The sequence below is a fragment of the Netta rufina genome (genome assembly GCF_964035555.1).
Source record: "Netta rufina genome assembly, chromosome: 2".
Lineage (NCBI taxonomy): Eukaryota > Metazoa > Chordata > Aves > Anseriformes > Anatidae > Netta > Netta rufina.
In genome coordinates this window covers 152,269,016-152,413,194 of record NC_140124.1, presented here as the reverse complement: position 1 = coordinate 152,413,194, position 144,179 = coordinate 152,269,016, and the positions used below count along the sequence as shown (strand labels likewise).

The 144,179-nt window shown below is 37.1% G+C and overlaps 1 protein-coding gene across 3 annotated transcripts; it reads right to left on the bottom strand.

Annotated features, from left to right (window-relative positions):
* Positions 1 to 32,986: 32,986 nt before the first annotated feature.
* Positions 32,987 to 121,551, bottom strand: KHDRBS3 (KH RNA binding domain containing, signal transduction associated 3). 3 transcript variants are annotated; one of them, XM_084281585.1, is made up of 10 exons: positions 121,056 to 121,551; positions 95,213 to 95,331; positions 85,098 to 85,214; positions 81,583 to 81,729; positions 75,241 to 75,380; positions 64,991 to 65,101; positions 63,398 to 63,590; positions 51,655 to 51,737; positions 37,268 to 37,326; positions 32,987 to 33,604 (listed from the first exon to the last, which is right to left on the bottom strand). In XM_084281585.1, the coding sequence occupies exons 1-10, from the start codon at positions 121,141 to 121,143 to the stop codon at positions 33,513 to 33,515; spliced, it is 1,149 nt and encodes a 382-aa protein (XP_084137711.1). In that variant the 5' UTR covers positions 121,144 to 121,551; the 3' UTR covers positions 32,987 to 33,512. The 3 variants fall into 3 exon arrangements, with proteins under 3 accessions (XP_084137711.1, XP_084137712.1, XP_084137713.1); XM_084281586.1 differs by lacking the exon at positions 64,991 to 65,101 and having other exon boundaries at positions 32,990 to 33,604; XM_084281587.1 differs by lacking the exons at positions 32,987 to 33,604; positions 37,268 to 37,326; positions 51,655 to 51,737; positions 63,398 to 63,590; positions 64,991 to 65,101 and adding an exon at positions 71,076 to 72,165.
* Between the last annotated feature and the right edge of the window lie 22,628 nt (positions 121,552 to 144,179).

Here is a 144,179-nt window from a genome sequence, read left to right as displayed (position 1 = left end):
GAAATTGCAAAAAGAATTCTGTTTTGCAGGACCCTCTGTACTGCATCATGTTGAATGAATTTGAATGTTTCAATGTACAGAGCTGAGAAATTTTATTGTGACACTCTGTATGGATTGTGCTACTCTTTGCAGGTTATGTCACTTGAATCCACTATAATTATTTTGAAAAACATTTATTTTTCTTTACTTCCATATCAAACCAATTCTAATTTTATTTTTCTTGTTTCTTTTTCATGTTTTTCTTTTCTTTCTTTCTTTCTTTCTTTCTTTCTTTCTTTCTTTCTTTCTTTCTTTCTTTCTTTCTTTCTTTCTTTCTTTCTTTCTTTCTTTCTTTCTTTCTTTATTTCAAGGGTGTATATGGCCCTTTTTTAAAGAACCCATATCTTGTATTTTATACCATAACAACCTCATTGTGCAAGTACTATTATTACAACTATTTTCTACTGATAAAAGTACTAACATAGCAAACTTAACTACTTCATTAATTTTGTGAAAAGTCATCCTTTTCTAGAACTTTGACAGTTCCAGCTAATCCGTAAAGATAAAGAGGTAAATTTCACTGCCAATATTGCAGGCACCAAATAGCAAGTGATGTTTGTTCTGCAGTTAGCACATTTGTCACCAAGCATACAGATGGTGATGTGTGGGACAGGCAAAGTCTTGGTGCAGGTCTTTCTCTGACTAACCCTTTGGTCTACAGATTTTTAGAAAAAGGAAAAGGAAAAGGAAAAGGAAAAGAAGAAGAAGAAGAAGAAGAAGAAGAAGAAGAAGAAGAAGAAGAAGAAGAAGAAGAAGGAAAAAGAAAAAGAAAAAGAAAAAGAAAAAGAAAAAGAAAAAGAAAAAGAAAAAGAAAAAGAAAAAGAAAAAGAAAGAGAAAGAGAAAAAGAAAAAGAAAAAGAAAAAGAAAAAGAAAAAGAAAAAGAAAAAGAAAAAGAAAAAGAAAAAGAAAAAGAAAAGGAAAAAGAAAAAGAAAAAGAAAGAAAGAGAAAGAGAAAGAGAAAGAGAAAAAGAAAAAGAAAAAGAAAAAGAAAAAGAAAAAGAAAAAGAAAAAGAAAAAGAAAAAGAAAAAGAAAAAGAAAAATGGAAGAGGTCATTCTTGGACAGCTCAATACCTTTTTCATTTGTTTACAATTCTGGCATTACATATTTATTTCATTCCCTTATGTTTTTGACAATGTACAATCTCATTATGTGAAGCTCGCAGCATTTCACTTACCCCTAAGGGTACTTAAAAATAGCTGATTATTTTGTGTATCTTCTTGTACTTTCTATTAATGAATCTTTTTTGCCATTTTTAATTTTAAAAGTTTATAGTGCTAAATATTTCGGATTTTCTGGCACTCTCTTACTTCAAGCCTCTTGGACCTTCTGCAGAACCATCTCCTGCAGGAGCAAGGTGCAGCTTTCATGCCAGACTGCTTTAAAATTTCCCAGAGACAGCTATCCTTCTGCCTGTTTACCTTTCTGAAATAAGTGTAATTCCACCTTCATGGCATTGAAATGGATTAACAGAAGACTCCTAAGTCATTGTGTAACAGCATCACAGAATCATATACTGGCTTGAGTTAGAAGGGACTTTAAAGGTCATCTAATTCCAATTCCCTTACAAGGGCCCCATCCAACCTGGTCTTGAACACCTGCAGGGATGGGGCATCCACAAAAGGTTAACCTGTTCCAGTGTCTCACCACCCTCTGAGTGAAGAATTTCCTCCTAACATCTGATCTAAATCTCCGCTCTTTTACTTTAAAACCATTCTTTTTGTCCTATTATTATCTGCCCAAGCAAAAAGTCACTCTCCATCTTTTTTATAAGCCCGCCTTTAAGCATGGAAAGGCTGCAATGTGGTCTCCCCTGATCCATGTTTTTCCTCTTTTCTGGGGCTGAACATATCCTCAGCTCCTTCAGCCTTTCTTGCTCCAGCCCTCTGATCAACTTCATGGCCTTCCTCTCGACCTACTCTAACAGGTCCACGTCTTTCTTGTGCTGCAGGCCCCTGGACACAGCACTCCAAGATGGGCCTCACAAGGGCAGAGAAGAGGGAGACAATCACCTCCCTCCACCTGATGGCTACTTCTCTGTTGATGTAGCCCAGGACATAGTAGTCCTTCCGGGCTGCAAGTGCACACTGCTGGCTCATGTTGAGCTTTTGTACACCAGAACCCCCAAGTTCTTCTCTGCAGGGCTCTCAGTGAGTTCTTCTCCCAGTCTGTACTCATAACTGGGATTGCCCTGACCCAAGTGTGGTACTTTGCATTTGAACTTGTTGAACCTAATTCGGTTCATATGGGCCCACTTCTCCATCCTGTCCAGGTCCCTTTGAATGACATCTCTTCCTTCTTTGGTATCAACCTCACCACTCAGCTTGGTGTCATCTGTAAACTTGCTGCGGGTGCACTCAATCCCACTGTCTATGTCCTTGATAAAGACATAAAACAGCACCAGTCCCTGGACAGACCCCTGAGGGATAACACTCATCAGTGGACCCCATCTGGTGATAGAGCTGTGGATATCTCTCCATTAAGCTTGTGGTATGACCTGGAAGGATATTGCACATAAACAAGGGCTTCTCAGAAATTGCTTGTACAACCGTAGATGGAGGATCCATTCTCAGCTCTGTTCTGGACCATTTACATGCATAAGAAGAGTCAACCCTTTGCATTCTCCACCCACATATTAGCACACACTATCTTTCTCTTCAGTCAAAGCTTTATACCTGTGTTCAAGCCTGCCACAATCTAGAAAAGGAGCTAGATATACATTCTCATGAATATATATCTACAGTGACCACTTCCATCCTGTTACTTTTCCTATCTGCACTTGCAACACCCATTCAGTACTCCCTTCCTCAGCCTTCCCTACCAGTTATTTCCCAGCCATGCTCTCTGATAATGATGGCCAAGCAGGTATTTAGAGGGAAGTGAATGTGTTCTCACCCCTCAGCTCAGGTATATCTCTTTGAAAAAGCCACCAGGAGCACCTGCCTTGTTACATTTGCATTAGCTTCTGCACTATCTGTAGCATACATACCACATGCAATAAACTCTGGAGTAAGCTATTCCAGGCTCCTGGGCTGCTTGTCTGTCTGCATCTTTGCTAGCAGTAAGGTCACTCTTAAAAAATAAAGAAATAAAACTTCTTCTAAGTAGAAGGAAATGACCTTTATTTGTTGCATGTCTGAGTAGTAAACTGCATAAAAATAACATGAAGACTGTGACATGAGGTAACCAAAGATGGTAAATTTAGGCTGACATCGTGTCCTCAACTTGAACTGTTCAACAAGAAAGTATACAGTAAAAACAAAGATTTGGCCTTAACTCGGATTCTCTTGGGATTCTCATTCTGCTATGTGCTTGATGTATTTTCAGGTATTTCCAGAGCTGCCTGTTATATGAGACAGAATTACTGGGAAAGCAGGAATGCTGAAAGCCTCTCACTGGGGACCAGAGCCCCTTAATACTAGATGCTAAAAAGCTAAATCACAACAATGTAGTCCCTGTCCAGACATCTTGGAAGTTAGATGCCAGAAAGGCTGTGATAGATGAGCCATTCAAACAGGTGAGGGGTGGGAAAAGGAGAGCAGGCACTGGCTGAGTGGATCTGATATCAAAAAGAACAAAGGTTATGAATTCTGATTTGGAGGTATTTCCCGCATTTGGGGAAATCCCACATTATCTGGAAAGCATCTGCAAGCTTGACAAAGAGCAAGACAAGTAAGAAACAGGCATGTGGGGCTATCTTAGTCATCTGGAACAGACCTTTGGGTGACTCTGGGTTTGTGTAATCTATCCAGTTCTAAGTTAAGCATTCTGAAATTAAAACTATGCAACAAAACACCTTGAAATAGTGCAAACTTGTGCTAAATTAGACTGAGGACACTTGAGGAAAACCTCACACTCTGAGAAGTCAGACTGCTTTCCAACCACATAGGCAATGTAGGTGCTTTGGTGCATATTTGAAACCAAATTCTCCTAAATATTCCCAGATGTAAATATTCACTTAATTTGTCTTTATGTTTAATAGGTACAATAGTCTATGAAATGGAAGGGGAAGGGGAAGGAGAAGGGGAAGAGTGAGGCTAAATTATGATTTCTAAACGTGAGTTCATTAACATAAATTTAAGGAAGACAGAGGCACTGAACTGGGATCAATTGGATGCCACAGTTTTTATTTATACTCTATATGTAAATCGAGTCAAGACATGAATCAAAATATGTTAATGGCTACAGGGTCCTCCAGTTTATCTGGTGCTCCAATAAGGCTCAGGACCCTCCAGGAACAGTTTCCCTAACCCTAATGGTTGTAAACCTAACTGCTGTCATGTTGCTAGTTTCTGGATCATTTAGTTGCTTGAACTAATGTTCCTATATCTGGCTCCAGGAAACAAATGGAAGACTCATGGATGATTTCTCACGACGCAAATACAGTTTTAAACTGATCACCAGAAAACCAGTCGTTCATCATCTGTCATCTATCCCATCTACCCTGGTAGAAGGAGAAAGTGTAGAATTGCCCCAGGCAGGCTAAGGCAGCTACTATCCTGTCTCTGGGATGAACCAAGGCCCACATCTTCCAGAGTTTTAAATCTGCTCTTTAGTCAAGATTTACAATTCAAATGTTGCAAATGATAGAAGAATTAGGAACAGAAACTCAAGAGCTGAGTGCCAGGAGGTGGAATATGCACCAGGGATGGTCTTTCTCATCTGGCAGAAAATGGTACAGCAGAAAATGAAAGCTGAAAAAAGAAGCCAAATTTTAATGTGAGAGGTGGTGAAACATCAGCATATTTCACCAAGTGAAAATTTTCAAAGTAGGATTATTTTAAAGAAGTTATACAGTTATACTGTACATCTGAAGTTTTGCACCTCAAGGTACAAGATCATGAAAGTGGTTCTTTTTGACCTTGAAGTATAATAATAAATCATCAATCCCAGGTGAAAAATATGAATAAAGTTTGAAGCATTCTTCTAGTTGTCATTCTGCAGTACCTACTTTTCTCAGATATCATTTCTTCATTGTTATCATTATTAGCCCTTGGGAACCCTCACCACTGTGATAAATCGGTATCCTGTTATGCTACATACTGCACAGAAAGAGAATAAAAAGATGTCCTCTACCCCAAAATCGCTCACACTACAACTAAGACCAAACATCTGAGTAGAGGTGGGGAACACATGAAAACATAGGCAGAATTTCTGGCTGCACAACCTGGTTAAGCCCTATGCAGCTTTCATGGATCAAATTTAAGGGTATTTGGGTGAGTTAAGGTTACGTATCCATTTGTTATGGAAACACACGACAATAAGGGTGAGGGCAATGAGTAGAAGCTGGTATCATGGGTGGAGCAGAGACAAGATTTGATATTGTGATGCTGAATGAAAGAGGCTAGGTGGGTAGTTCATCTAATTTCAGTTAGCTCAATTAAAACAAATAAGTGGTTTCATTTGTTTCAATGTTTGTTTGTTTTTGTTGTAAAAGAAAAGGGAAATACTGAGGAAAAGTGCAAAAAGCTTGCTTGAGAGGGGTGATACGGTCAAAGTGGCAACCTGGGAGAGCAATCCTGACAGCAGAGACTTACACAGATACGAAGAAGACAAGCTCCTGTATGATGGGGTCACAGAGAAGTGATGAATCAGAACAAGAGCTGACCAAAACATGGGCAGAAAAGTAGGAATGGCTGTGAAAGCACTTTGCTTAGGAATGTCCATCAGAGAGCATAGGCAAGATGACAATATAAATTTGAAGATAGCTAAGGACCTGCAAGCACAGCAGAACAGTGGGGTTATCTGTAGCAAACCATTTCAGAAAGTGATTGTAGACAGTGCCTTTAACAGGATCAGGAAAGGGACACGGGGCAGACGTTGAACAGTCAGTTAGGTTTTTATCAGGTTTGTTTGCTTGGTATTTTTTTTTTTTCTTTGAAAATATGTGAGGTAAAGGAGCACATGAGTCAAGGGTGAAAAGCTTGAGAGATGGGAGAGTCAGTGAGGTAAGAAGAGAGTTAGTAGAAGGGAATTGGATGAGATTCTTCAGCCTCAGTAATTGGGGAAAAAATGGGAAAGATGAAGGGAGCAGGAGCTGCAAGAATGTACACATACTTAACCACTTGACAACTGCCCAGTCTCCAGCTATTGCTTTAGATAGGTGTAGAGCTCTAGCCAATGCTATCATGGATGTTGCATGTATGTGTGAGATACCAGAGGGCATCAAAACAAGCACTAGCTGTCTTTGTGAAGTCAACTCAACAGATCCTTTGATCCTTGGTCAGTTCAGCAATGCGCTATATCTCTCTGCCTTGACTTTGGTCTAGATTTGGTTGCCTACACAGAAGTACCTACTATGGCCTTATTCCCCAAGGTATCCTACCCGGCCTGTAGTGGCTAACTGAGGAGACCAATCTGCAGTAAGGCTTGAATCATCTCAGCCAGCCTCATTCATGTCAAGACAAGCCTAGTACATCTGAAAAGGCCTATGCATTTGAGATGTTAAGCAATGGAACAGAGTCCTTGTCTCCAGTGATGAGAATGAGAAATCTAGCACAACTATAAGTAAACACCCACATTTAAACTACTATATTTTGTCATTCTTTGTGAAACATGTAAAGGAAGGCCCAGAAAATTGTCCTCTTTAAGGAAAGGTGAACCCTGACCTCAGCTATAATTTAAGCATTGGAGTCTCTGCATGGGAAGGGATTGTAACAAATTTTCCACCCATAGAAATAGTGTTTAATGAGAACAATTATCTTGACATGAAACTCCACAGCAGTGGACACCCCACCATGCGTGTTTTGCTGCTCACATCAGTACTTAATAAAACAATAGAATCATATTACTTAAAATATCATTGGTGCCTTTTTTGATGTCTATTTGAATTCTTACTAAAGCAAAAAAGAGAGAAAACAGAAGGAAAAAAAAAAAAAACAAAACCCTGCAATCTATGTTTTTGATTGTAATTCTTATTGAGTAATGACTAGTGATTGTGAGTTGTTGTGAGTTTTTTTTATGCTTCACATAACTTAATTATGTGCTCTCTTCCTCTTCCTGCTGGCTGAGAAGCCAAACATCTCTAGTGAGAATACACAAAGCATCTCACAACTTCCTCCCAGCAAAAGTAAAAAAAAAAAAAAAAAAAAAAAAGCACAAAACAAACAAAAAAAAGTTTGTTTTTTTTTGGGGGGGGGTTGACTGAATTTCTTTCTGTTCTTATTTGAACCATGGCAGAAATTTTACTATACTAAGTAAATATCTTATTAAAGTCATTTTGTTAACTTTGTGCATTTTAACAATGATGTAACAACTACCACCAGCTTAAACTTTTATGTAAAAAGAAAAAAAAAGAAAAAAAGAAAAAAAAGCTTTAGATAAATTTCCTTTAGCAAACTAACAAATAAGGGCTTCATTTTTTTTTTTTTAATACTTTTATGTATTATTGCATTTTAACAAATAAGTTTTACCAGTAAATTTGCCATCCATTTAGGCCCAGATCCAATTTCAAGATAAGATGGGAAATACTATGCCGCTGTGTAAAAAGTATCAAAACTAAGCGGTAGTTCAGCATGACAAGACAACATATCACTGCCCAGCTGGGATGCCAAGAGGAAAATCAAAGCAAACACTGGTGTTTGTAGGTTTCTGCACAACATGACAAATGTATGTTGTGATCTCCAGAGAAAGGAAGATGAGCTCAGGAAGTGTGTAATGAATGGCACTCTGTCTTTGAGAGTCAGCAGCACCGGGAGCAACTGCAGTTCCAGTAAAGCTCTGCTTCCTTCCTACAATGCTTTTATATTGAGCTGTTGTTAATCATTACCAAGAACTCCTGTTCCTGTGTCTTCCATGGGAAAGACTAAATGCAGACCTACAGCATGTTCGTGGCTGATGGGGCCTTGGAGCCCCTTTCTGAGAGCCAGCAAGGAACAGTAGAGCTTGCAGGTGGGGATACATCTTTCCTCACCTGCTGAGGAGATGCTGCGTCTTCTGCACATCATGCTGATAAATGGTCCCCCATTTACAGTAGAAGGAGGCAAGAGACATTTGGCAGCTGGCTAGTCTCATCCTAAAATGACTCCTAAGGGAACTGCTGAGACTCTTGGGCACACCCGTGGGAGAAGGAAGAAGGAAAGGGATGTGTGGAGAAGACACGGGTAGGTACACAGATATGTGAGAGATATGAAAACCAAGAAGCAGCTCAGGAGAGAAGGACTGAATCAGTGCACAGCCCTGTAAAAAATGTCTCTTATTCATTCTGAGGAAAATTTATGTAGTGTTACTCAGATGATCGTGAAAAGGGAGGGGTACCTAAAGAGACCAGCACTGAGCCCAACCCTGTAAAGAGGCAGGGGAAGGGGGAAGTAGGTTGTACCAGCAGATAGCCCCATTCTGTGCAGTAGCAGGGCATTAGCTCCTGTGATTGAGTGGAGGCCTAAGCACAGATATAAATAAATAAATGAAAATCCTTTGTGCAAACACAAGAGTTTAGAGTGTTTAATTCCAGCCTGACTGTTACTTTCTTCTCTGCACAAGAGCTGTGCAGAGTGAGGACCGCTGTGAAATATAAAGAAGCATTGACTCTATTAGGTTTTAGCTATTCACCATATTAATCATAATCCAGCTCACCTTTCAAAAAGTAAATAACATCTTTAAGATTATCAGACTCAGTTTCAAGCAACATTTTTCTTATTAAACAAGCACACAGGACTGGGAAAAATCAATAGGAGACTTAGACTAGCCTCTGCATAGAGGGTGTTTGTTATCACTCGTAAGTCACTGTAAAAGATGACAAAGCTGCCACATCATGGAGAAAAGTAATTTTACAGGGCTCAGGTGGGTTCAAGTTTCTGTCTTCTCCACTCCTGTAATTCAGTGCATCGTGTGTCTCCACCAGCTAAATGAATCTGCGAGCCTGCCAGAGACAGATGGTCACCACAGTGACGGAGATCAGTGTGCTAATTTCCACTTTACAGTCCATGTTTCCTTCCGTTTTCTCTTTAGCAATAAAGAAAGGACTTCTAACTCTTTGTGAGCACTGCAAGTTGGTGTGCTCGAGCTGGTGTAACAGCCCACAGTTGCAGGTGGCTGGCTGACCACATCCATGTGAGGAAAGAAGCAGATTCTCATTTCAGCTGGTAGGAGGAGACTTGAGTGATCACCACATTCACCACCTGGTTGATACAGTCCACCTCCTTTGCTGTCCTGATCTCCTCAAATAACTGCAAATAGCAATGTAAATTCAGTGAAATTGATATTGTTGAGACTAAGGTTATCATGTACAAAAATGTTTTTGTCTCCAGATGGTCTGATTTTTCTCTGTAGTTTAAGCTTTATGAAGCTTTGAAAGTGTTTTGAAAGTGTTTTGAAAGCTCTATGAAGCTTTCAAAATTAATTACTTATGCTAAGGTTGGGGGGTGATTTTGAGGGAGTGTTTTTGGTGCTTTTCTTTATATGTTTATTAAAGGAGTTTTTTGTTTGTTTGTTTTTATCAAAAAGTAAGGTCATCTTGAATTTTCTTACTAGACCTAGAAGTTATTCAACTGCTTTGCAATAGGGCTTTAGAGCTTGCAGATGTAATGGGAAGACCAGCTGTTCGGAACAAGAAAAGATAAGTAGCCATTCTAGCAAACTGTTTGCAATGCAAAGGAAAGGTGATAAAAGAAACAACAGAAGCAGAGAAAGATTAAACCATTGGCCTATGGTTTTACAAACAACCTATCTGTGTCAAAGAAAATCCCTCAGTTTGCTTTCCATTTAGTAAACTGCTTGTAGTGGGAGTTACAGTGAAAACAAATATATATATGTTAGATGTTATGGACACTGAAAAAAATTTTGGAAGCATTAACGAGAAACTATGTGGGCTTGTAGTAATACCAGTTATGATACCAGTCTCAGACATACAAGAAAGCCAATGCTTTTCCTTCTCCCCTCTGGACTAAATGGACAGAATAAAACTCTGTTCTACTAGTGACTTTCAAACAGATGCCAAGCTTCACAGTTCATTTCTGTTACCTATATTAATGACCTATTATTTTTTGTGTTTGTCTTACTACCTGTGTTAATTCTGTCTTGAAATATAGCTACTAAAGCTCAATAGGGCCCCTAATATGCACATCTCTACATTAAAAGTAATGTCATGCACAGAACACAGCAAAGCTGACTTTACTTTATTAGCTATGTTCACTAGACAATTCCATAACCTTCACCTGTCCTCTGCATATATTTTGATAACTAGCATTGAGTGACTCTCTCTTAAAGTGAATACTGGAACCTTTATCATGAAATTAATCAATATTACTTGCTACCCTTGATATTACATTCCGAGGATACTTAATTGTACATCTCTGGAGCACAGGGGTATTTTAAAAACATGTCAATACTATTAGCTGGCTGAAATGAAAAAACAAAATTGTATTCAATTTTTAATGATATAAGAGTTGGTCCTCATTTGATGTAACAGAACTTCAGATCCACACATTCTATGAAAATTGAAATATTTTCAGAATCTTCCAAAATTTGAATTGAAATTATATGAATTATTGCAAATTTCCTGTCAGTGCACTAAAACAAGGATAGTGTGCAATCAGAATAAGATTATTTAAGGCAACTTCTGCATTCACTGCTATCTGTACAAAAGCATGGTTGATGCAGTACTATCTGCATACTCCCAGCAGGCTTTCACTATGAATAATAACTATCAAAGGGTGAATATGTAGTCACCTAGAAAAGCCATGTGGAACTGTAAACATGGGAAGACAACTGCCTCACTAGGTCTTCCAAGAGAAGGAAAGGTCTCTTCATGAAAACACCTGCCCTCTGACTAGACAGAAAATTCCACAGGATACAATCTACTTGAATACGCATAGAATCATACTAGATAGAGCCATATATGAGCACTTCACAGTAACATAATTTCTTTCTCTTTCTCCTCCACCCGTTTTTATTAAAGAAGAGAATGAGTCACCTCTTTGTAGTCCAGATTGAATTTGCCTACGATGTGCAGACACAGACAATGGGTACTCCTCTGAGATGTCATGATAACTTATTAAAAGTTGCCATGGAAGTTAGGCTAATCTAGTGACTCTAAGTCTTTGGTGGACCATCTCTTGGAACTCCACAGTGGGTGCAAAGATAGTGTCCAGTTCTGCAGTTTGATACTCAGCCATGGTAAGCAATAAATCCTCCCTTCCTTTCCCCTCTTCTGTTCTTTTATTCATCATAAATTTCTAATTGCTTCAAGAAGCCATTTCTCTAGGCATAGGAGCATCTTCACTACACAGCCCTGATTCATCTGTGAAATTTATATATACATGTATATATATATATACACACACACAAAATATATGCATATATTTGCATAACCAATACCTGGAAGGTAATATATATTTATGAACAGCACCGATCCACCAATTCAGGTGGCACAGAAATTTTTTGTTCCAGTGATTTTCATGCTATGTGTTATCTACGTTTAAAAAACACATGTAAGCTTCTTTAAGAACTAGCAGTAAACTAGCAGTAAACAGGATTCTTTCTGGTGAAAGAGGGAAAGGGAGACTTTGCTTTTGGGTTACAATATGGTTAGGCAGTTATGCTAGAAATGTATACATGCCTGGGATCATTCTTTGGCACACAGTGGCCTGTATTTGTACTATTAAACTCTCCTAGCCTGAAAAACAGGGTGGGTACATCCAAACTGCTAACTGGGAATGGTCCCCAGTCTGTGCTGATTCCCGAGCTGTGTCCAGGATGTGTCTGGGAGAATGCCAGCTGGCTGCAGCTGAAACTATAACAGGAACCATTTAACAGGACTGGCGATCAAGTTCCCATCCCTGGGAACATTCCCTGGCACCGTTCAATTAGCTAGGATAGATGTAGTCCAAAAGTCTAAACTAATTACCATGAAAAGAGACAGTAATTCAGTGATGGTGTTTCATTGCCATATGTTGGCATCTTTGTGATCTGGAGAGAAAATAAAACCATCCTAAGGAAAACTTCACTAAAGGAAAGCTCTGAAAGGCAATTGCAATAGGGAAACAATTTCAGGCATCACTTATGACACTGTCAGAGGCATGAAAATGAGCAAGGGAAGGAAAATGAGCCCATAAGAATAGGGTATGACAAAACTGTGCTACCCTTCCTTCCCTCCTTGCTATTTCAATAGAAAGGAAATACGTTAAAGAATGGAAAAAGAAAAACATTCAGTTACAAAGATGTGATGCTTCCTTTAATAACACTCTTTGAATGATGTATTGGATTTGATGGATTACTGGACTATAGAGTTAACCATATCCTATTCCATAGCGAGAGCTCAGATCAGCTTCCAGTTAAAGCAAATTTCAAGATCTGGTATCCTGAGACTGTGTCCAGGACACAGTTGTGAGGAATGTTTACAAGAAAAAAGAATGTTATTAAGAAATCTCACCAAGAAAGGCAAGTGCGCCACAGACATGCTTGGACCTTGTAAAAGCCAAACATTTTGAGTAAAATGGCAACTGTAAATAATAAATCCCACTTCAGGTTGAACTACTTCCTTTATACAGACACATAAATATAACCATATGTGTTTTAGAACCAATATCAACTAGTCCTATCCCCAGCCTGGATTTCCCAGATAAATAAAGTAATCTGTCTTTTTGTCACAATTATTTGGCATAGCACATGCACTGGAACATGGAAGGAGGAAGAAACTGTTCCATGACACTATTGACTATTGCTAGCCTAAGGCCATCAAATGACTGAATCATGAGAAACCACTGCATCAGCTAGGAGGTAAACAACTTGTGCAAAGGCCATTTCTTGCACCCATTATCAAGTACTAGATGTCCTTTGAAAACAGACTGAACTCCAAAGGTAGACCACAAATTCTTTCCATGTTTAAAGGAACAGCTTTTGGGATATGACATATGTCTGATCCTTCTCTTATTACATGGAAAATATTTATCTACTGACCTCCTCAAACATAGCTCAGCAGTGAAAAGAGGACTAGTTATAACCACTTTCTCACTGGATGGAAAATGTACATGTAGGACACGATGGACACAAAAGTAACTTGATTGCACCTCAACCAGTTCTCCTTTACCTGAACAAATAAAAAATGTGCTTAAAATGACTGCATCTCAGATGTGCCTCACTGCCCACTTGTATCTTGTTATAAGGAGAAGTTGTCAGAACATGATCTATGTACCCTGTTAGCTTTAACCAACTTCCATTCACTAAATTGTGGGAGATAGATAAAGGTCAATTGGTGGCTGAGAAAATTGAGTTTAATCACAAGCCACCTAAGTGAGGAAAGACATTACCATCTGGCATTATATAGTACATTAAACTGACTCTTCTCTGGCCTGTAAAGGTCATTATGCATTGTATGGCAAAGGCTGTACTGTGGGAATGCTAATTGATTTTTAATATTGGCTGCTGGTTTTCCTGTAGAGGGTGTCAAGTGCCTCTTGGGAGTACTTAGAGGGGTGCATTAGGAAGAATGCTGTCAGCAAGTCAAGGGAGGTGATCCTCCCCCTTGTGCTCAGCCCTGGTGAGACCACACATGGAGAGCTGTGTCCAGTTCTGGGCTCCCCAGTACAAGAGGGATGTAGAACTACTGGATTGAGTCCAGAGGAAGGTTACGAAGATGATTAGCGGACTGCAACATCTCTTTTATAAGGAAAGAATGAGAGAGCTGGTGTTGTTTAGTCTAGAGAAGAGAAGATTAAGAAGGGATTTTATCAATGTATACAAGTATCTTGTGGGAAGGTGTCAAGAGGATGGGGACAGACTCTTTTTAGTAGTGCCCAGTGACCTGATAAGAGGCAATGGGCACAAACTGAAACACAAACTATTTTTTTCTGGAGAAAGAGACCTCTGCCTAGATGGTAATACCTTCCCTTCTGTAAAGAAGCCAGTTGATAAACTCATTTAGCATTTACATACATATAACCTGCTTCTGATTGTCATCTTCAATGGCACAAAATGATTTGGGATCACACATGGTTACTGAATGCATGCAAAGCCAAAATCTTCCCATTGCCATTTAGTAACAGTCAGCTACATTTCAAGGAAATCCTGAAAGAAAAAGTACATGACCAGAAGAATGGGTTTGCCAGGGCTCTGGTATGGAAGACTGCCTGACTTATAAAGATGGACTGCAGTGACAGAAGAAATTCCTGGCATGGCATTGGCAAATTTCTGTGTTGGTAACGCCCTCAGCCCTAAAATGAATTCTGGAAGGCTAATCATCATCTCTATTAGATCATTAGCATGTAGGAATAGACAGTCTGTGAAAGAAGGACAGAAATTAATGAGGAAGGCATTTTTATCAAAACAAAAAACAACAACAGAACAACTTCTATATATCAGAAGTGTATATTTCTAGAAAGAAAGAAAAAAAAAAAAAAAAAAAAGAGAGAGAGAGAAAGAAAAAAAAAATGGTTCAGCTTTCAAACTAGGACTTCTTTAAATGACACTTCCAGTAGTTTAGACAACGTTACCATTTATGTTCAACTTGTCACAGCTTTGCACAAATGCTCAAATGAGGAAATGAAAAAGCACTACCAGAGCTTAAAATGAAGAGAGGAAAACAAAAGACAGCTTATTCCCAGTGCAATCCAAGCTCTTTTTTGTCAGATTTAAAGAATTTTATCCAATTTCCCCATTAATCAGACGATAAAGGGGACCCACATTCTGACATGAAGCATAAGATAATGTCAACATTATTTGCAAACTGCTACATTACAGTGACAGCCTAATGTTTATTACTGTCAAATTACTGTCATTTTAGTAAAAAGACCAAAAGAACTGGCTTTGCTAAGCACAGCTCTCAGTCCCACTAGAATAGTGAAGCTGCTCCCTCTTCCCCTGTGCTGTTCTCTGTGATGGAGCACGGTATATCCATTCCTATGTACAGACAGCTCTGTGAACATGCAAGCTAATGAACGATTCAGGGACTTTTAAATATCATGAAACCTTTTTATCTGAATCACCCTTTGTTTTTTGATATTTTTCTTGTCCCTTGAAATATTTGCATGTATTATCACTACAGTTTATTTTCCTATTAGCTATTCTCCCTGTAGCATTTTGGCTTGTTAGGGACAGACTCTGCTAGCCTTACACCATTAAACTTTTTTTTTTTTTCTTTTTTTTTTTTTTTCTGTGTCAGTTCTGGCACTTGTAGAATGGCATGCTATGCAATTTCAGAAAGTATATATCAGTGTACAACCTTCTAGATTTGCATCTACTACTCAAACAATGTCACATTCTCATCACCTGCAATTTTCTAGTACAAAATGAAAACACTTGGTAACAGATCTGGGCTAATTCATTCTGTAGACTTGCATGCAAACACCTTAACTTTTTTGACCTTGTTAAGGAGAGCACAGCAAAAGCTATAAGCTGGAGATGGTAAAATCCAACCTTGAAATCAGTGATGGTTTCCTAGAAGTAGTATTGCTAAGAGCTGATACAATGCCTACACAAGAAAAGGAAGGGCTTCTGTGGCCTTTTAAGAAAGGTTTGAGATCCCTCTATCCAGCTTTGAAAAGAATTATTAGATTTGTATTTTTTGTCAGAGAAAGGGCAGCTGAGTTTCCTCTGTTCAATGGCTATGGGTGCTGCTAGGAGGAATGGAATTTCTTGTGCTGCCTTCAATGTATTTATGACACACTAGTTTAGCTAATGGTTAGTTATTTCTTGCAGTTGAACTTTGCATGTCAGATTATCACCTACAGAGGTCAGAAGAATTTTTTTTTCTTTCAACTGTGTACTTAAAAAAAAAAAAGAAGAAGAAAAAAAAAGCATCAGAAGTACATCTTGTACTGTGCTCCACTGGTTTGTGTCCACAGAACCACTCTGCTTGGTGTAACCCTTGCCTTCAGTGTTTGCTTTTACAACTAATAATGAGCAAACTGCAATTAGCAGTAGTTCAAATGAGAGTTAGAATGATCAGTTAAAATTTTCAGAACAAAGAAAATAAACTCAGGACATGCCTCTCTACACATAGGTGAATACACTGTAAAAATACACATTAAGTGGCAAGCCCTGTAGACAGAGACTTTAATATGGCAGGTAGGAAGCAGAAAGCATGCAAGTGAGCTGAGGGTTAATAGCAATTTGCTTTGTCTGTCACTGGGAGATGTTAAGTATTCCTAGCTATAATACTATCACCCTCCAGTGTAGCTGAGTGTCCAAACCAGGCACCATCTATCTCATAGAATTTTAGTAGCTTATTACCAGGTGAAGCTCAAGTTTGTGGAATTAACCACTGCAAAACAGAAACAAAAGAAACCATTAGAAACCTTCACACAAGAAACTTATGCCTTCTTCCACAATGTTCAATTGCTTGTTCAATTCTGAATCAGAGGACCTAATATAAAATGTAATGACTTTTAACTGACCCATTTTAAATTTGTCTTTGTTTCATTTGCATTCATTATTTGTTGTCCACCATTTAGAGGGGTATTTCACCTTATCCAAGACAGTGATGACTATCCCTTGCCCTGTCTGTGAGACATAACCCTTCTCACATCAGGTATCTGTTCCACACTGTGGAGATGCTTCTGATCCCTGCTTGCAGCAGATCTCATACTAAATAAGTAAGGCTACCAAGATAAAGTGAGCTATGGAGATGACAGAGCAGGAGAGAGAATCTCATATGCACAGAGATTCTGTGTATAAAGAGCTCTTCTTAGATGAATTGCATATACATAGGGATTGTTTGCTTACTACCTAATTCTACCAAAACACTTAGGTCATACCTTCTTGTATAAACTGTGGAAGTCAGCTTAAAAATTACAGTAGGAATAAGCACAAACTCATACTAAATATAACTCATTACAAGAACAGGCAAAGGGAACACATCTGGTAAAATATTAAGGTGTTGTTTTTTTATCAATATCAAATACAAATGACCTCCAGAACACTGAAATTTAATTGCAAACATTCAATCTGATTAGTAAATCTAAAAAGTCTGCCTCTTCCAGAAAAGATCACTGCATTATTTTTTGGGGGTGTGAGGAGATGAAAAGAACTAGTCCTCTGGCAGGGACATAATAATTTAAGGCCATATCCGTACCAATATCTAAAACATGACTCCTAAATCTACAGATGTCTGAAAAAGATTTTAAAGTCAAATAAGGCAGAAGAGTAGGAGCTCTTTACTCCCAGGGAATTTCACATGCTTGAAGAACAGCAGTTGCTTTGTCTTCAGCTGAAATGCAGCTCTCTCTGGGGTAGAGAGAAGCAGCTGTGCAACACCACATAGAGATGCCACAGAGGAACTTGACAGGAAAGGAAAAATTGCATGTGAAAGTACAGCAGCATCAGGAAGCTTGGTAGAAAACTCTGCAGTCATTACCCATTCAGATTATTGGGACAGAGATGGGAATTAAACTTCCTGTACCACAGGGTCTTTAAATACCCCTGTGTGGCAAAGTTTGAAGTTTGATATCTTATTTAAAGGCTGCCCACCACCTATAGGGCCCTTTGCTCTGATAACTGCTGCTACTTATGCTGTACAGGTGTCATACATGCACATAGATTTTCACCGAGAAGCAACATTTGGTTATAGACTGATTTTGCTGGTGCCTATCAATTGAGTGCCTACAATGAGCTGTTTCCAAAAAGGTTAAAAAAAAAAAAAAAAAAAAAAAAAAAAAAAGCAGCAATCCAAATATGATTAAATATGATTCAAAAGCTGTACAACCCACTGAGTCAACAGGGACCTGAACTGAGATAATAAATACCTGACTCTGGATGGACATTAGAGAGCTTAGCAATATGGTTTACGTACTTCTCCAAGGGGGAAAGTACATGGTGAAAACTGAATGCAGTTACTGGAAATGTAAAAGACAAATAGCCCTGCCAGAGGCTTGGGAGATGATTGGTTTGCCCATAAAGGAATTTTGTTAAATCTGCTTAGATCATTAGTAAATGTAAAAAGCATCCAAAGAAGAATACCCAGGCAGTTCATCTGAGGTTCACAAATAATTGCTATCAACAGGAGGCAAGTGAGCTGTTATGACCTTCCATAGGTTTTGAGTCATCAGAGAGATGCTGATTTTGCACAGACACCCTCTGTATGATCTGCCTTGACAGTAAGAGTATACCAACCCCTCACTAAGTCAAGGATTTAGAACCAGGTAAGGAGATGCTTGTGAGTCCCACTGGAGATCTGGTCTATAGCAAGGCCAAATCCAGCACCTGCAAAAATAAGGGAGTCAGATTTGCTCCTCTTTTCTGGTGCATATGGAGTCAAGGCCTGGCATCCACACCAGCCATCTCTAGTCTTGCTTTGTAAGTAATACTTACATTACCTTAATCAGACATCAGTACATGAGATGGCAGCATGGACTGATCCAAACAAAACTCATCCAGAGGTCAATAGCTCATGTCATCCCCCGATACTACTGCAGCATAGTGTTGTACACTACCATAGTAGTACCATAATGGCACAGTACTGATCCCGGAGTACAGCATGCTGGTAAGTAAAGATGAACACACGATCAAAAGTAATTTCAGAGCAGTAGAGCAGAGGACTGAGAAATAATAGATGTCCCCTTAGGCAGGGCACTTGTAGGACCAACAGGTGATGTTTACACAGAAGGCCATGGGACACTGTTCATGGCTGTTCTGTTTCCATGTTGGAAACAGCCAGACTGTGTCTACTGTAGATTACAAAGTGATGAAAATGTAATTTTAACAGAAGATTGAGTCTACTGCAAATATGCTTAAGGTGATGGATTGTGTGTCCATGCCCAGGTCCTGGCAGGGATTGCCCCATGTCAGACCCAGACAGTTCCAGCCGGCTCCAACAGCCCTGTGCCAGGGCCCAGCTGAGGCCAGCACCAAACTGGTGGCACCTCGGGGAAAACAGATTTCTGAAAGGGCAGAGCGGGCACAGGCCAAGGAGGAGGCCCAGGGTGAGGGAGAAGCAGCAGAGGGCCCCAGCAGGAGGAGGGCAGGAGGGGCTCCAGGCCCACAGGCAGCAGGGATTCCCCGGCAGCCCTGCAGAGCCCCCACTGGAGCAGATCTCCACCCTGCAGCCCGGGGAGGGCCCACGCCGCAGCAGGGGGACATTTCCTGAGGGAGCTGCGGCCATGGGGAGCCCCCGCGGGAGCAGGGTGTTCCTGAAGAGCTGCAGCCCAGGGCAGGGCCCCTGCTGGGGCAGGGCCATGGGTGAGGAGGAATGGGAGGCAGAGAGGGGCTGGGGGGGCTGAGCACAGCCCCCATCCCATCCCATCCCATCCCATCCCATCCCATCCCATCCCATCCCATCCCATCCCATCCCATCCCATCCCATCCCCTGTGCTGCTGGGGGGGGCAGGGGGTGGGAGTGAAAAGGGGGTGTTGGGCCTGGGGAATCACAGAATCACAGAATTTCTAGGTTGGAAGAGACCTCACGATCATCGAGTCCAACCTCTGACCTAACGCTAGCAGTCCCCACTAAACCATATCCCTAAGCTCTACATCTAAACGTCCGAAGGGGCAGGAATGTGTTTTTAAATGTTTTTCTTTGTTCTTATTATGTGGATCTTTTTTTTAATTGCCAATAAATTAAATTAATTTTTCCCAAAGTTTTTCCACAAGCTTTTCCATCCCATTTTCTCCCTCTGTCCTATTGAGGAGAACAGCTGGGCATGAGTTTTGTTATTAGTGAAGGCTAACCCACTACATGGGACCAGGAAATCACCAATTCATTTGTCTATGGATACTCCGATAAATCCAGCTGGTAAGACCCTCAGAATTTGATTCATGCCTTTCAATGGGACAAATAAGAAAAAAAGTACCACATCTTGTTTCAAAAGTTACCGTGCTCAAGAGATCTTTTTTATGGAAAAATACAGCAGCCCTGATTTGCAAATAGGACTCTTGTGGCAAAATCCTGAACTCTGCTTCAAGACTGGAGACTTGTACTTTTGGGCAAGTAACTGTCTAAATCCAGGCTGTAAATCTTTTCAGATTTGCCCTGTCCTAATCAACCTATAACGCGTTATGGCCAGGTACTTAAAATTCTGTTCATTTGAAAGATACAGATGGATCATGATGCCTGTCCTAAAATATAGCTGAGGCTTTTTAAATTTTAAAGCCCATTACACAGGGCTAATAGGAACAATACATTCACAGATACATGAAATAAGGCAGTGTTGTGTTCTGCTCACTGGATATGAAATGCTGCAGGTGCTAGAAAGAAAGTAAATAATAAATTGCAGTTGGCTAGGTTTATATATATATATATATATATATATATATATATAATGTACTAAGAAACTCTTTGAAAAAATAAATGCTTGTGTATAATTGAGAATGTTGCCTGCTCTTGAGATGTATCTGTAGTAGAACAAAAGATCTGTAGGGATGATTAATAAGTAGCACTGTTTCTCAAGCACTAGCTGATTAACAGCATTCCCACTTACACAATACTCCACTTGAATTAGCAGAACAGGGTATCGTCAGTGAATGACACTAATGGGACTGGTGGTGGAGTAGCATAAGGAAGTCAACCCTTTCCTGCTAACATAATCTGATTATCAGGAACTTATTTATAATCAGCTCACTTACAGTCTGCATTTGCACAAGAGAGAAGACAGACGAGGGAGCACAGACTTCATGTTTAGTGTGTTTATTCATTATTAAATTAATTATATTATTAAACTAACAACTTCAATTATTTCAACAGCAGTCATACGGGTCAGTAAGGAGGTGTCAGCTAAGCTCAGGCAACCAAACTAGGCTTCTAGCATAGGAGGAGTTCTCCCATATTCCTTTTGCTAGCCAAATCATACCAGGCAGTCCTGTCTTTCCCTTTCTTCCACAGCTCCCTCTCACATCTGTCTATAGAGGTAACAAAACCAACCACAGTTCAAACTTGAGATCATATTATGTGGGTCCAAAACACCTGAAGCACATAAGCCTGGTTATAAAGTGGAGGGATTTACATTCCCTGACACTGTAAATACCTTTGAAAACCTCAGATTCTTATAGCATCCTTCAAGAATCAATCTGAACTGCACTAATCAAAGCTGTAATAATGGTCCCATGCCTGTTGGCTGAGGGAGAAGAAAAGATGTGACTGTTACAATGACTGGCCTGAGGAGAAAAAGTAACAAGAAGAAAGCATGTAGTATATTTTTAACCTTTTTACATATTTTTACAGAAATCAAAGGAAGAAGGACCTCTCTAGTTTTAGATTCCTCCCAACTACCTTGAGTTGGGTAGACCTTGAGTAATTGGTTAGTCTAGTGCAGTAGGTAATGAAGATTATAGGAATATCTGAGGGAAGATCCTGTCTCCCCTGCCCTCCTTTCTCCTTCTCCCTCCCCCCCCCCTTTTTTTTTTCCCCTTGCTATGTACAAAATTGAAAATATAAAGCAGAAAAGTTATTTTCTTGATGCCTGGAAAAAGGCAAACTACATGTCCGTCATGAAGAATGAGTATCTGGAGAGCTACAGGCTGTCTGGCCTGTAGTTCTTAGTCTCTGGGAAGGTTATGGAGTAAATCCATGCAGAAGTACATGTTCACAGAAGCATGCCAAGGACAAGAAGGTGACTGGGAAGAGTAGTGTGAATGTACCAAGGGCAAATCACACTTGACCAGACTGGTTGCCTTATGTGGTGAGATGGCTGGCATGGTAGTCTTGGGAAGTGCAGCCAATGTCATGCACTTTGAAAAGAGAGGTTGGATGGGACCTCTGGAAATCATCTTGCTCAGCCTCCCTGTTCAAGCAAAGTCACCTCAAGCAAGTTGAACAAGTTGTCTAGGACTATGTTAGTAGAGAGAACTACAGTTTGTGCAAACATTAGGGCATTCTGAGTCAGTATCATATTTTGTTGTTTCTACCTTATTTTTTTTCCCATTTTTCTCTTTTGGTCAAAATAATTTTCTCATCTTTTGAATGGCCTAGGAACACCAGACATATCCTGAGAAAAGAGTATACTTTAAATATATACATATATATTTGGAAAAAAAAGATTTTTAAATAAGTTTATTTTGAAATGAAGTAGTAACTGTTCCAAACTTCCAAACCATTTTTTTTTTTCTGATAAAAGTTGAGTTCTGAGGAATATCAAAATTCAATAAATTCAATAAAATGAAAAAGTCTTATTGGCATATACAGGATTAATCACTGAAAAATTGTGTTGATAGAAAATTTCAAGTTTGTTTTGGCTCCTCTTCTGTATAGTACAAAATGATCTACATGCATCACCTCTTTCTTAACACAACAGAATTTGAAAGTCTGCAAATTCCTCAGATGTTAAGAACCATGGAAGCATACAGTCTTAGATTTCCATTAGTGGAAGCGCTGCATGTTTTCTGCTTCCTAGTTAAAAGATTTCCTATACATATTCCAATGGAGAACTAATCTTATTTATACAGCTCTGGATATCTGGATAAGTACAATGAAGGTTTTTATTTTCTTTCTATGCAGCATCTAATAGTTATTACTGTGGGCTAGACACTAATATTTTAGGCACTAGGCTGAAAGAGGAAATATTTTACTTTCTTAGTGCTAAGTTTTATGCATAGAAATTCAACTACATTTTCTAGTCTCTAGACTTTAACCAATCCCATTTAAAACTTCCCTTTAAGCAGCAACTAATGTTTATACGCAACCATAAATTTCCTCTTGTATGAGTCAACTTGGCCGATATTCTAGCTAATCCTTAGATTTATGGTGCTCAGAGATGTAGTCATGTTTAACAGAAGGCTCTAGAAACAAACACTGGGTATTAAAATGTCCTGATAAATACATATGCCAAGAAGGCAATGTCACAGGAACATTCAGAGTGGAAACCATCAAAAGACAGCCCTTTTCTGCTTACAATAGGGAGAGCATAAACCTTGGATGGAAGGACAGAATAAAGGAAGGATGGGAGGCAACAACAGAGTTATATATACATCTCTCACATATTCCTACTTGGAAAAGACCCTTCTATACTGTGTACCAAACCACATCTTCCACCCACATTACTATGAGAGCTGTCTTTTGTGATTTTCTCCAAGTTTCTGTTTATTTCCAGACTGCATTGATTGCCATAGTTTTCAAGGTATCAACAAAGCTGGATTTGGAACAGAAATGTAAGTGGGAATCACCATGCTTCACTTCATACATCTAAAGTTTAAACATCCAAATGTGTTTAACCACCCACAAGAGCCAAGGGGAAAGAGACAGGTGCTTTCAGAGGATGAGACACCTGATCCCAATGTACTTCTGTCTCAAATAAGATGAGTTAACATTTCAAGTTGTTTCTCTTGGTTGACTATAAGGGGAGCCTGAGCAACCAGTCTAGTGTTTGTCATCTGAGTTTTAGATACATAAATCAGAACTGAAAACCTGCCCCATTTCTTTTCTTTAACAAACTTTACAGACTTTTGTTAAATTAATAACTACATGCTTTTTTCCCCTTTAATTTTAAAAAGCATAATTCATAGCGTATGATATTTCTAATTGTGTCTTGCATGAGGAACAGCAGATTTGTTGGTATGTTAATAACGGTAAATACTGGTTTACTGTGGCTTTTACTATTTGCAAAAGCAGTAAGAGACGTGGAAATATTATATTTTAAATGTATTGAAATAGAGAATTCATTTTTGTTAATAAAATGTATTTTTATCATTTCAAACCTCAGATTATTCCATCAGCTTGTAAATCAAAAAGAAAGGGAAAAAAAAATTTGTGAAGGTTTTAATTTTTATACCGTCATCACACATCCACAACTTAGTTCAGACACAGTTATTAGATCATTCAATCTAGGGTCCTATGTAGGAAAAAGCACAGAATCCTGTTCTCCTTTATGTAGTTTGCTGCTGTGGTTAATCACTCTCATTTGAGCCTAATTTCTCATTTAAAACTGCAGGGCTTACACCCAGCATTAGTTCTTACTTTTTTCACTACTAGATTAGAGTCATTTAGTACTTGTTATTCTATCCTTGTGCAAGCAATTATAAACCATAATCAAGCTTTTTAAGTCTTTCACATTAAGATATCTTCTATCCTTTGAATTATTCTTCTGAAGAGCACTTACCAAATACATTAAATTATGTACACATGCATATAAATATTATTCAGGAGTACACAAAGTGACCTTTCAAAGGGATACTGATTGTGGCATTTATAAAAATTATCTGCTTATACCTTTGAAGGCTACCACCAAAAAGTACTGAAGTTATTACTACTATGCGAGGGATTCCAATGCCAGACCAGCTAGGAAAAAAAATAGGGTAAGTTATCATACACCATACTTGGGCCTTACGTTTTACTCTTACAGGATATCCCCCTCTGACCTAGGACACACCAACTTCCACACATCAAATATGTCTAAATCAAGAGTGAACTCCAGGGAATCATTGTTGGAATACTGTGTGCCAAAAAAAAATACAGCATTTTAAAGATTAGCAACTATTGATTACATGGCTTCCCAAACTGGCTCAGAGAAGCTGTGCTCTACAACACGGGGGCTTTGTTCTTCCATTCCAGAGTTGGAAATACAAAATGGCTTTCAGTATTTAGATTGATTTTTTTAACAACCTATTTTTCCCCATCTAGAGTTTCCTGTTGTTTAATATACTATCAATTTCTACTTTCATTTCTTCAAATCTGTAATGATGTGGTGGTTTTACTCAGGTGGGCAGCTGAGCTCCACCACAACCGCTGGTGGAGTAACTCAAAGAGGAAGGGGGAGAAAATACAACACAGAGAACTCGAGGTTTGAGATAAGAAAGGTTTAATTAAAGGGAAAGGGAATGGGGAGGAAAAAACAGAGACAAAAGAAGCAATCAGTCCGCGCGGAAGCACAGAGAGAGAAAAAATTATTCTCTACTTCCCATCAGCAAGCGGCGTTCGGCCACGTCCTGGGAAGCAGGGCCTCAAACGCGTAGTGGTTGTTCAGGAGGAACAGCCCCCTCCCCCACGAGAGCCCCCCCCTTTTATTGCTGAGTGTGACATCAGGTGTTATGGAATATCCCTTTGGTTGGTTTAGGTCAGCTGCCCCGGCAATGTCCCCTCCCCATCACTTGCCCACCCCCAGCCTGCTGGCTCTTGGGGGCTTGGAAGGAGTCCTGATGCTGTGCCAGCACTACGCAGCAATAGACACAACACTGGAGTGATATCAGTGCTGTTCCAGCTACGAGTGCAGAGTACAGCACTGTGCGGGCTGCTGCAGGGAAAAGGTGACTCCAGCTCAGACAGACCCAACACAAATAAATATAATAAAAAAGTAAGTGCAACTCACAGTCGCCACCATAAAGCATATCAAGAAACTTCACCACAATTCCTTACACATTTATCCTACAACTCATTCAAGAGGACTAGAAGATAATCTCTGCTTTCTTAACTTCTACTGAAGCATATCAGTCTTAGAGAGTTTCTATTGCTAATAGAACAATAACATAGTCTGCAAGTGTATCAAGAAAAAAGTGTACTTTTCTTATTAATATGCTGTACATCTGAGAAAATAATCACTAGAATATTTTGAATGTCCAATGAAAGTTTCTGTTCAAAGAAACTGAGGTTACTTACTCTCACTTCTCACTCTCAAAGAAACTGAAGTTTCAAAACAAAAGTTTTTTTGAGTAAACAAAATGGAAACTATAAATTAAACAAAATAAGGTTAATTTTCACATTTGTTATTTCTGATCATGAAAGTCAGATGACTTCCAAAATGCATATAAGTGGTATTCAACATAGTTAATACTTGGTCCTCTCATTTGCTTTTGAGTCTGTGATCAACTGTCCTGAAGTTTTTAGGCCATCAACTGGCCTAATGAGTTTTTAGAACAGAAAATATTCATATTGCAATACGAACATTGCAAAATCGTCTAGTGGAAGCCCGAAGTCCGTGAATGTATGTTTAGCAGAGTAACTCTATAGCAGTCTGTTACTATCACAGGCAAGGTAATCCATATCTATGGAGTTATGAGCTGGCAGTTGCATTATCATGTGAACAAATTTCAAAACAAATGAATTTTCCTTCTTTTTAATACAATGATGACTTCCGTGGAGGTGAAGTCTGCATATTTTCTCTCACTAAGAAATAAACAGGAAACAGCATTAAAAAAAATAATTAAAAAAAAAGAAAATACCACCACCAAAGAAAGAAAAACAAAGCAAAACAGTGTCCCACCCCCCCCCCAAAAAAAAAAAAAAAAAAAAAAGACTTTATCAAATGGGAAAAAAAAAAGTCAGTATTCCATCTTTGTGAGATGCTTGCAGGGTCAGGATCTTTCACAAGCAGATCAACAGTATTAGCACAAGTTGCCACTTACTCTTTTGCCTCAGAAATCAATGAACTGCTGAGTTTGTAGGCTGCTGCCTGAGTCAGCATTTGGAGCAGTTCACTGGGTTTTGAACAGGAGGGAAAAATCATTCTAGGATCAGTAAAAACCCTTCCTTTTGACTCCACAGAAGGGCCATCATTTCACATTGGGTGCAATACTTCTCTCTTGATTTTAAATTTTAGTATAATATAAAGATAATACCATTTAAGCTATGTTACGCCAAATGATTCTATGCATAAAGAACTGTGGATAAGTGTTTAGTTTTGCAAAAGCAGAAAGTAAACTCTATGGACTGATTCACATTTGATTTCTCTCAGGGTGGTAAGAGTGAAACCTTGTTCAGTCAGGAATTCTAGCACAGCAGCTTTCTATCTTGAAATAGCATGAGCTATTTTGATTTGTGGATGTAAAGATTCCTGAGAAAATTTGTCCCATATCCTAATTAAATCTAAATTATTTTAATTTCATAAATCCCAAGTACATCTTTGACTGAAAGCTGGAAATTTCCGTTAAGCTTCTTCCCTAATTTGATATTTTTAGTAATGTCACCATTTCAGACTTAATACTTTCCAATAAGGAGGCTAAAAAAGAACTATGCAGCACAGCAGCTTTATTTCTGCCCTTGGCTAAAGTTTTTAAGCATTTTAAAAATCCAAGTTAGCAGAGATGTTCTCTCAGCTTGCAGTTGTAGAGAGAGCCTGCCTGAAAACAAGGGTCAATGCACTGCAAACACATTCCAGTATCTGAGAGTGCACAAACATTTATCATCTTAGCAATATGTGCTTTAACACTAACTACCTTCAATAATTTCCATTACCAAAGGGGTTTTTCTCCCCATTAAACAATTGCAGCTGTCTTGGAAAAAAAAATGCTGAGCTAGTGAAAATAATTCTCAGCCCCTTCAACCAATTAATCTTTTTCATAAACTTGAAGCCAAAGATACTCTGATTCTTGGTTGTGAATTTACTTGGCTGTGACAGCCCTGAGGTTGTTGGATATTGGCAACCTGGAAATTCTATCATTCAATGACAGATGCAATCCCCTTTATCTGCATATTATTTTTAGCTTTATAACTTTCTATTTTCATCTTTAAATTTTCCATTATTTTACCCAGAAAGATGAGAAGTTCCAACTTGAAAAGTATGCTCTGCAACATTCTTTAGAAAGACGGATGACCACAGTTCTAATTCACAGTCTTAAACTACTATTTCATAAACATTTGTACCTAAGTAATGGTGGGAGACCCCCACTTTTAGATGTCCAAGTACTCTATTGGAAAGACTGTGAAGCAGACTGAAGCTGAAGGCGCATGTCCTTGCTCCAAACCTTTAAAAAAGGTGATGGTATGAACGGTTATCATAGAACCCCAGGAAGGATGCAGCCTTCCCTTCCAACACACATACATGGTCTCTTGAAGTGAGTGACAAAAAATTTCCCCCTTTCAACAAGACCCAAGTTTCACTTAAAGGAGATCACAAGAAATACACAACCCCACTTACTAATAAAACCCAGCAGAAATGAAGCCCATTCAGAGTACAAACACAAGTTTTTAGTGAAATCAAGCGAACTATGTGCAAGACAAATAGGCAAATAGCCTGCAGTTGGTCCACTTTGGCTTGACTATCAGTTTCTATGTTAGTCTACTTAGCATTTAGGAAATATATCAACACTATTGGAAATTCTAGGTAGCTTTTACAGTGCCACATATTAAAATAAGTTATGCTAGCAAAACATTTCAATATCAACACTAGGAAGCTTTGTTGTTGACTCCAGAGTGAAAGCTCAATACCTTACTCATTATATAGTTCATAGCAGTCCTCAAATTAGATTGTGTTGGTAATCCCACTGTCCAGTCTAAATTGTAGTAAGTGAAATTGCATTCTGCTTATCTAAATTCCAGCCCTCCCTGCCCAGGATCTACAGACAATTTTTACACTTGGCTAGCATTTAAAATGTTAGGTGCTGTTCCACACCAGAGGTTCCTGCCTGTCAATATGAAGGGAATCCATTATTATATGTCTCTTGTGCTTACTCAAACATTTTTGGATTTTGTTCTTACTTATTAAATGTTATTTATTTACTACGTACTTATAGCTTGCTGTGGAAAACATTGCAGAAATGTAGTTGTAATACAGTGAGAGATGATGGCAGGGAAAATATTCTCAATTGTGAGAGAAACTGATAAAAGCACCTTAAATGTTCAAAGGTTAAAAGTAAATATTTTTTACACTATCATAGGGTGTTTTTTTGTTTGGTTGTTGTTGTGTTGTTTTGTTGTTTTTTTTTTTTTTTTTTTCAAGTTTATTAAACATGGTATGTTACTCATGATACTTGCATCAATGTAAAGTTTAATATGAAATCTTAATTTTTCCCATATTCCCATAAATTTCCAATCCATTCTTCAGTAGTCAGTATACAGTATTAGAAAACAATATATGCTGAAGAGGAGGCATTTGGTGTGAAGAAGCTATTAAGTGGTATTGCTTGTTTTCAAAATAAAAATAAATGTGGTAGGCCCAGACTGTTTTTCTGAGGATGAATGAGTTTCGGTAAATACAAAAAGAAAAATACATCTGATGAAAACGTAACCAAGGAATGAGACGCACACTCCACAAGAAATATTTAGGAAAAAAAAAAAAAAAAAAAAAAAACGAAAGAAATTAAATTATCAGAATTTTATTTGTTACAAATTATCACAGTCACAATTAATATAAATATAAAACAGAAAGCATTGAGGAAACATAGCTGTAAGATACAAGATTAATCAAGGTGTAAAAGCCTCATCCAATACTACTACTAGAAAACTGTGATTTTGTATCAGAGAAAACATTTCTATGCAAACACCAAGTGAAAGAGAATAAGCAGCATAATATAATTGACAGGAATTGAAACACCTTCATGTTATACAACAAGTTTCTGAAGGAAATGGAAGCTGGAATATAATTTCTACTCATGAGTCTTGTTTTAAGTAGACCTGTTTATGATTAGTTAAAATGAAAAGCTTCAGAATAAAACACCAATCTTCATTTTAATTTATCCATGATGTTCATATATCAGACAAGCTATTTTGAAAAGCATATTTAAACTCTAAGTCATGAGAATTCACACATGCTTATACTTGCTGTGTAAGGCTAAGAGAAGTCACTAAAGGAACATGAAGTTGCATTATTGCTTTGTAACAGGAACTTAAATTGAAATTCTTTATTGACCTTCAAATAAAACATTGTTTAGTCACTAAACAATTAATGGTTTATATATACAATTATTTTAAAAAGTATATAACATTATACACTTTAAGGCTTTAATACAAGAAATACAGAACAGGATTTTCATACTCCGAAGCCTGTCTCATTGTTGCCTAGGCACACGGACAAGTACAATGCTCTAAGCAGTCCGTAATTAACATGGCAGAAGTTCCTGAAAAAGAGAAAAACAGTATTTATTTGTACACATCCCAAGACTAGCTACTACTAGTTCTCTGGAGACTGTCAGATTACAAGCAGTTGAATCAGGCAATAATGTATAAAACAAACGTATGCAGATTTATGGAAACCATTGCAGAAACTGCTTTCATTGGAATTCAATGCAAGTGTGATAAAAGCTTCAATAAAGGTAAATTAATGATGTGATTATAATCATATTACTTGACCAGTAACACAGCAATTGACTAGTGTAAGAATACTATTCTTAGTAGAACGGATAAATGTTGCTAGATAAGTTTGTCACGATAAAAGGCTGCCTTCTCTCTTTCTCTCTCCCTCTCCCCTGGTGCTCTCTACCTTCCTCCTTCTCTGATTTAGGGACCTTTTTAGATTTATTTTTCCCTCAGTTCAAAACCCAACAAATTTAATTTCATAGATTACACCAAAGAAAGAAAAAACAAAAATGCAATAGCTGAACACAATGCTAGTGCATGTTATCTCAGAACTATCAAATTTTATACTGCAAATTTGTAGTTTCCATGAATATCTAGAATCAGCTGTTTTAAGTGATATAAACATTTATTTTCTTGGAAGAAATAAAATGTGAGCATTGAAAGAAGGAAGACTTACTGGATTTAAAATTCATACCACTATTATGTTCAGTACCTACGCAGACTTTTTTTCTGACATTTACCAAATATAGATCTGGCATCTCATTAAAAGAGCAAATAAACTAGGACTCAAATTATTAACTTTTCTGGCAAGGTGGGTCATAGCTACTCAGTAGGAACACTGTAAGGCCAGGGATTACTCTGTCTTCTGTCAGATGCAGATCTGGCACGCGCCCAAAGCCTACACTAGGATGGGTGTGCGCTTAGTCATGTGAGGATTTTTTTTTTAATTAAATCATGACCTGCAACATCCAGTCACATGAGAAACAATGGGAGTTGCAAACATCCTCTGCATGATTTGACAGGGACTTCTGATCCGCCCCCTCAAGAGAAATTGCACATATCTCTGCTGATCCATCCATCCTCCACATAGAAGGCACCAAGGAAAGATGGCATCAAAGCTATGAGTTAGATAAGCACTCCAAAAGGTTGAATTCACTTCTGATTCACTCACGCATCTACTAGCTATCCCTGCTACTAGATGTTTTAGTTTTATGCCAACCTGTTTCATTGTAGATGGCAAATATACAACTTAATATTTGCAGATGAAAACTTAATGATTTATGCAACTCATAATAAAAAGTGAGTTAGAAGTTGTCAATAGAAAGAAAGATTTAACCAGGGTCACTATGTATGTATATATGTATTTTAAAAAGATACATTTTCTTGGATTTGCTCTAGCAGTTCTAGCAGCTAGCCTTACTCTTGGTTATTTAATCTTTGCCCTTTGAGCCCCAGACGGCAGGAATCCTCTCTAAGCTCTCGTAACCTTTTTAAAAGTATTTTGCTGTAAACATTTACAGTAGTGTCAAAATTGTTCTAAAGCCATTTTGTATGTACAAAAAAATCCTTTGGCCTGTGACAGCAGACTCCTACATTTACTGTTCTGTAGGGAAGCAGTACAATGTATGCAATGTTTTGAAGTATAAAGATCTAAAGTCCACTACAGACTTTGAGATCATGAGGTTAGCAGGAAGAATTTCCATTCCAAGTACAAAAACAAATAACAAATCTGTACAAAGTACAGTGAAATTACTTCATAGAATTTTAAGATCATTTAGGCTGGAAAAGATCTCTAAGATCATTAAGTCCAACTGTTAACCTAGCACTGCCAAGTCCATCACTAAACTTTATGTACTGAATTCATCAGAAACAGTAAAGCTAGGTCTATAGTTAATGTTTCTCAATGGACTTGTCCTCCATTTGTGCCAAAATCAAATTTGCTTTTCATGCAGAAATGCTTGACTCAAAAAATCACTCTACAAAATGCTTTATTCAGCTTCGTAAAACCATTTCAGATCTGTTTTCAGACTAGATGAGAGTTTTAAGCTATTTGAACACTACGAGCATAAAAGTACATTCATTTTCTTTCACCTTCCTCTATGTGATGAAATAATTAATTGGCTGAAATGCTGTCAGAATTAGGTATACCTTTGATTTCCAGTCTCAGATACAGTTACACAATAAGCAAACAGCCAGAGGACAGTGTCTGCACACCAGCACAGTTTAATGTCCTGTTTAATGACAATTTAAAATTATGGCCTTTCCCAGAGGAACTGAAAATAGGCAGTGATTTTGATTGCGCTCTAGTTCAATGCCTGTAACCATTAAGTAATTAAAGCCTTGTGTATAAAAAATTAAGGACCTGATCAAAAGCTCCATTATTTATCTAATAATTTCACAGATGAGTAAAGATACCTACCAAAGCATCAGAAGATTAAGGTTTTTGTTCTCTTGGCTGTCCAAAGAGTTAGGTTTCCTGACAAGAGAAAACAAAATACTTTTACTAAATTTGAAAGACTTTCAAACAAAAACTAAAGAAAACAATGTAAATCAAACTATAATTAATAGAAACTTAATGATCAACAAAAAACTTTGGATAACATTTGTAATGTTTAAGTTACTAGAATTTATGGAAAAATAATATATTACAAACTATCGGTTATGAGGTTTTACAGTTGTTTAATAGGGAATAGTTTGTCCAAATTTAACTAGCTAAACTAAGGATTTTAGATTACTAACACAAATTAAACGTTTTAAAATGAGAATTTAGGTGTTCTTAAAGCCTTTCCTACATTCTGAAATGAAACTTTCTAAGTTGTAGTCTCCCTGTTTTTATTGGTTATACTACGATAAATTAGTGAGATTAAAATCTTATTTGATTTATTTACCTTTGCAAATGAAGACCGTTTTAAGGGTTACACATCCTCTGCCTCTGACGAAAGCGACCTCAATTAGTCAAGTCAGAAAGTCTTTAAAAGCTTTGTGTTTATTGCTTCCAGCACGGAGCGAGGTGGTCATTAACGTACCAAAATTCTCATAAAAATTCCAAAGTTGCACTAGTGAAAAAATGCTCAACAAGATGAAAACTAGTCACATCTTTTTCAGAAAATTCATTAGCTATTTTAAACCATTTTTTACAAAAATATTTTGATTTAATGTGGCACTCAAGCAGATCCATACCATTTGGATACTTTAAACAGCATTTATATCTACTGTGAGTATATAAACGTACATTTAGGTTTATACCATTTTTAAGAAATTGTGCAATGTTTAATATGAGCCTTTTATGCTGATCATTGTTAAACGGATTTCTCCCTGTTTACTACTATTTATGGAGTTTTATTATAAGATAAAGCATAAAATTAATCTCACACACACTGATTTTCTTTCAAAAGTTTATTTAGTATCAAGCAAGGGTAAAACTTTGCTTAACACTACAGAACATTTCAAGACTTGAGTTACAAAATACCACATTATTTGCATTTGTAATTTGCTTCCCTTTTTACGCATGTTTGCAAAGAGAAAAACTAGCAAATGGCTGAAAATAAAGACTAAAAACTAAACTGTTGAAAACCTTTAAAATAAAAGGTTACGCTTATGTTAAAAGAATGGACTAACATATTTAGTAAACCTAGTTTAACACTAGTTAATCAAAGGTTATTTTTTTGATCACCTATTTTTCAAATACAGTTTGGAAATAACAAATTCCTTGTTTTACATATCTTTCTGTCCAGGTTGTTCTTTCAACAAAATATTTTAAGTTCAGTCCATCCATTCAGATTTTTAAGCGCTTTGATTTAATAAAAAGGGATTGTTCATAGAAAAAATTACTTTGAACAGTATACAGGACTGGTGGAGATTGGATATTTCACAACATCAGACAGTACAATCAGTATCTCGCATATGGCTGGTCTCTGTAGACTCCTTTTGTCGTCCTTGCAGAAGGTGCCTTGTGTCTTGAGTTGGTCCATTCTTCTTGCCCTACAAGAAGGGAAAATAAAATATAGTTAGACCCCTTTCAATATTCTCAGATGCTGTGCTTTTTAAAAAATTATTATTATTTGTGATTTAAATGGCAACACTATTAACTCAAACCAAAGTGTCCAAACTGAAGTTTAACACTTGAACCACAAAATGAGGGAGCAACGCACCTACATGAGATACCCCATGATGCTCTTTCAGCCTGTAACACCATGGAGTGTGACAGATTTACAGGGACACTATTTAGGGCTCTGTCATTCAGCTGAGTCTACTTACTCAATATATATAGAAATGCCAGCTATACTAACAGACTAAGAAATAATTATGTTAGAATGAAATGAATGAAGCATCTGAGCTATAAATAAGCAACCCTCAGAAAGAAATTTCTTTGAATCAGCACCATTTTAGATTTAATTCAAATATGCAATCTAATAGTGAAAAGCCTCAAGTTTCACTACAAACACCTGTGGCTTCTAACAATATAAAGGCAATATTGATCTTCACTTAAATACACACTTTCTTTAACATGCAAGAAATTGGAAGGTAGATTATAAAAACATTAAAAAGTAGGGGACACTGCTTGTTTGAATTTTGAAAGTAAAAGAAGTTTGTGAAACAACATGTGCTATGTTTAATGCTTCGAAATCCTACTGTATTTTAATGGTAATAAATATAAATAAAAGGTAGCAACATATTGTCTGAATAAATGAGAATCAGACCTACTGTGCAGGGCATTCACAACGTGAGGGAAGATTCAGGACCAAATGCATAGTATAACTAAACAGGACTTAGGTGTGCTTTAATCATGTGAACACAAATAAGAGTACCATAGAAACCAAGAGGGTAAAAAAAATAAATCCCAAAAGCAACCTGAAAAGAGTGAATGTGCTTCTAAATCTGTTTTTGGAGAATTGCTCTGCCCTAAGCATGCAGGTGTACAAGTGAACACAATGCAATTCAGAAACAAATTGTGGAATCCAAATGAATAAATATGGTAATCTAAAATGGAGGCATCATTATTTACTGTTCTAGTCAACAGAAAAAAAGTATCGGAGTCAACAATCAAGCAACCCCCTGCATTTCTTTGAATGGTAAGGTAACCTCCTCAGATGGTAGACATCTGAAATTAGGTGGCAGGGATCCCATAAACTCATTGGTCTGGTTTCATTGTCTCTTCATAATAGTCTCATCCGAGATACTTTATTTAAATAAATAAATAAGAAATAAAAAAAAAAAAAGATGAGGGAAGCATAGATTACGTATCACACTGAGGTGGACAGAACAATTGCCTAGTAGGCAGGAGGCACAAGTTCAAATTTTGCTCTAAGGCTAGAAATAAACTTTATCTTAGGCATGTTCTCCAGCTATTTGGTAACATAATAACATAAATGAGAAGCAACGTCATGGGCTTCTTCATTACAATGAGAACAAGGTTCATATTAAGGAAGAGAACCCTATCCAGACAGTAAAGGCAGCTGGCTAAGGGACAAGAATTAAATAATATCCTAGCTTTAAAGTACCGCTGCAAATAATAGTTTAAATATAAAAATCAATCTTGGTTTAGTAGCAAGAACAGCTTGCTCCTTTTCAAGCACCTGGCTAAATTAGTAGGGTAAAACACACACCGAATCACAGAATTTCTAGGTTGGAAGAGACCTCAAGATCGAGTCCAACCTCTGACCTAACACTAACAGTACCCACTAAACCATATCCCTAAGCTCTACATCTAAACGTCTTTTAAAGACCTCCAGGGATGATGACTCCACCACTTCCCTAGGCAGCCTGTTCCAATGTCTAACAACCCTTTCGGTAAAGAAGTTCTTCCTAAGATCCAAACTAAAACTCCCCTGGTGCAACTTAAGCCCATTCCCCCTCGTCCTGTCACCACAGTTACTTTTCATCAGTTCTCCTTTTGGTGCCATTGGAGCCCAGAATTCTAAAAAATATTCTTCCTATATCCTCTGGACTTGACACCTGAGCTTCTCAGAGAACAAGAAATTCAGATTCTTGAAATTCAGATATGAACAATAAATTCAGATTCAGAGAACAAGAAATTCAGTTCCTGGGACACCGTTTCATCCTGGCCAGCATTAGGCAGCCATCTGCTCAGTGAGCTGTCTTATGAATTTTATTTTGAGGCAACTGATGTTCTTTGTGTAACGTAAGGATGATTATTAGTACTTGATTCCACATTTAAGGGTGTACTTGAGGGTGAGCTAGTTAAGAAAGTATGTAACTTGTAGTCACTAAGGCTTTATTGGCTCTAACCCCAAATCATACAAGGTATTTATAGTCTTCCTCTCAACATGAATAAATATATCACTTAATATTCTGAGTGGCAGTGCTTAGAAAACCAATTCTAAATGGGAAAAACAATAAATATTTTTTTCAGCCTTAAATACTGCAATCCGCATTTCCCCCCTCAGTCAACTCCATCTATATTGAGCAGTTTAGCACATTTTCCCCCTATCAATTTTGCATTCATGAAATACTCTTAGAAATATCATGCTTATATTGGCAAAGCATTTGTTTTAATACTGAAATAAACATTTCACTTATATATCTATCAAGACCAACTGAAAGTGCTGGGGGATAGAGGAATTTCAAATGACCTCTTCTTTTGATAAATTGACTTTTCCCTTAAGCAAAATGAACTCGTTTAAGCAGATGATATTGAGCAAACTTCTGTATTAGGTTCATTTATCAAGACAAACATCTTAGTTGAGATCATTTTTGTTTTCAGCAGGAAACACTTCAAAATGTAGTCCAAGAAATGTATCACGGAATATTTTCAGTTGAGTTCTGAAACCACTGTAACACCCGTTACCCAGAGTCACAACTCTCACACTATGTACTAGCAATCCTAAAATGTTTGATATTTGAGTGATCTAGATTTTATTTCTCTGATCTCTAGCCAAAGATTTAACATTGATCCCTTAAGCAAAGGTGCCTTTTAACATGCTTTATGCTTCTAATCCGTAACAGATTTCTTTAATTAAACCTGTCACTACTGTAATTCTAGCCCCCAAAAAAGCGTAATCTTTACCACTGGCATATGGTTTTGCTTCATTATGCATTGTTTTGTCTCTGTATGAGCAACCCACTGCCCTCGTGTCTATTAGCCACCTAAAGTACTTTTACAACCTTTACATAATGACTCCCTGCTTGATTTCACAAGACTGATGCATGATAAGAATACAAGAGGACCATACACAGCACTCTCAATTAGGCTCTGACTCATTACAGAAGTTCAGCATATTCCTGGCTGGTATCAAATTGCACACCAGTTATGCCACACTAGAAACATTTGCTTTCAGCAGCAAACAGCTTCTGAAGTAAGTCCAAACACACCAATTCTTTCCATAAATCTAATTGCATGTGACATGAAAGGAGTACTTGCAGCATGAATTAGATTTTTCTCTTTTAGCTTTTTATTTCTTTGGTTTTAGTTTTAGATGACTATGTTAGCTAACACACCACAGAAGCCTCCTACAGTATTTTTCTCAATAACCACATGTGGAGCTCTGTCACAGCGCAAGAATCCCTGAACAGCTGTTAACCACCACAGAACTGAAGTCTGCCTTAGGGAAATTATTCTTCTATGTTTATATTACTTTTTCAGAAGACTTTACTACTGTACTCATTCAGCTCAAAGCTACTCACCGTAAGAGTCGTATGTTTCTTCACTCAGTCCATGGCCATAGTCATAGTAATCTGCTCCACTGTATAGGAGGAGGGAAGCAGGAAGGGGAACAAGAAATAAAGAAGTTAAATTTTAAGAAGCAGTTTTTACAATTTCTATACATTCTACCTGTGAAGAGGAGAAAGCTTGAAGGATGTAGACATGTCCTAAGCTTAGGAAACTAAGCAACCATGTGACAATGACAGCTGAGGTCCTCTTTGTTCTTTAATGAGAAGGGAAAATAAGATGTATTTATATCCATTTAGGTTTATTTTTCATCTTTGAGACCCTGGTCCATAGCGGTAAATGCGGATGTGGGAATTTTGTATTTAAAATTATGCCAATAGGTTGGAAGCTTGAAGATCTTAAGACTGCCAATGAAAGAAGAATAGCTGGTGTATGTATGGAACCCAATTCCTTTGCCATCAGTGCCTACTACTGTCTAGTATTTTGCCTATGCATCTTTGAATTGACAGAGAGAAAACATAATAAAGGATAAACAAGAGTTAGATGCTTCCTATGTGTTTGTAAGGTCCAATGTCTTCAAAACAAGAAAGATACACACATATTCAAAGACTATTATTTTAACAAGTAGACAAGAAACGGCAATCGAAATTTCAAAGTTAAAAGCAGAAACCTGAAGTCATTAGTATTCAAAAATCTGTACGAATATTATAACCATGGACTAAAACAGTCTTCCATTTTGTAATGACATTTCTATTTCTATTAAGACCACTGAATGGAAATTGGAGGATTAGCCTTATTACACGCTCCTTTTCCATCATGTTTTCATATTTTATAGAAATGTAGCTATGTATAGTCTTTTACATAATTGATGGAACAGGCAATATGTAACAGAAGACCATTAGACATGTCCGCAGGATGTCAAAAGAAAGTCTGTTTTTCTCTCCTTTTCTTTCTAATGATAGACAGACCCAGGGCTGATGATAATTGGAAAATAAATACTCCACAAACTGATGCCATCAAATCTTTACTTGCTGAGTGAGAACAAAATCCTTGTAAAATATGATCACTAACAAGTAATTGCAAATATTGACAAAATGCTTCCAAAATTAGATTGATTGTTAACAAAATTAAAACCAGAGAGAAAAGGCAATTTATAGTCTTAATATGAACTAGCAGATAAAGCATTTATTTTACCACAAATAACACATAAGTAAAAATCACTTCTAAAATGAGCAAAATTGCAATATAGATTTTTTTTTTAACTAACAATTTTTAAGTTCCACAAAATAATCCATGCCAGACACCGTAAAGCCCTGATGTGTGCAAATACATATCCAAAAACTGTGGATGAGTATTTAATTGTTAAATAAAGCTTCCTCAACAAAAAGTTAATAGGAATGTACTATGAAAACCCCCCCAAAAAGTATGTGTGTCCAACATAAATGCTATCTGTGGTTTGCCAGCCCATGCAGCGCAGACCAGAATAACAAGGTCGAAGTTTGAAGCCTAAGAAATAACACAATTTTGCCCTGCAGCAGCCAGCGATAGAAGTCTTTATTCTGACAACCAACTTAAAATTGACATTCACTATCCTTCCACATGGTACATAATTATTTATTTTAAGACTGTCAAGTTTAGATGCCTATAGCAGCTGAGCCCTATCCCCGTATCTGTCAATCCTGTCGAAATGACTTTTGCAGGGTTTCATTTCACAGACCTAAATATATATTAAACAAAAAATGACTCATTTTACAGTATGCAAACTGCAAAATGAATAAACATTTGAAAGGAAAAATCTTTTACTTTCACTAAAATGATATTATGACTTATTTATATTAATGGACAGACCCTTCAAAATTAATAACCCGTGTAAAAAAGAGCCCAAATTGTAATGGGAAATAATGCTGCCCAGTGATATTCAATACCTTCTGTTTTGACTGCTTTCCTTAGTACTCTGTAACAACACTGACTCTCTCAATTCAACTGACACATGCAAAACTTCTAAGAAGGCAACCAAGAGACTATGACCCAAAGAAAAGGCTACAGACATGTATGCTTTAAGGAGTTCTGTGTTAAAGAAAAGAAACAAAAAGCATTAAAGAGATATGTTTCACCTGTTGTAGAGTCTTAATACGCTGTGGCATTCAGAGCCAAAGTTATCTTTGTATTACACAAAAGTACTAAAGTACTATACATGAAGTTGCAATTTAGAGAGTTCTATCATTTCAAGGCAATAATCTTCTCATAGGAAAACTTTTCAAAGGAATCTACAGTATAGAATCAAACTAGTTCCTAAAGTGTGAATTTAATGTCATTAACTGAGACAGTTGAGGACAATTATTTTGTGAGAATTTAAGTATTTATGTCAAATATAATTTATTTTTTTTCCCTTTGGACAGAAAGTATGATGTTAAGTCTCATTTTTGAAGTACACACACTTTAAAAATCTTTAGGCAATAGTAAAAACATTGTGTGACTTTTTTGTTTTAAAAGCATCCTTGATATTTGCAGTATTTTATGCAGGTTCTATGGCATCCTAGCAATTCTGATTGAAGACTGCTCATGTTTTATATTTCCTTTTAACTGATTTATTCTGCAAGGGAAACCCATTTTTTTCTATTCCTTTTCATCTCATGTACCTCCCTCTTTTCAGAACAAGGGAAAAAACACTACAGGATCCCTTCTCTTTTCACCTGGCAATACTAAACTGGGAGTCTGCTTTGAGTTATTACGTTTTCAGTTCTGAAATGTCCTCTTGAGGCCATTTTCTACAAATTTCCTTCTTGACTTTTTCCTTGTCCAAATGTCTGCAAGCAGTTTCTCCCTAGCAGATGTGGGCAGTGCCTGAAAATTCTGCAGCACCTTCTTTGTAAATGGGTAATTGCACATAGTCAGGTAAGCTTTTCAGGCATTTTCCTGATCTTGGAATAAACAGTACAAGTGCAATCAACACCGGTGTATCAGCTGTGAATCAGATCTCATGTACATATAGAGTCCATTTTTACATCTACTCATATTTAATTTTGTCTGTATTCCCATAACAGCACAATGTCTTTCAGCTTTGAGAGAAGTCAGAAAAAAAGATAGCACACAGCAATAAACTTAAGTATATTGCCTCAAAGTGGTGTGGGCTTGACATTAAACCTATGATGCTTAGAGAAACTGTAACGTGAGGTTTGAGTAGTTTATGTATGGCCATGAAGAAATGCCTGTTTTCTCTGTCCAAGAAGAAGGCAGAGATCTTGAGAATCTGCATGTTCAGATTCTAGCACTGCAACGCTGATGAAGTAAAGTCTTAGAGAAGTTGTTTTACTACGTAAAACAGAGCACTGAGAAGCTGCCTGCCATTTTTCTAGAACCACTATGCTGTGAGAAGTGTCTGCAATAATGAGCATTGTTATTTCTACACGTGAAGCAAAAGTGGTATGGTAACAAGTCTTATCACTAAGGGGAGAATAAATGGAGTAAGGGGAGTTCAGTGCAAAAGCCCAGACTTTAGCACTGGTTACTGGGTTTCTAAACACCAAGTAAAGTAGAACACTTTCCTCCTTTGCAGTGAGGAAACCAGCTTGTTTTGTTTTGTTTTGTTTTGGTTTTGGTTTTGGTTTCCCAACCAGTTCAGCCATCTGCAATGCTTGCTAGGGAAAAATGGCTAAAAAGGATTTTTTTTTCTGCTTTTTATTTTACAAATTGGTATAAGAATTAATTTGGGGACTGACAGAAAGCAGGGCAGTCTCAGAAAACTTCTGAACAGAGAAGACTTCCTTTTATTTTAATTGCAGCTTCACAAATGTCACCTCTGTCCTATAGAAATTACACATAAAAGCAGCGAAGTAGAAAGAACAAGTAAAGATCTTTCTAGCAAGATAACTTGTATGATAGACCCTGGCTGATATGATTGTATCTGAACAGAATTCTTCCACAAGGACAAGACTCTTTCTAGCCTTCCTATCAGATCTTCATGCTCAGCTGCTTCTGAGATCACAAACCATCTGTCAACAGTAAACAGGAAGAAGAGTGTCCCAAATGTTATTATCAAGACAATGATCACAGTAGTGAAGCTCCTCATCTCCACAATTGTCTTGAACATTGAGTTGAGTATCTGTTCTAATGCGTTTGTGGATCATTAACATAGAATCTGTAACCCAGCTTTCAGTAGCATAGCATGAAATTGGGACATCAGAAGGAAATTCATGTCTTTCCTTGCATCTTACAGATAGAAGATTTTTATTTACTGCTCAGTTCTGCCTCTTTTTGGCAGAAGTTTCTTTGGTACATACTCTTATCACTGCATCTCAGTTTATGTCTGTAATACAGAGATAATGATCGCAGATAGCAGCTGACACCTGTAAGTGAAAGCTTTATAAAATACAAGCAAATGATGCAATCATCCTTAAACTACATCCCATTTTAATCTCATAGTACAAATATCAAATCTTATTTCCTATAATCCTAAAAGATGACCAGAGAGCCCTCTCAAGGATTCCCTTAGCTATCTCTAGAAATTATTTTTTATGGTAAGAGTTGTAATAATTTTCACTTATGTTGAAGAATAGTGAAACGTCTTCAGAACCTTCTTCAAACCAGGCACTGAAGTATTTCTATGTATTTCTAACAGAACTCTAAGCACTCTAAGAACTAAGTTTTGCCATAAAGCTAAGCTTTACCATCTGAAATGTCCACTTACTGATGTCTGTGAACTCATTCAGCTTTTTCTCCCTCAACTCTACTCTCATCATGTCCCATCTCCCAAGATGGAAGTAGCAGAAGTGACCAAGGGGCACAAAGTAGTACTTCCTCTCAGGAACAGCAGCAGCAGGAACCTATAGCTTTATCTGGAAACTATCAGTAGACTACCATAATAATCATTCATCAGCATGGGAGTTGCTAAATAAAATGCCAACAGTTTGCCACACCAAACAAGTAAGCACTAATAGAGAGACTAAGAAGTTGAGCTGCCTCACACTGGCATTTTGGTTTGGTCTGTGAAATAGGACCAAACTCCTGGCATCACCCCATGACATTTGTCTGGCTCACAAAGCAGTCTGGGGACACATGTGAACGAGGCTGCTATCACAGGAAACCAAATTGAAAGTCTTGAATAATCCAGGTGTGTACCGGGAGTGTTCCAAAAGCTAAATGAGGACAGAGAAATGAAACATAACACTGAAGGATGTGTTTTCTTACCCTCACTTCCAGACAGAGACTACTCAGGATGATGGAAGCAGTGAGGATAACAAAGATCTGAATGGTGTCAGTCAGACTTTTTAGACTACCTACTGCAATCCCAGAAGCAGCTGTGGGAACTGTTCCATCTCTAATTCCTGGCTTTCCCTCTTGAATCCTGCACAAGATGCTGCTGGAGAGCTGAGATATGTGACTCCTTGTCACATACTGGAGTACAAGATAACATTGTCTATAATACATTATCATCCACAAAAACTGCACAGACGGTATGTCACCATTCTGTCATTAGAAATACTGCTCAGTAAGATATACATCACACCTTCTTGTCTTTCTAATTTATTGAAGGAACAGTACAACTTTCATCAGTTTCCCATAAATTTGATAGCCTTACTCATCAGCTGAAATTGAAGAGCATTTGAGAAAAGAATTATCATTACATCCCAGTTTTATGATTAGAATTCAAAATAATAAAAATGCCATCAAGTAATGTATTTGGTTAAAGGCAGACTACATTTAAGTGTTTTCAGGACTGCATAATCATAAGAATCTGACAGATCTTAAAAGCAATGCATTGCCATGTCTGAGATATTTCTGGTGCTTCCCTAGCACCCCTTACACCAGCAAGGTTCAAGTCATGTTTCCCGAAGTACAATAAGGCAGACCTTTTCCTCTTGTGTTAAAAACACAGTTCAATCTGTTTAACTGCTAGGACTTGCTTGCTGGTCTCCTGTGGACTCTATGACATGTATCAACATGCATGTTCCAACTGCATTGCATACTGCTCTCATCTGATGGGACTATATGACAATAAACTTTAAATTCTGATGGCTAATGAAATGAACATTTTATATTATGTGGCATCTGGTGCCAAAATTGTGCTTAAAAGTACAATTTCCAGCTCCCAGTTATTTCTTCTAAAACAAAAACTGGGAAGAGTAGGGGTGGGGGGAGAGAGGAAGAAAGTTGCAAGGTTTTACTGCAACCATCTCCTTTTTCTAAAATTTGCCCAATTAAAATAGACATTCCCTCACGAATTGAAAAAAAAAAAAAATTCTTTCATTGAAAGAAAAGAAAATACTCCAGCTTGCTCTCTAAAAAATAAAACTGCAATTTTCAGTAACTATTAGTAAGCACATATCATACATGGACTTTTAACCAGTAAAACAGCATCAAATTGTCATCTACAAACAACATCAACACAATAAAGTGTTCTGAACTGATGAAGTCCAGTTTCTTATGCCTCTGTCATCTGACTAATAGACACTGGCTTCCAAAACAGTGTGAGCTTCCAGCGAAGTTCCTTCTCCACCCCAGATGTGGGAAATAAATCCTCCCTATATATTTTTCACTGTCTACTGCAAGTGTGAATTTATGATGCAACCCTTTCTCTAGTTGTAGAAGGACTATGTTGTCTCTCTTCCTTCCCGTATTATCTTTTTTAGTGAAACTGGTAGAAAGTGAATTCCTATTTATGACATTTTAAAAGTTAATTCCAAGTGAGTAAGAATAAATTCCAAACTCTAGAAGCCTGATTATCCAGGTTTTTTTCTCCGAAGACCATACATCCAGAGTCATTGCTGCAGCATCTTGAGACCTAGCAATTGGATATTAATTTTTTCCTCTTACTGAACGTAACATCTTTGTAATCTTCATTATCCAAACTTAAACTACCTTCTTTTTGAAATCATACTGTAATCAAATTGAAGCCCTCACAATTAAAATATTTTTAATCTAATTCCAGAAGTAACCATTAATACCTACATTGTAGCCTTTTATATTCAAAAAATATTTATCATTAATAATTTTATCTTCCTATTAAGCATTTCTTCAAAGATCCTATTTATCCTATCTTTTTCTTACAGTTTCACCTGTATAGTCAACCAAGGAAACCTCCTAAGTCCTACTTAGGAGGATGAGTAGGATGACTCATCCTTTAGATGAGTCCTACTCATCCTCTTTAATTATACTGTGGAAATTCAATGACACTACTTTTAAATGCTGTATAGCCATCCAGGAAAAAACAAACTATTCATGTAAATTAAAAAAATTAATTTTGCTTTTAAAACAAATTCCTTTTTGTGTATTCTTCATACACTTAAAATTTTACACTACCTCTCTTTTTGTACTACTTTAACAGCTCTATGTAAGATTTTTCCAGCAGGTCTCTTAATCATGTATTATTAAATTCATTTGTAACAAGTTTTCAGAAACATTGAGGAATAGTTACAGTTAAAATAGAGTAGCAAAGCCATGAGGGAAACCAAAAATAGTTTTGGTATCTAAAGAATATTTTATTAAGTAGTATTACTAAAACTTGAAATTAATTTCTTAAATAGTGATATTTACTAATATCTACATGATGAGGACTCTGAAAAACTTTTCCAATTTTATGAGCACACCATGTGAAATACTTGTGTTACAATTTATTTTTCCTTTCCTTTTTTTTTTTCCAGTTATTTTCCATCACTACACTGAATTGGCTTAGTCATGTTCCCATTTACTGAGGTTTCAGAACACTGATTTCTGTAAACCTCCTTTTTTTTAAAGTTCAAACACATATGCTAGAATAAAAATTAAAAGTAACTGTGCTTTTGTGAGGCACTTCTCAATATTTTATCTTATCACATCTTCACAGATGACAAAAAAAGGAAATCAGCTATCTGAAGATTTACCTGAAGAACTGGATCTGACAAACTGCAGAAAATAATGTCTTCCAAAAATATGAGCATAAAAATTAAGCAGAAAACCATATAGCAGGGAATTTTAGTTAAAAGATACATTAGCTTGTTTATGCTAATGATTTTGAAGCTTTATTTGTACAGAATTACAACCTCCAATAAGCTCATATATACCTGGTCTTCATGTAACAATAAAATAATAGCAAAATAGTAGCCATTTTCCCCACACTGCTGTGGATTGATTTGATTTATAAGTCAGAGCATGAAACACTAGCAGCTAATAGCATTAAAATCCAGAGAATCACATCCTGAAAAGCTACAGTAACAGACACTGTTTTGCATATAATGCATATTTATACACCCTGGAAATGCATGATTGCTGACAAACTTAACAATGTAAATTTAAAACACTGAGCATCACAAACAAAATGTTAGCAATTAACTTTCAAATGCCAACAGCAACACTTCCGTAAGCTAGTTTCAAATCCATATACTCAGCTGTATGAAAATTCTCCTTTCATAAACAGAAACATTGTCATCTTCTGTGTGACTACTAAGCATGGTTTCAAAATATACCTGAAAATTTGAATTCCTAAGGGAAAATGAGAAGGACAACATCTCTGGGCCATGGTAACAACTACATCTACAGAATCAGTTTGTCAAAACTAAGGTGCTTCTGGAGTGGTATAAAATCAGGGATTTACATATTTGGAGAATTTTAGGACATCAATTTAGCTGTGTTGTTTAGGCATCAGTTGAGCAATGGCCATTGCTTGATTTTATTTATGTATTTATTTATTAAAAGGTAATATTTTTGATGTGATATCCAGTCACTTTTTTCTTAGTTAACTACCACAAGCTACTAACCACAAATCTACTCAAACGTTTCAAACTCCTGGGTCCTTGTGCGTAGTCTTCTGTAAAGAAATTGTCTTGAAACAGTCACTTGATGAACGGTGAAGAGTAAGGCTTCACTGCGTGGCATTCATAATGCTGGGTTTTTAACATGCTTGTCAATTACCACGTATGGTTATGTTTTCAAGGATTTAGATAAAAGATTTAAAGTTGCATAATGTACTTATCCTTCAACACATTAACGAATGAACAAAGTGAACTAGATGCATTGAATAAAAATAAGTGGACTATAAAGAATTTGTAAACTCCCTCCAAAAGTTCAGATTAGCTTGACAGGATGGCTCTGAGGCTTACAGGCAAATTGCAGTTATTTGAATGTACCACATTTTGGTGTGATTTGAAGTGGTAGCAATTATTGTTCAATATGCAAAGAAAGTGACTGAGAAACACTGTTTAAGTCAATAGCACAATGGTTGTTGCTGAGAGAAATGTGGAGGATTAAGAAGCAACTGTGAAAATCAGAAAACAGTGCAAGAAACAGTGAGGAAAAGCCAGCAATTATTTTAAGTGCTAATCTTTCCCCTTTTGTATCGGTGTTTAAGATTAAATTCTTCTGCAACTGAGTGAAGGCAAGATCATCCAGACTGAAGATCTAAAGCAATTTTAAAATCATAAATGTTATAAATTAAACACCAAATGACTACATTACTACATGAGTGACTTACTATTTTTGTCCCTAAACAGACACAGACGTATAGTTATACAAACTATTTATTTTATAGTAGAGACTGCTGATCTCCAGCGTAGATAAAAATAATGAAGCTAGTCAAAAGCAATTTTTTCCCCAGGAAAATAAATAAATAAATAAATCCAGTTTTAAATGCTACCAGAAAAGCATAAGAAGTTATTAGAAGCTTCTGAGTGGCACACACAGACAGATGGGGTTCTCTAGATTATTATTTTTTTTTTGTGCTACAGTAACAACGTTAGCCCTTCTCTCTTGATAGCAAACTTAAAAGCAAACAGTAAACCTTTAATGCTGTTGGAGAGGTAACAAACCCACCCCCCTTCTCCACAACCTTGTCACATAATCTGAATTTTAGTAACAAACCTCGTTCTCTGGCATGTTAACTCTCTGCAGCATCTGTCAATGCTATGAATGGTTGATCATAAGTACCTCTGTAGTCATCTCAATGCTATTAAGCAGATGGCAGTGCTAAATCCGAATGATGTAGTACATCTCCCTGGTGGACTTTGTTTCCATACACTACCATTATTCTACAATTCCTCAGTGATAAATCTTACGTATTCTAGAGAACATTAAACAGTGAACTGACAGCACCAATTGATTTATTAGCATCCGTTTCCCTTTGCCCTATTATTGTCTTCGCAAACATTTGTGCACATCATGTATGGAGCCACTAAGGGATGAAAACATGTTTGCTCAATTTGTAACATATTTCAGAGATTTAGAATTAATAGATTTTTTTTTTTCATATGGAAAAAATGTTTAAACTGATCTACCAATTAAAATTAAGACCCAATTAAATTCTGCTGTTTCCTCCACAATATTATTTTCTGAATTTTCATAGCAGTAACATTGGTCCATTAAAATAACCACTACTTGCTACAGTAAATCTAAGTCAAAGATTATGGTTCTAGACAGGTTTGGGAAGTCCTTTAAGGGTCAGCTGGGTCACGTAAGAAAGCATTCATGCAGGGATAAGGGGAGCTCCCAAATCTACGTGCATCTGACATATGTAAGTATCTGCACCAAGAATCACGTGGGGTATCACAGTGGTATCACACACTTGCAATTCACATTCTTCTGTAAGACCCCAAAAAGATTTTGGTGTACAACTGCAAATATTAAATTACTACACACGTATACAGGCCAGATTTCCTGAAGGAATTACTGACGGCATAACGTGAAGCCTGCCCTGCATGACCGAGTAACTAATTCTAGTCTTGCTGCTTTCCTTACCTCAGCATTACGTATCTCCCATAAATGATCATAGCTTCTGACAGCTTTCAGTACTCTATTAAGGTTAAAACTGTCCTGGCTGCTTGAAGTATTTGATTTTCAGAAGCTGAGAAATGTTTTGTTAAATTAATTTTAGATTATCCATATATATATATGTATGTATATATATATTTATGAAGATACTGAACAGCCTCATTTATTAACCCTACTAGCTTGTACTGGCATAAATTTCAAGGATTCTCTAAAAAAAAAAAAAAAAAAAAACACTAAGCATACAATTTAGTTGCATCTCTTCTAAAAATCTGTTAACCAACCAAACTCTGTGCAGCTCCGAGGGATATTTTTTAAGGGTTCTTTAACCATAAAACATAATTCTGATAAAAAAAAACATCCCCAAGCACTACAATCTGGGGCTTTGTTACATGAACAAACAGCAGTGGATAAGAAAATGTTTTAAATGAAAACGACTTCTATGGGATTACAGGGCATTAAGATGGATGACAACTTGGAAAGAACTCTGATGTTTCTCTCCCTATTAGTGCTGTGACAGGTTTTAAGTAAGGCTTCACATTGTGCGTGACTTTTATATCCCTTCTTGTACTTGACAATGTCAAATAAAATGCCATTGAAATTTAAGCACATACGATTTGGTAGAAGCAAGCAGGTTACAGTCAGGAAGAACTGTTTGCAAACGCATGCAAATTCTCAGCTACCTTAATGCACACAGAAATACACAATATGCTGTTCTTCATATCTGAACATAGCACGCCATCCTAGTCAATCTCAGATTTGGCCATTTCTGGAAAATACACTAAACATGTCATAACTAAAAACAGAATACAGAGTACAGGAGAGTACTGCTGTGCTGTACTGAACGATTGAATTTGGAGAACATACACATGTGCACACAGACATCTCAAAAACATGCTGCCATGCAAAAAAAAAAAAAAACAGAGAGGTATTTTAATTATATTGTAATTTTCCATCTTTAACAAAGGAAGCTGTGAAATATACGAGATCTTTAAAAACAAAAGGAATATTTCAACTGTCTCCAGCGTATCCCACAGGAAAATACACTTGTAAACATCAACCAGGTTTGAAGAGGTGCATAAACAGGATTCAAATGCTGAAAATCTACTGCAAACGGAACAAACTCATCTTTTCAGTCTATTAGCTATTTCTCAACTTTCTTCAGTAATACAGAATGTCTTTAATATCATAATCTTCTAGAGAAATTAGTATCAGAAGATATACTAAAAATACTATTACCCTTAAAAGATTATTTTCAACATTACAAATGAAAAGAAGAAATGTTGTTTATACACGCTTGTCACTAATGCATTTTAAACATATAAATGCCCTCTATACACAAGTTTTTTCTATCCATGCTTTATAATGAGGGTAAAATATCAAGAATGATATAAGGTTAAACTACGCAAATAATTCTATTTCCTGTAATTTCCTTCACAGAAAGAACATAGTAATACACCTAAATATGATAAGTATCTCTCAGTGGTTACAAAATGACATTTTGCAATATGGGCTACTATTTGATATTCAAATTAAAGCCAGGAATGCTGTTCTAGGTAGCTCAGATGGCTGTTTATAGTTATTACTTTTTGCCTGCCAATACAATCCTAAAATTATTTTTGCCAAGCCAGAAAACATGCCAGAGAATGAATATCCATACCCCATTTGAAATATACAAGCAAGTGAATCATTTCTTGTTTTGTTTTACGATGTATCACTTAATATGATTATGGTAAAAAATATGAATTATTATTCAAGAGATAATGCAATTGAAATCTACCCATATGTAATATTGTGAAACTACAGGCAAAAGACAAAGTAAAGCAAACAATTTGTGAATCATCTCCTTCCAGACCACGCTGAGTTCAACATTCATATTGTATGTATGAATATTATACATATTCTTATGTATAATCATTAGCTCTTTACACGAGCAAATATATTTCTTGGAAAACTTGCTTTTTGCTAATTTTAGTTCAAATGAAAAAACATTCTAGTGAAAGCCTGCTTAGCATGAAGAAGCAAATGCTAGTAATGTTTTCAGTTTGGGCTCAGTCAAATGACTTGGTAATGAAATCTGACTGTTTGTGTGCAATAAACACTGTTACCAACACTAGAAGCAGTAAAACAGAATAGAATTACCAACATAAAAGTTGAGGACTATTTTGGTAATTTTCTTTTTGGAAAAAAAAAAAAAAATCCATTACCAGCAGCTGGTCTCTAAATGCCTACAGAGCATCATATTTTGGAGGTCCTACGCTGCTGGTGTCATGCCTTTTTTTTCTTTTTTTAAACCAATTTTCAGTACCTTGCAAGACTTTATAGGAATCAAGTATCATATGTACAAAAGTATTATTTTCCTTGTGTTAGATCTCAATAATAATGACATTGGAACTTTCCACTATGCTTTTTCACATTGAGTTGTTGGGCACAGGAAAATATTCATTTATACAATTAAATTTATGCTGGATGTGTCAACACTATAGCTAAGCAGATGTCAAGTGCAAACAGCTTTGATCTCAACTTTGCTGTGAACAGTTTTGTAGTATTTCAGATACGGCTATGCTGTTCAAAGTAGTCTAAACATTCAGTGGAAGGTAAATGAATACTGCTCACAGTAACAGTGTCAACTAAATCTCTCCTTTCCTTCTGTCTTGTTGCCAGTGGGCATATTTTGAAGCCCTAAGCACCCCAAATAACCACAGCAATAACGTATAACTTGTATTTCCTAGCATTTTTTCAGCATTGTCTCAACCATTGTAAATTTATTGCCATATATTGTTTCAAGAAATTCTCAGTGAGATTAGGAAATCTACTACTAATCAAACTATCAGCATGGGTCTAAGCAAAGAGTAAGAAGAAATTCACTAAAAGGTGCACAAGAATTCCATTTCATTTTTCAAATGTGCCCACTAGAAGTATCCCAAAATGGGGATGATCAGCCAAATTACTAAAAAATGTGTCATATTTGTTACAACCTGATACAAGTAGTTTGTACATCACAGCTTGTATTGTTTTTTTCCAGCACTGGGAACTAGGACACAATAGTTTTCCTTGCAATTCATGGAACTATAAAATAGTTTCTTTAAGAAAGTGAAATTGTAAGTGAATAAATCAGAAGTGCTTAAAAATACTGTTGATTATGTAAAGGGAGGAAAGGGACACAAATTAACATGAGATTTAAATTGTTCATAAACACAATTCCACAGAAGCATATACTTTCATTTTTTGCTTGCCTATTTTTTTAACATAGCAACACCAAATAAATGTAAAATACTGCAGTATAATGAGGTTTGAAAAGTGAAAAAAAAAATCAGCTGTGTTTCAGCTGATTTACTACCTTTTGTAGAGTTCCCACACCTTATGTTTTGAACATCAATTCAAAATTAATATTCAATTTTCCTGAATTTCTTGAACAACCTAACACATTGATTTGTGATTTGGCGTCACGGAAATTCTTTGTCTCATATCACTGTTTCTTTTCAACCATTAAGTAACTTGACTTTTTTACTTCTGCGCTACTAGAGACAAAACACTAGTGGTTATTTCTAATAAGCCTTTTATAATATTTTTCCTGTCTAAAATGAGTCTGAGAACGTAATTAAGCAAAATTAACTTTCCAACTGTACAATAGTTCATCTGTAGTTACTGCAGATCTTGGACTTACCTCTGTGCTTGAGTACTATAGCTGTTGTCATAGGAATCATAGCTTTGCTCATCATAAGCAGTTCCATAACCATCATCATACTCCTGAAAGGATATAAAATATAGGTAATATTAACCCTGAGCATACTCTAGAAACAAAGTAGCAACTTAGTTCTAAATATGAAAGACAATACCGTCCAGAAATGGATATATGACATATATACACTCTGAAGTGGCAAAATCTTGATATTAAGAGACTAATTCCACACACATCTAAGATTGTATAATAAGTTTGGAAGTATCTTGAGCTACTGGCAGCAATGTGCTTCAAAACAGATATTTTAGTTAACATTACTGTCTTGTGCAGAGAAAACTACAAATACTTCATGTCTCCACATCTTTGAATTTGAGGTATGTCAGCTACTGACCTTCAGGAAAGTTCAGGGAAGCACTTCAGTTAGGAACCAAAACATCTAAATAAAAGATTGTGAACTGCTTCATGCTGCTGACTCTTAATTCTGGACACTAAATTCAGTATTCCTATGTAGACTACAGACAGGAAAGAAAAATTCCCTAGAGATAACACTAGTAAGAACCACCACTTTACCTTGAATGCTCTCTGTACACTCTTCACCCTGTAGGAGTTTAGTAACCATTGTTTAAGACACTAAATTAATGACTCCAGTAGTGTTTCTCTTGAAGTATTTAAGAATTTGGTTGAAGTATATACCACAATACTGCTCTTCCCAAAATAGTACGGCATTTAAATACTAATGTTATCAAACCGTGTTAGCTACAGCCACAAGCCATACGGAAGTTTAATATAAAAACAGGTGACAATGATGCTGTGCTTTCATAGAAACATGGAATGTAGAAATTCAAAGAACTGTCACTAATTTACTGTTGGATCAAACAATAAACTTAACTGAACTAAGCTGATGTTGAGTAAAAATGGCATCTCCTTTGTATTGATCCCTGACATGGGAGATTTAGGAAATCCTATGCAAATATCCCAAAGGCCTCAATGAATAATTAGAGTTATCTTCTCCAGTTTCACCAAATGAAAATAACTCTAATTAGAAGGCACTTTGAAAACATAAGGACCCAGAGAAACCAAAATCAGGCAATGTCACATAAATGTTTTTTTCTGAATAAGTGTGTATCAATACTGTGTATCAATATAAGAATAAAGTCTTATGAAAGAACAATCTCTCTCCTAGGAAAAGAACCCTTTTCAAGAAATTTTCAGTGAGGACTGATAATAATAAAAACTACTGCTTGTGTCAGTTAGGTGGGGCTTGTCCTACCCTAGTAGAAAACACCTTCAATAATTTGTATCTGATGGCTTGCTCAGAAGGAAAGCTTTCTACAGCAGAAATGCCAACGACATCCTCAAAACAAACAGGAAGCTGAGAGATTTTCTAATATTTTAATGTCATTTGAAATTGCTTATATGGAAAACCAAGCAAGCAGCCCACCAGGACTGTTCTGCCACTGCTAGCTCAGTGACTATGATTGCTTCCCAGCAATGATTACAGAAGGGTGTCCATGAATATTTGCAGGCACAAGGGAGTGACAGCCTATTCATAGGCCTGGAAAAGGGAACAAAGATTGTTCCAATTGCATGTCGCAAAGAGATGCATGGATAAACGGTACCACTCAAAAAAGGAAATTCATTGTTTGCTCTTTCAATAATTCATTGTCCTGAAACTAAAAGCTAAAATAGAGTCTTAGCATTTTCTTTGCCCATCTGATACAGATATGGATTTTCCTTGATGAGCCACACACTAAACCCACAAAACCATTCCCTCCTGGCAGTTATTATGAACAAGCACTTTATTACTTCTTGATGCAATGCACAGACATCTGTTAACAATACAGACATTGATCAGCAGCAGAAGCTGTCTGAGCCAATGTATTTGCTCTGTTCCAGAGCATTTACATGACATTTGGTCTCCTCTCATAGAATCTGCTAGCTGTGAACGAGCCATCCCTAGCTCCCCAATCTCCAGCGGTATATGCACATCAGTGACAACAAATCGAAGCAGAGGACTAAAATTAACCTTTTAACATTTTAGGAGAACTCTGGCCCTAAGGAATTCATGGAGAATTCTTAAGCAATCGGTCCTATTCTTCACATTATACCAACAACTTCAAAAAAGGAAAAGAAAAAAAAAAAAAGAGGAAAAAAAGAGGAAGGGGAAAAGAGACTAGCCTGAAGCTATGGTGTATCTATGACTTCTTGCAGACAAAAGAACAAAGTTAACTTGAAATAGGAAAAGCATTATCAGGCTAACAAAATGCCCAGCAGAATGAAAGTACTATTCTGTGAAGGCCAATGCTTTCTTTCAGTCTTGTGTGTATGTAGCTAGCTTTCTCTTCCAGAAAACTTCTGCTTGGAACTCACTATTGCTCACCATTGTGTGTGTTAATTTCTAAAGTAGAGAATTTATTAAATTTTGCATTATTATTTTGCTGAAGGTGACTCTAAGCTTTAAATGGAAAGATAACTGGTTTCCATTTTTCATATACAGTATGCCTGGCATTAAGCATTAAGATCAACCTGTGGTGTTGCAATTACCATAATCTGCTTAAATAGATCCATTCTTCCTTTTTATTGCTGTATTTACATTTATAAAATCACAGATATACATTAAAAACAAAATAAACTTCCTGTGCTACATGATACGAAAATAGACTATGTTTAAAGAGCTGTTTATGATGTCTTGTTAAGAGAGAAAAGATTCAAATTCCACATTTATTTATTGTGCACTACTCCCTTGAAACAGTAAGGAGGCAGGGGCAGACAAATTATGTTTCAGAGTTTTCCCTGAACTAGATCTGACATCGTATTTTCTGTCAGTCACTCTGCATTTGAAAACTTTTGCTTTTGGGAGGTTATTATTAAGGCTAGTCAAGGCAGAGTATTTTCAGTTTTTAATTAAAACCACACTATTTATTGTTTCTGAAACAGACCTCTTGTGGATTCAATAAATCACAGAATCATAGAATATCCTGAGTCAGAAGCAACCCACAAGGATCATCCAAGACCAACTTCTGGCTCCACACAGGACCACCCTAAATCAGACCACATGTCTGAGAGCATTGTACAAATCTTTCTTGAACTCCAGCTGGCAGGCTTGGTGCTGTGACCACTTTCCTGACAGAGTTTTATTTAACCTTCGTTAGTACCTATACGAAATGTTCTCAGCAATCTCACTATATGTTTCAGTACTATAACACATCATGCAAACCTAAATAAAAGCAATTTTTACATATATATAATGAAAAGGGAGAGAACTTTAGCATAGGATATCGGTGTATATATAAGTATGTCATACTCACTGGCAAACAGTGAATATGAGTGAAGCCATATTTCTTCTCCAAAAAACAAAAGCCCAACAAAATCGTGTTTTTAGCCCATGAATGGAAGCACTTTCTATCATTCACTATACTTCTCAGGACAACTTAGAAAACTAACTCTCATCAGAATTAGTCTGAAGAAAAGGCAGCAAATGTGCTGTACGGTTTATGATTGATTACAATACAAAAATGTAGAAAAAATACTGAGCTGAAAATGCTATAGTCATCTTAAAACTGCAGGTACTTTCCACAGGGCACTTGAAATACCAAGCAGGAAGACATCAAGAGGCAATGGCCTGACTTATGTTCTTTATGATCTTAAGATTTTTTTTTCCAAAGGAAACGAATGGCTAGAATTACAAGAGAGATCTTCTAAAAAAAAAAAAAAAAAGAAAGAAAAAAAAAAAAAGAAACTGTTCTGCAAAATCTCTAACCTTGTTAACAATTCCACTATTAAACCAGCATCACATTACGTTTCCTCTTCAAGAGGGCTTTTGCCTGCAGTTGTCTTAATGATAGCACCTGCGGTTGATGTAAATCCAAAGGGTGAAGAGCAGCGTTTGGTAGCTGGAATTGTTTGGTGCAAAGTGCAGACATTTTTCATGGACAGAACAAAAGGCAATACATAAATATGCATCCTCCAAGTATATTAAACAGTAAGTTACAATCACAGGTCAAATGATGATAAAACCAATGAAAGCAATCTTTGCCAAAACCTCTGCAGTGCCTGACATACTCTAAATCAAGCTAAATCTTGCTCATCTGTATTTCTTTCTAATGATTAAGTACTTTGAACATACCCTTGTTCATGGGGAATAGGAAATGGTGGCTTTAAATTATAATCTGCTGGCAGTGACAGTGACAGACTAGTGTTTGGCCCCCCTTTAGGTGAAATTAACAATGTTTCAAAGAGAACAAGACAGAGAAGCAGGAAAAAGAGGGGGTAAAAAGTTCATTTTAGCAAAAAGGCCATTTGCAGTGCTGGAAAAAAAATCATCAAATCAATAAGAAATGGTGCAACTATTGCATTTTCCCAGCTCTGCCCCACTACGGAAATACATCCAAGGGAAAAAAAAAATAATTAAGGCTGTTATCACTATAACTAAAAGGTTGTTGTTTCTTTTCCTCATCATTCTCTGAAATTAATACTTAAACCAGTACTTCATCACCAAATACTGGTGGAACTTTGTCTTTTCTGATAAAAACGATCACGCTCAAAAAAATACAGTGCTCAGAAATTAACTTGAAGGAGAAAGCACAAGAGAAAACATCAGCATAGGGCAGTAAAGAATTTTTTCAGCAAATTAGAATTGTAAAAGGAAGGAACAGACATTTTGTTGTGTGAAAATAACATCTCCCCATCACTTAAACAACAGGGAATATGGGGCAATCAAAACAAATATGGGCAGCTACTTCCATCTTAAGTCTGAATGCTAACATTAAGGACATTTGCAGCAAACATGTACAGACTGTAAGCTCTTAGTTTGTACATTTTCATCTGTTTTCATCTAGAAGGAGACCAGAGCATATTCAACCAGAACAAATAAGGTACAAATAAGGTATTTCTGAAATGGGAGAGATGTACCAGTGGATTATGTTTTGTGCACTTAAAAAACAAAACAAAACAAAAAAGTTGCTAATGAATATAGGCAGCAGCATTTAAACCAAGTGACTATCAACGTGACTATCATGCCAAAACAGTTCTCTTTTCCTGTATACAGTGGCAAGGGCCAGAGTAAGAATCCTGAGGAGAACTAAGGCCTATGCAATAACATCAAGTCACAACATGGCCCCAGTTCCAATTAGCTGCTTGAACTCTGAAATAATTCAAGAAATATTTTATATACACAATACAGGTTATGTTGCAACCTCAAGATAAGCAGGCATGAAAACTTTTCAGCTTTTCCTCCAAAAAAAATTCTACTGTTTCCACAGCTAAAATGTCTGATTGAAAGATTTTCCACTGTTTCTTCAGCACATCTTGAAAATCCCAAAAGCAAAGGTAAACATAAAAGAGAATGAAACAATGAATTGAGGGTCTTAATACCTTTAAAACTCTTTTAAATTTTTCTTTTCACATTTCTTTTTTTTCTTGACCTATTTAGCATGAAACAGAACATTGCAATTTAAAAAAAAAAAAAAAAAAAAGACAATGTTCTGATGCTTTGAACTTCCTTTCTAAAAGCCTTACCAGAATTTACACTGACTTTAAGCACTTTTGTAAAACAAAAACTCAGTGAACGCGTTGCTTTAAAAAAAAAGTGTAAACCACAACATTATCCACAGAAGGGAACAGAGACAGAAAGGACAAAAAGATCATTTATGTAGTTCCTAGAGAATGAAGCTTCTTCAAACCCTTTTCCAGGAATCAGACAAAGCTTCACACTCAAAATAACTACAGAAACAAGAATATTTGAAATTAATTTGAATAAAGCTATTGCAAGTTTTTAGGAAAGTATCAGTATTCAGAATATCACGGTAAATTTAAACATGGTGCAACTATTGCAAAGTGAGATTAAGATTATACTGGAAATCAACGAAGGTAGGATTTAAACTCTTTTCCAAGTCTTACGTCCTCTGGACTAACCCTTATTTTGCCTAATATTTTGCTCCCCATTCCAGGAGACATTCACCTTGTAAATAAAGAACTTGTATTTTTCATATGGTATACAAAGATTTTGTTCCTTTTTTTTTCCCCTACAGATCTTTCCTTTTCAACCAGGAACAGTAAGTGAGCAAATGAATGTTAATGAGAAGAAGCAATCTAGTTTACAAACAGTTTACCTTGCAAAATCAACATGAACACTGCTCCAAGAAATTGCTCCCACAGTATATTTTTTGTAAGCCTTACTCTGTTTTTCAAAATCTTCTAAACTAAATATGATCTCATATGACCCAGTAGGGACTGAGGCCAACTCAGTTAACGAGATGAGTGGTAACACTGACGGTATGAAAAATACACTGATTGTGGCATCAATCCTGTCAGTGTTCAAGATGCATTTAGACAACGCACTTAGATTTAACTCTCAGATTAGATTTTAACTCTCAGATTGGCCTGTGTGAAGCCAGGAGATGGACTTGATGATCCTCCTAGATCCTTTCCTACTCAGGATGTTCTATGGCTCTACATTTGTGGTAAACAGTTCTTTAGGAATTGAAGTATTTTCCCCTCCACTCAGAGTCCATAGTCCTAAATGCATCTATTGCATTTGGTATTTTCCTCACACAAAGGAAATGGACTTTGTATTACAACCAATACTCAGCATCTGCAGAATTAAAACTGAATGTTCAACATCAAGCCTGGGAGAATTTGAATGAACTTTCTAAGAGGATGTGCTAAACAATAGGCTGTAGGTTACTCAGTTGAATGTGCTTTCACCTGTAAAAAGTAAGACTTTGCATTCATTCCTTCATTAATTGATTCATGCACATTTTATATTAATCACCAGATTGTGAAATGAAGTCTAGACTTCATCCAGACACATACTACTTGTCAACAAACCAACCTCACCCCTTCTTTCCCTTTAAGCTTCGCACAACATTCTAAGAATTTCTTCCAAAACGGAAAGGATGGAAACCACAGCTCCTGACCCTGAGAATGCCAGGACAGCCATCAGCCCGGTGGTTAGCACATGCTCTCCAGAGAGAACTGAAGGAATGTGAATACCTGTAACAAGAGTCTAAACCAAGGGCCTTCCAATACTGGAGAGATTCCAAGCATGACATACAACATCCTATCTGATTATTTTTTGGGTAGGATATTGTTATCCAGCATGTTACAATGATGTCTTTGAATGTTCCCCATTTCTCACATGGAATAGAATGAGCATAGTCTCATACCACTGTAGCAAGTATATCTTATAGTATATGTAGTGTAAGTATAGTCTTGTAGAATAGACTTAGTAGGAGAATTACAATCTTAAATCTGAATTAAGTCTGAAAACATTGCTTTGTCTACCAGTAAAAACATGGTATCTCTGTAAATATCCACAAATGTATGCTTCAGGAACTATAAACTTAAAAACTTAATCTCTAAGCTTTAGGATCTTACAGAATGAAATGATAACTAAGCACAGATTTTAACGTTTAGATCTTGAAGTTTGTTATCAGTATCTGTTATATTCCAACTGCTTTGTTCATCCTTTGAAGAAGCCTGTATCTTCAAATTAAAAAATATTGACATGTAATTTTAAATTGTTCATAATGTTCTTTCTCAAGTTACAATTTACCTAACATTAGGAAGGCTCCCTATGTCTCTTACTGTTTGACGTTCCATCATAATTCAATTTTCTATTACAGAAAGCAATCTCATTGAAGCACTCTAATTGAAACACTGCTAGACATTATGTACGTGGTCACTGCTTTAGGTAACCCTTGTCTGGACACAAGAAAACAACAATAAACATCCAGAAACAGAACTAAAGATCCACTTCACACTCACACACACTAGGAGGAACATTTAGAACTGATTGCTTTCTGAAGTACTGCTGAAGCAAATCTTGACCATAACTTGCTCAATCGCAGTTATTTTTCAGTTCCACACTGCCACAAGAATTCATTTTACTTTAAACAATCTACATTAAAAGCCCAGTCCTTAATGCCTAACATTTGATTATCAACTCAGATAAATCTCCCATTTCATTTAAAACATATAAGCAGTCAAAATAGGACTCGGCATGGCATCATAACAAATATGTTCCCACAGAGTACAGAATTAAAATATTTAGAGAATTTTTGAAAAACACTTCTGTGAAACAAGAGCAGGAGTGAATAAAAATCTAATCTTAAAAGGCTTCAGCCCCATTGCTGTATTACTGATTTGGAAAAAAGCCCCAAAGGTTTAAAGCTGGTAGAGACAAGAAGAAGAAGCAAAAAGCATAAACTGTTACTAGACAGTAATTGAGATTGAACAGTTATGTTCTAACCTCTGTTTACCTGAATATTGATTAAGGAGTCAACACTAAAAAAAGAAGTAGTGAATTGCTAACATACTGTTACGTATTTCTTGCTTATTGAAAATTATGGAAACGATTAAAATCTCCAGGTAGTAGTTAAATACAATTTCTGTTCCTTATCTTAATGGAATAAATTGTCAGTTTAAAAACACATTAAAAATATTTTGACTTTTATCTATTGCACATGTTTGGTTCAGTAAATACAGAAACAGTCTCATAATTAAGAGAACAGTGTCCCTGAGACTATCTGCAAGTGCTTCAATAAATCTATCAACTTGTATGTTTTCCCTTATCCAGGTATTATAAAAATAATCCTGGCCATGCTTCCATCTCATACTAGGCTTTTTCCTGACCCAAGCAGTTGAAGATGCAAAAATGGGAGGCGTATTAGCCGTTGGAACAAGTTTATTACACCAGAGCAGTGAGGTTAGAAAAGTGATTATAAAGCTGTCTGGCTGATGATGCTGGGATTTTTCCTACAGTCCAAGCTGATGCTACAGCTATAAAAAAAAAAAAAAAAAAAAACTTAACAGGAAACAATAAGGAACTGTGGTTTAGTAGCTTCAAAATCTTTATCATGGTACTAGCAATAATGTAAAGTCCAGAGAAATGGGTTGTGGGACTCAATGAGATGTGTAAGTGAGACATGCAAAAGTGGAGTGGGAAAACTAGCCATACTCAACTGGAAAAATGTGCAGGCACTGCTCCTAGTCCAGTACGTTGTGTGACTTCAGCAGGAAAGGCCACATCAAGCATCCAGAGTCAGCATTACAGACATTTAAGAGGGCTGATTGATGGATGGATACAGTCTACCTCTGTGTAGACCCTTCTGTAACAGTTACGTTCTGGACAACTTCCTTATGGGCTCCAAACATGGGACAGAAATGATCACCTATTTCTGTTGATCACTGAGTCCTTGTTAAAATGCATCTACATCCAAATAAATTATTTTTTGCTTCTGGCACTATTTTCCCAGTGTAAGACTCTTTCTTCAGAATTAACCCTTCTGTTTTTTCAGACTACTATCTTCCATTTTGGTGTTTTTTAAAGTAACATCTTAAAAAAGGGGGGGGGGGGGGGGGGGGATGGGTGAGGGGAGCATGTTAGGCAGTAGGCAGAACTGAGTAAATTACTCTTAGATGTTAAAGATTCATTGGTCTGACAGATGTTCAGGGCTACAGAAAGAGGTTGCCAAAGGGAGTGACTGAAAGCGGAAGCTGTTTATGTGAGTTAATAATGGCCTCATTTTCTGTCACATCATGTACATAACAGTATGTCAGAGGAAAAGGGCAAGATTTTATGTATGCAAGTACTGCATCATCTTAGATTACGGAATTACAGAAGCAAGCGGTCGAAGGCTTACATCCAGAATACAGTTTGCTTCTTTCTAAACTTGTATATTTGCACACTATTTTAACAAGCACAAAGTAGAGGCTTGCAAGCCTATATGAACGAAAACCATCATGGACCCTCACAGACATTCCAGTGTTCAATGGAAAAGTTTCAAATGCTGCTCTGTAACTTCTCCAGATATCCTGGTCTCTGTAGCTCAGAAACTATATGCCACAGATGCTGCTTAAAATAACATGTTACGATACCTCCAGTATGAGTGATGTTGTCACTCTGTCGACAATTCAGCAAATTGTGACACTTTACCATCCTTGGATATTGAGTTTGCAAAACAGCACTTGATACTTAGACATAGGCAACCAGCAATTAGTAAGCAAGGACAGAAATGTTACTAATGACTCTCACCATGTAACCTAAACCAATAAAATACACAGTTTGGGCACTTAGATTGTATGCTACAATTGGGCAGGTGGAAACAGTATCAAGCTTTAACACCTAACATATAATACCCTAATGGTTCATGTCCTAGAAAGAGTCTTCTAACAAAGCTCACAAAGACACAAAATATGGTAATTTTAAAATGGACCGGTTTGCACAGTTTCGTCTTTTCAATTGCAGCGTAACATATTTATCCTGATTCAGATATCTTGTTTGGAAAATAAGTGATCCAGTTGTAGAGAATATTCATTTTAGCAGTTTTATAGCGTAGCACTGTTTTTCATTATAGTGGGTGTTTTCTAATCATTCTCTCAGGACAGAAGCCTACATCGGGATACAGATTCAAGATGCTATTGGTTACATCCATACCATACACTTTTTTGTATATATGCTACAAATAGGTATTTATAAGTATGAAATTACTCAGGTTTACTTTCTACCACATCACTATCCATTCTACTGCCTATGCTGTGGAAAAAGACTGGATTGATTTGAAAGAACTACCAGGGTTGATTGCTTTGAAAGCATTATGAAATAACCACCTACTTGCCCAGCTTGAACAGTCAAGCCAGGTATAGCCAAGGGGCATTTAAACATGCTGTTCAAATATGAATTCTCATAATGTTAAGAAACTACATTGGATTGTCCTTTATTGTTCAGGTATGTACAAAAATGTTCATGCTAATGACATTTAACTTGTATCTCCATAAAGCAATGTTACGTAGAACTTTAGGTTTCTGATCAAATGGACAACGGTTAAGATTTGATTTGGAGCTTTTGTGGGGGGAAAATGTGGTAAGATGGGAGGGAGAAGATAGATAGAAGAAAGGTTTTGACATAAAAGAAGACTTCTGAATAGGAAAAACTTTTTCTGGAACTCATGAGCTCCTCTTTTGCTAGTCTGAATAAAAAAATACATAGTTTGGACAACAGATCTGGCTCTAAAAAGGACAAACAAAGCTTTAAGATATACAAAAACATCAAAAGCTTTATCCTTGAAAACATTTTCTGTAAGACAATCCATTTTTATGACTATAGTTTTGATTTCATAAGCTTCTTTATTCTTCTGCTTCATAAGTTCAGAATATATTAAATTCATACAATTCATACAATTCATAACCATCTGTAATTTTCAGTCAGACAAAATATTTTGATATGTTTAATTTTTATTGCAGTGAACTCAAGACAAAAATGTAAGGCTTATTGAGATGCACTGTGCAATTGTTAAAAATTTTTTGATCAATTCTGAAGCTTTCATAAAAGTATTTTAATTGTCTAATCATTGAACTGCAGTATGACTATAAATATGGCTCTAGGCTAAAGAGTAGAACATTATTCTCAGTTCAGAATTAAAGGTCTACTGACAGTGAGATTTTTCAGATTTTTAAAGCAGAAACCTAATGTGGTTAAGAGCTACATAAATATTTTGCCAAATGCACTGCAAATGTCTTTATGATAGCACATACAACCTGAAGTGATACGAAACAGTTCAAGTCTAAGAAAGTAATGAGATTAGCACGTTCTCCATAAATTCTCAGAGCAAGACTTAATTAGGTACTAATTAAAGAAATTCTGCTGAGTTCTAAAGTGATAGTTAGGCTCATCCCTCCAAAAATCAATACGCTTCATGTCAACAGCTCTGAAAACAGCTCAACTTACATATTCACCATAAGTTTCCTGTGCTGGAGGTGGTGGAAGGGGCCGGTAGCCTGCAGGTGGAGGTACTCCTCTTGCTCTGGGTGCTAGAAGTCCACGGCTACGACTGACTGGTCCTCTACTGGGAGGCACTCCTCTGGGCGCTGGTGCACCTCTTGGTACTCCTGCTGGTGGCGGAGGCACTCCTCCACGACCCCTGTGAATACATGGATCACTTATCATTAAATAACAACCCCCTGGTATCCCTTTCAACAGCTCCATCCCTCACATATGACAGTTTTGCTCTGCTACAGCCAGACAAAAACCCTACGAAAGAGCAATTTTAGTTTGGCATTTTTCTTTGTGTTTGAATCCAATTATACACATTAAGCCATAAATACTGAAAGATAAAAATGAGACGTATGATTCACTGATGAACTTCTTACTAGCTTCAGCCATTCTTTTTTGCTGGTCATATACACATAGACACCCAAATCAATTTGCTGGAATCAATCATCTTCACTACAATTTATTTATAGTATGTGAAATCACAATCATAGAATATCATGTTAATTTGAACCTGTCAGGACACATAATACTCAAATCCTGCACAGAGGAATCAGCTGCAACTCCCTTCTGATCCTGAGCAAGCTCCTAAATGCAATCCAAAGATCATGTTGCACGTAAGAGATTGAACAGATCAGAATAAATAATTTTTTTTTTTCTTTTTCCTAAAGAAGAGGTTTCCAGCTGTTGCAGGAAACATTCAAACACGTAATAAATGTGCAGGGTGATTAATTGGACGTAACCTCATGTTCTATATGTACTTAAAGACATGAAATAGCAGTATATACATAGGTGTTTTTAAAATTCTAAAAGAATAATAAAGGTTAATCTGTAACACATTAATTTGAACACTTAATATATGGATGTAAAGATCTGAAACCTAAACAAGGACAGTTTTCAGAAATATTTGATCCATTTACAGGTAGAGTTCCCTCCTGCCTCCCTATAGTAAAGGGAGAGACCTACAGGCATAACTTGTGTGAAGCTTACATCAATTATCCACTTTTAAACAGGATGTCTAAAATATTGCTAATAGACATCTCCTTTTTAAAGGAGTCCATTTTCCCCCACTGACTATAACTGAGTTTAAATGACTGCTCTGTAGGCATACAGACTTGCTTTGAGGAAGTCATACCATTAGTCTAATGTAGCAGTTAATAGAAGAAAATGAACAAGCACAAATTCTTCACAACCTTTTCTACATATCAAGCCGTTACCTAAATAATTTCCGAAGTAGTAGCTGAGTAAAAATATTCTGTCCTGATTTCAGTAGAAATTTCCAACTCAACCAATAGTACAGAATAAGACCCAAATCTCTTGATATCTCGTATTTCAACTGTCATATATTTTTATTAACTTATCAGAAAAAAATATAATAAATTTAGCAGAGATTATTAGTATCTGAAAAAGTGCACCAGCAATGAAACAATGCAGAAATGTAAACACTGGCTACAATCAGTATCTAATTGCTTCTAATTACTGATCAAAACACAGTCACAAAGTATTTTAAACAAGCCTAGAGAGTAAGTGATTTAAAACTGTGCTTATTACTTGGTTTTGGCTAATCTGTAGAATGCCTCCTCAGGACAGGGTACCAGCTGCTTATTTGACTTCATTGTAGTGGGGGCAGGGGTGAGCAGAGATGTTCCCAGACACAGCCTGCTGAAGTAATATAAAGAAATAGCAAATGTGACACTTTCCAAGTGAAGCCAAAGAAAGGGAAATGAGCCTATTGGCATAGACAATAGTCAATACCAAGTTAAAAAAAAAAAAAAAATCAGTAAAAAGACTCAAGAATCACAAGCCGTAATTTTCTCCATGGCATCCTTTAGCTAGGGTACAAATGAAAGCAGCAGGAAATTGGACATGCTGAAAAACATGGAAAAACGTTTGAGGGAGGAAAACCGTTTTCTGAGCCAGCATAGGTTTACTCTTGAAGAGGTATTATAACATCAGATACACAGGATGAAAACGTTTTTTCTGCATTTCAAAAAAGTTAATAGGATTGGTGCGGTGACGGTTGGAAACCATGCTTCTGCTGTCTTAGGAGACCATTTATATACGTTTTTCTTCAGGAGTTCTTAAAGGAAGCATGAACAACCTGAGAAGCCTAGTACTGTGTTACACCACTCGTATGATTACTGCACCACGCTGCAGGAGACTACAGAATGGTGCAGAGACAAGAAAGACAAAAACAGGAGAGTTCAGTTAACACCATGCAGATGGAGTCAATGTCATATCACGGTGTGATAGTAAGATATAATTTTTAGAAACTAAAGAAGGTATCAAGGAACTAATGCTTGGCTGGCAGAAGCAACAAACAGAAACTGACTCATAGTATTGAGAACCACTTGAATGGGAACCTTTGCGTACCTTCACAAAAAAACAACACAGTTCTGGTATTGCATAATGTGGAAAATTAATTAATTTGAAAAATTAATTTACATTAGAATATAAATTATGTTTTAAAAGATTCATTTAAGAGTAAAATGTGTATATACAGTATGGGAAGACATTCAAGAACATCCCAAGGGAAGTCACACCAAATACACGACTGTCAAAAAAAAAAAAAATCAAGATAAATTTGAGAAGGCAAAAGGAGCTCAGTAAAACTAGGACAGCAGGGCAGGAGGTATTTAATCACGTATAACTTAAAAAGCTGAACCCATCTTTGAACTTGAGGGACAAACACAAATAAAATAAGTTTGAAATGCTCACAAAAGCAGGTCAGATAATTTAAGGCATTTGTAAAAAGCCTAAAACAGCTAGAAATCTTTCAAACACCCTGAAATCAGAAAGGTTGCCTAGAGTCTGAAGGCCAAAACAACAGTAAATAATGCTAAGGTATATATGTGTATATATGTGTATATATATATATATATATATATTTTTTTTTTGCTATACAATCAAAAAGGATTGGACAAGGTTCTCATGCTACAACCTTTTTTTATTGGGAATGCATGGGATGGTGTGGCCAGCTGACTTAGAAACAAGTTACAGAACAAAAAGAACAAGTAAAAGTAATTGTACTATCTCTTTATAAAATGTAATATGAATTCAGATGCCTAGCTCTTTAATCTGGAGCTGAATGCCAAACTGAATGTCAAGGAAAGGAAAGGAAAATATCAAACAAAATTCAAAGCAGAAAATTGGAGGAGGGTGCAGGTAGGAGAGTGTGTGTGTATTCTAACATTAGACAAAGTAATAGGTTCTGAGCTATTTCTACGCACAGAACATTCATAATTAAGATTGGTCCAGTATTCAGGACAAAAAAAAATAGAAAATATAAAAAGAGAATAAATAGAGCTGTAATACTACTATGTATATTTATGATTCTGTTTTCTCATTTTTAAAGGGCATAAAAACTGGAAGAACATCAGAAACTATGATAACCAGCAGTATAGAACAACCTTTATATAAGAAACAATTAAGTAGATTAAGGCACTTCAGGCTACAAAGGAAAACTGAGGACAACATACTTTGATAAAATATAACAAAAACATCAATGCAGTGGAAAAGATATAAAAGGAATTATTCACCTGTCATTCCCTATGTAAGAAACAGGGCATATCAAGTAGGAGAAATGGAATATTAAACCAGATTGCCTTAAGGTCTCAGCCACTATGACTGATCCTACAAAATGTTATCAGAGAACCGTGGATTTTGGAAGGTACCCTCCTGGAGGTCATCTTGCCCAGTCCCCCTCCTCAAGGAGGAGCCACCTGAGATAGAGTCAGCTGCATAGGACCACGTCCAGACAGCTTTTAAGGATCTCCAAGAAGGGAGACCTCACGATCTCATTAGCATTAGGGACCTTAGCCTTTTTTTTTGTGTGTGTGTGTGTCACTCTGTTCCATTTGGCAGCGGGGCCACATTTTCCTTAGTCTTCCTTTTAGTACTTAAGTATTCACAGAAGCCCTTCTTATTGACTTTGACATCTCTCAACAATGTGATGACTCCTGTAAGTCATCTCAAACTTACAGCTATGCAGCAGACATCTGTTATGGGCAAAACAGATGGCCCAATGGCTGGTTATTCCCAATACATCCTTTTAAAGATGCCCATCTTTCATCTATGCTTTAGTTAATCCTACCACACTTGAATTCTGATTCATTTTGCCTATTTTTTTTTCCAAAACACCTATTTTAATTCATGTATTTCTCTAGTTTTGTGTTTTTAAGTAAAAGCTACACTCACACATACTTAAATGTAACCCACTGTACTTCCATTTCTAAGTTTATTTTATGTGCTAATTATCCTTCTTCTTCCATTTATACCCTAGACGTTTATTGGTGTGCAAATACACATAACATATTAGAAAGCACTCCCACTGGACAACTAATGACTTTTCAGCTAGATTTCCTAAAGAGCTTTTCCATGTATTCCATGCTGTGTCTGCCATTTCTGATCCAAACACATTTTTCTTTTTTGATCTCATGCTTCTTTTTTTATATATATGATTTTCCTGCTCTTTTTCTCCACTAATCAACAACTGAGGGACACCAGTCATCTGCTTTGCAGTTTCCGCAGAAACTGCATAGATATCCTTTTCTCTACCCTTTTTAAACAACAACCATCTCACTTATAAATCCAAAAACCTACCTGCATCTGGTAAAATTTAAATTCACCCTTTTACAGGTATTTCATCCAAACCAAAACAGCTTTGTTCTATCAATTTCAGAGAGACATTTTACCATAAAATCAAATTCGTAATGGCTTCTAGTTTGCCCAAATCTTTTCCACTACTTTCACGATTGAGGACATCATTCTGTACACCAAATTTCAGCTGTCATCACCAAATATCCTTGTCTTTGCACATTGCCTACAGGCTGTATTTTTTTCTTTATGAACAACACTTAAAATATAGCCTTTTTTTTTTTTTTTTTTTTTTAATTACGTAAAACTATTTGTCATGAAGATTTTAGGTGACATCAACATTTCAAGAAAATGAAAATCCTTCAAAAATCAGATATTCTTTCATATTAATTGAAAGTTTGGATAAGTAGATTTTGAAACTTTCTGAAACATCAGCAATTAGGTACCAAATTCCTATTTAAATTATAATTATAGCACGGTTATTCAAATTGCTATTAAACAGTCTTGACCCACAACTTTAGTTAATATATATAATCCATGGTTTCATTACAAACAGCAAAATTAATGAAAATAAGTTTTCCTTTTGAGAAAGAAAAATATTGTATTAATATTCATTCAGAATGCTTCTGAATCTAAATTTAATCAACACATTTTGTTGCCTTTTAGCCTTCTCCTTAATCCTTCCACCATTTCTTTGTTATAGAAGAAAATATCTTTGTTTCCCTTCTAAAGGATACAGAGCGTTATCTCCAAACCTTGAAAGATGTACTTTAACAAAACTCATTTTGTCAGCCTGTGATGTCAGCTTTGACTACCTGCTCATTGAATTTTGAAATACAAGTGTCTTTTGCCCTTCTGTTTTCCCTCCTCTGTAGCATATTGTCTCATACCCATTCAGAACTCTTCTGAATGTCTTCTTTGCCCCAATGCCCATATGAACAGCTTTTACAATACTGAGATTGCCAGTAATATCCAGACTAACAGTGTACACAAATGGACACTTAACTCTCCATGTCTTCAAACTTTTTGTATACTTTGACAGTGTATGAACTTTGAAACAGGGTTAATGTGTCTTATTTTCAGGACACCTGAAATAAAATGGTCATTGTCTATGATCTCTCAGATTTATAATACTACAAATACGCCAAGTACTTAAGCACTATGGGAGACAAATGTGTTTGTCGTATTTTCAGGACACCTGAAATAAAATGTTTGTTGTCTGTGATTCCTCAGATTTATGATACTGCAAAAACAAGTACTACAGGAGACAAAAAATGCTTGCCTTTTGCTACATTTATGAGAAAAACTCTACCCTTGAATCTTATCTTAGTATGCTAACTGTGAGTTTCTCTGATGATGAAAATTCAACTCTTTAAGTACCTATTAAGTATATTTTCTACTAAACAATCTGTAATAGTTAAAAAGTACTTAAACACATATCAAAAACCTAGATTGCAGCCAGGTGCTATGATCGTGACCTCTAGACATATTTTAAAGAAAAATCCAATGGTCTAGGTACTTGAGACCACTGGGACTTATTTTATTATCAGTTCAGTTTTGATTTTCCAGAATGCATTTATCTGGCAGTGGTGAATTCAGTGAAGGAAATTCAACCTGACCATTTAATTGGGCAAAGTGAATCCAGATGCTAAATTAAGAATTACTTTTACTCCTGGAGGTTAGTAATTAACTTATACACTCTGCAGTGGAAAAAAAGTTTTTCAGTCTTGTTCCCTGGGACAAGACCAAATAAAGCAAAATGTCGAAGCTTTTTTTTTTTTTTTTTTACACACTAATCTGTGTCAGAATAGCACACGAAAATAATTTAAGTTAAATCATATCACAACACCCCTTGAAAATTGTATCATGTAAACTATTTTGTTGGAAGCTGAACCTTCCTCCCATACCACTGTTTTATTATATACGCTTGCAATTTAGTATGAGAAAAAAATTACAAATCAAATGTGAAGCTATTTCTATAAAGCAGTGTTCTCAATCTGCTGTCATAAATAAATTGAAGAAGGAAAAAAACGGGTCTTTCACAAAAAACTTTACTGTGCTACAGTGTCATAGAACAGTAATTACGTAAGATCACTATACACAAACCCTGAAGTGCACCTTACTGGAGACAGTTAAAATATTAAGTAAGCATTGAATTTTGTACTTTATTAATTTCTTGATTTTTGACTTGGCACATGGGTGCATTTGGTTTACGTGGCAAGTTTTTCTTTAGGGGGGAGGGGGCTGCAGGAGTGGCTTCTGTGGCAGATCTCCACACTGCAGCCCATGGAGGAGCCCTCCGTGGAGCAGGTGGATGTGGCCTGGAGGAGGATTATTTTCTTTACCACTTCCTTTAAGAAGGAGCAAGAGAAGTGTGGTGGAGTTCAGCTGCCCTCGCTGTGAAGCCACCACTAAGAAAACAGGGAAAAACACTAACAGAAAACCAGTACCATTCAAAAACAGGTTATATTATTTATTAGGCTTGGAGAAGCAAACATTTAGAAGTAACTGACAGGTACTATTATGATCCTTGATTGCCAATGAAGTAGTATTTTACTATCTCATACAACTTAAATACACCCACAGAGAACTACTTAAACAGTTATTCCTCTTAGGTCTTTATTAACAATAATTATCATTGCTACTTTATAGTAGCCCTATGCAATTTCTATGATTTATTCACAACAAAGTTACTGCCTTTGACCCTAGCAGACCTACCTTCTCTCCACTTTCTCTGGGTAATAGCTCTGACATCTTATCACTTACCACTATTTCTTCTCTCTAGTATTATATACTGATTGTTATTCAAGTGTGTTACTTCAAGTTTCTTCTTTCACAGGATGAATTCATGAGTTAGTAAAAAGTATTCTGATTATGCAATCACAGGCACTCTACAGCTTTCCTTTATTTTTTTTTATGTTTTACTGAACACAAATTAAATTAGAATCCACTGTATGAAGATCTTTTTTCAATGTCACTCCTCAAGGAGAGGAAGTAAATGTAAGAATGATTTAATATAAAAACACTTGGGAAATTTAGGACCAGTTCCAAAAAACACTTTAATACTTGGAATTCTTTAATTTTAACATTCATAATCCCATACATGTGCAGTACTTTCAGCTGTTCAGTAAACTAACAAATTTTAACAGATGTTGAGATGTTTTCCTTCTTTAAGCATAGTCAACATTGCTCAAACAGTAGATATTTTTGCTTAGTTTTACAGTAGACATCTATTATTTTAAGCTGTGAGTACCAAACTACTGAACACTTCAATATCCAGGTGTTCCAGGTGTCCATCACAGAGCTACGCTTCCCACCTTTTAATCACTGTATCATTTAACTGCTTGAGAGGAAGGCAGGCTTTGCATGGTGATCAGGATAGACTGGATCAACAGGCAGACCAACTCTACAGCATTCAGCAAGGTTAAATCCTGGGACCTACACTTGAGTCGTAACTACTCCAGGCAGCAGTATAGGCTTGTGGAAGAGTGGCTGGAAAGCTGCCCAGCAGAAAAGGACCTGAGGGTGCTGGCCATCGTGAGCTATGCAGTGCACCCAGGTAGCCAAGAATGCTTAAGGCACCCTGGCCTGCATCAGAATTAACATGGCCAGCAGCACTAGGGCAGGGATTATCCCCCTTGTATGCAGCACTGCATCCTCAAACACTGTGTTCAGCTTTGGGTCCCTCACCCAAAAAGATGAGTTGTCTGAGCACGCACAGAGAAGAGCCATGAAGCTCTTAAAGCTCATTAAAGAGACAAGAAAACGATACTTGTGAGGAATGGCTGAGGGAATTAGGGTTTAGTATGGAGTTGAGGAGGCTGAGGGTAGAGCTCTTTACAGCTACCTGACAGGAGGCTGCAGCAAAGACTGTGTCAATCTCTTCTCAGGTGACAAGCATTAGAATGCAAAGAAACTGTCTCAAATCATGCCAGGATAGGTTTAGATTGAACATGAAGAACTTCTTCACTGATGGGGTGGTCAAGCATTGGGACAGGCTGCCCTGGGAAGTAGTGGGGTCCCCAGCCCTGGAGGTATTTAAGAGATGGGGATGTGGCACTGAGGGATGCAATTTAATGATGGACTTGACAGGACAGGTTGATGGTTGGACTTGATGATCTTGAAGGTCTCTTTTTTTTAAAAAAAAAAAAAAAAGTGTGAATCACTGCTGAAGCAAACACTCCCACATAAATTTTATTTCATATTCTTGTGTCAAGTAGTAATACATACATTCAAGTTTCAGAGGGTGGTGTTTTTTTTTTGATAAATAGGGGATTTATTAAAAGATAAAATAAATAGAATACACTGAATATACGTGGCTTTATCAACCTTTATAGATGTTTTTGGAGAACATTATATATGTGCTTCCAAAATTAAACTATTCTTCAAAAAACAGCTTATTGTAGACAGTATATAAGGAATGACTTAAATTTAATGAAGTGACCAACAAAGGACAATTGAATTTGTGAACACATTACAGCAGTGATCCACATCACCTTGTATTACTTTTAATATAGACAGCAAATTCTAGCCTACAACTTCTGCAATAGCTTTATTTGTCCCTAGATGGAATGACAGGATCCTAACCCTGTATACATAGAAAAATTAATCAAAAGTAAATAGAACAAAATAAAGAACATGCAAACACATTCAGGAATACAGATATGTAGCTATTTCTTTTACCGGTCAGGTCAATTCCTGTATGTCGGCTTTATGAGAAATTCTTTTCAATTGATAAACCTGAGGGAAGATCTGTCCTGTTTTGTCAGAGAAGGCAAGTAATACTTAATAAAAAGTTGATGTTCAGCATAATCCCCACAGAAAATGGCAGAAATGTTGTGATAGTATCTGAAGGTCATAATGTCTAGCAGTATTAGGAGGGAGGAAAAAAAATATAAAAGGAGTCAGTAGTAGATGGAAAGAAGCAAGTCTAAGCCCAAGTTCCGTGATCTCCCCTTACCTACCCAGAATAGTATTTGGCTGTAGAGTCATTAAAAAAAGTTACGGCAAAGAAGCCTGGAGCAATCCAGAAACACTGGAATAAAAATTATGCTGTCAAACCAAAACCACTAGGAGTTTACTTACTGTATACAGGAATACCTGTGTACAAGCTAGCATTTTGCATGAAAGCATGACAGATGTATTAAGTGAAATTTTTGTATGCGACTGAACATATATATAGTCATCTTAAAAGAAGGCACTTGTTAAGATGCATTATCTCCAGTTTCAAGATGTTTGATAAGGAGTAAGAAAAGGCATAAATTAGTATTTAAGAGAAACTGTTCAGGAATAACTTAATATAGAAAGGCTTGTGAACTCTAACACTTATCACATCCTCATTGGGATATGTCAAGTATCAAAGATCAAAGGCTGATACCTTAAAAATATTCTGCAGATTACAAACAGATTAAATCTTGTAGACTTAATTTTTCCAGTCTTCTCAGACTTTTGACTACTTTGAAGATACTCAAGTACTATTTCTTAATATGAAAGCTTTGCTTCAGTCTCTCCTACAGGTTTCAAGGATGCTTGTTATCCAACTTGTCTCATCATAAAACAAAGCCTTCCTCTAATGAAAATATTACTCACTGAAGTCACAGTCTGTGCTAAAAAGAATCAGAGCATTAGAACTGAGTTTGAGATCTCATCCCAACAGCTGTAGCCTCTCAGTAGCAACGACATTTTAAATCTCACTAAAGGAATCTTTTATGTTACAGTAGAACCTCAATTTCTGAGGGGAAAAAAAGACAAATTTAAAGAGAAGCTTTAAAGTAAGGACATAACCAACAGCCTTACAGTTTTCTTTAGAAAACAGAGGGACAAAAGCAATTTTTAGCCGTCATCTCCAAGTCAAATGCTAACATTTAAATTTACCCTGAAGGCTCTTCAAGAATATGCTAGTGTAATGAACTACAAATGACTTGGCTGAATAACAGCCTGCATGTCTTACATGCATGTTTGAAAACTTAATCTGAAATCTAGAGGATAGAAGCATGAGTGTGAGAATTTTAATACTCTGAAAAAGTTAAGAACACATGTACTACATAATTAATAGTGGAAATTACGTATGAGGAACTTTAGTGATAGATAAGGATGCAAGATCAGAGTAAACAACCATCTTATGTATCACAAAAATACTAGCTTAAGGACACATTAGAAACAAAAACATGAAACAAAACTGCAAGTGTCTGTACCAAGCCCTGACAGCATCTGTAGGAGACCTGTTACAGGTATCTATGGAAAAATTGAAAACAAGATATTTAACTGAAGTCTAACATGCTTAATCTGAGCTAAAACACTTCAAAACATTTTGAAGTTTTAAAAGCTGAAATGTTAGTTTCAAGCTTGCATTAATAAAGAAACATAGCTACAGCTGAAGGAGAACAGTTTACCAGAGAAAACTGTTACACTTAGCTGCTGCAGTCACAATCTTTCTGTACTGTAACAAACTGTTATGCACTTTATTTAGTTTTGTTTTCACACTTCAGCACTCAAAGGAGTTGAAGCTGTCATCTCAGTACTTCAATGAAGATAGGGGATGCTAGAGTAAAGAGATCTCCTGTGTCAAGAAAAATAAGGCAAAAGAAGCAGTAAACTTGTCTATTCCTGAATCAAACAAAATCCACTTTTTAAATGAAAAATGTTCCACTGAGATAAGCTGAAATCGTAAGTCTACCTCTAAAACACTTCTACATTTCTATAACACAACCCTGAAAGCCCACTATAACAGTAAAAAATGGAATGTTTATGTTATTATGTATTATTGCATCATATATTATTCTAGAGAAATCACTATGAAATTCCTAAGTAAAAGCAAGACACTTTTTTAGCAGTTTTGCAAAAGCTGTCAACTCCACAGGGTCAAGATGTAGCCTCTACACGTACCTAAAGAGCAGGTGAAAGTTAGCAGTCATGTAAGTGCTCATAGTAAGCCTAAACATCTTTTATGATGCATAGTGTTTCTTAAACCCTACCTGCCAAGTTCCATAAGACAGATCTCAGTTCACTGTTAATTCTTACTTCAGTCCAAACTGATTAGACTGGCTTTGAAGAATCAAGATAATTTCCCTTTGTTCTTATTTTGGGATCTTTATTTCACATTTCTTACTACTGTACTTTGAGGTTTTTATTATTGTTAGTGTTTGAAAGAATAAGCTTAGAATATACATACTCAAACAAGAACCCACTGCAGTTGAGATATTTACCTGGACAAAGCAGGAACCGGTACTCCTCTTGCACGAATAGATGGTTTTCCACGAACTACTGGAACTTCTGCGTTTTCTGAACCACCATTCAAATATGTCAATTCTTGAAGCTGTGCCTGTCTGATTTCATCATTGTAGTCCTATAACAGAGGGGGGGGGGGAAACAGAGGTAGAGAAAACAAATTGTTCAACCACTATACAAAGTTAGAATCAGCAAATGCCACTCCTATAAAGGCTTCCTCCTAGTCAAACATCCCATTAAACAGAAGAAAGTTACAGGCATATTATTCAGTCAAAATTTTCTAAAAGAATTCTATGTATTTATTGCAATTTTTGCTCAGATCATGTTTTTCTTTTCTACTGATTACCTCCAGATACCTTTACCAGTTAAAACGATGAAGTTAAGATGCTGTAAAGTAATAAGAAGAAATCAAGGTCCATATTCTGAGCTGAGATCTAGCCTATAGTTGTTTCAGATGGCTAGCTCATTAAAAGCAGGAAAAATCTACAGCCTTGCATTTTAAAGTAGTAGAATGTACTGTTGAGAGCAGCCCTCATGAACAAGGAATAAATTATACACCTACACTTAAATTCAGGAGTTGAACAAATTTCATGTTTATTTTCTCACTACAAATGTGCACTCATCTCAAAAAAAAGAGTTCCAAAATCTTCAGTTCTACAGTATGCAAGAGTGAGCAAGCTGAAGACATGATTTGTTTCTTACTTCATACAAACCTTTCCCCAAGGTCTACAGAAAAGAAAGTTGAAGTAATTTACATGGTATTAATAAGGTACTTCTCAAATACACATGAGTCTTTCCAGGGTACCTTGAGCCATCCTCCATGGCATATCACAGGAATAAAATAAGTACCATAATGAACTCTTTAGAGCATATTTTGCTGTCACTTCTCCCCCACACTTAAAATGAGCCGAAAAATGAACCTGTCAAACAGGCAGGGTGAATCAAGAATGCTTTATTCAGCATCTATACACACACACTAAGTACCAAAATACTGATAGGTCCTCTAATAAGAATGAATAAGCCAATGCTTCTGATAAAAAACACTCATCTTCTGCAAGCCCACCCATTTCAAAGAATTTTAAGTACTACCTACTTTACAATTCTTTTATGAAACAACAGATCTTTTATCAGAAATCTGATTACATTTATGCACTATGAAGGTACCAAAAAAACATGAGACAGTCTTGCATCAGACAACTCATTCCAAAACATTGCATTGGAAGATTGGAACATTAATACTTCTATGAATTCAAGGATCAATTATCCTTGAAACATTGCTTCCCCTAGACTTCCACAAATACTACAGTATTCTTTTAGATGTCATTTTTTTCCCCTTTATGACATTTATGAAGATACCTACTACATTAAAATGTGGCACTATACTCAAATATTTTGCCATTTTTCAAGGCCCTGAAACTCACAACTGCCCCTTTATGATCATTTTCTATTTAACATCTGCAACCAAGTGGCAAAGAAGAGGAAGAAAAAGCCTAGAAGATTGAATCAACTGTGCTGTTCTAAACTGCGTATCTGAAGATTTTTGAAAAGCAGATTCCATTATAAAATAGAGTTGGATCCAGCACAGTTTCACCACCACAAGGAGTAGACTAGAAAGAGGCAATAAACAATATTCTGATCAACTACTGAACAGAAATGCTTTACTTTTGTACTTTGTTTTTTGGACGAGATCTGGCAATAAATTTTAAAAAGTCTATGAAAAATACAGAGTAAAGAATTTTGATCTTGAACTAAAATGTTACTGAACTGTTAAAATTACACCACAAACACAATATTCAGCGAACAAAGTTCTGACATAGCATACTTCAAAGATGACCTTCATAACATCTCCACAAGACATACTCCTCAGAATAAGACTCCTAGAAAAATACCTTTCACCATTATTTGATATCAATTTATTTTCTTAAAGATATGTATAGTGGCAACCTAAGCCTGTTGGGTCCTTTTCCTTCCTGCAGCATAATACTAGATGTACCAGCAGCATTAGTTACAGACAAGGACTCCATCATGTAAAGGCACAGATCAGAAGAGAGGGTCCTTATCACAAAGGCCAGAAGCAGCAGGAGGATACAGATTGATGGGCCTGTACAAGGAAATAACAATACAAGTAGCCATGATAAGCAACAGTATTAATCCATTAGACTAAAATGGATTCTTTAATTAAAGCTAACAGATGGTCAATTTATGAATACCCTGCTGGAAAACATTGCACTTCCAAGTTGTGGAGACAATCATCCCTTTTCTACACTTGGACACGGAAACCCCTCAGACTGCACTCCTCCCCTTTAGAGTTTAGGCAGAGGCAATGGTCAAATGCATTTCAGTCAAATGCTGCTGGTGAACTTGAAACAAGCAAAGGTTCTCTCATTTTACAGACATTATCCATCTCGTCTTTCTTGACAACATTCTCTGAACATGGAGTATGTCTCCAGGTGCAGGACTTGGCACTTTGTTAAACTCCATGAGATTCTTGACTGCCCACCTCTCGAGCATGTCCAAGTCCCTCTGGATGGCAGCAGAGCCCTCTGGTGAATCGGTCACTACTCCCACTGCACACAGGATTGGGTGATGGAAGGCAGCAGGGCAAGGCTGAGGGGAAAGTATCTAGCTTTTTGTCCATCTGACAGAATGAATTCTGGGATGGATTAATGCCAAGCACAACATCCACCAATCTAGCAGTCAGTGTCTTGCCAGAATAAACAGACTACCTAATCTAAAGGAGAATATAACAAGCCAGGTAAGAATCAAGGCAACTTGATAAGCACAGCCAAAAAAAAAAAAAAAAATGTATCAGAAGCTTTTATGTCTTGCTTTCAAGTTATACACTGCTGCAGCTGCTGACCTTCAAGTAAGGGTGAGTAAGGGTGTTTGTTTGTGGATCCTGAAAGATTAGAGAAGCCTGTAGCATTTTTGCTTTACTCAGCTACAAGGATATTTTGTATTTTGCACTCTAGCATCAAATGCTATTGTATATTCAGCCTGGTTTGGGAACCGAAAAACTTCCACAATGTTCATGAGTCAGGATCAACACCTAGTGTTAGAAGGCATAGTTAGCTTGTACTGTAAAAAACACAAATTAAGGTCAGGTACTGAGAGCAGGACTTCTTGCTTCAAAGAAAACTGTTTGCTAAGAAAGCCACAGCAGATCTTCCAGGAAATAAAATCAAATTGCATTGGCTGCACTTAACCCAATATTATTTCTAGAGGATACAAAGCCAGTCCTTATTGCTTCATGGAGTTACTGCCGCAAGGAAGGGGCAGAAAAGATTACAGCACTTAGAACCATTGTGATAAGATTACATTTGAAAAGCCAAAGGGAAATTAAGACAGTGTTGACTTGATCTCATATTTCAGGAGAGATTATGCAGTTCAGCTCAGTACAATAAAGGCAGCAATCAAAAGAGTAGGAAAAGTGTCTAACCAATAAATGGAATTGCTCATTATCAGACTAATTCTGCTGGCTTAATAGCAGTACAGTAATAACTAGATTTTGATAAGCATATTTATTACAACATTAAGTGAACTAAGCTCAATGAAGAAATAAGATCATGTGGACACCAGACATACATCCTGATTTTCAGTGAAAATGCATTTGTCAAATTGTGTGCATTTTTATCTAAAAACAGATGTTTGCTCACTAGAGTAGACAATACAACTCCCTTATCTCATACTGAAAATATATTTAAGGCTTCACACAATCATGAATCATGTAAATACAGTAACCAACATGACAGTCCAGCATTCCTACAAGTTCTGCTGGGTGTCCCTACATAATCAGTTCAGACGTCTGAACAGTGGTATGTTGATTTACCTCTCATATACATCAAAAAAGTTATTTTTAACTTGTTCACAATTTTATGATGTAATGCTTGATTTACCATTAAAAGATAAATCACATTCACAGAATGGTTGAGATTCGAAGGGAACTCTGGAGGTCACCTGGTCCAACTCCCCGGCTCAAGCATGGACACCTACAGCTGGTTGTCCAAGACAGTGTGCAGATGGCTTTTGACTATCTCCAAGACAGACTCTACAACCTCTGGGCAACTTATTTCAGTGCTCCATCACACATACAGTAAATAAGTTCTTCCTGATGTTCAGACAGATCCTCATGTGCTCCAGTTTGTGCCCATTGACTCTTTTTCTGAACATTGAGCACCACTGAAAAGAGCCTGGCTCTGTTCTCTTTGTACCTTCCCTCCAGGTATATATGGACATTGATAAGATTCCCCCAATCTTCTTCTGCTTCTGGAAACTCAGTACATTCCTTTGGACTTGAACTGCCTTAAAACACACAGATTTTATACTATATTTTGCATCAGGATATAGTCCTGAATAAAACTCCTGATTATCACTGCTTGCCATGCGTTAGTTCATGTTATAAAACATCCAGCATTTCATCTAGCTGGAGTCTGGAAATTTTATACAGAAGGGCACTGTGAGAAACAGCATCAAAACCTTTATTGAAATATAAAATGATCACATCATCTGGTTTCCCTCATCCAACCTGGTTAATCTTGCCATAAAAAGAAATTCCCTTCATGAACATGTTGGCTGTGACCAGTGTCCTCATTGTCTTTCAGTTGTTTCTCAGTAACTCCCACAATCTTCTCCATAATTTTACCAGGCACTGAGACAAGGCTGACAGACTAGTAGTTAGCAAGGTATTCTTTCTTGCCCTTCTTGAAAATGTGGCCAACATTTACCCACTTCCAGTTGACTAGGAACTCTCCCAGTTTGTAGAATCATAAAGGTTGGAAAAGACCTCCAAGATTATCTGGTCCAACCATGACCCTGCTACTAGTGTCACACACTAAATGTCCCTAAGAACCTAAAAACCACATCCAACCTTTTCTTTAACAGCCCCAGGGACAGTGACTCCACCACCTCCCTGGGCTACCTGTTCCAATGCCCAACCACTCTGAAATGTCTCATTCCAACCTAAACCTCCCCTGGCACACACAACTTGAGGCCCTTCCATCTAGTCCCATCACTAGGTATCTGTGAGAAGAGGCTAACCCCCAGCTCCCCACAGCTTTCTTTTGCTGTAGAGAGCAGTAAAGTCTCCCCTGAGCCTCTTCTCCAGACTAAACAGCCTCAGTTCCCTCAGCCACTCTTAAGCTCTGTATTCCCAAGAATGTTGAAAAATTTAGAGAGGTCTTATGACATCAGCCAGCTCTTTGAGTACACCGGGATGAATTGGGCTCCACAAACTTACATGCATCCAACAGATCCCACACAATTTCAGAGTTGGCTGGGTGTTTGTTCCTCCAACTCAGGGCACGTTTTTGTAAGAAACCAGTTTTCATTCAGGAAGAATCAAGTGAGAACAAACAGCCAAGGAGCACACAGTCAACCTGAGTCACTTGGGGACTTCCAGTTTCATGGATCTAGACTAGTGCAATATAAAACTCCCAAAATATATATACACGCTAGTGTTGTCAGGTCATCAGCACCAACTGCTTCACCCTGGAATAGAAATTGCAGCTGTACTCCTAAAAAGCTGTAGCAGCCATACAGCTGATACACACACCAACTGGTTCTTACACCTATACCAACTTACTCAACATCTGTGCTACTGTCACTCAGAGGTATACACCTTAGCAAAGTTCCCTTACTGAAGTTTCCCACATTTCCAGATCTGATACTAATCAAGAACACTACTTGTATAACATTATCAGCACCTTATAAAAAGAAACCAAAAATCATTATACCTTGAGCATGTTTTGCTTTCTGCATTTGCTCATTTAATAACCAATACAACATTCACCGTGGAACTAATACAGTTAGGACCTCTGCACACAGTTAACACTACCTCAAGTGCCCAAGCTTTGTTTTGTAAAGACTTCCATATTAACACATTTTTATAATTTGAGCTTAAATATTTTGTACATGACCAGTTAACAAGAATAACATAGCTCTTATGATCATGACATGAGACTTCATCCAGACAGTTACGCATTCATATAGTAGCTGCATTATCAGAAGGAAAGGACTTATACACACCGCTCTTTTGAAGGTTTTTCAAGATAAAGCAAATGAAGCAAGATGTCCTGACCAATATCATACAGTAAGTTGATTTTAGAGACTAAAGAACAGTCTGGAGAAAACAGTTCTAACTCCAGTGACCTTTCTATTTAAAAATATCACAGTATACATGAATTAAAAATGATTTTTCTTGCAAGTATCAAAATATTAGGATAAGGACTTTAATGAACAATAAGATCAAACACGATGAATTAATTGTTCTGCAAAACTGCTACTTGGATCAAAGTCTAATAAAGGAACAAAAAAATACTAACAGGGATGAGAAACTTCTTGATTTCTTCCAATGCATGTCCCATTCTGGCATACGCTTCTGCTGGTGGAGCAAAAACTTCAATTAAAACATGCAGGTCATCATTTAGGTGGAAGTATTTTGCCTCTCCACTTTTTCTCAATTCTTCCTCCTGGGAGAATAGAAAATAGTTGGAGTTCTATTATGTTTAAAATGAGAAGGTAGGAAAACAAGTGTTAAAATTCCTTTGGAGACATTTGCATTTACTGTTTGCTCATGTTTAGATGTCAACTAAAAATACAAAATTATATTTTCCTGACATGTTTCAAACAATAACATCTGCTAAAATATCAGAATATTATCAGTTTACTTAACACCGTGCCTAGTAATACACAGAATAGGCTTCAGCACTTTCTATCCACATACAGGAATGGCAATACAAGGGAGAAAAACTTTTCCCCCCATGTTCAACAGTTTCACACAGAAGAGATTACAGAGAAACAAATAACATGAACTTTAAAGTTTATTAAAAGGTCTTTAGAAACAGGTTTGTTCCAATATTCCATAAGAGCAAGTTTTTTTCACCAGTATTTCCATCTTTGTTTCACAGCAATCCTCAAATATTTTTCATTTTCTCACTGAGATAGTGATGGGTGCATTCCAAGAGAATAAACAAGAAGCTTTGCCAACAAGTTGAAGGAGGTGATTCTCCCCTCCTCTTTACTCCACTCCCATGAGACACCACCTGGAGTACTTTATCCAGCTCTGGGACCCCCACCATATGACAGACATGGACTTGTTACAGCAGGTCCAGGAGGGCCATAAAGATTATCAGAGGGCTGGAACACCTCTCCTATGAAGACAGGAGACAGTTGGGGTTGTTCAGCCTAGAGAAGAAAATGTTTTGGCAAGTACTCATTGCAGCCTTTCAGTACATAAAGATTGAGACACCTGGGCCTAAATAGGGCCCTGATTAGGGCCTCAATTGATAGGACAATGAGTGATATTCTAAACTACAACAGAGTTATGTTGTCTATTATGTGCCTATTCTCAAGTTAGAATAGACACAAGAAAGAAATATTTCACTCAAAGTGGTGAGGCACTGACACAGGTTGCCCAGAGAAGCTGTGGATGCTCCATCCCTGGAGGTGCTCAAGGCCAAGCTGGATGGGGCTTTGGGCAACCTGGTCTGGTGGGGTGTCCCTGCCTATTGCAGGGATACCCTGCTTCTAGCCCAAACCATCTTCTCTAGACCACTGCTTTGAACATTACTGTATTTGAGCATAGCAATGACGAAATTGCAAATGCTTGGTTTGGCACCTGGATTACTAAACAGAAAAAGCAGTATAGTCTGTTTACCTACTGTTCTCCTATAGGAGAAAATAGTTTCTCTCCATATTCAAGATCGAAGTATTATATCAAACAGGGCAAGTGTGATGGACTTCAATTTGGTATTTGACAAATAATGAAGTTTCAACTAGATTTTCTAAGGAATGCATAAAGTAGTCACATCTGAGAACTTGCCAGCCTTTCTGACCAGTAACTTGACACCAAATAATACACTGAAGAGAAGCCCAGAATTGAAGACTGCTATTCCTTCTTATACAAAGAGAACTATATAGTTAATATTCTCTCATTTGCTTGTTCTTTGGACAAGTTATAATATAGCAGTTCCAAAGTACTAACCCAGAACGTATTAAGATCAAGGCAAACAAAATTAAATCATCTGTTAGCAAAAGATGGTTGAAACAATTAGCACAGATAATCCAAGCAAAGCTAGAAAAAAAAATGTCTTAAGGTTTCTTTTCTATTAAGTTCTACATATGGAGTCTCCAGCTGGCTGAGCAGTGCCTCCAAAGAACTAGAGACAGATGCAACCTGTTTTAGGTTATTAGCAACAGGATACCTTTATGGCACCAGTACCTTCTACATATTCCACAGGTTTGAGTACTGGAAGTAGTAACTGGTAGTAATTAATGGTCTGATTTAGTTCTGAACGATGCTTTCATGCTTTATAAGAACTACCCCAAATAAACAATCTGTTCTACCTATATTATTCTAGAATGTCTACATCCCTTATCCTTTGTAAAAGCCCTATCAGACCTACAATTGTATCAACCTTACTCAAATATTAATTGCATTAAAATTATCTGCGAACAGCTCTCCAACCTGTAACAAAATTTACTAGCCACTTCATTTAAAAAATTTTAGTTCAGCACATTTGGCTAGCATCTCAACTAGGAAAAAGTCAAATAAAGATATGAACAATTACTTCATTACCAAAAAGAAACATGAAAAGTTCAAATGATTCAAATAGAAACCTTTAAGACTCCTCCAGGCTTGTGGATTTGAAGTTAGGATATGAACTTTTCAACTTAAGCTTTTGCTTTTAATATGAAGAAAACCTTTCTACTGCAGAGCTATTAGAAAAACTCAGGGGGTGGAGGGCTTTCTATTCCATGACACGCATTTTGATATAAAAGCATGTATGGTAACAGAATAATGTCAGTTCAACACATTCCACAAAAACTGAAAAGTTCACCATATGTCATTTAAAGTAGTATTTGGAGCCTTTATTTGTAAAGATGTTTTAGTAGGAATTTTAAGTACACTTTTCTTTATTCTCTAGTCAAACTAGCATATTGTCTTCAAGTTACTAGCAACATAGGTTTTTTTTTCACTACTAATGTGCTCTAAAATTACTTGCATTTTCTATACTGTAGATTAAAACATAACAGCTCCCATTCCAAATAAACCCTTTTTCATATTTTCAAGCCTTTACTATACGATAATAAATTTTTATAAGTTTATTTTTTATAATTGTATTAAATAAAAGCTATTAAGGTTTTCAAGAAGGAATTAAGATTAGTTCTTAATTTAGTTGCACAGAAAAATCGAGTCTTTTATGGACTCTAATCAAATTCAACAAATACTCTATAAATCACATAACATTTACTTTGCTTATGGAGAGATGTACTAAAAATTATGTCAATTTAAGGAAATTCATTCCAATGAAAACCACAACTGGCCATTTGCTTAAGCCACATAAATCATCCTCAGTCAGGGTTGATTTTTTTCACTTGTAATTAATCTCCTTTCATCAGCTGTTTTCTTCTTTGTCTATAAAACTAAATGTTATTAAATGTCAAGTTTAAATGTTACAAGCTATTTTCTGTGAAAATCTTTGACTATCTGTAAATCACTTCCTTTCAGAGGTGAAAGCACTTGGGCATTATTCATTATAAGTAGCATAGGACTGATCTAGTGACAGGCCACTGATAATGCCACAGTTGCTTCCCAAGGGACTCTAGTTTGGGGACCAAGAGTACACCTTACGGTAGCCTCAGAATACTGGCCATGAGAATAGACTCCTCACAGAAAACAGACTCCAACTGAATCTAATGAGTACAAGCATAACCTATGTTTATTTGCTCTCAGACTTTTTCTTTTGTTCTTGGAGAAGTAAACACTCTAACATTTGGAAAAAGTTTAAAGATTCAGGAATTTTAATCACTTTCCAGTAACATATTCAGGTCTTACCTTTGTTTTGTCTCTCATAGAACCTTTTCCCAAAATAGACATTTTTGTCAGTGTTTCTTCCTGCAAGCGCTTTAGAGAATTGCCACGTGGACCCAAAAGCTTTCCCACAAAGTTGAACTGTAAGAAAACAGACATTAAACCCATTGGATTTCTAAGCACAGAAACAAGCAAAATGGAGTACACTTGGATAAGGTTCTTTTTTGTTTTAGGTGCAACTATTAAATTATGACAGTCAAATACAAATGTGTTGGACAAGTTAATAGCAAGTTAGTGACTCTACCAGATGCCAACAGAAACCTAGAAATATCTGAACTCAAAGAACTTTGAAACGGCATAAAAAAGTGTCACATTCAATGCTGAACAGATGTGCTCAGTCAAACTGTGATTCAGTTTTTCAACAGTTGTTATCAGGTACATAACCATAAAAACAAAACTGGCAGCTATTTCTCACAGATGCAGTAGCAACCAACCACAGCTTTGAAGACAAAAAAAAAATCTGAATTGCCTTATGTTGCCATTAAGATTTATGAAGTAATACAGCAACCCATACAATATACCCTACACTAAAATACAGAAACAGGGAATTAAAACCAGAAAATGTAAACATATAAATCTTTTCCCAAACCAAAATTAACATTCTTAAGACCTTCTCAATTGCTTTTCAACCCCTATTATCACTGAAGTTTACCAAAACCATCTGGGGTTCATAACCACAGCGTTACTGTTAAGGTAACTAGGGAGAAAAAAGTGGTGTGCAACAAAAATACAGGAAGAAAATTACTTGAGGAAAGTCTAAACACATCCATTTATGGAAGACATTAAAATTCAGGCCACCACAAATACATGATGCTCCTTCAGCCAAGAAGGTGCTCCATAGGGGAAATAAGCTAAAGAACATAACTACAAAACCCTACCCGAGACAGGGAAAATAACAAAAGTAATGTTCCTGTTGTCATTTAAAGACAAAATTGAGCTCAAAGGAGCGCACGGGCAAGAAATCTCCACAAAGCATTTTCCCAGTCACATACTGGGAGAAGAGCTGTGTGAATTCAATAGTCCAATTTTGTATATCATTGTACTACCTTTTGGAAGGTATACAAAATTTGAAGGATAATTAGAAAAAACATCAAGATTCATTTGAAGTATACAGGCTTCTATTTAAGTTTGGGGGGGGAATCAAAAAGCACCAATAAATATAAGCCACATATTGAAATTTGTATGGAATGTTATCACTTTTTAAAAGTAATAATTGATTCAATTCAGAATAATAAGTTTATGAAATAAAATACTATTCAGGTGTACTTACTATCACCAATAAGACTTCGTAAAACCAAGATATTCAAACTGTTGTAATCTAAAGTGACCCACTCATCGTGAAAAGAACAGTTTTAGCAATCGGTAAATTGCTAAAATGGCTACGGAGAAAATACATTTAAACTATTTGTTTTTCTGGTTTCATTTATGCAACAGTTGACTCTTCCTCTAGTACTACATCATTAGAGGGCCACAATGAGCTCATTTGATCTCCTTATCCCCCTAGATGAATTTGATAACACTTGACAATGGGGAAGTAGAAGCTCTGACAAACTCCTTTGTTGCTACAATGGAAGTGCTGATGGAAAAAAAAAAGCCCAGCTGTGGTCCTCCTGCAATGAAGAAAGTCTACAGCTCCAGTTAACCCACTTCAATTTGAGACAAAAGAAACTCAAGCATTAAAAAAAGCTTATTAAAAATGAAAACGTAATTCTCCTCCCCTTTAGAACCTGTGAGCTTGATTCCTGAGTTAGAAACAGGATACAGTTGAATGAATGGCCATGGATGACTAGTCCACACCAGCTATTTTATTTAAGGCCTTTCATTAACTAGTATTTCCTGAAGCTGTCAGTTCAAATTTCAATAAATCCTCAGGTGATACCTTTAACTCCATTTTATTAGACATGTTACATTGCTTTTGTCCTTACAGGTCTTAACATGCTATCAAAGAAAAAGTGTTAGAAATTGGTTGCCCAAAATGGGGGAAATTTCCATTGCTGACGGTATTCAGGACTCAGGTGTCACCTAATTTACAGTCAGGAGGTCATCAGAAGGTTGTACTACACGTTTTCCAGAGGTCCTCTACTACAGACCTACACCTTCACGATTACAAAGGTGTTCCTGCAATGAAAGCATTTAAACTAGTTGAAATAATCTGTAACAAATACTGAACTTCCGAAAGTGAATATAAGACCTTGTCAATAACCTCTATAAAGGATCATTGCTTATGAATAGGGACTATGGCTAAACTTAAATGGAAACCTTCATGTAATGGAATACTGTCAGCTTTTTACTATTTCAGGTTACTTATGTTTTCTGAATTAACAAGGCTATTTTAATGCAAACAAGTACTATATTCATTTCTAAATGAGGTTTTCCATTTAGAGTAGAGCATGCTAAAATTATTTCTCAATGTTCAATACCTGCAGTCTGATATAGACTTAAACTTATTTTAGTAAGTTCAGTTTTTTTGAGTGAAATTCCACGTGAATATTTATCACAATCTAGCAGTAGGCAAGCATGTATTTTAACTACATAGTGTATAAGGCTGAACATCACATCACTGAAACAAACTACTTGACCATTAAAAAATAAAAAAATGCAACTTAGATGGAAGAGCACACTTGCAACAACAAAAATGGGTTCTATTTTTGCATGTAATTTTCAGAAAAAGCAACCAGCTGGCTTCGGAGCTCAGAGAAGAGTTGTGATCCAAAGCAGATTTGTTTACTCAGCTGTTTAAAACCAAATAGTTTTATTCTGTTTAAAACCAAGTACTGTGTAAATATATCTAAAGCTTGACCCACAAAACTAATACCAAATGTTTTTGCATTTTTTTCTACAAATACAAGAAAACATCTAGTGCTGATGCTAGATATGGTAGCTATTCAAGTAGCTGCACAGTTGACATGTTCTAGACAACACATTTAATGAACATGAAAATGTATTATCTATATCCTGAGATCCACTGAACTATTCTTTCCTGTGCACCCATGCTACAAATATTAGATTTGACAACTCTGAAGCATGAGAAATCTGCACTGCAAGTCTGAAATTTTGCTGATTTGAAGGTACAGTACATCTAGATACAGCTTAAAATGAGGATTGTGACCAGAGGTTACTAGAAATGGCTTACTACATACTTCTAAAGACTTTGTTCACATGTAAGAAAGTTAGAAATCGACTGATATTTCAGATTCTGTAAAACCCATTTGATATTGAATGAAGCTTTTCAGTAGAGAAAATTTACTTTGAACGAATACTGGATGTTGTTTGAACTACTGGCTTATCTCCCTTTTATATTAAATGTGAAACATCTGATCAGCAAAAGCTTAGTTTTAAATATTTCACCAAGATATAGAAACAAATCAAAAAGAATCAGTAAATTGCTTTCACTATTTATACAGGGTATTATCTCAAGTAGTCAAGAAGTAAGAGTCAAACCTAAATCAAACCCCACGCAGACAAGTTTTCATTACAAAGTTAATAAATCCAGCCTAGCTGCTGGTGAACCAGAAGCAAGTACATCTGGCAGATCTAAATTCTTGTAGAAGTTAGCTCATGTACAAGTTTCATGGCTGCTTCCCATGCTTCACATTCCTAAAGTTTATTTGCCCTTCTGAACCTAGAAAAAAAAACAAGTACAGGTCCAGTATTGAACTCAAGATTATAAACTCTGAATTAGGCACTGAATAGTAACAAAAGGGTATTGGTGCAGGTCTGGGCAAGTCAGATTGGATCAGTCACTTATCAGCTCTAGCTCAAAATCAGACATGCCAGGCTCCTCTCTTTACTTGCTCCCCTGTACAGCATGATCATATCTGAATTGCACTCAAATAGCCCAAATTGTACTCAAGTCCACTAGCTTCAGCTTGATGCTGTATTAAAGCAGTCACACTGCTTTCCAGCCCAGGCCAGTCTGGAAGCTATTACCTGCAAATAATTCTCTTCAGCTACCTGAACTAGGAACAAGTGCCAGGTATGAGTGATATTCTGTAGCATTAAAACAAGGGCTGTCTATACATTAAAACAGCTTGCAATATCCTAGATAAGAATCAAGATCTTATTATGGATATATTATATACATAAAATTGAAGATGAACATCATCATGAAGTTGTTTTGGGACTGCTCTCAAGGCTGTGCCAGATATGGTACCTACAGAAACAAGATTATAGCAAAAGAATTAAACTATTTTTAGTAAAAATGTTATCAAGATACAGAGTAACAGACTTGGAAGGGATTGGAAAAAACACTAGAAATTGTTACTTCAGCTACTGTTTAAGCCAAAGGTATTCATAAATCCTCGTTTTAATAAAGCATTTTTGCAGATATAGTACAACAGAGATTATGGACATTACTGCTTAACACCCATTTCCTTCAGAATCCTCACATCAAAATATGCCTTTAACAGTTATCTAGAGATTTATTTCCTTACCAAAGCACTGCTTAAATCTATTTCCTGAAAACAGTTCTGGAAAAAACACTGCTACAAAGGAATTATACAAATGAGACATCCTTTTTGTGAGCATTTAATCTACTGTATAAATTTCAGCAAAAAAAGAATTAATGCCAATGCTACATCATGTTTAAATGTATATATTACAGGAGGAAGGATATAATAAAAAGTAATCCTTGTTTATCCCCACCAAGACAAGTCTACTGAGAACGGTTCATCCAGCTTAAAATACTTAGTGAAAATACAAATGCTTGACCAAATGCTGTGCTGTAAAGCTCTAGCCAGCCTATGTCAAAGCTGTAGAAAGCTTTCTTAATATATTAGTTTTCTGCAACGGTTCCTCTGTGATAGATTTACTAGAAAAAAATAAAAATATTTAAATTAACATTCAGGGCACTTGCCCTTAGAATGACCTGAAACTGGGAAAACTTCAAAAACTTTTCTTACTCACTTCAAGAGAATAAGGTTCCTATAGGAATGGAACTATTTCATGCATTTACACCAGCACAGAGTGCTGTCTCCTTCGCACAGCTCTCAGAACAGTAATAGGCTTCTAAACACCTATTTGACATTAAACTTGGTCAATTACTATAAAGTTATTCAAAAATTCTCTGGTATTAAACCTAACACTTGTTCCTTCATATCACTTGTGATTATATACTCATGTCATTTCTCATTCCTACTGTAGGAAATCCTTAGAACCCAGCTGTTGTGAAAGTTTGTTTTTAAAATATTAATTACATGACTAGTTAATCTTTCCATGACTATGTAAAACTGCAAATATTTTAAAATGACATTTGCATGTGTAATGTATGTATTTTAACTTTAAATGTTGAGCTAAGGGATTAATGCACACCTGCACATTAATTTTGAGAATATGTATTTAGAGTATCACTTCAGTGAAACAGTATGGACCACTTCTTACTAATTCTGACATCTGCTCAATACTTAATTATAGCTTTGTAAGCAATTTTTAGAATAGTAGCCTATGAAATGGAAGAAATTCTCCATCTTGATCAATCTCATTGAAAACCATCTTTCCACTTATCCTTGGAAGCTATTTCACCAAATTCTGAACACTTCAGTTCACTAAACTGCCAAAACAAAATCAGATTTGAGAAAAACTGCTTCAGTGAATATTCATCAAGCTTGTGGGAGGAAAGATAGCACTTGCCTCATATGTACGTATGTAAGCTATGAAACACCTTTCAACTCTTGGCATTTCATAGCAGTATTAGGATAGATTTAGAGTCCCTTCACTCTCAAACAGCCACATCATGACCTTCTATTGCCAGCCCACTTTAGTCCTACCTTAAAGTCTGTGCAAGTTTAAAGATGGATTTTTCAAGCATGAAATGCAACAGAAGTACAGGTTTAAGGATTACATTTTCACACTTGACCTGGAGTCAAAGATATTCATCTGATCAAATAGTAAGGTATATTAAGTCACCCTGAACTCCAATGCCTAACCTGACAAGATCTCACTCCACCAACTCCAAGTTAAACATCCAGCATCCATGTGGAAATCCTACAAAAAGGTAAAAACCTGGAAATGAGTCCTACCTGAGGAAGTTGTTCCTTTTCCAATTAGAGGAAAAGTTAGGATTGTATGCAACCTAATCCTTGCTTGTAATCCTAGTCCAGTTAGAACAGGACTGCAGACCGCATTATCAAAACATTCAAGCCTCAACTAAATGCTTCAGATTAGTTTCTTATCTTAGCAATTCAATAGCTAGACCAACCTGAACAACTCCTGACATGATTGCATACAATCAGATTTTGAAAATACTTGACTGGACCTGCAACCGACAAGGAGTTTCCACAAGGCTTTGTCTCACCAAGTAACACTATCATTAAAACATACTTGTCCTGTTTTTCAGCATGTACAGGAGTTCAAATGAAGATCATTTGAATGCACAACCAACTGGAGCTGAAACTGAACCTAGGACTATTTTGCTTTATGAAATAGTTTGTTATCTTCTCTCACATTCTATTAAACAAAAAAAAAATCTTAGGCCAACTACCGGTAGCATGAACATTAAAGCTAACTTCTATCATGACTGAGCAAGACAAAGTCATGGCTAAATAATACACGCATAGTACCATAGAAAGCAACCAAGAGCTGTCAGGTAGAAGGCAAATTTAACATCCCCAGGAATGAACACTCAACTGTTGGAGCAATAAGCAGAAGACCAGGAGCAGGGAGATTTTTTTTTTTTTTTTAAGGGAAAGCAATAACATCCAGACAGAAAAAGAGATGACTTCTGAACCTGAGGTCCAGATTCTTTTCAAAGATACAAACCAGCTGCTCCAAACTTTAGTTGAATAACCTTCTACTGCAGTTAACCTGTCACCATGCAGGTATGTCAGAGGTAGAGGTTCAGTATGCACAGGACCCAGCCTTGATCCTGCAAGAATGCATCTAAGAGGGCAGGGAATACAAGCAGGCATTGCTGTGACAGCTTTGTCAGATCAGAGCTAGAACTGACTTATTTTGGGGTTTGTATGATTTATTCAAGGAGTCAGAGGTGGAGAGGTCTTAAAGAGGGAAAGCACAGTGAAATACTTAAAGCAAATTCAGGTAACCCTGTGCAATGTTTCGTAAGGTATCTGAAGAGTGAAAAGTATGCTGGTGGGCTGCTTTGGTTCAGGGACCTCATTTACAACCAAAACTAATAATTGATACTTCATTGATCCCAATTATATCCTACAAAGCATCATGACTTGCCAGAGAACCACTGGCAAACATTAACAGAATAGCTTCTGCTATCAAAATCGCTTCCATTTGTAGCTTCATTTTTAGATATTTCACCTTAAGGATTTGAGAACTTTAATAACCTGCTTTTCTGATCCCATTTAAGCTGAAAAACCCGCATCATTTACTTGGGGAGACAGTGCTCTATTTGCAAAGCTGAAGAAAGCCTCACTTTTGTCACTTTCTGGATACTTACATTTTCCAAATTCAACCCAAACTGGCACCCCAGTGCTTAATGGATTTATCAATTATTGTAGTAACTTTGTCAGCTCTAAACACCAGATTCTCTGTTCACTAACACTGAAAAGGCTACACCTGAAAGACTGAACGAATCCTTGTCTGGGAACTTGTATGGTAACTGCCAACTTTAGTGATGACTGCTAACATAGAGAAAGAAAGGAAAAATTGCTAGGAGAATGGCTCCAAATTCAATATTCACATGCAGAAGAGCTTTTTACACAGCTGTCATCCATATTTAAGTCTTACATTCCAGGCTTCTGAAGCATTTATCACTAACACAGATCAGCAGAAAGGAGAAAATTACTCACAAGTGAGAATCAACTTTTAACCATTTTTGTGAGGAGCTATCAACTTTGCATCTTCTTCAAATGACATTTGCATGAGTTCTAACAACTCTTGCAGGAAAAATGATCCAGCAAACAACATATGCACAGGAAAGCATGACCCAGAGGCATAAACCTTTTATGTGAAGCATCATTTCAGGTTTTTATATAAGCACCCCATAATGTCTTCTTAAATTCTGCAGAATCTGAATATTATAAATACAGCTCACCAAGGTGACTGGAATAATTTCATATGTACCCTGACAGACTTGATAAAACATTCCTCACTTGCGCCCTTCTCTGAACATATGAACAGAACTAGAATTAGTATCTAGAGCAAACATTAGGATGCAAGACTGCTACCCTGTGTATAGGCATCCAAATCTTGTCACTTGCTGCAGGCTACAGTACACCAAGATAAGGCTCTCAGTTTGCCAAGTTGAAGCTACATCACCTTGTACAAAACATTTAAACTTCTTAGAGCTCCAAAATAAAACAAGCCTGGTTCTAGTAAACAGGACAACACTTAACTGCAGCAACTGCTTGTTGTTTGGGTCCCCTCCAGAGAAGTTCAAGAGGGCCTGTCACAATTTTGAACTGATGCTCACCTCCTAAACTACTCCTATCCAGTGAGAAATCCCAATGCCTTTTGACTATGTTTGGTCTGTGATGAGTAAGCTTGACAAAAATATCATATAATAAAATGGAAAATTTTGAGAGAAAATGAATGCCTCCATACCAATTAGGAAATAAAAGTATTCTTAAACCAGAAAATACTTAGTTTTATTCCCTCCGGTAGAAGAGATTTGTGTGAGCGGAGATACCAGTGTTCTTCTTTCTGTGGAAAAATTACTAGTGGAGACAGGAACTCACATAGGAAGTCTGTTCTGCACAGTAGTTGTACTCTGCCACCTAGATCCTGGTCTTCTAAACAAGGACATACAGGATTACAAAGCTCTGTGTTCAGACATAAATTAAGGTTTCTTTCTATAGCACATACGGGGCTTAATTCCATCTCAGACAGCCAAAGAATGTCCACAGAACACAACTACTAAACACATAGCAAAGCATCCCTCCCTTTCAAAAGTCAGCATTGGCTTTCCCACTAGCTATGCTAAACAACAATTTTAATGTTTAGATCTTTAAAGAAAGTTGACACTGAAGAAACCAAATCTTCCAAAAGATACTTTCTCCTTTTAATAACCACCTTGCTTTTTCTCCCTTCAAGCTCATCTGTCCACATATCTCAGCATTTGAAAACATCTCAATAGTTGAAGAAAAATATCCTGATTAGAAGGACTGTCCACATAAGCTTCCCCTATTTGTTACCTCCTCTTCTTTACAAGGACTGTACATGGTGTTTATAGATAAGTTTTCCCAGTCATTAAATAAAGATGACTTCTAAGGCAGAATTCCAAATAGGTACCCACATACAAAGGGTATGCAAGCACACAAGTTCATTGAAGCAGTATTTCATGAAACTTTGAACAGCAGTAAAAAAATCTCTGCAAGTTACCCAGAACAGAAAAACACTAGTAGTGCAAATAAAGCTATTTAGAAAAAAGTCCTCCAAGTGAAATGGAAGAAGGATTGAAGACATTCCTTTCCTCATGAGTAAAAACAAAGGCAGTCTGGACATTTCCAATACGAAAAGGAGAGCTATTTAAAACAGGTGATAAACACGAACATCCTGATGATTTTGCACAACATTAGCCTTAAAATTTGTAAAGAAATACAAAACAATGAGCTTCCACAGCCTCTTGTACACTGAATACACACTTCCATGAAGCGATATTTTAAACCAGGATAACATCTGACCATAAAGAAACATTAAGAATTCATGGTGGTTAAATTTATTAATGGAATAGTCCCTGCTTCCCCTAGAACCCATTGTATAATTCAGCACCGTGGGTATACCTAGTTCAAGACTAACACTAGCTGAAAGTAAGGTATTTACACAAAGAATTCTTCTAATAGTGGATTTTAAGCTTCACTTTTGCATACAGTAAGTACATTTCACAGGCTGATGTCAGCATCAGTTTAAATATAATTCCTTCAAGCATTTTCAGAGCAGTAGGATCCTCTTTGGTCTTTGGAACTGAAAACACGTGTTTACAACCTACTATTTTCTGTAAGACTAGCAACACTTTTCTGCTCATTTATTCCAAGAAACTTTCCTACCTTACAACTTCCATAGACCACAGAACAGCACTGGTACAGACTGTTTTAAGTGGAACAGTCACTATCTTAAGATATTAGTGGAATACCTTTTATAAACACTTAAAAAGGTATGAAAACTGAACTTACCTTAGGGAATTGTTTTACTGGAATCAAAACTTTTTGTCCCAGCTTCATATTTTTATTGATGACTACGTCAATATATTTTTCTTCTTCCTTTCCTTCCCCTTTCTGGAATTTTTCAATTTCTGTTAAAGGAAAAATGTCTGTTATTTTCTCAGCTTAATATTAAAAGCTGAAAACTGAGAATCTTTAAAGTCTATATAAATTATAAATAGTAACTTTAAAAATAATACCTTATAGTATAATATTAGTGACATAATACATAATTAATACACATTACACAGGTGAATGGAGCAAACCATGTTTTTCTTTTACAGTGTTTAATATTTATGTTCATATCAGCACTTTCAATTAGCATTGCAAGTGTTTTAAATGAACTTTTAACTTAATATTCAGAATATGCTTATGTATTAAAATGGATCTTAAAATGGATCAAGCAAGACACTTTCAGTCCTTTCAAGTTCAAAAACTTACAGCATAGTTTAGTACTTGACTATTTTCTCCCATATAAAATATATAGAACTTTCTATAAGCTGTAAAGCACACAGTTGTATGATGGTCGTCTACTGCATACTAAGTGTCAATTCAAGCTTTTGAAATCTTAGCAATGCAATTAAAGCACCTTGGTAAAACACTAATCTCAGATTTCTAGGTATGAGCCAAGATGACAGGAATACGTTTCAGAAGGAATGCGACGAAAAGGAACTCAGGATGCATGATCATGCTCGTTCTAAAGATACTTCACATATACAAAGGATTGATTCTTGATTCTAGTTCCTGCCAATATTGACTCTCCATTGTGCTAATTAAAAATTGATCATTTCATTTCACAGGTGGTAGAATAAAAGGGGCATACAAATACTAAAGAAGTGTTGCTTGAGGTCTTTACTAGATTGGAGTCCAGCTTGTCAGAGGTTCAAATCTGTTAAACACAGGGCATAGAAAAACCCAATGTCAGAAGTACTATGGAAGTTCTTCTATGGGCATTTAGCATTTGTCCTCCACAGCCATCTTCAACTATACCTTTAAACTCTTAGCAAAAGTAAGCAACCTTGTATTCTACTTCAGTACAATTTAGTGGTATTTATCACAAGCTTGGAGTTTATTTTTATTCTTTATTGCATATGAGCCTGTAACAGAAGTCTGGATTGGAAAAGACCTGCAAGATCATCAAGTCCAAGCATCAACCTGACCTGTAAAGTAACAGCACCAATTTTCCTTAGTGCCATGTCCACACATCTCTTAAATGCTTCCAAGGATGGGGTCTCCGCTACTTCCCCAAGCAGCCCATTCTAATACTTAACCACCTTCTCCACAAATAAATTCCTCCTCATGTCCAACCTAAACCTACCTTGACACAACTTGAGACCATTTCTTTGCATCCTATCACTTGCCACCTAAGATACCAACACCCTCCCTCATTACAACCTCCTTCCAGGTACTTGTAGGATGTGATAATGTCTCCCCTCAGCCTTTTCTCCAGGCTAATTCACCCCAGTTTTCTCAGTTGCACCTCACAGGTCTTTTCTCATTTCTTCACTAGCTCTTCTGTGCACTCAGACTAAGTTGAAGACTTCTGAAAGAACAGTCCTCCCCAGTTATGATTTTAAATCTTCTTGGCAAGTCCCTAGAAAAACTTAATCATATGCATTCTAGCAGCATAAACATTCTGGAGGATCCATATTCTGTAAAGCAGCCTTTCTTTAAAGTTACCTTTATGTTGTAGCGCACACAAAAGAAAAACCTCCAAATCGCTCAGTCCACAGCCCCACAGAGTGACAACAGCTGAGGAATGTATGAATGATTTTAACAGCTGAATCCCAGGAACAACCGAATTACTATGGTTTTTGTAGGTGTCACTTTATGAACTGGAGAATTATGAGCAATTAGATTGATGTAAAGTTACATTAACTTCATCTGAAAATGGATTTTAAGACTAAAACTTTATAAGGTATGATATTCCCACTCACAGAAAGCAGGTGACATGTTAAATCCAAATTTCTGAACTGCAAATGTAGACCTGGAGTGTAATATCAAATTAATACAAGTAAGCTACTTCTAATACCCTCTGCTTCCTGATATAACAAGGGCAATGACAAAGGTCTCATATTTCCTGGGAGACAAGATTGGATACGCAAAACAAAAAAATTGACATTGATTTTTAATAGTGTACAAGCTGCAGCACTAAATATAAATATTCAAAGCTCAAAACTACGCAGTCAAGTGTAAGAGGTTCTTTAGTATATTTTGGTATAAAATGTCGCTAAATGTTGCAATTGTAATAAAAATAGAACTACTCCTATGGATGAAGCGATGTAATTACAGCAAAGTTTAAGATCAGGACTAGAAGTTCTTCAGAAAAGCAGAACATAGTTTGACTCCAATCAAGATCCCAATTACTACAGCACAGTGTATTGATTTAGTTTTGAAACATACCAGTGCAGAGGAGAGTCCCAATAACCAGACTGACACAAGATCTGTTCTGTTGTGCCATACACTGTTGTACACAACAGTATATACACACTGCAACCCTACCCTGCCCACTTGAAAGCTTATTTTCACAGAGTTACAATTTCTAACATCTGTAAATGCCAAGTGAGAATTGTCAATTTATGAGTGAACCCTGGTTCAGGGACTTTCATGCAAAATGTTAAAAAGCATTACACAACTGAATGAGCTTTGTTTCAGGAACATCCAGCTCTTAGACTTGCCAAGGTTAAACTAGAGAGTTAAGAGTAGGGTCCTAACAACGTCTCATGAACATTCCTCAAGTTGCACCGCTGGATAATTACTTCAATACACTGTACTTGCATTTCCTAAATTTTAGCTTACATAATCATTTGATTCTGGTACTTGAAGGTTTTGTTGATGGCAACCTCAATATTATATTCACTTAATTCTGTCATATTTTGATTTACTTAATACAAAAATTTAAAAGGTCATGGAAAGTCTTGCTTGTTTCAGTGGTGACTTAACTTGAAGCAGCCAAGTCAAATTTTGAAAGAAATCCTTTCATTAGTCTGAAGATCCATCTACATACCTCAGATAGCTGTATACTTTAACCATTTTAAGAACCATTTATTTACATGAACTCCCACTGTTTAAAGCTTCTATTTGATTGAAAAAGCTACCAAGACTCATGAGACTACCAATCAACTGCTAGCAAACTAGAGAACAATTTTCCCCGAATTTGTTTCAAATCCAAATGACTTTCCTTCTGAGCAGCCATAGCTATGAGCACTGGCATAAAACTACAAAATAAGAATTTTCTATTATTCCTATGTTTATCAAACCAACTTAAGACTTCATGCACATTCGCTGAAATACTGACAAAAGTTATCTTGTGACCAAAAATCAGATTTTTTCCTCTTCATTTCATTGCACTCAAACCTAAAATGAATATGAAATATTAAGCATTAGAATTAAGCATAGATATCAAATGAGCTGTACAAATATGATTCTATCGTTCACATCCAGTTTTAGATAATTAGGGAAAATTCTCAGATCACATAAGAAATCCAATCAGATTTTCAAGGTCAGACAAAGATTTGCTTTTTCCTAATCCTTAGATCACATTCTCTACTGCTTAGCTATATGAAGCAACAACATCTCCTAGATCACAAATAGTAAATGTACATGTGATTAAAGCTTCCCTTAATGCTAGAGATTAAAATCCCATGTTCTCAGACCAAGGATGCAGCTAATGCAATAGTCCAGGAATTTAGCTGGATGAAGAAATAACTGCAGGGATTTTTCTCCTTTACATTTAAGCATAGCAGAGAGATTTAAGCAATGATTACTCCCCAGTTAATTCACCAAACAATATTGCTAGATGTATCAGATAATGACGAAGTAGAATTGTTTCATGTTAATCTCAAGGTAGAATTAATCTTCCTACAGGAGAACTACAAGCCAGGATTCCAGGTCACTCTGCTAAACCAATGCAAGTACCTGCGCTTAATGCAGAATGAAGTGCTCTCTGTACTTGTCTGGTGTAAATCAATTTGTAAATCAATGCAAGATCAAATGCCAGAGTAAACAAATGTTTATTGCATTTATCCTTAATACGATGTTTACTAAACAAGATCAACAGAAATGAGAACAAGCTAAGTTTGTCTGGAAATCCTTAAGAAAATGTACTTTTTTTTTCCCCTCAGATTGAGAGGTCTTAGAGGCACTAAGCCTGCATCAAAAGCAGCATGGCCAGCAGGGCAAGGGAAGGAATTGTCCCCCTCTACTCTGCTCTTGTGAGACCCCATCTGGAGCCCTGCATTCAGCCCTGGGGCCCCCAGAACATGGAAGTATTAGAGCAAGTCCAGAGAAGGACCATGAGGATGCTCAGAGGGCTGGAGCAGCTCTCTTTTGAAGATGGGCTGAGGGAGTTGGGGTTGTTCAGCCTGGAGAAGAGAATGCTCTGGGGAGACCTGACAGCAGCCTTCCATTACCTAAAGGGGGCTACGAAAGAGCTGTGGAGGGACCATTTGTCAGGAGGGTGTAGTGATAGGACAAGGACTAATTGTCTTTAACTAAAAGAGTGGAAATTTAGTGTTAAGAGGAAATTTTTCACACAGGGTGCTGAGGTGCTGGTACAGGCTGCCCAGAGAAGCTGTGGATGCCCCATCCCTGAAGGTGTTTAAGGCCAGGCTGGGTGGAGCTTTGGGCAACCTGGGCTGGTGGGAGGTTGTACTTGCCCATTGCAGAGGAGGAGTTAGACAGCCTTTAAAGTTGCACTTCAACCCAAAACACTATGATGAATTTAAGTGATTTCATACTGATTTTCTATTTCAGATGGAAGAGTAAATAAATAACTCAAGGCTGAACTAGGACATCAAAACAATCATAACTTCATAAAACATATGGTGTTGACAGAACTACAACAGTTTCACTGGAAATAATTTTCATATTCATTTTCAAAATGCAAATATTTTAAGAATAATATTACAAATGTTCCTAAATAAAGGGCAATGGTATAATATACTGAAGCTGTTTTGGAAGTTACTAGCAGTACAACAGCAGCAATATATTTTGCTTTATTATTTTGATGGAGCTGCTAATCCTGGAAACCATTGTCAGGCACATGAAAGGCATGAAAATCATCAGTAGTCAGCATATATTCACCAAAGGGAATCCATAAGAGCCTCGTAACTGCTGGTGTATGGACTGTACAGGGAAAAAAGGGGTGCATTGAGAACTGACTGAATGGCCAGGACCTTTTGGCACAAAGTCTAGTTGGAAGCCAGTAATGTTCAGCATACCTCAGGAGTCATTACTGGACACAGGTTTGTTAAACCTAGAAACAGAATGCTTTGCATTAGAAGGGAGTGTCAGATCTAGTTTAGTGATTGGTCTGGATGATAGGGCAGAGCACACCCTTAAGTTTGCTGATGACAAAACTGGGAGGAGCACCTGATACACCACAGGGTCATGCAGCTTCCAGAGTGATCTTGGAAGGCTGGAGAAATGCGCTGATGGGAACCTTGTGAAATTCAATCATGAGAACTGCAAAGTCCAGCACGTAGGGACAGAGCGGTCCAGGTATCAGTACATGCTGGTGACTACCCATCCGGAAAGCAGCTCTGCAGAAAAGGACATGGGAGTCCCAGTCCAAGCTGAACATGAGCCAGGAGTGTGTCCTTGCTGCTAAGGAGGACAACGATACCCTGGGCTGCATTAGACAAATTATTGCCAGGAGCTTGAAGGAGGTACTGGGAAAGTACCATTAGATACTTCTTGAAAGAAATCTCTGCTACTGGCCAGATGAACTGATGGTATGGACATTTGGTATGCTCTCACATTAAGAGAACAGTAAAACTAATGGTACTACAAAAACACTTTTGCATACTAGATTGTGGTTTTATGATTTTATTTTTTTAATCCCCTTTAAGGAATACACCCAAGCCTTAAGAAAAGGCTAGCTTCCAAAGCAAAAAGGTAGATTCTAAGTCAGATTTAGAAAAATTTCAGAACAGTTTTTCTTTGAAGAACAAGGACAATATCTGTTCAGTTTCAAGCTTTCTACAATTATTCCAGTACAGAGCATCAGTAACCACTTCTGAACAGTCTTTGGGATTAAAGGACTACATTTATACCATATGTAACAACATTCCATACTGTTTTTCTTATTTGTAAGATTTCCAGCAACAAAATCCACACTTGTGTCTCAGGAGATTCACATTTGAAGCTCACCAATTCTGAAAATGCTGGCAGTTAAAACTCCTGCACTAAAATGAAGCCATAGGAAGTCTGTAAAGCCAGGTGTTGATTTAATGCTCACAAGCCTTACCATGACTTATTCTGCTAAGTCCACAGTGCAGTATGGCAGGACAACAAAACCAACAATAGTTATAATTGTTTGAGGGCTTAATCTCATTGACACTGTAAAAGGATCTTGACCATGCTTCAGATTATACACCTTTTATGCTAGACAGATAAAGTAAATAAAATACTTTTTAAAAAAATAAAACACTTAATAAGCAACAATCAAGAGTTTCCTGATGTAAATAAATGCTTGGACAGATCTTTCCCACCCACACTTTTACCAAAGCAAATACTGTCTCATTTTCATGAGAAATGCAAATTAGAGAAGTAGAGTAATCAAAACTACCCTCAGAGACTTAAAAATAATGAACAAGTATTTGTGGTATGGTTATATCTAGATCTAACCTGAATAGTTATAAAAGACTTGAATGAAAAATTGAATGAAACTTCTGGTGTTTAATGCAGCTGCTCTACTACTGTACCCACACACATTCTTCTGCATTCATTTCAGAGAATTCCACCTAGTTTCCTCAGACATCTCAATACTTCAAAAACAAAAGGCATTTTTAAATACAAGTTTACCCACAACAGTATGTTCTAATTTGGAATTGATATAAAAACAAATAGTTAGCATGAACTATGTGTAAAAAATTTTAACAAATGCACATTACAACAGTTGAATTCAGAATAACTGTCTTTTATATGCCACTGCCTTTGCAGAAGCAAAGGACAACAAATCTGATTTGAATTTACAATAAAATGAGTGGTTCATGCTAGAATGTCTGCAATATTCAACATACTCAAATTATGAATATCCACATTGAAGGACTTAAACCAATTTTGATATAAATTGCATTTACAGGCATCATAAATTCAGTTTTACAGTCGGAGTACTGCTGTCTGCACTGATCTGAAAATACTTTTCAGTCACCAATATGACAAATATTTTGAATAGGCCTTTTTCTTTAAGCAATTCAAAACTAATTGAACACCTTTACATCAGAAATGCCTACACTAGATTCTGTTAAGACTGATTAATACTAGCAATAGTTGAAAATACTAATGTAGGAACTGTCATAAGAGAAGTAACATCTAAGATATTAACAGATGTTCATTCAGCCTCTCAGGAAAAAAAGATGTAAACATAAGCTTCAGCCCTATATTTCCATCCTACTTCACTGAAAATTACTATTTATCTCATTGTGAATAGAGCCTTGGAACGCATGTGTATAATGAAGTGCTAAAAGTTCCCATATGATTTACCCACTGTTGACAATTTTCTTTCAGGAACGCTTGTCAATCGTACATTGCAAGTTCAGTAATCCATTAGCTACAAAAACATCAGCTCATTTGTTCCATGATTTCATAAGAAATTACAAAAGTAGCTTGAATATACATGTGGGTTAAACAATACTTTGTACCCCCCACACACATTTCAAACTGGGATGCTGTACCCTACCAGGACAAAACCAATTACTCCTATGTTCCTTCCTGCTTCAAAAATGCCTAACTTTGCTTTCTAAATAATGGCAACACTGGTATTTGTTCTGTTTAGAGCAGGGGATTTGACTTTGAGGTTTTGTCAGGTATTCTGTGATCCTGTCCTCTAAGTGGATCACTAAATAGAAGGTGTCTGAGAAGTGACCCTTGCTGTCTTATATTCATCTACTACATCCAGTAAATACATTTTTTGTTGTTGTTGTTTTTCATGTAACAGCACAGGTAGCCCACAAATAACTCCTAACAAAAGACAGAGCTCTGGAAGCCTTCTGAACTAGAGTACACTAAGAATAAAATATATGCAATAATATCAAGTGATGTTTAGGTTTAGAAGACTTCTTCATCAACCTAGTATAGTTCCCTCCAAAGGCAGCACAGGCAAACAATTATTTGCAGTAGATATAAAGCTATAACAAGTGCAGATTTCAAATGAAAATCTGTAATTTTATTTTGTAGGGGGTATCAAGCAAACAGGTCGCATAAGGCATAGAACACAAACAAAATTGGATTAATATTCTATATTGAGTCCTTACAAAAAGGTGTTCCAATTCTCCCATTTACATGTGTAAGGGTTACCCGATCATATTCATGCAAGATTTAACTTGTCATCTTGGTGAGTCATCAAGAGCCTACATCTTTTCTTCCTCACTTTGTACATAAAACCTTAATTGAATACGCTTTTTTCCACTGATTCCTTCAGCACCATTCACAAGAAAAGAAAGTATAATTTGGGTCTCACTTGAGAAGTGGATACAACCCGCAGTTCTTAATATGCATGCATCACACTTCAAAAATATTGGCAAGTCAAAACAGTTACTATCTAGCCATAGCATATCCAGTTAATGAAGCCTAAAGCAGAGAGACAAGCACTAGCAGGTCTCATATTTAAAGTTGGAGAGGACTAACAAAGACCACTACAGTCTGCTGACAGATTCATACAAACCACATTTAACACTGGAAAAATACCTACACTACCAAAGCATACATCTTAGTAGGCTATCCTCTACCCCTATGTTTTGTGTAATTGACAATTATTCAAATGTACAAATTAACATAGCATTAAGCAAGATTTATGCAGTCATCAACAAGACAAAGTAACATTATCTTCCCCTACTTTAAGTCATTTTCAGCAATTTTAGAGCTTCGCCAGCACCCTCCATCCCAACTGACAGAAGGCTATGTGAAGGCTATGAAACTTCACACTGGTAATATTTAATTCAGTAATATAAAGGTATCTTATTGATACTTGGTATTTAAAAAAACATTAGTTCTAATGAATTCCAGTCCATTCTATACCCCCCTCCAAAATTTATTTCCTATGGAATTCTCTGGCACATGGAAAAGGTTGAGGAACTCAACATTTTTACTTCACTCTTTACCAGCATGTGCTGTAGCCACACCACCCACTTCACAGAACACAAAGGTAAGGCCTGGCAGAATGATGAAGCACTCATTGTGGAAGATCTGGTTTGAGACCAACCAAGGAGCCTGAATATACACAAGTACGTACAACCCAATGAGATACATCCAAGGGTCTTGAAGGAACTTGCAGATGAAGTCACTCATATCTATCATATTTGAGAAGCTGTGGCAGAGGCTTGATGTCCAGGTGGAGATCAGTGAGCAGTGGTGCCCCTCACGTGTCTATACCAGGATTATTTTTTAGTATCTTTGAAGGAACATGGACAGCAGGATTGAGTACACCCTAAGCACATTTCCTGATGACACCAAGTTGTGTGGTGCAGTTGACACACTGGAGTGAAGGGATGCCATCCAGAGGGATCTGGACAAGCATGAGAGGTTGGCCTATGTGATCTTCATGAGGTTTGAGGCCAAATGCAGGGTCCTTGCACTTGGCAACACCAAACATCAGTACAGACTGTGCAAGGAGGGGGGTTGAGAGTAGTTCTGCAGCAAAGGACTTGGAGGGTGTTAGTGGATGAAAAATTGGACGTGAGGCAACAGCATATGCCTGCAGCCCAGAAAACCAAACATATCAAACATATCATAATAAACCGGGCTGCATCAGAAGTGTAGTTATGAAGTCAAGGTATGTGTTTGTCCTTCTGCTCTGCTGTTGTGAGACCCCATCTGCATTCAGTTCTAGGGCCTCCAGCACAGGAAGGACATGGAACTATCAGAGCAAAGTCAAAGAGGGCTACAAGGGTAAGAGGGCTCAAGCACCTCTTGTACAAGGACAGAGAGTTGGGGTTGTTCAGCCTGGAGAAAAGGATCCAGCAAGACCTTACAGCAGTCTTCCAGTAGTTAAAGGGCACCTACAGGAAAGCTGGAAAAGGACTTGCCAGGACAAGGCATAATAGCTTTAAACTGAAAGAGGGTATAGAGTAAAACTTAGGGATAAATTCTTTAGTGAGTGAGGTGGTTAGTTTAGTGAGTTTAGGTGGTGAGGCACTAGAACAAGTTGCTAGAGAGATTATGGATGACCTGTCCCTGGTCTAGTGGAAGATATAAAGATGTAGTTCCAACCTCCTTGCTATGGACAGGGATAAGACCCTTCCAACCTGAACCATTCTATAATTCTATGGTACTATAGCCCAGAAAGCCATATTTGATACCTAAAAGTACACTGGAAGCTCATACTACAGTTGATTATATATATTCAAATAGTCTAGACAGATTCAGACAAACCCAGTGCCCATCAGTCTATAGCCCCATCATTACACTACTTTGCATGGTTGAAAGTATATGCCCAAGTCACCCATCTCCTCCAAACATTTTCCAGAAGAACGTTTTCTAAACTAAACAACTTTTAAAAAACTGTATTGGGATTATGTGGCAAGGTTTTTGTAGCAGGGGGCTGCAGGGGTGGTCTCTATGAGAAGAGCCCAGCAACTGCCCCATGTTTGACTAGGGCCAGTTTCAGACAGCTCCAAAGGGACCTGCTGCTGGCCAGAGTTGAACCAGTAAGTGATGTTATTTGTGCCTCTGTGAGAGCAGATTTAAGGAGAAAAAAAACTGCTGTGCAACAGCAGCAGGGAAGAGTGAGAAAAATGAGACAGAACCATCCCTGCAACCCCCAAGGTGAGTGCAGCAGGGGGGCAGGAGGTGCTCCAGGCACGCAGCAGCAGTCCCCCTGCAGGCCATGGGTCCCACGTGGAGCAGATCTCCACATTGCAGCCCAATTACATATTGTAATTGGTTAGTGATCTGTCCTCATTTCAAACCAGGCGCTTTTCTTCATCTTATTTTGTCCTCTTGTTGTGTTGAGAGGAGTGAGCACTGCGGTAGAGCTTAGTGAGCCAGTGTGAAATCACAAAAGCTTGCCATTGTTCATGCTTCAAAGTATTAGGGAGCAGAACAGATGAAGCTGTCACAAGCACATGTAATGCATTTAAGTTCTTCCACTGAATTCAGCAAAATCAGTTGTAGTGGACATTTGAGTGTTTGGACTTCAGAAAACTCATGCTTGTTAGATTCAACATAATCAGTACCAGCAAGCATAATCTGTACCTTACTAGTACTATTGAACCCAATGATACCTGCAGACATGCCTTAAAACCTGCCTTCAACAGCTGCCTTTTCACCACCTTCGCGTAAACCATTCCAATACTCATTTATCTTCATGTTGAAGCATATTAAGGCTTATTCTTGTTGAGACTGCACTCTTGTTCAAAGCTATATGAACATTCCTCCTCTTCAAGTCGCTCTTCAGTTTCAGAAGGCATAGTAAATAAGGTTAATAAAATCGAGTGAGAACTACCACATCACTGAGGTCAAAGGAAAATACCTACATTCTGTGATATTACACTGCTCAAATAGACTATGGAAGTGAATGCTACCACTTCAGTACCTATAAGGTGTTCAAAAAGTCTTATGCTGGTGTAATCTTTATGTATATCTGTTGAGTCAACCTACTGTTCAAAGGAGTAGTTCAGTTGTAACATATGAGGATCTAGTCCAACTGCCTGATGACATCAAGGTTAGCCAGAAGTTACAACATTAAGTGCATTATCCAAACACCTCTTGAGCACTGACAAGCATGGGGTATTAACCACCTCACTAGGAAGCCCAGCCCAGCATTTAACTACCCTCATGATAAAGTTAAACAAGTCCTAGAGCATTTATGTATTCTGGTCTACATACATAAGAAAACAAGCATTCAGAGGCTAACTTCTACATGCAGAAGGCAACTAATTCTAGTATACCATTCTGATTAACTTAATCACCTCTACTCCTTAAAAGGCCATTGCTACTATTGTCAGAAGACAAAATAAGCAAAACTTTTATTTTATTATTTATTATTTCTTACTGACATTTGCTGCCGTAAAGCCAAGTTACCTTTATTTTTTTTTTTCCATCTTTGCCTGGAAGGCACAGATTACAGTATGAATACTTGAAGAAACATGCTTGGCAGTTACAACATACAAAGGTAGTTTATATATCTGCTACCCAAAGGAAAAGGACTTAAAATTCAAGAAGTGTTAAGTTGTATCAGCTTGAACATAAATTCAACGTTGAAAAAACTGCTTGTTAGTTTTTAACTTGGATGCTAAGAAGGGGAATCATTAAGATCCCTTCCACATACTTAACATCAGGCATTCCCAAACATTTGTGTATGAAGAAACGTATTAGAGAAGCAGATCACTACCACAGTCAATTGTTCCAAATATTTTTTGAGAATAACAATGAGTTGAGCCACTTCATGAAGTTCTTGACAAAGATATAGGATTCCTCTACAACCATAGCAAACCTGAAAGTTCAGCTTATGGACTCACTTCAGCTGCAGTTCTCACAAGGGAGGGCACCAACATCTGTTCATTAGTTTCCCAGCAAAAAAAGCAAGATACAAGCCTGTGAAAAGTCTATTCCCTGTAGGAGCACCTGCTTATCTATGCTATGCCTCCACTAAAGAAAGTGATCTTTTTTTATGGCATCTATCCAAGTTTAAGAAAATAAAACTAGTACTTCTAGCATTCCCCTAGCAGAGTATTTATAATTTTCAAGACTTAAGACTGAAAGAGTACAACACAATGTTTTATACCTGTATAAGTATCTGAAGTAGCTACCAATTTCTGCCAGTAAGCTTTAACTAAAGTAAATTGAAAGATTTTGTAAACAAAGTTTTAAAACACTTTTAGTAGCATTTATGGTATAGCTGTATTTGCTCTATGTATTTTTATCTAAAGTAAGTGTCTTCATGTTTTGAAGTAAATCTAAGCAGTTCTCTATAAAACAAATTATAGGAAAAGCCATTTCAGGTTAGTAAGTTTGCTTATTAGCAGAAGTTACTTTAGAAATCTGAGGTCTGATTTCTCCCCAATATGCAGTCATGTGACAGCTGCAAGAAGCAAAGTATATGCATGGAGTTCTGTCCAAGTACTAAGCAGTTAAGGTATTAAATCCAGCAGTCTTTATTTTAAAGCAATTTAAAACCAAGCACTTATACAGAAGTAGAAAGTCTGATGCGCCTCAGTTTACCACTTTCAGAAAACACATTATCTTGCACAGTCATGTGATCAATTTCAGGAATTATATCATTTGGGTTTCAATCCAGCTAAATGCAAAACCTTGTTTTCCTCACCACTACAACTTTTTCCCTGGTAATGACTCATGTTTTTTTCCTTTATGTTAGTAATTCTCACATGTGATGTACAACACAGGTGACAGTTTAGTGGAACAATTCACAACCAGCGAAGTATATCCACACTGACGGTGAGAGAGATCAAAGCTAAACCGATTACACTGGTTTGAGATATCTAGTGAGTAATGCTGGGAAAATGCAGAAGCTTCAACTGACCAGATGCCTGCCCTGCCTTCATAAACCCATATAGTCAAGTTCCTGGTCCATTTCTTCCTGCCAACATTATGAAAAGCACCAACACCAAGAACCTGAGGCATCATTACTCTTGGTTCAGTGTCATTTAAGATGTTTCCAAATGGGAAGTTTGGTGCTTCTATTTCTAAAAACATAGAATCAAAGTATTATCTAGATGTGAGAGTGGAAAAAGGGCCTGCATTTGAAAAGTGTAGCTGCCCAAGAAATGCAGGGTCTGGGAAGCCAGAGGATGAATGGTAGCTGAAAGGAAGCAGTAAACACTCAATATGGCAGATTGTTGTATCATGCATGGGAAGCAAAACATTCAGAAAATGTTTGAGAACAAAAGAGCAAAACAATCACACTTCATTCTACAAATGCATTCATGAAGAATGGTTCTTGTAGGTATGTATTGATATACAAATTAATGTTTCACATCACTTCCGTATCTTGATTCATTGAGCAAGCGCAAAGATAACTCATTTAGTTAAAAACAGTAACTAAAAACATACTATTTAATGTAAACCCAAGAAATAAAAGTGCTTAAGTGAACTGAACAGGATCTGACTGTCCATTAATACTAAAACTGGAAAGAACATTTAACCAGGGAAAAGTTTAACTTCTCATCATGCCATCAGCAGAAATAGCCATAAACATTTCTAAATCCCCAACTGGGGGTATAAAGACCTAACGGTCAGTGTTTCGGAGCAAGAAAATATCAGAGACATTACGCAATCTCTACAGTACATGAACAAAACTCCATTCTCAGGGCTGCTCTTTTGATAGCATTCACTTCTGAAGCAATACACATTATTTAATAGGTTATTATTCCAATTTACTACAGCTCTCAAAAATATGAACACTAAATTATCTGAAAGAGCTGAGATAGGAAAAGCATTTTTATTTTCCATTAAATTCATATAGCTTCCATTTTACCCCTTGCATAATAACCATCTATTGGCAGTACCTCTTGACAGGAAGCAAGGGATTAACTATGTAGCTGGCCAGAAGCATCCATTCTCTTTAATCTATTTTTCTGAAGGGGCCATCTGCTCTTATTTCTTCATTTCATGCCCTAGCTTGAAATCACATTCACTATTCCGTTAGTATTTCAATTAGTTGCACGCAAGTTTCTCCCATGTCAGGATGGCTGTCATGAGGATGAAATGCTGTAAGGTGAGAGGGGAAAAGGGTTATTACCAACAGCTGATTGACTAATTTATACAGCTCAAATAGCTAATTAGTCATCAATAAAATGAAGGGAAAATAACCCTTTCTCTAGCATTTGTTTTATTACAACACAGCTTGACATCCATTACTGACAAGTTATCTACAGCCATGTTTTCAAGTGCCAAACCTGAATGGAAGAGGGACTAGGTTTGTTCTCCTCTCAGCTATTCTCCTTCAGGTGACTATACAGAAGCTTCAAATCTTTGATAACAGCACCAAAAATTTCCAAATGAGGAGCCCAAAGTGCCTCACACAAATGCTGACAAGCCTTATCTACATGATTAGCACCATTTGCAAGGACTTATGAATAATAAATGCTACTTCTGAAAAATTTACTCACCGCAAACTACAAGTTTGAGCTACAGCCAGATATCACTAATACAATAATATCTAATTAAGCAAGGGATTCTGGAAGTACTGTACAGATTGAAGCAAAGTTCTATTTCCCACTGCATCCAAGCAGGAAAGGCAACTGTCCAACTCCAACTTTTCCATTAATTTAACCAGTACATAAACCAGCTCAGATACTGGGCGGGTTCTGTCTTAGCATAGAGAGCAGCTAACTTCTCAGCATCTTCATGCAAGCCAGTATAACAGGGAGCCTTCTAGCCTACGCAAACAGCCACTGAAAAACTCTGGCCATTGCCTTGAACACATAGACAAAAGGAATCAATGCCTTGAGGAGCTACTAGCTACTTAAAGACAGAAAATAGATTACATTAACAATGTTGAGCTTACCCATTGAAGAAATTTACTTGAGATCACATTGTATCTTTTTCCTTCTATCTGAAGCATTAATTTCAAAGTGATAATTTGTCTAGAGTTCTTCACAGAGCTGACCTCAACCATCTCTTTGCCACTTATGTGATAATGAAATACATATCAGCATTTTTAATTAACCTTGTATTAATCTATGTGAGCTATTACTTAGTGTTCCAAACAAGGCCTATTATTTCAGGAGGTGCATAAATTTCTTAAGTGCATCTATGAATAAGTGACTTATGAATATGATAGTTGCCCTGCGCTCTCCATTTAATCAGTGATAATTGCTATATTCTAAGAGCTTACAGTTTAAAGGCTTAGTGAAGTGTTACTTTTAAAACTCAACTTAACACTTACCAAACCATCCTGGGTCTCACTAGTTAAGGAATGCATCAGGAGAACAGTACAGGCCAAATCTATTTGTTTCCATCTACATCTTAATTGCATTTGGAAACCCTGAGCCCAAAGGCAGCTCTACCACAATTACAGCACACACAAGCCTAAGCTTGTGATTAAGCAACAAGCAGTAAAAAGGAAAACCTCTGGGATGGCAAAACAGTCAGATGCAAATACTGTTTTCAAACAGGTCAGTTACCAGTTAAAGCCTTTAAGCCTTCAACTTCTCATATTCACATATTAAGACTGAAGCTTAGAGAATCATTTAATATTACTCACATTTTACAGTATATCATTTTCAGCAGGAGGGACCTGCATTTCAAGAAGCAGACAATGCTTGGCTACAAAGTCCCTATGCCTAATGAACACTGAATACATACAGCAGCCAGGTACAGCTCCCACAGAAGCAGCTACCAGCTTTCTTTAAAAGGGAGCAACATCATTTCCCAACAGTTCTGTTTCAACACAGCAGCAGATGCTCGTTAGGCTGAATGCCGGCTCCCCCTGCTGACACATTGTCAGTATGAGAGCTACAGCACTGCTGTCATGCTGAAGATACAGGCTGTATTTCAGAAAAATGTCTGAAAAGCCCTTCAGAAAAACCTACAAGTAAAAACCACATGATGACTCTAGTACTTAGTGACCTACCACTATCACAGCAGTGTTTGACAGAAGGATAGTATCCAGAAGTTGTCTTAATTTCAAAAATCACTAAGATCCTCTGTAGGAATCTGACAAAATCCCATTGTGGGACACTTCTGCTCATTCTGCTCTAATTAATACTTCATAATTACCTGATATCCAAATTCACAAGAAAATAAGGCTGAAAGAAGTCTCAGAAATACATCCCTTCCCTCAAGTATTTTAGTATACTCTTGTCATTGCTGAAGCTTGCTTCATATGACCTTAACAGGTACCTGTGAGAACTTAAAGAACAGATACAGTAAGCTTTAACACTGTTAAACCCTGTTACACGCTTTTATACAGTTGGCCAGAAAAAAAATCGTATTCCTCCAGACCATGAATGCATTGTGTAATAAAAAGGGCAAGTGTATATAGTAAGTGAAAAGAATCTTTAAGAACAATTTGTTAGACCAGATAAATTGGGTCACACTAGTCCTTTTTAGTCTTCAGGACCACATTTCACCCCACAGTCTTTGTCCAGACTATTATTAGAATAGCTCTAGGAAGTTTAACTAGAGCCAGAAACATCACCACAACCTAGTTACTATGGATCTTCAAACTGGAAGTGATGCAAGTTCTCTTCCAAACAACCAGGATCTAAGCAAGAAGGTCAAATGATTCATAAACTGTTTTGTTTTAGGAAACCCCGACACCTACCACAAAAGTTTTGGGGAACCCCTGTAAGGCACAGGAAAAGTCAGCTGTGATGTGCCCTTCTCCACAGAAATCAGATGTTGCTCCTAAAACCAAAGCAGGCTGGAAGCAGTCAGGTAATTAGTACAGTGAAAAGCACTCTGGGCTTCAGAACTTTTGTAACTATGCAAATATGGTAAGACATTTGCTCAAACCATTTGAAGGCAGTTCTAGGAGGGAAAAGTGTTTTGGGCCAAATTTGGTTGTGTGGGCTATACTTAAGCACAGCAAAAAAATATGAAAGAACTAAACAGACATTATGATGAACCTCAGTTTTTCACTGCTGCAAAATTGAAATATATCACTTAAGTTTGTAGAAGGGTGAAAGATAAAAGGGCAACTTTTCACACCAATTTACTCCAAGCTGTATCATTCAGGTCTGCACATAGGAGGGTACATCATTGCTTTTCTTTCTTCTGCTAAGAAATAAAAATCATAGATCCTCAGTACCTGACAGTTGAGGAGCTCAGAGAATGGAAACTGAGCTGCTGACCAGAGATCATTGCTTTACTGCACACTCTGGCTGGCCACCTCCTAGGGGGATACAGATCAAAAGGAACCAGTAAGGAAAAGTTTTGTCCATTATCAGTTAACACAAGAATATACTGTAAAGGAAGAATTCCTGTGTTAAGAGCAGTTCTTTGGTATCTGTACATTTCAGAAGCACCACTACTACCCCCCCCAAAAAGCAGAAAATACAGCTGAAGAAATCTAAAAACTTCCTGCTTTCAAAAGAACTTTCCTTCAGGAATACTGTTACTGCGCCTGGATGATCAGAGACAGTTGAGACTACAAATGCATTTACTTTCCGAGCATCCAATGAATGCAGCAGGATCTTCAGTGTCAGAGCAACAGCAGCAATTTTCACTAAATTCTGTTTTATCCATGAAAAGGCACCTTCCCTTACTGGTTATTCCTATTGTACACTCCAAGTGGATTAATAAAGTTGAAGGAAAATAGTAAATCCTCAAAGGATTTGCAACTTCAGATTTTTCATTGTCACTATATTACACTAAGATCAGCACAGCCAAACTTCTAAAGGGGAAATTGTTAAGTGCAAGAGCAATAGTTTTACTGAAATTATTCCTGATTTAGGTTTCCAAATATTTTGTCAAGGAATCCTTCCTGAAAACCTACAAAAGAACACCTAGATAGGCCAAAAATTAAAGATTACCAACTACAAGCATTGAACTGACGTTTGTTTGCTGCTGCCTTGCAACTTCGTTTCTGCTGAGCTGCTAGCTGAAGCCAAGTCTGATAAATACATCAAATAAGAAATGGAAGGCAGCCAGCAAAACAGCAACTGGAAATGGAGAATAGGAAGGACAGAAATTTAACTTTTCAGTTTCCTATGAATCTTACCGTGACAATAAGGTAAAACAATTAAAAGACAACACATGCCATAAGAACAGTAAAAAATAAATATGAGAAAGATGAGTTCTAGCAAAGGAATGTTTTAAAATAGGCAAGGAGAACAAAACAGGCACTGCTCAACTGCTGAGACAGCTCAGCTTAAGGCACAGAAGTCAGAATTTAGTTTGGACAAGACCCATAAGATCATCGAGCCCAGCCATCCACTAACTGCCAAGTCCACTACTAAACTATGTCCCTAAGCACAAGATCTACACATTCCTTAAATACTTCTAGGGATGGCAACCACTAGACTATGCAGTATGTTCCAGCATCTAACCACCCCTTCTGGAAAGAAATTCTCCTTGATACCCAATCTAAACCTCTGCTGGCACAACCACTTCCTCAGCTTCAAGTATTTTCCTTCCAACCTCTAGTTGTTACTCTTCAGCTTCATCTTTGTCATAAATATCTAGCCTACCACTATGATGCATAGGATAAGATTGTTAGAGAGTGATAAAGGAGGGCTACAAGGTTGAAGGGTCTGGAGGGTAAGTCATATGAGAAGTGGTTGAGGTCCCTTGGTTTGTCCAACCCAGGCTGAGGGGAGGCCTCATGGCGGCCTGCAGCTCCCTCATGAGGGGAGTGGAGGGGCAAGCACTGAGCTCTGCTCTCTGGGGATACTGACAGGACCTGACGGAACAGCACACACCTCACTTTGAATCAAATATGTCAAGAGAAAAGTCTTGCATTTCCTATACTTGATTTAACAGCTAATCATCCAAAGTTTTAGTACTGTGCTTTACTTTCCACTTGCACTCTTTGCTACATATTGCACAGTAACTTCAAAGGACCTCTTAAGAACTTTTATTTACCTCTGTGGAGGTAGTTATGCACTCAAGCCACAGGTTAATGATCACTTTCACAAATGAATCAGGCTAACAAGCAGCCTACAGACCTTTTATCAAGCTTACGAAGCATTTTGCAGAGCTTTCCATGATATTCTTGAAGATAAAGATGTTCAGAATTCTGTACCTAGAATGTCATAAGACCGACATTTTAGTCCATATGACCTTAGTTACAGGGCCATATGGATTTTCTACCTAGTGATGCACTTGGAGACTTTCCTTCTTACTTTTCAGGTCCCTATCTCTGCAGATCATAGGATTATCTAGGTTTGAAAAGATCTTCATGATCATCAAGTCCACCCATAAACCTGACCCGCCAAGTCCCATCATTAAATCACATCCTTTAGTGCCACATCAGCATCTCTTGTTTTCTAGTCTCTTCACCAGCTTCATTTCTATTCTCTGCACATGCCCAAACAACTCAGGATGCTGTAGGCCTTCTTGGCCACCTGGGCACACTGCTGGCTCATGTTCAGCCAGCTGTCTGTTGGCCAGCACCCCTAGGTCATTTTCTGCTGGGCAGCTTTCCAGCCACTCTTCCCCAAGCCTATGCCGGTCAAGCAGATCAACAGCCCCTACTTTATCAAGATATGCCACTTACCCAGTGTACTTGTCCTTTATCATTCTCTATCACTATTAATAACAAACATTAAGCCTGCAAGACTCCTGTAGAGCTCAGATAACAGTCAATTTACCAGAAACTATTAGTTATGTCAGGTACCAGTTAACCCATTTAAACATGCTTTTTACTGGAACTGCTTAATATTAATTAAAAAGGCATGCAGTACCACATCAAACCCTTTACAGAGGCTGCTCAACTCTGAACCCCAATAACCAACTCTTAAATCAAAGCACTACCTTATTTCTCAATTACACTTCAAGTTCAAGTCAGATGGAGGTAATTCAGGAGGCAGAGACATCACATGCATAAATTCTAAGGGCACACAAGTAGAGTCAAGCAAGCCATGGGCCAGAGGAGAAGCCATTCAGTGCTGTGACTTTGCAATTTCGCCAGTAAATAAGTGTTCAGAAGGTTAGAGTTTTAATTTGCATGGCTGGTGTCGAAAAGGATTGAAAGTGACAAACCATGTCAGCTTAAATTTGAAACCTTTAAATTTGATCTCTCTCATTGACTGCCAAAGTAAGTGTGCAAGTGAATTAGAAGTCAGCTTTGGGCTCAGTGTGATCATCGGTGAGCAGCTGCAGGCTAGAGTCATGCTTCAGAGCAGATGAGCCCAGGGTGAAGTATGCATGATTATCTTAAGCTGCATTTTGCAGCTTCCCTGTTAACATGACTTGAATGCCTGATAAACCATTTCTCCAGACTTTTAAGAGACTAAGAATCTAATTGTTCACAAGCTCTATGACTTACTTTCCCCGTGCCATTTCACTAGAGTAAAGCAGTGAGGCAGCTACAAGTGTCAGCTTATGAGGTGTTACAGAGCATAGAATATATGGCCTGACCAAGACATGAGGGACAACCACCCCAATGATTGCTTCAAATTCTTTTTTCAAGCTATATTAACAAAACAACCTAGGTCAGCCCTGTCTGGTTTTACTGGGCTGCCATCAAGCTACATCCATTCATATTACTGTCACAAATTTCTCAGTGCATTATGCCTGCAAAATAACAGTAGTCTATGAAAGCTTGCAGGGTTTTGAAGTCTGATTACGAGAAGATAACAGCAGTTTTTGCTTTCTAGTTAACCTCCAGGAATGACAACTTAAAGGGACTTTGAAGAAATCTTTCAGTCTGAAGGGTGTATTACAGAATTAACTCTTAAAGCTACTTGAAACATTTAAAATCCCTCCAGCTTTTCATTTGCTTTACAAAATGCTTACAACCTTCAAAAAGCATTTTGCCAGCCTCCAAGAGCAGGACACCTCAAATGAGTTATTTCTTCGCTCATGTGTGAGAACGCAGTGAGAAGTGAATGCAAATGTGAGGTTGTACAGCAGTAGTGGATGTGTAACTCCATGAGGGACTGGGAACTGGAGGCACCATGCATGTCTGTCCCACCCCACATTTGCCCTTAAAGCAAGAAGATTATTCACTAACAGAGTTATATCACAAGCTATGTATGTTATTTCAATACATGCAATCAAATACACCTTTTAGATTTGTGAAAATTAGAATTCTATTTATGAAAACTTAAAGAAAATCCTTAGTAAGCACCTGGCAACCTTCATATCCCTAAAGGGATTGATTCAAAGTTAATATCTATGGAACCTTTATTACATCCTTACTTTATTTTTACAATGCTATCTTGTCTGCTTAAAAAATCAGGTTTCTATTTTCCACAATGGAACAATACTTTTTACAGTCCTTCCTTGACATTTAAGGAGGTACTGTTTTTAGGAGATGTTTGTTTACCAAACTCCTACTTTTGAAGTTTTGAGCACAAATTCCAGCAAACCTGTACTAATCAGAACTGGTCACATGGCTCAGCAAAGGGACCCAACATCATACAGCTAGCACATACAGCCATCTACTGATCAGAGGGCTTGTTATTCCTCTATGTCTTGTTCTTGAGGAGAGTTTAAGGGTAGCCTTGGTGACTGAAGCACTACCTTCAGTCTCAAAATAACCAAAATGAGATCAGAAGAATTATACGAGGCCAGTCTATATAGAAGTAAAACCCATCTTTCAGGTTATATACTGGGACTCTACCTCCTAATGTAGAAATTTCAGCTGCCCTAACCTTAGAGTTTCTTTCACCTACACATTTACCATCATACAAAGCAAGTGCCAGACATCAGCTCTCATGTCTTCCATCACAAAACATGCCTGGTATTGACATGTTTTCACAGTGAACTTCTATCATACGATCTCACATCCTTTACTCAACATTCACAAAATACTTGTCAATACCACGCACAGGTCTGAAAGAGAATGATGACAATAAAGTAACTCTTCTTACCAATCTTTCTGCATTTTATATCATCACTTGTGAACTAAGTTATTACAATCTATATTACACTTGAGCACTTACCAACATTCACATGCAATCCAAAATGTCAATAGCTATCAAAAACATTGAAAAGCTGCTCAGTGCCTCGCAGTGATAAAGAGTTGGTTTGATCTCAGAAGTATCACTTCTACATACAGAAAATTTTTATGTAAAGCAGAGTACCTGACAGTTATGAATTGGAAAAATACACATTACTATATTTTTGCTAATTCAGAGAACTTTATCCTTGTCAAGATTCTGCATCTACAGAACCTTTAAGACAGTAACTGGACATAACATTCCAGCACTCACTGCCTGGTAACAGCTGCAGATTAATCCTATTAGCATGGACATCTTATTGCATATTATTGCACATGCAGAAGAAGTCTGCTTCTGACCTGTAACATGCTTAATCATGTACAGATAAAAATAAGTCCTTTTTAAAGGGACTTACTGTTCAAGTATACAAGTAAACCTCATTTGAAGCAGGAAAGGATACAGTCTAGTCTCCTTCATAAGATTACTACTGCTCTGAAATTTAAACATTAAATATGTCATTGATTCTTTAAAACAATTTCAGCAATGGACTGCATCCCAAAAAGGCAAGTCTCCAAATGCTTGAACAGTTTTGAGCAAGAAAAATCAGTACTATACCAGGGCAATGAAGGATACTTATCTTTGATTTTAAAGCTTTGAAGATGCTGAAAGGTCTTATTAGGGAAAGGAAACAGTTACCTCAATTCCCGAAGAGATTAATAATACTGTCCATAAAGAATACTCTTGCAGCATCCTAGTCATCTCATCATTGCTCTTTTTCAGATGACTACCTTGAAACTAGAAAGCATGTCAAGCTCTATTTTTCCTGTATCATTTACAATTATGCAATTTGTATGTATCCAAATTATAATTTGTAATTATAAGTATAATATGCAAATGTGTCCACTTGTGCAAAAGCTATAATTAACAAATTTTTGGAAGTCTATACACAGGACCACTTCTCCCTAGAAGCCAAATTCCAACATGGGTAGAGTAGAAATTTTAGTGATGTTGCTCTTTTGTCTAAGAGCACATACTTCAGCTGCTTCAGCACCTCAGAAGGATTTGCTGGCTCAACCACACAATTCGTACAAATCAATCCAACGTTTCTCCAGAAAGTTGGCTTACCTACAGTATTTCAGTTAAAGTAAATGCAGGTAGTAAACAATGGTATTAAGACATCAGAAACACCATTACATAATTAAGCCAGTTATTTTAAGCACTTAAAGCCTTTGGTAAGATCTCCTACAACTAGGAGAAAGCACTGAAGCATGCTTCACTCTAAGCTGAAGAGCTACACAAGCTAGGTTTTAGAAAATAGACAAACCATTTCATTTGCCTTATTAAACTGTCATAGAACTCACTGAACCTGACATACAAAATGCAAACTAAAATTACATATACTTTCCTACTAATTGCATTAATTTACCTGCAAATAACAATTGAGACGAATGAACCAGACACTGATAAAGTTTTGTGAAGACAATGGGGGCTGTAAAGCATCTTCTTATTCATGCATCTCCTACTTCTATTACACAGACAATTTACCTTTGATTCTTTGACTGTACATCTGCCTAGGAGGATTTCATAGAAGTTACAGAAATCTTAAACTACAACTGTTTGATACTGTCCTGTTTAATAATTTTACTTGACAGGCAAAATGCTTCCAGTTTAAGACAATACTGTCTTAACTAAGCAAAAAAAATAAAGACTAGAATAGAGGTTGGATCGATGTCATCTAAATTTTTTCCAGGGAACACCAATTTTTGGTACTGGAAGTATGCATGCAGATACCAGATATTAAACAAAAAGCAAGCGGAGTTCCTGCCCTTTGATTTAATTTCAGTGGGAATTGCAAAAGCTCAGTGTCCCACAGAGTCATGACTCTAGTAATAGTTGTAGAATCATATACTTCCATTATATACTTCCATAAACACTGTTTGAAATAATATACATACTTCTGTAACTTCTTAGTAATTACGATTTACAATCTGTACATGTTAAAAAATCCACTATTACTAACTGAAAGTAACTTCACTAATTTGCAGCCTTAAATTCTTAGCCATCAAGCTTAGCACTTATAGCAAACAAACATCTGTTTGTTAATCCAGTCCCCTTTCTCCCACTATCAGTGGCACATTTCCAAATTCAGAATCAGGAAAAACATGCAAAATACCAACAGCCCAAGGGCACACAGCTACAAATCACATGGCATATGCATTCCACAGCTGAAACTGACAGCTACCTGTAACTCCAGAGTATTTCACACAACAGTTGATCCCCCATCAGATTTAGAGATTGGCATTTGCAGTCCATTACACATCAAAAAGTATGTCAATGCATTAAAAGCAGCATTGATTGAGACTTGTTCCTGTGATGTGAAGTACTGGAGTACAGCTCTGCAATCACTTCAGTTGAAGCAAAAATCATTTGATTTTGCTTAGGTTATATGCTGATCTAACATAACATATTTCACTTGACCATCCCAAGCACTCTTAAGTGTCTATCTACAGAGCTGCACTTGAAAGTCACCTGCTAATTACCCATTTCCAAATTTACATGAGGCATTAGAGTGTAAGTCACATGGGACTTTACTGAAACAAAGAACCAGCACTTTACAGCTTATGTGACATGCCAGATGCAGAGGACACAAAATCACATCTGATTATCTGGAGCTACATGACCAAAAACGCATTTTGTTTGATTATCTGGAGGTATATAATTGAAAAAGAGAATGTTTTCAAAAAATCAATGAAATAACTGAAGTATTAAGGTACAGCCAATACTTAGAGCCATAAGCTCATGGGCAAAGATATAGATTATAGTGTCCTTTTGAAAAAGGATCACGCATCTATGAACTGTAAACTATTCATTATGCAGAAACACCCCAGGCAAGATAAACTAGGAAAGCATTTGGGGCATTTAACAGGGAAGCCAACTTCTAACACAAGCAGAAGCTCCTAAACCCCAAAGCCGTCCTATGCAACTCGGCTTGGGATAAATCAACCAGTGACCGTCTCTGGTGGCCTGAAATCTATCTCTGGAGGAAAGCTGAGATTTGGGGATATCGGTGCCGGATTTACAGCCGCTCAGGGAGACGGAGCGGGTCCGGCCGAGCACCCCCATCTTTGGGGGATCACCACCGTGACCCCCCAGCCCCACAGACCCCAAGGAGGGCTGAAAGGGGGGGGTCCCCAAACCCCCCCTCGGGAGCTGGCAGCGAGGGAGGCGACACGGATAAGTGGGGAACCCCGGCGGAAAGTTCGAGCAGCGCGGCAGGGGCCGCCCCCCCCGCCGCCCCTCACCTTGGTTGACCAGGCGCAGGGCGTGGGTGAAGGACGGGTCCAGGGAGTCCTTCTCGGCCATCAGCTCGGGCAGGTACTTCTCGTCCATGCCGGAGGCACGGGGAGCCGGAGCCCCAGCGGGGAAGGAGGAGGAAGAAGAGGAGGAGGCGGCGGTGCGGGGCTGCGTCCCGGGCGGCGGTAAATCCTCGGAGGCAGCGCTTCCCAACCCCGGCCGCCTCCCGCCAGGGGCTGCGGGGACGCATCCAGAGGGCAGCGCCGCGAGCCCCCGGCCGAGAGCGGGGAGGGAAGGGGCGCCGAGCCCCCCTCCCCCGGTCCTGCTCCGGGCACGGACAAATCCCTTTAATGGAGACGCACTGCTAGGGCTGGGGGGGAGGAAGCAGTTCAAAGCGCGCTGGCCCCCAAGGAGAAAAATCGGGGGGAATTAATTAATTTAAAATAAAAAAATAATAATAACGGAGGCTGCTGGCGCAGCGTCCAGACCCACACCTGCCGCCGCGCTGCGCCGACTGAGCGGGCGAGCCCCGCCGCGCCAGGTTTAAATACCCCCGCCGAGGCCACGCCCCTTTATCCACGCCCATAATCCGTTAAGCCACGCCCCCTCGTGGACCGTTGCTCCGCCCCCGCTCCTCCCAACGGGCGGTACCGGTTCCGCCCCCTCGTGTTCCGCCCCGCCTATGGGGGCGCCGGTTGCTATTGGCTGGCTTGGGCTGTCAGTTAGGGGGGCGTCGCGGCTAAGGATTGGTGGCTGCGCGTCCGAGAGCCCCGCCCCTTCTGGTCTGTCCCGCCCCTCCGTGCTGCGGGGGTTGGGCTGGGGCGGGGCGGGCGGGGTGGGGTCTCTGAGGGGAGGTGGGGGCTGTGAAGGGTTTTGGGGGGCTGTGAGGGGTTTTCAGGATCTGTGAGGGTTTTTTGAGGGGCTATGAGGGTTTTTGAGGGATGGTGAGGGGTATTGAGGGGGCTGTGAGGGGCTCTGAGGGGACAGTGAGGGGCTCTGAGGGGACAGTGAGGGGCTCTGAGGGGACAGTGAGGGGCTCTGAGGCATCGTAAGGGGCTCTGAGGGGTTTTGAGGGGCTCTGAGGGGTCGTGAGAGGTTTTAAGGGGCTTCGAGGGGCGGTCTGTCCCCTTTAAACCCCCACGGCAGAGCTCCCCTGAGGGGATGTCTGCCCCCATTCCCCGCCTCAGGACCTGCTATCCTCAGCCCCCTGAGGGCGGCTGGTGAGGGCAGCGTCCTCCCTTAAAGGAGCCAAGAACGGCGAGATTTTGCTCTTTAAATGAGAACAGAAGGCACGATTTTTAACTTTTTTTTTTTTTTTTCCTCCCCCGAACACCGTTCGTTCTGTTTATCCAGCGTTTTGTATTTGTTTCTCTCGCACAAAGCACTTCATAAATACTAGCTAGAAAATCATACTGCTGAATTACACGACTTTGAGTTTGTGGTTCAGTAGCGGCCCATTTCACAGGTAAGAGAAAGCAAGTTTGAGAGACTCAAGCCTATTTTCCTGTTTTTTCAGTGAATGCACTTGGTATATTACATCATTATTCACTTCGATCTTTAGCTTTGAGACTTTACATAAGCCTCCTCGTTAGACCTTAGGTGTTTTATCAACGAGTCTTTGGTGACAAAAACCCAGAGTAAATGAGAACAGCCATTCTCCTCAGTAACACAGCACAAGGGCAAAACAAAAATACAAAATCACTGATGCCGAAATCCTAATACTAAATCTTGTAATCATTTTGACATGATCAGCTACAGTTAAAAGACCACTGAAACAATCTTTTTTTTTTTTTTTCTGTGACAATAATTGAATAATCTCCCATTTGTATTTCATGCAAAATAGATTTGTAATGCATCTTAGTCGTGTCCTTGCAAAATGGAGAAAAAAACTCCAAAAAAAGCCTAACATGAGAAATCACTCACTCAGTGCTTAGAAGCAGGGGTTAAGGTTCCCTTCTGAGAATTACATGTGCTCTTTCACCCTCAAAACGAAAGGGCCATCTATTAAGGTATGTTGCATCTTGTTATATTTCACAGACTGGAACGTCTCATAAAAAATGTTCGATGCTCTACAGTATAAAATATACTTGATTTACATTCTCTGTACTACCCCTCCAAATAGATCTGACCCAGCAGTAACAAGAACCAGAAACAAATTTACAGAAATGTATTTTTAAAATCTCCTGCATGACATCAAACTTGACAGATACAACTAAAACATACAAGCAACTGCAAAAAGTTGGATTACAATGAATGTTTTATTTCAACCTTCTATATACATCTTCTATAAAAAAATACTGAAATGCAGCCATCTGTTGTGAAACAGGCAGACACACACAACTTTGACACAGAACAATATGTAGGAGTGTAATCTTTATCGAATGACCTGGAGCAAAATAATCCCTACCTTTGCCTGTAAAGCCAAAAATATATTTAAAGTCCCTCTACAGCATACAGAACTTCAGACAAAAAGGTAGCTCTACTATACAAATGGTATAAAACACAATGTACCTTTCTTGGAGAAAGTCATATTCCCCCCGGTACCTGATTAAATAAACATTTGATGTTTTATAAAAAAACAACAGTATTTTTTCCTAAAGTATACCAATTCCCTCTGGTTTTCAATATAGAAAGGCTTACTGTATGTCTAAACACTGGTTTCTCACCAGGTCTATAATAACGTAGGAAGTGTAAAATTATCCACAATTTATCCTATCGTTGAAACTCAAACCTGCACATAACAATATATTGTTTTCTCCAGTGAAATTCACTAGGATGTAATAAAACGAGGAGGACAGAACAGATGGAAATACATGGTATAGAAAGCAGCTTAGGTTATCTGTTTACCTGGGAAAAAACTCCAAAACAGTTCTTACTGTCCAAAAAAACCCCACAAATCTTAAGGACTGATTGTTTTCCTGCTACTGCAATCTATACAAAGCTTGAAAAACAGCTTGGTCGAGGAACTGTCCAGTAAGTACTAGCTTTACTTTTCACAAATGTGTAAAAATCATGAGTCCGAACTTTTAAACTTCACAGTTAAAGTGCTTATGCCTACTCTCCAACAGTAAAATAAACAGAATTTTTTACACATGTCCACTCTGCTGTCTACATGCACGTGGCAGTCTCACGAAGTTAGTCCAGTAGGTGTTTATCAGCTGGGAACCAACATCAAAGTAACAGCTCTGAAACCACCAGCTCTGTGACCTGTCAGCACCTGTCAATTATTAAGAAGAAAAGGTAGATGCCAAAATTAATATCCACATAATTGAAGCACTAGGACATTTTAGTACCTTTGCCCTCTGCTGTGCAATTCAATTCCTTACTTCTTGTACCTCTTGACACAGGTGAAGGGACGTCAGAGGATTGTGCAAAGAGGCTGTAACTGAGTTGCATCCTCACTCTGGCACAACTTGTTGCAGGCACATTTTCCTTATTTACTGGGTCAGAATAACAAGCAGTATTTTCACAACTAAGTCATGTTCCTAGTATTGCAACCGCACTGAGATATTCATGGTTTTGCCCAAATTACTGTCCACTCATTTTTATTTAATACGACTGGTGTTATTCCATTTACTCAACAATCATATTAAGCTGCCACTGACCATAGTAGACTTTACATGGCTTTAATGTACTTCTTACCTCTGACTTAGCGGGTCCTGATTTAAAGCACAAACCGTAGCAGACTGTTAAGGAATTATTAATTATTTAAGCCTTCAGCTCATTAAAATGCATACAGCTGAAGACCTATAGAAGCAAAATCTATTTTGGGAAATAGTTTGTCACAAATACCACATTTAGTGAATATGTCCTTGATGTGACTCACCATGGTTCTGATTAGCATGTTGCTAAGTAGGTGCTGGCTTCCTTAGTGCTCCAATATATTACTTGCCAATTTCTGTTAGGCACATTGAAATTATCATTGCACTCCTTACCTCAGTATAGCTGTAGCTATTTCTTTTTAATATTATTATTATTATTATTTCTTTTTTTTATTTTATTTGAATTTGGACTAAAGTATGAAGAAATAAACAAGCAAACTATCAATCAACACATGTATCACAAAATGTTTTCAGAAGCTCTGGAGGCTTTCTTCTGAATTGTGGCTTTCTCTTTTACCCTGTTTGCTCCACAGTTAAAAGTTAAGGCCACTTTCATCCGCAAGGAAATTTACTCCTAAGGCTGTTTCTTTTAAAAGATCTGTTACATGGGTTTCATATCTTATTCACTCTTTCTCTATGTTTTATTTCTAAGAGAAGCAAGATTTGCAGGAAAAAAAAAAAAAAAAAAAAAAGTAGCTTGCATGAGGAGAAAAAAAATTCTGGCAGATAAGCTCTTTGCCACATTATTCATAGCCACTGTGGCATGTGCATGCTCATCTAAGTCTTCCATTTCTTTTGTACCTTGTTTTTGGATATTAAATATCAGAAATGGGCTAACAGGAGCCTCATGGAGTTCAGAAAGGGCTAGATCAGGGCAACCTGACCTGCTATAAGATGTCCTTCTCCTGGGAGATGGTCTTCAAGGTATGTTCCAACGCAAACCATTCAGTGATTCTATGAAGTGCAAGGAGAGGAACAACCCCAGATACCAGTACATGCCAGTGGCCACCCAGCTGGAAAGCAGCTCTGCAGAAAAGGACTTGGAGGTCCTGGTGGACACCAAGTTGAACAGGAGCCAGCAGTGTGTCCTTGTAGCATCAAAAGCCAACAGCCTCCTGGGCTGCACTGGGAAAAGTGTTGCCAGGAGGCTGAAGGATCCTTCCCCTCTACTCAGCATTGTTGAGGCCACACATGGAATGGCATGTCCAGGCTGCAGTACCTGGGAGAAGCAAACATGCTGAAGACAGTCCAATGTAGGCCCACACATATGATGAAGAGACTGAAGCACCTCTCCTATGAGAAAAAGCTGAGAGAGCTGGGACTGTTCAGTCGGGAGAAAAGACAGCTCCGGTGGAATCTTATGCATGTCTATAAATACCTGAAGGGAGGGTGTAAAGAGAGCAGAGCCAGCCTCTTTTCAGTGGAGCCTAGTGCCAGGACAAGAGGTGATGGGCACAAACTGGAACACAGGAGGTCCCGTCTGAACATCAGGGCTTTACTGTGCGGGTGACTGAGCACTGGAACAGGTTACCAAGAAAAATTGTGGAGTCTCTCAACTTGGAGATCTTAAAAAAAAATAAACAACATCTAGACATGCTCCAGGGCAACCAGCTTTAGCTGTCCCTGCTTGAGCAGGGGTGTTGAACCAGTGATACTACAGCAAAACAAGTAAATGACCTTTTTTTGTTGTTGTTGAAAATGTGTGGTAAACATCCTCTGTGAAATCATTCGGACTGTGATCCCAGTATCATTTACTTCTTTCCCACACAAGGTGCTCTAGACTTCTGCCTAAGTTATCATCTTCATTATGTTCTTCAGCTCTTATAAGAAAGAAAAATATTTCTAATTGCTTATAACACTAACTCTCGTTACTCAGAAGTAGATACTCCTCTGTTCTTAGACATAATCAAAATGGTTAACTTACCCACACCTGTTCTCTGTTAACTGTAATTCAGTTCTAGGTTGCACCTCCTCATATTTTTGCCTGCGACGTTAAGATTTTGCCATAATTTTGCTGTTTCAGACATTCATAATGGCTAGTTCTGAACAATCCTGTTAGTATATCATTTAACTTTCCTTAAAAGTCTCATGGGCAACTGTTATGATAAAAATCATTTCTTGAACTGCTGTCTTCCAGAGAGCGGAAAACTGTGTCACTAATCTCTGCTTGGGCTGACCTCCTGCTATCCAGGTTGAGCACCTAGTACATGAAATGTGTAAGAACTGGAAAGATCAACGATGACATCATTTGTAGCAGGCATATTTTAGCATTCCTCATTATTCTTTTCCGGCTTTTAAAAGCATCACAACAGCCTCTCCATTTTCTTGTACAGTAATTGAGGCAATACACTGCAGTGAGTTCACCACCTTGTTCATTATATTCACGTAAGCCATGATCCACAGGGCTTTTTTCTTTTGCTTATACATTATTGCTAATGGCAGTTTTAATGGTGCATGTAGTCCTGGAACTGCATGCACATATGCCTTGATCATATGATCTACCTTCAGACACCACGAAGAACTTTATTTTCTTTGCACTGAGCTATTTCATAAGATTAAACAGTCTCTTCTAATTTTGCTTTAATTAAGATGCAATGATTTTGCATCCTTCTGTCGTGGTATCGGTTCTGTACATGTTTTTATTAAAAATCTACATTTTGACATTTTCCTTTATGTATTTCCTAATATTTCATATAGTTGTGATGATGCAAAAAATTTTGGTATAGTTATGGTGAAAGGACTTCTTTTTGTATACTCTTTCTTTCTTATATATAATAAAAATTTTAAGTATACTTCTGTATGTATAAAATGGCTTATAAATAGTTTTTCACTACTTCTTTCTTGATCCTGGACTGTAGCTATAAAAGAATGTTGCATTATTGCTGAATTTCTCTGCTCTGAACTTTTGCCAAATTGTATGCATTTTTTTTTTCCTGTGTAGCATTCTTGTAGATATGATGTGCTTTGTACCCGGCTGAACAATCTATATGTGCTATGAAGCTACATGCATCTGGGCTTTCCAAATGCCTCTTTTATTGCTCTGATCTTGGGTGGTGCCAAAATCTATTTTACCCTTATCTTTGTTATACCTGTCATCATCCTGGTTACACCTCTTTTCGCACATTATGTTGTGTGCCAGTAAATGTTTTCTTCTGTTGTTTGGACAGCTTTTTCCAATGTAAAACAGTTGCTATTTTTTTTTTCTCTCATTCAATCTCATTAAAAACCAATCTTTCATAGACTGTCTTTCCTAACTACCAAACCTCATAAGCCATACCTTAATAGTTGTCTTATTAAAACCTTGATATCTCTTGAAACATTTATCTTTGTATGGTGATGTTTCCTTTACTAAGAAATATGTCTTAATTCAGAATGATATAATTTGTTTTCCTATCTGTTTTTACCTGAGATCTTAAAGTACCTCTGTTTTTTTCCTTGTTTATTGGGTTTATATGTCGAGGTTTTGGTAGCCCTTTCATTCTATTTTCTGCACCATTTTCTTTGACGAGGAGGAGTGAGAGAGTGGTTGTGGTGCAGTTCAGCTGCTCAGCAGGGTAAAACACCCACACTTCATTACCAGGTAGAAAGAGTGGCAGTTAAGAGTGAGGAATATTAAGAACTCCAAACCCTGAAAGAAATCCACTACATTAGTGTCTTCTACCTACCACTACTTTTTGTGGTAATTCTTTTCTGATCTACTCATATTCTATTTCTTTCATTATTCTGCATGAAAATTGTAGTTAGTTTCTTTCCTAATATAAATATTAGGAAATATGATAATGTATCATAAAATAGCATTGTTCAGACTGCTCAGATCCGCAGAGGTAGGGTAAACTAAAGATACATAATAGAGGCCATTTGGTGCTGGTAGTTTATTGCATTTGCTTTTAACTCAGACTTAACTCAGACACGATAATCATGAAACAAATTTTTTAGTTCTGTTAAGGAGAAGGGATAACAGTAAAATGTCAATTTTGGGGAAAATAAATAAATAAATAAATCTTGTTTAAAATTCTAGAAGGTAGCGGTTTTCAGCCCAGGTATTCAGCTACACCAGATGCTACTAGAATGAACCAGAAAGCATTTAATGAAGACTTTGCAGAGTACGATGAGACCTAAATACACACACAAATAATGAGCTCTTATGAGTGACCTCTAAGTGTTTGCTTACCTGAAGTGAGATTTTGATGCAAAGCAGCAGTGGTAGGAGAGCCCCAAAGGAGCCATTGAAAAGTAAATCAGCTATACACAAAGTACACCATAACCAGTTCATCTTCTGTTGGGGAATGGGAACATGCTCCTTCAGTACCTTCTACAGGCAACAGATGAAAGAGAATGAACTCACCATGAAAGACAGCAAGTCTTTGCCTTCTGCTCAAAGAAAGTATACAGAAAATATGTGAAACATTGATTTTTATAAGTGCTCCCACTCTGCCAGGCAAGTATGCTACAACGGAAGAATCAAGCAGCGCAAAATGTTCTCGGTATCCTATGTTCTAACTATCTTCTGTGATTCAGAGAAGAAAAGGACAGAAACAACCATTTGTCATCAGAGATTTGCTCAGTTCACTAGCACTTGCTGAACAGGCTAGTGTGTTTTTATGTCTAGATCCAAATAATGTCATTTGCGCTTTTACAACAAAGTAATTCTGTTTTCTGAGGCTGATGTTGTCAAGCCACTTATCAATACCATCTCTGCAATTAAATGTTGGTGTGGGTTCACTGCTTAATTTCATTCTATCACAAAGTAGGCAACCAATATATTCAAAAAATATATATTTTTAGAAAGTCTCAGTTGTGCATACCTTGATAATCATTAGTATTAGAAAAAGAGAGAACCTATGGTAGAAAGGCAGAATTGTGTCAAATACTATATTTATGATGTTTGTCTCACAAGAAAACCAATTTTTAAATCCATTACATGACAAGCTTAAATACAGTTCAAATGCAACTTCTGATCAGTGTGTTTTGGTTTTATATTTTGGAATAATAAGTTTCTGTATTACACTTATCTTTTCCTAAATTTTTTGCATTAAGCAAATTGAATATTAACTCTGTAGGTTTAGCATATCTTGATATAGACAGTAAATAAACTAGTGAAGTTCCATTTCAATACCAGCCTGATTTCATTTGAGATGAAATTGAAATTGAAAGTACCTGCCCTGCAACATGGTATTAATAAAACAGTAATCTTCAGTTCTTTGTAATAATTTTACATTCTATAGTAGTTATATGACATATATAGCATTATATTTATTTCACTGTTTAAGATAAAGTAATCTGGATGGAAGAATCAATTTAATTTGTTTATCAGGATTCATCTTTCCATTAGTTGTCTCATAGCATGAGAAAAACAGTATTTGTATTGTGCATTGCTTGAATGTTGAGTGGTCACAAAATCAGGTACCATTACATAAGGAGGAGGGGGAGAGTGTGTTATTAGGACAGTTGTTGCAACCCTCATATTAGCTTTACAATTATAAGGTGGTATCTTATTAGCTATCTTACACTTAGCTATCTTGCATTAGCTATCTCCTGCATCCAGTTTTGAGAATGATTAAAGAATTAAGGTATTGTGCCAACAACTTAGGAGACAAAAATCAGTATTATTTGTCCTTTTAAAACAACAACAATAACAACAAACACAAAAACAATAACAAACTGGAGGACTGGTTATAATGGCAAAGAATATATTGGAATGTTTGTGATGTAACAATAACAACAAAAAACATCTGCAGAAGTATCAAATACAGTTATATTTAAAAAAATAAAATAAATAAAAAAATCAGAGCACTAATAAATCCCAGGGGAAAGAGCTCTGGGAATACAGCCTAGCAGTTGTGTATTAACAGATTGGCTTTTGGGATTTAAAGAGAAATTCTAGAAGTTGTCCCAGATTTGTGAGTCCTAAATGTGTTGTGGAAACAAGACAAAATGCATAGAAGACAGCAATATAAGAAATGTTGAGAGAGCTCTGTTGCTTTGGGGGCTGGGTAGAAAAAAATGTGTCTGTGAGAAGTCACTGTATAAAAAATAACCAGTTTCTACAAAGTATTCTTGAGAATTCAATAGATGAGAACGCCCTTATTTTAAATTTTTAATTTTGAACTCAAATGGAAAACAATAGTCCTGACCATATGTTACAATTATAACAGCACTTCTGTCAACAAATTAGGTTTTAGCAAAATGAAGGAACGTAATAGACAGGACTGTTTCACTCTAGTTCCATGTGTAATGTGAAATGTTAAGGCAAAAATTGGCCTTTGCTTTCCTGCTAAAAGGCTTAAATCAAGTGTAATTTCTCTCCTTCGCCCAATCATTTTCCTTAATAATTTGGGATATTGACTTAATGCAATTCTGTGACTTAAACTGAGATATTTATTTTTGGTCAGAAGAAAAACAAGTTACTAAAAATCAATAGTTTGAATTTTATTGATGCACTGTCTTATTATTTTGGCAATGAACAGCCAGTAATGTGTGCTAGTATAAGAAGTGCTTAGTAAGGCTTAAAATCTATCCAAGCACAGATTTCCTTAAATATTACACATCGCAGGGCTAATACCTGAATTCTGGCTCTTATTCTCAGGCCTCTAGATATTTTTTTTGTTGTTGTTTGGTTTTAATTAGTGGAGAATTAGAACACAATACTTCCCAAGGAAACAACCTCTGATTTCTTAAGGAAACTGTTAAGTTTTATTGACTTTTCAAGAGTTCACCTCTTATACAGTTCAAGTAAAAGTGCAATGCTTGAAAAATGGGATATAAATGTGTCTTTTATATTACCTTGAGAAGCTAAGGATATCTTTATAGCATTAGTAGTTAGTAATTGGTGCAGTCATCCTAAATCTCAACTTTGCTGCTGCAGCAAGTCCCAAAAATTAGCATAACAATTGGCTGCTGATATTTTCATTCATTACTGTGATTTTTTCTGGTGTTTTGTGACAGATCTTTTGTTCACATGATATAATATGCAGTTAAATTACCCCATTTTGTGTCTGTTTTTCAATAAACAGAATGTGTTACACAAATATGCTGTGTTCTTAGTTGTATTGTGAAACAAATACAATGTTCTAAATGACAGAAATAATTTTATTTTTAATATTCACTATGGTATCTTTTTTATTATTTTTTTTTTTTTACTTCATGATGCCCTATATTATAGCTATAAGGATAATAATGTGATCTCTTGTGCTCTATATTGCATTAGATTTACTCTGCAGATTAGGAAAGAATCCTAAAAATATTCAATCCTAAATATATCCAGATACATTTCTACTTCATTTTTATAGCACATAAATAGAACAGCTATAATTCTATACTAGTAACAGATCTAATTTGAGTAAAAACACTTCAGGTAGGCTGGGACAAATTAAAGCATAAAAGTGGGAATGTGTGAAAGAAACATATGCTTACATTTCAAGATTTGTGGTATTTAGTTATGGCAGTGTTAATGTCCTGTTGGTTTTTCACATAGAGGATGATATGAATATTCAAATTTCTTTAAGCAGAAAGGCCAGTAGTCAACAGTAGCTTTATAAAACAATGCCTTGGCAGATGCTATTTTCTTTCACATGCAGGAACAGGATCAATGTGAATTTTCTTTTTGACAACAGTCTTACAGGGAGCTGCATGATACAGAACTGTAGAAAAACAAGATGGAACAGACACCCCCCCAGGTCATCTAGTCCAACAGTTTGCCCAAGGAATGAGTCCAGGGGACACTAATATCAGCTGAACTGCCTTGACAGAAAATTGGATAAAGTATTCTACAAGTGAGGGCCTTTCCTTATACCTACAAACATCTCCTTTGAAGTAAAGCATGCGTGCAAGTGTGCCAAAACAGAGTTCACTGTAGGACTTGAGCTTTTGTCCTAAAGCTCTAAAACAATGTATATAATGTTTATTCCACTTGGACTATGTAAAGAGGTTATTCTTATGCATCCTGCATCTGTTCATTATTATTCACCTAACGCAAAGGATGTGAACAATTAAGTTATGTTTTTAGAACACAGGTCTTTATACAACTGCCCAACTACCCTTTCTTTTTTACCCTTTTTTTATTAAATATGCTAGATAGAAACCCAACTTTACCCTTCACTATACTGTCTTTCATGTGTTTCCAAAGTGTTTTAGTTTGCAACAACCATAGCTGTGAAAATCATATTTACAATACCGTCCCCCAGTTAACCCCTTTCTAGACAAAAAGGTTAATGCCAAACCAATTTCTTATTTAAAACCTACTGCAATAAAATTGCTGCAAACCTTTGGTCCTCCATGTCTCACTAAATGTAAAAGCCAGACTTGTGAAAGGTTAACAAAAAAGTTATGGGCTCTTGAAGAATAAACTCTGAATAAAAATTTAAATAAAATATTAATGGTTCAGTCATTTTAGTTAGATCCTTATGCACTAGAATACAGGATGGGTAAAGTTCAGAAATAATGTTTAATCTTAAAATTGCTCCAAATCAAAAAGAATCAGAAAAAAATAATAATAATAAAATAGATGTGGAGAGTATTATTATTCCAGCAATGTTAAGACAAAAGATCTTAATTCAATGAAAGAAATGAAAGGAAGTCCAAAGAAGTGTGCTCGTCTTGTTTTTCTCTCTATTGTAAACTTAGAACTTGATGTCAGATTAGAAAACACTGTAATTTGAGGAACAAAAAGTTGTTTTCTTCTTAATGAGTGAAATCAAAATCTGTCCACTATCTGTGGTCCTAAACTTAAAGGATGGTTCATTCATATCCCGCAGCTTACAAGATCTAGCTAGACTCAAAGCATTTCCTTACTATGACAGTCTTGCAATTGGCAGCACCAATATTTGTATCCCTCCAGATAAGATTTAACTGTTAAAGTTATTGTTAATCAAATAAGAAAATGTAGTCCACATCTTTGTTTCAGAGACATAAAATTACATCAAATGTGTAATTTCAAAATATCATAGAAGTTGGAAGAAAAAATAATAATTTATAAGCTAGTTTAGTGTTCATATAATCTTTATCACAAGTAGCTCTTTCTTACTAACACTGAGCTCTCAACTTTTTTTTTTTTTTAATTAAAGAAAAGAAAATCCATACATCATGTTACACAGATGATTTTCATTCAGATATGCTGATACAGCAGGAGTCTTTACTGAAGTAATTTCTGGCTTGATTTTATAAAATCCATCAACCTCCACTCTTAAAAACAAGAAAACTTCTAAAGTTTTACACAGGCAGTGATATTTGTACTGTGTTTCTTTTCAAAATTGAGAAAGAAAAGCCTCTGGAATTCTGAATCCATTTTTCATCCCCCAGAGCCTTAGAACCAACCCACCAAAAGAGGGGATAGGCTCTAATATTAGAAAGTATTAAAGAAATAGAAATTAGCATGGATTAATAATGTGAAAGTTAATATTAGTCGTCATTAAAAAAATCTGTTGTTTTTAAGACTTCGTAAGGCTTCAAAATGGAAGCTCTCAAAACAGCCCTAGGTGTTTCTGTACTACGTCATTTAACATTTCCCGTGTTGAAGAAATTCTTCTTCAACCTCCAAACTTTATTATAAAGAATTTAGTTATAATAGACAGCAGTGTACAGATACTACAGTAGAGTAAGCTGAGACAAGATAATGTCTCTATAAAAATGATTTTTTTCTCTTTATTTAAAAATACCTGCAAGCCTGGAGTTGATAAAATATCTACAGTGCCAATTGGTATAGAGGCTGTTTCAACTGGGTTTTAAAATCTTGACAAAGGTTCATGAAGGTGGTTTCCTGTTACATGGGTCTTGAGAGCTGTCAAAAAATAACTGTTTTACAAAATGGTCTGGGAAATGTAGTTCTATTGAAGTAATTATTTTGTTAAATAACCATTATAAACACATTGCAAAAAGGGGATGAAGTACTGGTAATGCTTGATTAAAATGTATGTAAAGGAAATGGTAAAGGAAACATGGCAGTAGCAAGACAGCATTGAGGGGTAATAAGGGTCTATATCCTTGTTTGTGCTATGTTTGGTTAAAATTATCTGGAGATTTTAGATTCTGTGTTGTGATTGCTTTCTTTGAAGAAGACATGCTTTTTTTGAGTATAATGTAGGACAGTTCAGTTTGGTTTTATGTTGTTTTACAAAAGGGTGTATGAGTAACATTCAATAAATCACTTAATATATATATTGTACTAATAGCTGAAATCTTGAATTTTATTGTAGTATTTAAATATTCACACAGATGGATGATCTAGCTTTTGCTTGTACCCCACTGTTACCTATATGATGTAATCAATAGTTTTATACACGTTAGAATTCAGTTTCCTGCAGTGCTGATGCTGTGCTGTTCCTGCAGATAGGTGTTTCTGTACTGCTGGAGAACATTTTTAGTCCCTTGGATCTGGATGACATAGAATTTCTTGGAAATGACTATTTAGTTTATGATACTACAGTCTTGCATTTTTAAAGAGGGTCATTAGAACTGAATTATGTCTTTTAGAAATTCTTAGTGCATTCTTTTTATTTTCCTTCTGAACCTGCCAATGCCAATATTTAAAACAAAACACTGATTTCTATACTTGATTTTGCACAAACTGTCTAAGCAGTAATAATATACATTTTGTTTTCTATATGAAAAACTATTAACTCCTAATGAGATCTTAGCATGAATTTTGGAGCTGAAGGAGAGAGAATAGCTTTAGAATTGCTGACAACCATAACTGTAGTTTCTGACTTCTCTGTTTTCATTACCAGTGTGACAGTGAGGCCACCACTCGTGATTCAGCACAGAGTGCACACCAAGGATTGTGCTTCTGTTCAGCACAAAGGTGACACAGCATTCATTTGGGTGGGCAGCAGGTACCAAACATGTCCCTAATGCAACTTGACATGCTTAGTATAGCAGACGTGACCTCCAGCTACTGTTGCAGATGGATGTGGATCGCCTATAGATCTTGTGTCATATTGCCTCTCCCTGTACAAATGATGCCTTGTTATCAAGTCTCGAGGAATCTCAGGTAACACCAGATGCTCATTCCTAGGCAATTGAATTGCATCTTTCCCATTCTTGGAGAATTTCTTCCTGGCTCATGGAAAAACAATGAAAAGACACTATTTTCTTTGACCAAAAAGAAGGAAAAAAAATGGTTGGAATGATTGTAATTTCTCATTTCAGTTAAGAAAACAAATATATTGACTTCAGACTGTGTTTACTTTTTTTTTTGTAAATGAGGTGTGTCCCATGGCAACAATCTGTTTCTTTGATGGAAACCTCAATGAAATCTGTCATTAGCTGGTTTGTTTTCACATACCAAGTCTGCTACGTAAGGCAGATTCTTACCAAATAAATAAATAAAATAAAATAAAAATTAATATATATACATATATATTAATATATATGCTTGCTCCTCTGTGGTTTTATTAGGGTTACTATAGAAACTGAAATTCTTCACCAAGCTTTTCATATCCTGACAATATTTAATGACTTTATGGTGCTTTGGTAACCTTTTAAAGTATACAAATCAATCTAGCATGAGAGCAAATGAAAATAACTACCAGTATAACTGCTAATTGCTGTGATCACATTGTGCCAAAGTTTATGCAGGTGTTTAACTTCAAACGTATACACGGGCCTGTTGCAATGGCTTCTAATGAGCATATCTATAACGGAGACAGAGAGCCACAGAAACCTTAGTCAAAATGAACTTTCTTCATCTTCTCACTTTTCCATGATCCTGCTTCTGTGAGCAAAAATATTCTGAAGAGCAGCTTCTGTTCTGTAGTGATACTTCATTGAAGTAGGACTCCTTCAGTGCTAGCAACTTAGAATAAAATTGTCTCACACCACCACTAAAGACAGATGGATAGAGAACTGCAGTGATTTTTTGAAGTGGTTATTTTTTAGGTGGCTGGTGCCAAAAAAAATGGAAGCCAAACCCCTCAGAGTGCTTTCTGTGCAATGCACTGGGGACAACTAGTTCCTTTGGAGAGGCAATCCAAACACCCTTGGATTCAACAGGGATCTGCTAACACAGTCAACAGTTGCCAGAGGAAAATTCTGACCGTGGGAGAGGTCCAGATTTTGTGTCTGGTCTGCAGTTTAGGCACCACTCACTGTCAGTTCTGCAAAGGAGATGCAACAAAAACTCCTCAAAGTCAAAAGCCAGAACCCACTTATGAGGGAAGATGCCTAATGTGAACAAATGGAAAAGATACCATTCTAAAAACATTGTAACATCCCTGTTTTACTAAATAAGAAATTCTTTTACATTAGTGCCTAATGAGTTGACTTAAAAGTGTATAGTCCTGGAGTCTCACCTTGCCCTCAAGATTCCTTATTTATTTATTTATTTATTTATTTATTATTTTTATCCATTGATTGTGTAATGAAAAACACAGTAGCCTGTAGGAACATTCAGAGTGTTCCCCTTTGCTGAAAAGGAAAGATTCATGAGGGCAGGAGGAGAAAGGATGTGAAAGAGTAAATTTCTAACTGGCTACAGTAGCTTTCTGAGAGGAAAGCATACAAGTTAGCTCTCAATCCTACAGTTAGCTGTTACAAAATGAACTTAAACACCTAGTGAAGCTAAGTGCAATAAATCTCACAGTCAATCCTGCAGGAAAGTAAACATTCCCATTCCCATTCCATCCACTCCACAGATGGGAAGATGCGGAGACAGCAACATACCTCAGTACCTCAGAATCTCCAAATTATATATATATATGTGTGTTTATTTATTATTTTTATTTTTAATAATTTATTATTATTTCTGTGGGGGGAATAAGATTTGGGGTTTAGATAAACATTTGTGTTGAACAAACAAATAAAATGGGAAAATCATTTACAGAGGAGTCCTCAGAGCCCTCGTTATTACTACCGAAATTGTACAGCATGCAAACTGATAATAAACAGTTTGTGTGTATAAGTCATTTTATTAAAGGGAAGATGTGAGAAAAAAAAAAAAAAAAAAAAAAAAAAAAAGTATTGGAAAGTGCTTCTGTTTCTGTTAAGCAAAGGTAATTCTTTGGGATGGTTTTCCCCGCTTATCAATCCTTTTTGAGAAGTAAGCAAAGCTCTGTAAGCCTTTCTGCAGGTAAATGTGCATTTCTGGTGTCTAGAACAACACAACATCATCACACTAGGGTTTGGAAACAGCCACATTTCTTCATTGATTGTGTGTTGTCTTTCTGCTGTTGCTACACTTTTCCATAAAAAGTGTGTATTTCCAATAACTTTCAAAGACTACATTTTCAGACAAATGTCCTCTACAGACACTGTGCTATTAAAGTGAAAGAAAGAGACAGCAAATTCCAGGTATTAAAGTTAAGTGTGCATATTCTCATCTTATTTTTTATAGAAAAAAAAAAAAAAATATATATATATATATTTCTGTACCTTGGTAAAAGCAAGCTAATCTTTTGCATATTTCAATGAAATTTACAGGAGTTATGCATAAAATTTTGTTCTCATTGGTGCAAATCATAAACAAAATTTCACTGTCAAAGAATTTTGCAGTGACTAATGCCAGCAGTTAAATAGTTCAGGACAAATACTGTTATTCTTGTTTCTAAAATACATAAATAAATAAACAAATCCAAATGAGAAAGATAATTAATTATAGGTTAATGCTTCTACCAGGTCGTGATATTGTAAAGAACATTACTAAGTTAATAATTCTGATTTTTACTCAGTACAGCTGCAATTTGCAGCCAAATTTGCAACCGATCAGCCATTGTTTATAGGTTTCCTCTCCCACCAACTTAGTAGAAATAGTATTGTTCTCTGGGAAAAAAAAAAAAAAATATATATATATATATGTATGTATATATAAATAATAATAATAATAAAAAAAGTAATGATACCCTTAGACCTGTACAAACTCATACTTCCAGTAATGATCGTAGGTAAGTTTCATTTGTTCAAACTCAGGATTTCACTGGAATTGGCTTAGTTCGTCTTTCCTGGGTGGTTTGATTTAGATTGACAACATTGGGAATATTATCCAGTGTGCTTTTTGATGAGCTACCAAGTGCAACTGGTTCAGGAAACCTGGTCTGGCCCCTGCCCGTAACCCCAGATAGCCAAGGCTAAGTGAAAAAACAAGTTGTGCAATAAAATCAATGAAACCATTTCCTACCTGCAGGTTACCTCTGACATTAAGGTTGGAAATGGCAACTTTAAAAAATTATTTTTCTCCCTGATATTGTTAACTCCCATCAATAAAAGAATGGACATAAGCACCTATGTCATCTTGTGTTCCTAAGTGGATTCCTTGGGACTCTTGGCACTACTTCCAGGCAATAAGCAGTGTGCGGACAGAGCTGCTTCATAAGCACTGACTGCATGAATCACAGGTGGGGCTGAATCCCACGTTTAACTTGACTTTAGAATTTCACACATTGTGTTTAATAAAAGTAGAAGTGAGCAGCCAGCACTAGCTGAACTTTGCATTTTATTTTTTCTCTCTGGGATGGAACTAATGATCACTCTTTATTCCCTTTGTACAGCAATAAGAAATAGACAAGTGCATCAAATGAATAGATTTTTTCCTCTTCCTGAAACTGTTGGGAGTCTAATGCCTGTGGCATGTTAAGAACTGACAGTCCAGCTTTCCTGCAGTTTTGCAGAAGACAGCTCTATGGACCTCTCATTTTAGGTAAGCCTCATTACAACTATGAAAACCTGCATGACAGTCATTAGAAGATTTATATTTTAAATTCTGTGATAATTAGAGAATTCAGCTTTTGTTTTTGAGAATCCAAAGTACAGCAAATTGTCTGCAGATAAGATGTGACATAGCAGTGGATTAGGTTTCAGCAAGCACCCTATACAGCAAACCAGCCTTTGGTGCCCTGGCATGTCTTCATGGTCACATACTGACCTGGGCCAGCTCTGCTCACATTGGGGCATGGCAGAGTGCAAGCCAGGTGTAAAAGCAGCATTATTTCATGTCATTGTACCAGGGTTGTGCTCGTATCCATCATCTCAGGTGATGCTCTCAGATGAGCACAGCTATCAGACCTGGAGCTGATTTGCACTTTGCTAGCTTTGAGTTGAGACAGAATTAAAGCCAGATGTTTCTGCCTGCCTGAGCACACACTCTTGGCACAGACAGATATGCCAGAAGTCATCTGATATTCCCATGGATTAACCTGGTATGCTCACTTTAACATTAAAATCTCTTTACTGAAGAGGAGTTTCAATTGAGATGTGCATTGTGTTTCTCCCAATTTACTCTGTGTAGTGAGCTAAATAATTCAATGTATAATGTGCCTTAAAATTGTCCATTTTCAGTTCTTTACACTACGAATGTTTCTATACTTCATGCTGTCAGCAAATCTTTCTGAGTTAATTGTTGCTGGGCAGTCAAGAGAGATGATAGCACCTTTATCAATAATTAGAGGTGTGCATGTCTCTGCCTTCAGGTGAAAAAGAACTAACATCCTTCTTAAAAGATGTTGTGGGTAACAGCAGAAAAGGAAAATTTTATACACAGGGTTAGCCTCAGGAATTGAGCTCAAACATATGGACACATAGAGATCATAAAATGTTACTTAATGTAGTTTTCATATGATATTTCAGTTATAAAATAAAAAATAATAAAATAAAATAAATAAAAAATGAATACATAGAAAAAATTTATAAATGATAAATTCCTCCGAGCTTATGGCAGTTTCTATAAGTATATGAATTAGTAGGCAAAGCCTCCTTTGTGGTACTTTGTGAGGGTCACAGGTTTTGATGAAATTCCTGCAGAATCACTGAATGTAGGGATAAAAAGATCTACACTATTTATCACTTTGCAGTATTATTATTTGTTACATTAACAAAAAAAAAAAAAAAAAAAAAAAAAAAAAAGCGAAAAAGCTTTTACTTAGGTGTATTGGAAGAAAAAAGTTGCATTTTCTGAACTTTTATTCTGATGAGAGACAGCACTACAACAGAATATCTCAGGCTTCTGCAGTTTCTGATTTTCATCTGTGCCACACAGAGCTTTGTTTCTTCTTGTGAGGTTATAACCAAGGGGCTTATACAGTGGAAAATTAATAAAACACAAACTTAAGGGTTTTGTCAAGTAAGAGAAGAGTCATGTTAAATCATCACTTTCATCTTATTTTCCACAGCAGTTTGCAATCACGAAAAAGTACTCACGCTATGGATATCCCCTAAAAGCTTTAGTCTCAGTTAACCAGCACAAGTCATTCATCAATCTTATAGCAAATGTTTTAAATCCTATGCAAGGCAGGGACAAATGCATCAGCTCCTAAAGGTCTTTAGGTGATCTATTTTCTGCACGCTGCTGTTCCTGCTCAGGAGCTGGGCTGCACACACCGCTGAGCTTCCCAGAGCTGTAGGGTCGAGGGCCAGCAGCAGAAGGGAAAAAGCTTTGACACCGGGCTTGCAAAGTGACAACACTGCCTCCCGGTGGCTTCCTGTGTCATTCATTCTCCTTGCCTGTGCATTTGAAAGCTGCTCTTTTGGCTGAAATAAATTATGTTGTTTTCTTTTGTGTGGTGGATGCTAAATGCACACAAGTGAGCACATTCCTTTCTTTGTATACAATAATAGATCGCTACACCCATATGTGCATTGGCAGGGTGTGTTGTTTTTTTTTTTTCTGGCTTTTTTTGTATGATTACTATACTTCAGTTGCAACAACTGTGACTCAGATCGAAAACCCTACCGCATTGTTTTCTTTTCATCCTGACTTGGCAAGACTTTTCAGGGAGGTGCGCAACGCGTTATATTCCTTAAGTCAAATACGGGTCCAGGGCCGTTTCTTCAGCAGCACACTGAGCCATCTAATTGCTAGCAACTTATCTTTTTTTTTTTTTTTTTTTTTTTTTTTTTTTTTTTTTCAGAATGGAAGCTTTATTCATGATTTAATGAGTCTGTATTCTGTATACTTCAACTTAATTATATGCATTAGCTTCTTTGTGTTGCTTATGGCTTTCCAAGAGTGCCCAGGCCCACTTGACCCCCCTGCACAAAGACTGCAGAACCACTCAGACTGCTGAGATGTGCCTGGGTTTTCAAAAGCTGAAAGTCAAGGTGAAGAAGGGTCAGTCTCTCCCAAGTTTTGGGCACTTGCTCCAGCAGCTCCCACTGTCACGTTTATAGACAGCTTCTTTTTAACTCTTCATGTGCTACATAAGTGAAAAACATAAACATGATCACATTATAGACATATTCTGTGACACGTAATGTATATAAGGTGTGGAGCTCTGAGCATGGGCAGGATACAATTAGTGTGGAGCTGAAACTGACAAAGGGCAACTTTCTTTGTAAGCCCCAAAGAGTGAGATCTGGAAGTTTACAACCCACATTGGGATTTCAGATCATCTCCAGAAGCTTGTCTCAGAAGCTGTCAGCTTTACCTGGCACACATTGGATGAGAAACTTTATTCTTTACCAAGGTTGCTACAGAAGGCTCTGTAAGCCATGCCCATAAATGTGGGAAGGAAGAGGAAAGGAGCTTAAATGACTGATTATGCAACAATTCACAAACGTCCTCATTTTTAATGTTCCATTTTAAAACAATACACTTCCATTTTGCCAAGTTATAGCCACTGTTTCTGAAGTGCATTCTGTATTAGCACAAACAATGCTATGAAATAAGTAGTTGAATATGCCCTTTTCCATTTATTTTATTCAATTATGTGAATTACAAAAGCTAATTAAATGTCTGCTTTACAGAATGTGAAACAATTCCCTTTTTTCTTAAAGGTAAAATTAACAAGAAAACTAGATTAACTGTGTAAATTTAACATTATGGCTTTAAAGTTAATTTTGAATGTTTATATTAATATTTTACTTTTCATGTTAAAACCACAATGTCTTTTAGTTTGGGGATGTAGTCTTGGGGGGTTACTTTGTTATGTTTTTTGTTGTTGTTGTTGTTTGTTTTTGTCTTTCTGCTTGCTTGTTTCTCAGTCACCTTAGGACTTTGCTCAGGCCTCATCCCACGATGTTAGAGCAACAGCACTGGATGCTCCAGACCCTGTAAAAGTTACAACCTACTTTTCTGAAAATTGCTAATTTTAGACAACCATTTTCTGGCTGTTATTTTAAGCAGAAAAACTTAAAGCTTAGACTTTCAAGGCTGCCATTCATACATACATTCTTGTCTGCATCTTCTTTTTCTGTGTGGAATCGCATCCAAAAGAAAAAGAAAAAGAAAAGGAAAAGAGAAAGAGGAAAAAAAATATAAAATATGTCCAGCAGTTTCAGATGTTGGTCCTGGCTGGGCTCATGGCCACTGTGTTCATGCTGCATGCAACTAAACCCTGACTTGCTGTGTATATGTGGGTACAGTGCAGTCACAGGAAAGCCAATGCTACATGGAAATTTCTCTGTCTGTGCCTGCACTGACAGACCCTTGTGTCCTCAAAGTAGAAGAGATTTCCAGAGTAAATGGAGATATTGTAAGTTGGTCAGTGCCTCTCATGTTGGGTATCAGAATCTGAAGAGCCCAGAAGTGCTAGCGCCTTTTGTATGTACAACCTGTGTCTGTATCTCAAGAGAACAATATGGATTTAGACACAACATTAAAGACAGGCAAAAGTTGTGAGCTAGTGGGAATATGCATCAGCACCGGTCTCTGTGGAAGACAGGAGTTAGTGGCATATAAATGTAGGATGTAAATACGTCATGAACCATTTGCATTGTTCTGCCTCCATGGATGCTGAAGACTGTGTGGTAGCACGGCCGTTCATGGGCTTGTGCTGACCTCTAGGTTGGTACACACGCGTGAGTCTGTACAGTTCAACAAAGATGTGCTGATATTGCCATGGAAAAATGGCTTATTGCATTTTCTTTCACCAGAGCAATTCTCAATGACAGCTTTCTTGCAGTGTTAAATTCAGACAGCTGGATAACAATATTTGTTTCATGCAATTAAATTTACGAGTACTGCCATAAGGCCTGGTACACTCAGCTTTGTACGCTTATTCATGCTGGTGTAGTGTTTGTGCAGTGGTGGTGTCAAACCTGGCAGCAAGAGGCAGTTTTTCCAACTCCACTTTGCAGAAAAAGAGGAAGGGAGAGGGAGGTTCGCCATGAGCCAGGTCACCAAAGCAATTAGGTTCCAAGTTTTCAAGTTCTTATTAGAGAAGCATTTACAAAAGAAGTTACAAATTGCCATGTCCAGCAGTCTCTTTCTACATCCTTATTTCATTTGTGTGATTTCCTAAAACATCATTTCCTGCTGTAGGATTTCTTTGTTCTCTGCTCCACGAGGAGGTTTCCTTGCCAGCCGAGTTCCTTGGGAGAGCAGAAGTGATCTGTCATGCAGCAATTTTATTCTATTTTATTTTATTTTGTTACAGACTTTGTCTCCCTTGCACATTCAATTCACTAGTGCCCTGCAGAAAAGAACATATTGTCTGACAAGGTAGCGCTGTTTAATAAGTGGTTAAATTTTTCCATGTTCCAGATAGCCTAGCTTTGAGGGAGGCAAAGGGAGGATATTAAAAGCTTTCAGTTACAGGCAGGTGCTTGAAGGACAGTCTTGACACTGTACTTTGGTAGCATATACAGGTTAGGTGCAAGAGGGATGCTGTA

Bases quoted from the DNA above. Each gene is read 5' to 3' on its own strand.
- KHDRBS3 (XM_084281585.1), bottom strand. From the start codon at position 121,143: ATGGACGAGAAGTACCTGCCCGAGCTGATGGCCGAGAAGGACTCCCTG. The intron at 51,738-63,397 runs GTAAGTTGAGCT...ATATCCTTTCAG, and splicing joins AGGAAACTTATGGTGAATAT to GAGTATGATGATGGTTATGG. The intron at 33,605-37,267 runs GTGAGTAGCTTT...CCCTTCTTGTAG, and splicing joins AGAAACATACGACTCTTACG to GGCAAGAAGAATGGACCAAC.